Here is a 144,179-nt window from a genome sequence, read left to right on the forward strand (position 1 = left end):
GTGTAACGTCAGAAACGACATTATTTTTGCACCCACCTATTACATATTTAACTAGATAATTAAAATAATAGAATGAGAGAGTAATAATGAAGTGAACGAGAATAATTTTGGATATTATTAAAACAAACTTTCACCTGACATATGAAATAAAAAGAACTAAAAAAGCAAGAAAAACTTTTTTCTTTACTCCCTTAACTTGTTTCTCAGAAAGTCACTTCCCTTTTTCAAAATTTTCTTATTGCATTTTATTTTTGGTCTATTATCAATTCATCAAAAAAAAGTTATTTCTTCTGTATATGTTGTCAAACTTTTATTTCTTTCTTAAAAATTCTCCGCTAAATTTTAGTTTCATTTTATTTTCTAACTCTTCATTTTAAATTTAATCGTTGTTTTAGTCTGGATTTTTCTTATTTTGATACGTGTGTAGGTATTTTAATAAAATATGCTAAATAGAAAAAAGAATATCATTTTAACAGGAAAAATACCGACAAAAAACATATAAAATGACAAATATAAAAAAGGAAGCACGGCACTATTATTTTTACAATCCTTTTCTTTTACTTTTATACATAAGAGACAGTTTCCTGTTACAGGTTGTGTCCTCACTAATCGTATACTTGCTTGTTAAGAGTTTCAAATTTCGCAACGTCTTACACTTTTCGCAGACTTACACAGCTTTATTCGATCGGACATAAGTTAACACCTTCTTAGAAACCCGCTGTGATTCACTCTAGCATTTTTACTTTTTTAATGTTGTCGGTCTTCGTTTTTAACGGTCCAACCGTTACGCAATCAACCAATGAGAAACGGATTCTCAGTCTTCCTCTCTCAATGTCTCTTACACTGTTTCTGTGTCTCCTGCTTTTGTTTCCCCGTTATATATATATATATATATATATATATATATATATATATATATATTAGTGTATTTAGGCAGCATTCCTTCATTCAGGCAAACATTATTAAAAACAACAGAGATACCTTGCTTAATGATTCTTTTTTTCATTTTTTCGATCTTTCGTAAGATTTTTTTAACTTCAAGATGGAAGGTATTTACAAATGTTCCATAGTTCACACGAGCGCTTTCGATTCTTTCTTGAATCATCATCAGGTATAGATAAAATATAAAAAATAGAAGTGAAATATATAGTTACGAATGTTAAAAAGAGTCAATGAAAAGTCGATTAAAATATACATTTACGAGTGATAAAAAACTCGATTAAAAATTAGGATGATAAAAGGCAATGTTAGTAAAACCAGTCGTATACTGGTTATGCTAAACATTTCAGCACATTATTGCTACTTTCAAAATTAATGCTATTTATAGATGGGTGCTGGGTTTTTATATATAGTGCTTCAAGTATTTTTAATTTTTTTACAATTACTTTCTCGTTGCAAAATCCTTGTGTTGTCCACGAGGACCTTTCTAAGATTAGAGGGGGGACAGCTATGTTGATTTGTTTAATGCTGGTATATTGAGCAAGTACTGTTCAAATACATCGTTAATCGACGCGACAATGTTGTTTTTGTATGTCCAATATATGCGTTTTTATTTTCAGAGTTACACTCTCCTAAGGGGCATTGAAATGTGTACACAATATTGTTTTGCTCCAACATTTCTGTCGCCGGCGAGGAGTTATTTTTAACGATGAGGTTCTGGGTTCGATACTTCTTATAGTATATAATAAATCTAATCTTAGAATTGTTCTCTAGAGGTGCTGTATATCTATGTATGATGCTTTTAATTATTTTTTCTTCCACTCTAAAATTTGGTGTCATTTGGTTTTTATAAAATATGTCTATAGTGTTAGTGTTAGAAGATTGACTAGTATTGCTGTTAAGGTTTTTAGGGGACTGTAACAATAGTTTAATTTGTTGATCAACAATATAATTCGGAAAGTAATTATTTATAAGAACCTGTTTGATATTTTTAATTTCTATTAGTAGTACTTTTTTCGTAGAAGAAATCATTTTAGCACGGTTTAAAAGATTTTTGATTATGGCAACTTTATGTATATTTATATGTATATATATATATATATATATATATATATATATATATATATATATATGCATATAAATTCTGTATAACTTCGTTACAGATTTCTAATGTTTTTTAATATGAATACAGTAATAAAGAAATAATGAAATAATGAATATATATATATATATATATATATATATATATATATATATATATAAGGTAAGCTTGAAAAAATAGATTTCCTCTGAAGCATACGGGCTACCTTTCTTGATAAATAAATCTATACCCGATTAAAATTAAAAAGCAATTTATAAGATCGAGAAATAATATTTACAGTTACACTAAAAAAATATTTAATTATCATATTAACAATGATACAGTTGATTTAAGTAAGTAAAAGGGAAATGATAGAAAGCATCTATTTAGGCCATGAAATTTTAAAGCGAAATGCTTCTCATCAAAAAAAGAGAGAAAAGCATTTTCCAATATTAACGTAAAAGGAAACAATACCGATTATATACACATTTTAGGTAGAAAATTGAAAGATTCAGGGAAAGAAGTAATTAAAACGGATTAAAGTGAGATCACTAGAAATAATTTCAAAAGCGAAAGAAAAGAGCATTGAGTAAAACGAGGATTGGTAACAAGAATACTTAATAAAAGGAAAGATGCAGATTATGTTATGTATGTATATGCATAGAAAACCATGATGACACTGGACCATTGTGTTTCGACCACTCAAGTGTGAAGATGGTGCAGAATAAATAAAACCGACATGAATGACCTTTTGACCAAATAAGTTCAGTTTTAAAAATAGATACTGAGTTAAATAAACTAGAGGAAGAAATTGAAAGAACAAAATAGTCTTGAGTAAAATTTATTTTTGGTAACGTATGGTCAGCATACATTAGAATGTTAGAGAGGTGCTGAATTACGTTGGCGGTTATTTATTTCATTTTTTGTTTTTTGAGGAATGATTCGAATTTTATTTTTTTTTATTTATGATTTCTGTTGATCTCGAATAGAACCAATAAAGAGCAAAGTTGCGTGCTTCATGTGTGAAAATCTGGTGTTTTCCGCGAAGCTGTGTGTCTTGAAGGCAGATTGAGGTTACGGACTTTGGAAAAGCAAAGTTTATCCGACATAGCAGAGAACGGAAGATATTCTGTCCGGCGTCTAGTTGTTAATAAAGTTTAGGGGACAACGGCATGCTTCCATAACATGGCGTAAGGGGCAGATAGGTACAATAGCAAATGTTGCCAATATGTTACGAATCACTCCAGAGAAGATGGAAGTGGAGAATGAAATATATATGCCCGAGTACTTTGTAAAAAAGAGTACTGCCACCATAAAGAGTAGAAGAGGTGTTTTTGTGTGTCCCACAAAATATTAGTAATATAATTGTAAGTTAATGATGAAAAAGGGGGTATTGCTTGTGATGTGGAAAGTTCTTTTTTGTTCCAGCTGTGGGAAGAAAAGCTGGTCGGTTAAGCCAGGGACGATGATAGTCCGTGTTCTCGATTTTTGTTGTTCGGTTGATTGTCGAGAATTTATCGACTACGGTTAGTCTCGACCGGGAGTAAAGGATGCTCCTGGAATTTTGATTTGGGTTATTAGGCGGATATGGGGTCATAGGAAATGTGTTGACCTTCTGGGTCACAAGGATTAGCGCCACATGGCATCATTTGTGGTTTATTTTATTTTTAATTATATAATTATTATTTATTGGATTATGGTATGACAGCCTTCTTTGCCAGCTGGGTAAGCACAGGTATTTCCTTAGTTAATGTGAGTAATAGAAAATGTATATCTTCGCCATACATTTCGATAAAAAAGGCGGAAGGGATGTTATGTAGTGGGTCGAACACGAGAAAGTATTTGTCTGTCATTTATCTGTTTGTTAATACATGTATGTTAATTATAAAAGGTAGAATGTGTGTGGGTGAGGACACTTCTCAAAAATATATATACTGAACGTACTTTTTACTACAGACAGCAAATTTGGTTTATAGGATATTCATACATATGGTAAATTTTTAATCAGTTTTCATCCGGAAAACAATACAAAAAATAAAAGAATAAAATATAAAAATCAAAACACCAAAAATAGAAATAAAGAATAAAGAAACAATAAGCAGTAAGATATATAAAAAAAAAACCATGAGATCAGATATGCAAAATAACTTTCTAAAAATGCACATACACTTCTATTACATCAGCTAGACACTAAATCAGAAAAAAGGGAAGAGGAGTACTCTTGCTAGTAAATACTAGTTAATCATTCAAATGAATTAATTAATTAGTAATTGCTTTAGAACGTCTTCTTTTTCTTTAAATACTTATTTTCTGTTTTTTTTTCCCTCCGTAGGTCTGGTAGAGGTTGCAGGTCTAAAATTATTCGGTGGGCTTATTGTAAATCTGTGGCTGGTTTAAAATGTTCCGAGCATAGGATATTGGTGAGAAAGTTCCGGGGAGTAAAACCGTATGTCGCTGTTGTGTTCACTTAAGACAAAACTGGAACATTTCAACAAACTCTTCGGCGTGTAACTATAATCCAAAGAATATCGTTCAAATAAATATTTCGATGAAATAATAGGATGACATATATTTAATAGAGTGGTGAATTCAAGTTCCGAATATAACGTAGTATCCCCTAAATTAGGGAACAGTTAGAATAATAACCACAAAAAACTCAGAATATAAGTTGATAAAGAGATCATCAAAGTAATGCAGAGTGGGTCACAGGAAACATGTTTTTAGAACGCCCTTTATTTTCCTTTAGTAATAAATATGCAGTAGGAAAGTAGTCTAAAACCTGCTTAAGATGTCGTTTAGCTTGATATATGTTTGTCTTTTATCTTAAATTAAGTTTTAGTTATTGATTTTGAATTACTTTTCTTTTCAGTCCATTGTCCTCATGCTACCCTGGTGTGGTGAACACCGTGTGTTTGCTTATGACCCTTACGTGTAAAATGGGAGTCAGTGACAAATACCCAACGTCTCTTCAAGCGAAAATCCAACATCGGTCGTCGCGGTAATGTACCGCAATACCATTTTTGGGTAGATTAGTGCACTAAGAACGACTGGTTCATTCTTGAAAACCAAAGCACTCGGCCCTTCTAGAACCCCCAGAACACCTAAAAATGTGGATCGAGTGAGAAAAGCAATCACCCGAAGTCCCATGCGCTCTGCTAGGCAACTTTGCAGAACTAGGAATAAGTCAGAGCACTGTGCATCGAATCTTACATAAAGACCTAGTCTTTGAACTATACAAAATTATGACTGTCCAAAAATTAAATCCGCGGCATTACCAACATCGTTTGTTTTTTGACAAACAATGCTCGATATGTTTGACGAAAAAGAGAATTTGACCTTAATAATGAGTGAGGAAACCGATATCATCTCATTGGTAGAGTTAATAAGCAAAACCGTCGATACTGGGCTACAGAAAATCCTCGTGAATTACATCAGTGATTACTACACGGCCCAAAAGTGACTGTTTGGTGTGGTTTGGGAAACTGCGGGATTTTTGGTCCATCCTTTTTCGAAAAAGGAGAAGAAGCAGCAATGGTTACTTTAGACCGCTATATTCAAATCTTTAAAAAAGGTTTCCTTCCTGCGCTTTGAAAACGAGGAATCAATAGAGCATTAATGTGGTTTCACAAGATGGGACAACTAAGCTTCTTTCTTAGACCACCTGTGGAACTCGCTTCTGTCTGGCTGATTTTTAGCTGACTACAATATGGCCGTCTTCAAGCCAGACGTAAAAAGTTCTTTATGAACAGTTCCACTCAGGTAATCCAATTTATTAAATTTACACTTCTAACGACTATATGATACAAGGTGACCCATAAAAACGAGCCCTGTGCACACTATATTTGATATCTCCATTATTTATTCACCGATTATCCTTATTTTAAAATGACAAATTCGTTTGATTTTGCGACGGGTCACCTGGATTCTGTAGAGGTATCAGATATTGTGGTATTATTAATTCTATATACCCTCACAAGCATATTTGATACTGCGGATATCGGCCTATATAGAGATAATGGACTAGCTATAATAAAAGACCCCAAAAAAGTCAACGGAGATAACTTTAAGAAAATCATACACAAGGAAATGTAAAAAGAAGGCCTAAAAGTAGACGTATTAGCTAACATAAAAATAACAAGCTTCCTGAGCATCACGTTAAATTTAGATAAAAACACCCATGAACCCTACTTAAAAGATAACGCTAATCCAATATACGTAAACCCTAAATCCAATCACCCACCATCAATTATAAAACAGATTCCTAACTCGATTATAAGTAGACTCAGCAATAACTCAAACGATGGAAATGTATTTAACCGGTCAACCATCTCTATGAAACAGGCCAAAAATAGTGGATACAAAAATATGTATATCAAATCTAAGCAACAAAACACCAATAACTATAATAAAATTAAAAATAGAAGAAAAAAATATAATCTTGAACAGAACTCAATCAATCAAAAGTAAAAAAGAAAACTTAGCAAGAAATTTCTAGGAATTATCGAAAAGTCCTTTCCCGCAACCAATCCATTACACAAAATTTTCAATAAAAAATAACCTAAAGTTATCCTACAGCTGCTTCGAAAATTTTGTGATGATAATTAAAGCATAGAATAACAAAATATTAAATAAAAGCAATGACAACAACAACAACAATATAAACAATAAAAGTGGACACCATGACAAAAATAAAACTAACAAAAAGGACACATAATAAACTAGCAGAAATAACATTAATAATAATAATAATAATAATAATAATAATAATAATAATAATAATAATAATAATAATAATAATAATAATAATAACCCAATTCCGGACAACAAGAACCATACTAGAAATAAAAATAAAAATACTAATAACGAACAAGATAAATGCAACTGTAGATTACCGCCCACTTTGCCCACTTCAAAATAAATGTATAACCAAAAGCATAGTTAACTCTAGAGCTAAAACTGAAGGGTCAGTGCTCAAAACAACGATATATTATGAAAAGGCTGACTGGGAAGCCATCAGGGAAATAATCAGAGATGCCCCATGGAGAAATATTTTTTCTCTCCCTGCTGAACAGTGTGCAAACGAGACCACTGACTGGTTCAAAACTGCAATCGAAGCGCATGTTCCCATGCGGAAATTTTATAGTAAGCCCCACTCTCCCCAATGGTTTACGTCGACTTGCGCAACTGCCATTGCTCAAAAGCAGCATGCATACCGTAGGTTTAACCGACATCAGTCCAGTTAAAACAGACTGAAGTATATAGAAGCTAGAAATAACGTTAAGAAAGAAATAGCGACGGCTAAGAGAGAATTTACGTAAATCACTAAAAAGCGCATCGAAGCACAAAAACTAGGAACTCGAGGTTTCTGGAAAATCTACAACAGTGTAGTAAATGATGGACAATCAACAATTCCCCCACTAACCAACAATCACGAGGTTGTTTGCTCAGCAACCGACAAGACTAACATGCTTGCCAGTCGGTTTTCCTCAAACTCCAAACTGCACACTTCCAATCACCCCCTACGTGACTTTCCTATGCGGACAGACGCCATGCTAGACGATCTGAAAACCACCCCTGCTAAGGTGCATTCTATCATAAAAAACCTTGACATTTCAAAAGCATGTGAACCGAATCTTATCCCAGCTGTGATATTAAAAAAGTGCTCAGCCGAAGTAGCTCTAGTTCTCTCCAAACTCTACAACAAATGCCTTAATGAAGCTTGCTTTCCGGGCTGTTGGAAAACTGCTTCTGTTGTACCAGCATTCAAGAATTCTGGCGAAAGGACTGACCCATCAAATTATCGCCCCATTAACCTCGTGCCACTTTTTGCCAAAATATTTGGGACCTTAATAAACTATGCTCTAGTCCATCACCTTACAGATGCTAAACTTCTGACTGACAAACAATATGGATTTAGACAACCCCGTTCCACAGCAGACATCCTCACTGTGATCTCTGAATGTATATACCATTCACTGGACAAAGCGGGAGAGGGCAGAGCGGTAGCTCTAGATATATCTAAGGCTTTTGACGGGGTATGGCATGAGGGTCTCCTCAGGAAAATTAGATCATACGGTATCACTGGTAGAATACTTAACATAATTAAATCCTTCTTAGATAAAAGAAAAATCCAGGTTGTCCTCGACGGTCGTACATCTAAACAATATGATATAAATGCGGGGGTGCCCCAGGGTTCTATCCTTGGACCTCTATTGTTCCTGATATTCAAAAATGACCTCCCCGACAAAATTGCCTCTGAGATGGGTATATATGCTGCTGACACTACACTCTATGACAGGCACGACAGGAAGACGAATGAATACATTTCTAAAGAAATTGCAGAAACACTAGAGGAAGACCTCAAATCTGGTGGAATGGGGACAAAAGTGGTTGGTCGCGTTAAATTCCGCCAAGACTAAACTAGTTTCATTCAATAATTACAAGAAACCCTCTCTACTACCTATAGCAATGGCCAACAACTCTTTATCTAAGAGTACATCTTTCAAACTCCTTGGCCTAACTTTCACAGGAAGCATGAGTTGGAACAATTACATTGAAGGCATTGCCAGGGCCGCTGCAAGAAAGGTGGGCTCTCTCTACCGTGCTAGAAAACTACTAACACCCGAAAGTATCCTGTACCTCTATAAGGCCACCATTTGCCCATGTATGGAGTATTGATGTCACATCTGGGCTGGTGCATCTGCTACTAGTCTCTCGCTCCTTGACAAGGTTCAAAAGAGAGTCGCAAACCTGATAGGCCCTGAACTGGCGTCTAAGCTTAAGCCCCTGTCCCATCGACGAAATGTTGCATCCCTCTGCCTTTTCTACAAGTATTTTTGTGGTGAATGCTCTGACGAACTGCAATCACTTGTGCCCCCACGACGTGAGCACCCTCGACAAACCCGACAGGCTGCTAAATCCCACCCCCACACTCTAGAGATCCCTAGATGTAAAAGATATTTTTACTCTAATAATTTCTTCCCCAGAACCGCTAGACTCTGCAATTCCATTCCAGGTCCCTGCTTCCCCAACAGTGCAGAAGTTCAAGTGTAACGTGAACCGACATCTTGCTGCCCAAATCCCTACATAGTACCCCAGTAGTTGTTGCCCCTGATAGTAGCCCCCTACCAAAGTGTCAATTTGCCTTGTTTGGGATTAAATATAATTAAAATATATATATATATATATATATAAATATATATATATATATATATATATATATATATATATATATATATAAACTAACATATTAAAAAACAAAAAAACATTTAACCTAGATTTAAAACACGTCAAGACACTAGATATCTATGCTAAATAGCACACAGAAAGGGACGAGTCGACCAGAGGTCAACTGGGCTTTTGTCTTGTAAGTGGCTGCTCATTTGCTGATTAAGAAGGGTGCGCTGAATATTAGAAACCTGATTGGTTAACTAAAAACTCAATAGAAGGTGCGTATATCAAAACGCGAGAAAACCACTAAATTCTCGCATAAGCCTGAAGAATCCTAGATTGGATGAAACGCGGAATATTCTGTGTAGCTTAACCGCCATATATATTTTTATAACTATATATATATACATATATATATATATATATATATATATATATATATATATATATATATATATATATTTGTTCATGCGTGTGTATATAATTATTTCTAGTGTTCACATATATCTTCCTTTGTTTGTCTTCTGGCTCGAAATATTTCAGTTTTTTTTTCATAATACTTCTATTTTTGTCTTAACTTTGTTTCTTTTTTTCCGTCAGTTTTCTCTTTTTTAGAAACTCGTGTTTTCTCCTATCTCCACACAACTCACCATCACTTCACCGATTCTAATTGTGCATGCCAAAGTTTTATAGACTCATTAAACTTTTGATTACCCCACCACGCCCCTTCGCTTCTGTTCCCAGCCATAATACAGACTTCACGAACTATACGTCTTCCTCTGCCGCCCAACTAAAAACGTGAAGAACTCTCAAGATACCAGCCAATTAAAATTGTCTACAACAATTTTCAAAAGACTACTTCAACTCTTTAATTGACTTTTTTTCTCTCTCTTTCCTATATATATATATATATATATATATATATATATATAATGTGTGCGTGTGCGCGCATGCGCGCGCGCGTATGTGTGTGTGTGTGTGTAGTAAGACGATTTAGCGGAATCGGGAATCACAAGAATCGGAACGTTTTGCGATATTGGAATAGTATAAAAATCGGAAAATGTGTGTGCCTGTTTCCGCTTTCAAAAACGATTCTTTTAATTTTCTTTAAAAAAAAAAAAGAAAACACGCGGATATATTTATTTATTAGACGTTGTTAATTTACAAGATAAACATGAGACCACATAAGAACAGGTTATAAGTCTTATTCCTGGATTTATCATTGCCTTTCTCAGTCTAATTTTATATTTGTTATTGGTCAATTATAGTAAACAAAGTAAACATACCAAAGTGCATTTGTTTATTCCTTTAGTCAACTTATTTGCTAAACTTACCTATGCCTATCACGAAAATTCACAGGGAATTATTCCAATATTAAAACTGCTCATGATAAGTTTTGTTTTCAATTTCGCCGGATTGACATTGTGATTGTTTGGCAATGAAACAATTTATGTTTTATTTCAACATTTGTACTGTAGACACAGGTGATAAATATAGATAGAAATCTTTGATAAATTTAGAAAAATATATAAAAGTTTGTTGAATTAAAAAGAAAGTATGTATGTAAATGTACACTCACTTTTTCATACAGAAGAATGTAATTCGGCTATTTAGTACAAGATAGGCTTTTGGATGTGTTTATTGGTGTTGAAATTTATTTTAAAGCGTTTTATTTCAAAATGGGCTTACTTTTCGTTCTGCTAAGTTAAAACAAAATATGGTGGCCAGAAGCCGTGGTCAATGACCGTTGATAACTGTACAAAATCGAAAGCTAAACAAAATGCTGGTAGAAAGATATAAAATAATGTCAACAATCGTACGAATATGTAATATCCTAACGATTTTTTTGATTAAATACGGTTAAGAATAAAAAGTTACTGAATATGCTTAAAAAGTTTAAATAAACTAAAAATGAAAATCATTTTACGTTACATTTATATACGAAACTAATTTCTTACTCCAAATTCTAAAATAATTGTGTTTTTCTTTTGCGACAATAACCTTATGTTGGGGTAATGATTTAACTAAATGTCTTAATCTACAAATTTGTCATTATTATTACTATTACAATAATTATTATGTGTACTTTTTTTAGAGTAAGGCAAATCAATGTAAAACCTACTATATATTTATAATTAGGAGATAACGTCTTTTATACAGGTAAGGCAGATCATACTCTACAAAGCTCTTTTCATCTTTGTTATTTTCTAAATAGCAACATTATTATGTAGAAACTTATTTTTAACATGGGAATGGGATTTTTTAAAAATTAGTTTGTTTTTATATGGTCTTCTTATTTTGCAACTGTTGTATAATGCTTCCCACCAGACTACAACTTAGATGTCTTCAAGTCCAACGTTAACAAATTCCTAATGAACCGCCCCCTTAAGTAAACACTTCATCAAATCTCCACACTAACGTAATGTACTTGCAATAACCCTTATCCCTGAGTGGCTTCCGGGCCTTGATAAGTGGTGATCACTGTGTAAAAAAAATAAAAAAATAAAAAAAATAATAATTGTTAATGAATTTTTACACGGCGAAGGAAAAGTAACTACGTTTGATATTACATTAATTCGAGGAAAATGCGGGAAGCGAAAGATACATAACAGCAAAGGATAATAAACTAATCTCTCATAGAAGAAACGTGTTATGCTTTGTTTTTATAATAAAAATAAATTAAATTTATACTATTCCGTACATTGTTTCAAATATCTATTAGTATGCAACTTTTTTCTTCATGTATATATATTTAATCAATATCTTTAAGACTAAAATGACAATAGTCCTCTTCCTTCTTGATCAGTAAATGAGAAATTCTCTAGACTGACATATTTGTTCATATAATGCCAATCCGAAGAGACATTTATTGGGAGCTGCATTTCCTCATAACCTACATAGTCTTATACTAATCCCGCGTATAAAAACTAGAAAATGTGGTCCAGTGATCCTATTCTCTTGTGTAAGAGCCGTCTAGGATAATAAGGGACACCGATAACGGTGATGTTTTTTTTTCGCCAAAATTATTAGTCCATAATTAATTAAGCTCTAAAATCATTCTCAAATAAGAGAAGAATCCAGGTTGTCCTTGATCGTAATATGTCTCAACAATATTATAGAAATGCGGGTGAATCTAAGGGGTCAATCTTTGGATCCTTATTATTCCTGATATTCATAAATGACCTCCCTGATAACATAGTCTCTGAGATGAATATATTTACTGGCGACAACACGTTCTAAAACAGCAACGAGTGGAAAACGTATGAACACATATCCAAGGCAATGGCGGAAACCCTAGAGGACGATATTCAGTCTGTAGTAGAATGGGGTAAAGAATGGATGGTAACGTTCAATGTTGCCACGACTAAGCTCGTTTCCTTTAATAATTACAAGAAACCCTCTCAACAGATAATAGCTATGACTAAAGATACATTACCTGAAAGTACTACGTTCAAACTCCTCGGCTTAACGTACACAGGAAACATGAGCAGGAACAGATATATCGAAGGCATTGCCGCGGCTGCTGCGAGGAAGGTGAACGCTCTCTATCGTGCGAGAAAATTACTTACGCATGAAAGTATCCTGTACGCCTACAAGGAAACCATTCCCTCATGTTTGCAGTATTGTTATCACATTTGAACTGGTGCATCTTCTACTGGACAGGGTTCAAAAGTCTCGCCTCCTGATAGGTCCTAAACTGTCATCTAAGCTTCGACCTCTGCCCCATCGACGAAATGTTGCATCCCCCTGCCTCTTATAAAAGCATTTTTTATCGTAGTATTTTAATGGTAGAATTATTTTAATGATACAAGCCCTTGTACCCCCTTTACGTATATACCCCCGACAAACCTGACGAGCAGGAACATCCCACTCTTACACAGTAGAGGCTCTTAGATGTTAGAAAACCTTCTACTCTAATAGTTTCTTTCCCAGAACTGCTAGACTTTAGAATTCCCTTCCCAGCTCCTGCTTACCCAACTGTAATGACATGCAGAAGTTCAAGTGTAATGTGAACAGACATCTCGCTGCTCAACCCCTGGAAATATTTTCTCAATCATTAAATCATTTCTCTCCGATAGGCTCATAAGAGTAGTGGTAGATGGACAAAAATCGGAGGCCTGCAATATAAATGCTGGAGTCCCTCAGAGGCCAATCCTGGGCCCAGCTCTCTTCCTGATCTACATCAATTACCTCCCTAAACACATACTTAAATCATTCGTTGACATCTATGCTGATGACACGACCATCTACGGCAACACATCAAAGGCTGTAAATGACAAAGTTCTCTCTGATTCTCTCTCCTCTGATCTCGAGCGCGTGGTTCAGTGGGGGAAAATGTGGTTGGTTACCTTTAATGCATCCAAAACAAAACTCCTATCGTTACATCATCAACGCTCTGATCCCCAGCTGGCATCAATTGTGATGGATGGCTCTCGTCTGGGTAAGGCCCCGTGTTTTGACAAGCTTCTGGGTTTGACCTTTACTCCTGATCTGAAATGGAACACATATATCAAGTCTGTTGCCAAGGTCGCTGGAAAGATGGTGGGATCCTTCTACCGCTCCAGAAGATATCTCACTACTGATGCAATACTCTATCTATATTAAAGCCAAGTACGTCCAAGGATGGAATACTGTTGTCATATCTGGGCAGGAGCTGCTAAAAACAGCCTATCCTGCCTTGACAGAGTACAAAATAGATTTCGTTGCTTAGTGGGGGATGCCCTTTTCTCTTCCCTGCAACCTCTCTCCCACAGAAGAGACGTTGCGAGCCTATCCTTGTTTTATCGTTATTTCAATGGCAGGTGCTTTTCTGAACTCCAATCTCTGGTCCCCCCTCGCCAATCTTTCACGAAAAACACCCGTCTAGCTGAATCCACTGTGAAAAATTTCCCCCACTCTATATCTGTGCCTCAATCAAAACGCGGATTCCATGAACAAACCTTCTTTCTTAGAAGTGCACGCCTGTGGAACTCTGTTCCGTCTGCCTACTTCCCTCCGGACTACAACTTGGATGTCTTCAAGTCCAATGTTAACAAATTCCTAATAAACCGCCTCCTTAATTAAACACTTTATCAGATCTCCACAATAACGTAATGTACTTGCAATAACCCTTATCTCTGAGTGGCTTCCGGGCCTTGATAAGTGGTGATCACTGTGTAAAAAAAAAAATTAGATTTTAGATGGTCCTTAAGCTAGGTACATTGTTTAGGTGTGACAACTCTTCCCTGGATAGTGACTTAGTTGAGATATGGAATACTGTAAGATGTGAAGGGTTTTCAAGCACATTAGAGGGAGCCCGCTTTACTTATTTTAGCGTGACTGTAATTCTATGTATTATGTTGGTCTAGGTTCATTTGTATTGGAATATTAGATCGAGGATCCTGAATGTTAAACTCAGATAAGGTATTATAAGCCATGATAATCAGTGTTTTTTAAATATTTTCTAATTTTTTTTAAACGAAATGCGTTTTGTCTGAGTAGCATAAACTATAACTATCTATTTCCATTTAACTACAAATTGGAAATCATTTTCTAAAGAATATGCAATTAGTATAGATATATGTGTGTTCCTTGGTAGAGTATGTTGTCATCAGCAACTATACTCGTCTTGAACAAGATTTTATCTGGGAAATCGTTTTGTGAAGATCAGGTATAACAACAATATAATTATCTTCGCCTGGGGTAAATACTAATAAATATAATGTCGTCGAGATATACGGCTATTGAGGAGAAACAGAATCTTTTGAATAAAGGGAAGGCTATGAAAGATCTGATTATATATAATTTTGGCGAAGTAATACAAAATCTATTTCTTCCTATGTATGCGAAATCCGTTCAAAAATGACCGCTCGGATGTCTTTAGTAGAACACACTTGCAAGAATCTGAATCGGAAAAGTCTGTCGAGTGGCACGACGATGTTCAGTCTACACAGATTTGAACGCTGCTCGAATGACCCACTGTTCCTAAGTTCCGTCACTATGAAACACTGTTCTGCTGGATTGACCACGGCTGTATCTCCTGTGTACAAAAATAGCAATTTTCACCATGCATTGTATGAGTCGCATACGATTTTATTTAGCGCATTTTCCATTTTTTTCTAACAAGAAAAATTGTTGCAGCATTATATACCATGGATCCTATACTTCAGAACAGAGTAATGTTGAATAGAATCCCCAAAATGATTCGATATTTCAGTTTGAAATAAATTATCATAATATTGTGGTGAAGATTTTGAATATTCATTGAATGTAAGCAAACAATCCAAGTCTTCGAGAGCCAGCCTTCGATATTCAACGCTCCATAAATATATAATGCATTTACAGAATATGCACATCAATGAGATGCTTAGAAAACGTTTATTTTTTTAAAACTAAACGGCTCTTGCAGTTATCCGAAGTGTGGTCGGTTTGGTTACGAATCTGATTGTTGCACTGACGCAGCGGATCGCAGGCTTGGGATTAAAAAATGGGACGAAGATACTGAGAGGCGACGAGTTTCAGAAGCGGGGGTCGAGAATTAGTGAAACAGACAACCAATTTATCGTCGATATTAACTACTAGCACTTAAAGTGAATATTTTTTATTTTGTATTTATGGTCGATAATTGCTAGAAATTATTTAAGATGAGTATTTCTTCTTTTGAAATTGTGTTCGATAATAACTATTAAGCATTTAAACTAGTTATTACTAATTTCGAAATTGTGTTCGATAATAATCTGCAAGATTTAAAATGATTATTTCTGTTTTGTAGACTATGCTTAAGAATAACGAGTAAGCATTTATATAACTGGAAATGTTTTCTCAATTATTCTCTCGGATAGGCTCGTAAGCGTAGTGGTTGATGGGCAGAAATCAGAGGCCCACAGTATTAATGCTGGAGTCCGTCAGTGGTCCATCCTAGGCCAAACTCTCTTCCTGATCTACATCAATGATCTTCCAAAACACATACTAAAATCATTCGTTGACATTTATGCTGAAGACAAAACCATCTATGACAACACATTAAAGGCCCTAAATGACAAAGTTCTCCCTGATTCTCTCTCCTCTGATATTGGGTGCACGGTGCAGTGAGGGAAGAGGTGTCTATTTACTTTTAATGTATCTAAAACCAAGCTCCTATCTTTACATAATCAACGCTCTGATCCCCATCTGGCATCAATTGAAATGGATGGCTCTCGTCTTGGGGATACTCCATGTTTTGACAAGCTTCTGGGATTGAAATTTACTCCTGATCTGAAATGGAATACGTACATCAAGTCTGTTGCCAAGGTAGCTGGAGAAATGGTAGGATCCTTCTACCGCTCCAGAAGATATCTCACTGCTGATGCAATTCTCTATCTATAGAAAAACCAAGTACGTCCAAGGATGGAATACTTCTGCCACATCTGAGCAGGAGTTGCTAAAACTAGGCCATCAGACATAGTACAAAATAGACTTCGTAGCTTAATGGCTGATGCCCTTTTCTCTTCCCTGCAGCCTCCTTCTCAGAGAAGAGACGTTGCGAGCCTGTCTTTAGTTTATCGTTACTTCCATGGCAAGTGCTCATCTGAGCTTCAATCTCTGCCCCCCTTTGCAAATCTTTCACGATAAACACCCGTCTAGCTGTAACCACTGTCAATAATTTTCCCCGCTCTTTATCTGTGCCAAAATCAAAACGTAGGTTTCATGAAAAAAGCTTCTTTCTTAGAAGTGCACACCTGTGGAACTCTCTTGCCTGTTTCCCACCTGACTACAACTTGGATGTCTTCAAGTTCAACATAAACAAATTCCTGATGAACCGCCCCCTTAAGTAAGACACTTTATCAGAGTTCAATTACTAACGATTACTACGATACTATCCCATTGGTCATGTATACGCAATAACCATTATTCCCGAGTGGCTTCCAGGCCTTGATAAGTGGTGACTACCATGTAAAAAAGTGATTATTTTTTATTTTTAAATTGTGTTCGATAATGACTACTACGCATTTAAAAAGATATTTTCCGATTTTAAGATTATGCCTAAAATAGCCAGTACGCACCTAAAATGGTAGTCTCTTATTTGGAAATTGTGTTGATAATAAGTTTTAAGTAGTCAAAATGAATATTTCTGATTGCTTATTTTATTTTAAACGCTCAGCATTAGGTCTGCAATAAATTGTCCATTGCCGGCCCTGTATGGAGACATAATCAGAGAGGAATTATTGTGGAGAAATCCCACATGACGAAATACGAAGCATCTCCTGCAAAATAGAGACGGTAAAATTCAGAAAAGAAGTATCGATGAAGAAATCAAGTATGAAGCAATAAGGACGTCTCATGTGAAGTAGAGAGAGTATCATTGAAGAAATCCTGTATGACGAAATACGAAACGTTTTATGAGAAGGCAATATTCAGAGAAGAAATATCGTTGAAGAAATTCTGTATGACGAAATACGAAGCGTCTCCTGCAAAGTAGAGACGGAGATATTAAGAGAAGAATATCATTGAATAAGTCTAGTGTGAAAAAATATGGCTAGTATTTGTTGGAACATCTCCGGTGCTGTAGAGATGAAAATATCCACAGACAAAATAACTAAACTACAAATAATAGGTTTAGAAAAAGGGGCGGAAAATTTGGTCTAATAAACCAAGAGGGATTCTCGATATGAAATGATTCACACGCAGGGGGTTTGTTGCTGGAAAGTGTGAGGTTTGGGGTTATAAAAGGTTGGGGGAGTGTTAATACTATAATTGGCCCGTTACAAATCCTGATCAAGAAAAATAAAACGTCTCCACTAAGGTGGAAACGGATGCATTCAAAGAAAAATTGTTTCAGAAATACATCCCGTGAGCTATACATGTTGATTCGGCTAACGCCGATTTAGAAGTTCTGAGTTGTGTGGACTAAACATATAAGGGTGTAGTTAACGTCCTGGAGTGTAGATACTTAGATCTCAAGTGTCATAGGACTCATGCAGTTGCGCAAGATGCTAGAAACGATGCGTTCAAGAAACGGTTTAAACTGCCTGTGAGTCCGGATAAAATTCAGAACGTGTACCAATGCCCTCGAAATTTTTTACCCCACTGGACAATATTAAACCACTCATGATTGTGTCCCAACCCCGGTGGACACACCCAGGCGAGGTTGGGCGTAAGTAGAGCGAAAACGTGTAGATCAAAGATTTGAATTGCCAAGAATCTGAGAGGGAAATATTAAATAATGTATCGAGTAAATTCGGGAAAATCGCAGACTAAGTTTGAAAGTTAAGATGTTTGTAGGTCATGAGTCAGCTTTCATAAGGTATTGATGGTGTGAAGTTGGATAAGTGAAATAACAGTTCTGATTGCGATGTTGGTGGCAGTGATGTGTTCTTTGAGAAAGTGAGTGAGAAGGCTTGATAGTAAGAAACACCTCAAGGTTGCCTGCACCAATAGCAAAAGTGACTCTTGTCAAAACTCACCTGACACTCATATGACCCAGCCAGATAAGATGCAGACGGTGATGCCACCCAAATGAAAGAAAACCACCCTAAGTACCAAGGACCCGGAAATGAATTAATAAAGCAAATAAAATTGAATTTGATATTTATTATGATTTTTTTTATAGGAGAATGAATCGAGAGACTTTCCTGTTCGAACTTTTACTCCAGACAAAGACCAAAGAAAATGTTGAGGAAATTACAAAGGAAAAGAGATAAAAAAGAAAGAAAAGGCGAACGGTCGCATCTAGATAGATTAATAGCATGTGTGTTTTTGTGCCGGATAATGAAATGAAAGAACCGCCTTAGAAACAAAAAAAACTGAAGAAAATATGTGTTAATCCCGTAAAAGACCACAATCTAGGCGGAGGTACTTGAAAGGAAAAAAAATATAGATAGTCTGATTGCACGATTTTTTAATTATATTTTCACCCCAAACAAGGCGCATTGCCACTTTGATCTAGGGGGCTACTATCAAGGACATAATCTACAGGTGTAGTATGTGGGGAGTTGGGCAGTAAGATGTCGGTTCACGTTACACTTGAGCTTCTGCATGTCAGTACAGTTGAGGAAGCAGGAACCCGGAAGAGAATTCCAAAGTCTAGAAGTTCTGAGGAAGAAACTACTGGAGTAGAAGGTTCTCTTACATCTAGGGATCTGTGAAGAGGTGGGATTTAGCTGCTTGTCGGGTTTGTCTGGGGTATTTACGTCGAGTGCTTGCAGTTGGTCGGAGCAGTCATCGTTGAAGTACTTGTAGAACAGACAGAGTAATGCTACATTTCGTCGATGAGACAGAGGCTGAAGTTTAGATAATAGTTCAGGACCTATAATGTTTTCGATACTATTTTGGACCTTGTCTAGGAGCGAGAGACTGGTAGCAGATGCACCAGCCCAAATATGACAACAATACTACATGCATGGGCTATTGGTGGCCTTATAGATGTACAGGATACTTTCGGGTGTAGTAGCTTTCTAGTACGGTAGAGAGAACCTACTTCTTCGCAACAGTCTTGGCAATGCGATAAATCTAATTGGTCCAATTCATGTTTTCTCTGAACGTTAGTCCAGGGAGTTTAAAGATGTACTACAGATTGGAGGTCTTCCTCTAGTGTTTCTGCCATTTCTTGAAATGTGTGTTTATGATTTATTTTACAGGGTTCTGAACTGAATATTTACATAAGAAGAACTTTCGAGTAACCATTATTGACTTAAACGTTTAACCCCGGACCAAACTAGACAATGGTTCAAGGGGGATATAATCTTTAAGAAAAAAGAGATAATAAAATAAGAAAAAAAGCGATTGGCCGGCCCTGAATAGATTAATTGTATGTTTTTTTTTTGTTTTTCTGTACTAGATATTTTCTCCGTATTTAAATATGTTCTTCAAAATCGCTTCATAATATATTGACGCCTTATAATATATCAGAGTATTCACAATCATAAACATGTTTTAAACCATACTAAATACATTAATTACTTTTTTCAATTTAATAATTAAAACAAAATCTTTTGGTGTTCAATAATCATTTTGTCCTTCTGATGAGAGGTCTTTTTCAAATCTAAGTTTAAGGGATTTGTCTATATGTTATCATTTTCTTTGATTTAATGCTTAAAATTATGAAACTTCTGAAGTGTGAAATTTAACATTTGTTTATTTTTATTTTTCTCATATTATTATTCCATGTCTCTACATATAATGCTTTAAAGAAACATAATATTTAATTGCCAATACTCAACATTTATTTCAATAGTTCTCAATATCTGAATAGAGCAAAGGATGCGATTACATGATCAATACTGGTGACTATTTAAGGTAACAGAGGACATGTACATATGTATATAGATATTAAAATATTTATGCATTACTATATTATTAAGTGTCTAGTTTTTATTAATTTTAATAGTTTGTTTACTTGCAATTCAGATAATAGTACCCCACACTAGTGAGTGGTCCGATACGCATAAAAAAGCTGTCGAGAGGTTAGCCTCGATACTGTGCGTATTCTCTCCTGGTGGTCCAATATTACCTGGAAACGGTAGTATAGTACTCTTCAATTAAAAATAGACTACAAACTAGCTAATTAATTAATTAATTAATTATAAAAAATAACTTAACGATTCATATTTCGATCTTGATTTCACGATGCTAACTCGTAGCTGAAAAGAAATGCTTCACATTTGAAAACAGCTAATGGATAAACTTATAATCGGAAGCTGTTCTGCTTGAGCTTCTCTGTAGCCCAAACAAAAAACAACACTATAATAATGTATATTCTGAAGCTATATTTGCTGGAGTACTCAGATTCCCATTTTCATGGAGAGTGGTAAACAATATTGTATGGTCTGCTTTTGCATTTTTCATTTATAAAGAGAAAATCTAATGTTTTTGTTTATTATTACCTTGAACATAAATTAAAAAATATATATACAAAGTTTGGGAATGTAAATAAAGTGATTAAGTATCTGGAGGTGTGCACAAGTTTCGTCATTCCATACCAGGAAGTATTGAGGTTCTCTGAAAATTGTTTCCTCTAACACGTTAACAGGAGTTTATAAGCAGATAACAATTTCAAATTTATTATGTAGAATCATAAATATACACATTGTCCTTGTTTACAATTAAATTCATAATTTCTGAAAAGTCACCAATATACATGACCTGGGCAAAAACAAGTATAGAAATGGAGAGGTGGGAAAATATAGAGAGAAGTTAAAAATGAAGAAAGAGGTGACAGGAAGTTAGGAGTACGAGAGATACAGTGCGTATGTCAGAGTGACCATAAAGTGCCGGAAGTTTTGCTGTTTGAACCTCTCTGTGGCCCAACGATTGCGTCGCCATGTGATGTGAACGTTGGAAAAACGTCGGCGTTCCTTTTGCTCTATTTTTTGTTCAAACAGCACCTTTTATCTTCATTTTGCATCGTCTCGAGGCTTTTTTGTCAGCATCAATTTCGAGCAAACAGCAACAGAAAAGTTACCTGCACCATCTTCCCAACCGTCTCCTTGTTTGTATATTTTTTTCATTTAAACTTTTTCTTTCCTATTTTATTTTATATTTTTGGGGGTAGATCTTTGATCCGTTTGTATCAAAGTGTTGTTTTTGTTGCTGTTTTGTTTTATCTGCGCATGCGTACTGCGTGGCCAAGAATTTGTAACCTATTATCTATTTCGGATGGACAATGATGATAAAAGGATAAAGAAAACTGCGAATCCTTTGAATTATCGTTGTGGGCGACAATTGGGGAGATAACCAAAAAGAATTTAAAACAAAATATATTTAAGAAGCAGAGCGTCCAACAGTGTAAAATGCCCGCTCGTAAAATATATCAAACAGATCTATGGATGGGTGTGTTTCTTACTCAGATGCAGCTAAATATGAATATGTATGTGTACATGCATTATTATTATTGTTATTATTATTATTTTTTGTTGCTTTTATTTGTGCATAATAGATATTATTATTATTTTTTTATTATTATCGTTATTGTTGTTATTACTAATTTATTACCCTCTGTTGCCATCTCATTTGCCAAGGGTCTTCACAATTTAATATTTCAAAATTTGAAAAATCATTTACACAATAAATACGATTTGAATAGACGGATCAATTTCTGTGATATCTTTAATCTGCTTGTTTTTTGGAAATCTCTTTTACTATTTCAGATACTTCCAAAGATAAACTATCGTTTTGCCTTGACAGAGTGAAAATAAATTTCACAATCTAGTTGGTGATTAACTATTTTGTTTCTTACCGCCTCTTTTCTCATAAAACAGACGTTTCTATTAGCTGTTTCGTCTATCACTATTATTATTGTAAGTAGCAGACTGGTTTTATATATAAATCACACGTTCCTATTTACCTATGTATTCTTATATCACAACGGAAGTGCTTTAAAATATATTATTTCAAGAATTTTTTATTTGTGGAAAACATTTCCATGGACTAATGTTTCTTCAGACGACAACAAGGTTGATTTCAGTCGCAATGTAAAAAAATACTTGTCGAACCGTCCGCTTAAGTAACCAACCTTTTCTATCTCCTTTCATCGTTTTAAATTCTATCATCGTTATAGATGAACCTTCTAATGCCAATCGAATCTCCCCGTATCCTTTATATACTTATGTCCTTGATACTTTTCAGTATCAGAATCTCTTTAAATGGATATGGTAAATAAAATATGACGTAAAAAAACGAATATATATATGCATAAATGTAAATCCAATGAAACTTCACTGTTTATAAAAAGTGCACGTTGTATAAACAGAATATTAATTAATTATATTAATTTATGCAAATATTATTGGCTATATATATGCATACATGTTTCTGCTGTGACTTATTTTAGAAAACCAGCTTCATCAAGGTTTATCTTCTTAAGACGAAACTCAAACATATTTATTCCTTTTATACGAAGATTTCATCAGATTATAATAAAGAAAAATGGGAGAAAAAGACTGTAAGAAGGAAAGTACAAAGTGGCAGTATATAAGGAATAGAAAGACAGAAGATGGGAATAATGAGCGTATGTGTATATCGGTTGGTCAGTTTGAAATTAAAAATTGGTTTAAAATCTAATACTGTCTTTTTCCATTCCATCACCATTTTCAGTCATGGCATTAGAAATATTCTATATAGGAAGTCCCTAAAGATAGATCCCATGAGCATAATCTTTCAATCAATAATGAAAGTTATAAAAATACATATCACTAACATTGCATCACTAACAATTTATTAGGAAGAATAAAACACCTAAAACTGAATTGAAGACAAATAAAAAAAAACGAAAGTTTATATAGATCGTTAACTTACTTTGTGTTCTGTGTCTGGCGTTAAAACACATTTTTAATTTCAAACTGACACACCTCTGTACAAATTAGCGTCTTTTCCCTCCTCTTCCCCCTCTAATTTTCTTACATGTTGCGTCTTTGTGCCTTTCTCGGCATCTCTATTTTCTTTTTTTCTTTATTATAATTTGTTCTAAAAATCAATATGAAAACAAATGAATGCTTCTATTTTGGCCAGAAAGAAGATAAAGCTTGATGATGATTTTCATCAGAAAAAAGTCATAGCAGAAACATGTAATCACATATGTAGCGAATAATGCACTGTATGTACATATGTACATATATATATATATATATATATATATATATATATATATATATATATATATGGAATAAATATACTGTATCTAAATATATATATATAGTAAGTTATAAATATATATATATATATATATATATATAGCTGTACCTATGTATTAAGCACTGTTGCAGTAAATACTTAAAGTTTACGCCTAAAATAATACTTTCGTATATTCAGTTGTGTGATCAAATGAAGTATATATATATATATATATATATATATATACTTCATTTGATCATATTTATATATATATATATATATATATAATACTTTCGTATATTAAGTTGTGTGATCAAATGAAGTATATATATATATATATATATATATATATATATATACTTCATTTGATCACACAACTGAATATACGAAAGTATTATATATATATATATATATATATATATATATATATATATATATATATAAAATAGAACCCCATGATATGGCATTAAAATAGTAACAAAATACAGTACAGTATATATGTATATAATCATATATATATAATAACATAATAAATAACACCTTAAGGCGGGGCAAATACCGTAATCAGGAGTCGAAAAAAACATCGTATTCCACATTTTAACTTGAAAAAAGCATATCCCAAAGCTAACATATCCTGGGATTCTACTCTCTCTTTGTCTTTATATATATATATATATATATATATATATATATATATATATATGTTTAAGTACTTACCAAAGCTGGTATTCAAATCACTAGTCCATACACAAGATTAAAAAGAGTATATAGCCTAATCGGAATCGCAATGTCTATTATGTTCTAGCTACTTTCTCATTACATGTCCTTTTTTACAAGAACTTCCATTTTATTTGCTTTGATGAACTTACTCCACTTGTGCCCTTACAACGTAAATATTTCTGATTAATCAGCATAGCAGCAAAATTTCACCTTATCACTGCAAAAGTCCGCAAGTGCCGGAAGAAATGTTAAAATGTAGCTTATTTCCCTATACTGCTTGCTATTCTTTGTCTGCTCCATGTTTTTTCTGGCTATTCCAATATGCAGAAATTTAATGCAATGTGATCAAATATCTTGTAAAACACATTTTCACTTAGGATGCCGCTATAAATCTACATACACCCTAACGATTGTAGCCCCTTACGTGGCAGTGTACAAAATGTATATCTGTGCTATACTCCCCTCTGGCCGTCTTTCCTTTCTCTCTTTCTTTTTCACCTACATTCACAAGGCATGTACGAAATAGGAATTTAGGAAAACTCGTCCACGGAAAACTCGTCTTCGGAAAACTCGTCTCCGGAAAACTCGCACCCGGAAAACTTGTCCCCTTTTGCTAGGTAGGAAAACTGGTCCCTTATTGAATAAATATCGATTGAAAACACGTTTTATGACCGTTCTTAAAGAAGATATTGTCTTTAAAAGAGAATATGCATCCCATAATATTTTAAAAAAATATTTTTACTTGTTTACTGTTGTTTTAAAAAAATCAAATTAATTTTTATAAGTTTTCGTTTTCTACCTAGCTTTGAAAGTTTTTGGTCTTTCAACTTATTTTAAAGAGTTTATTTAGTTAAAAAAGTAATGTCGAGTGTTACTGATGAATAAAAAATGTCCGACATAAGAGGATCACGTTTTAGGAGGATAATAGCTCAAAAATAGAAAATTAAAGAAAATATTAAGGTAGATATAGTTTTAAAACGAGCCCCCCTCCAAAAGAAAATAAATTTGTATATTTTTAGGTAATGATGCACATCCCATAATATTTTTAAAAATATTTTTACATGTTTATTGTTTTTAAAAAATTAAATTGATTTCTCTAATTTTTCGTTTTCTACCTAGCTTTGTAAGTTTTTGGCGTTTAAACTGTTGTTAAAGAGTTTATTTAGTTAAAAAGAAATAACATGCCGCACTCGACATTACTTAGTAAATAATTTTTAACAAAAAAATGTCCGAAAATTAAAGAAAATACTGAGGTAGATATACTTTCAAAACGAGCCTCCCCCACCTCCAAAAGAAAATCAATTTGTATATTTTTAAGTACTGCACAAGTGCCCCCGAAATTACTTTTAAAAGATCCCCTCCCCTCCATGCTTTCGAAATAATAACGTTATTATTTCAGTGCGGTACCAAAATTACATAAGACCGTGTTTTTTTTATTGTTTTGTAATAACACAAGAATTATTTAAACTGAATTAATTCTTCTAAATAAAATAATTGCTTTCTTTGATAATACGTGTTTTCTTTCTTTATTTTTGTTTCGTAATAACACAAAAACGTTAAAACTAGAGTATTTTTTAAAATAAATATTTGGTTTCGGTTTTCGTATCTTGACGCCGTGATCAAGTATATTTTTTAAGCAAGAGTTAAAAATAATTTTTAAAAATATTATGGGGATGCATAGTCTCTTAAAAACAATATCTCCTTCAAGAACGGTAATAAAATGTGTTTTCAATCGATATTTATTCATTAAGGGACCAGTTTTCCTACCTAACAAAAAGGGGGGATTTTTCCGGGTACGAGTTTTCCGGGTACGGGTTTTCTGGAGACGAGTTTTCCCTGGACGAGTTTTCCGGGCATAACTAAATAGTAAAAACAATAAGAGCGGCGTGTCCATCAGTAGATAGAGAGATGGAGTTATCACTGATTTATAGATTTATCTGTATATTTTAATGTGCGTGTATATAAATGTATTTCTGTGTATATGTTTGTGTGCTAGTTTGTGTGTGCGTTTGTTCGTCTGCGAAGCGGATACACCAAATACTTGCCAAAATATAATAATAATTGGATTTTTAAACTTTCTATTTACACAAAGTTCAAAGCAGACTGGAGGGTGTTATGGTTAACGAGCTTGTCTACAACGACAACAAATTGGCGAGTTCAGCAATTTGAATCAACAGTAAGTGTTCAACAGAGATTGGATTAATTGGAATCAAGCCAAGATTAACTAATGATCAGAAGACAGTGATATTCATTATAGTTATACGTAAAAACATACGAGCACACACACACACACACACACACACACGCGCAGTCACAAACTAAAACACACACACACACATATATATACATATATATATATATATATATATATATATATATATATATATATATATATATATATATATAAGATACTCTGGATAAACTTAAAATTATGTTATAGTTGTTCATTTGAGCACCAGGAGGAGTATTATAGAGCAGTACCTTGCGACAGATAATTGTTTAGCGTCATTTTAGAGCTAAATAGCATGGCGATCAGAAGGCACGTGAATATTTGAAGGGAGTAGTATGAATCATTATGATTCGCATCGAATGCAAAAAATCATCGTTGAATGTCAGTTCTTTAGTACTCTTAATGAATGACGAATAATATACCTTGCATGAAGGACCGTAGCATGCGTTCAGGTTGTGTCCAAATAATAAAATTCATCATGGCGCTGTAATAGCAGTGCGCCAATATCCCGACAAGTAAATGCCGAAAAAATGGGTATCTGAGTAACCATGAAAATAATCAGTGAACGGATGTATTTTCTATTTGTTTCACAGAGATGGTAAAAACAAACGCTTGTGTAAGCCGAAACTCAACCCTACAATTTCAAATACTCAGTGGAGCTTTGGTTTTTATAATATGAGAACTTCTCCCAAACCCAGCAGTATAACGCACAGACCAACAGGTCGTTCGCTTATAATTCACATAGAGTTCCCCGAATTATGAAAAACAAGTTCACTAAAATAGTGTTAAAGGTGTTTTCTAATAAAAAATAATTTGATGGTTTTCTCGCATGTTTGTAAAGGAACTCGTTTCAAATCGCTATATTAAGTTGTAAGCACAGTTATTAAGTTTCGAGTCGATAAGGTTCCAATGAGGAGGTCATAAATGTTTTGGCAGCACTAATCCCCGTTTCACACCACCTGGAATGTCCGGAATTAACTTCTTAATAATTTCACAACACTAAATTATCTCGTGATCTTTCAGTAGCATATGCGCATCCTAGTAAAAGTGTTTCAAGATCTGGAACAAGATTACCTGTATATCCCATATTTAGAGATACAAGCAACATATATAATAATTGCAGAAATATTTGTTTAACCCAAATAGTTTAAAAGATATAAATAGGTTTCTCACGGCCAATCAGCAAATATGATACACTCCCTACAACAAAAATAGGAACAGTATTCAATTCTCATTAAAAAAAAACTAAGTATACTCAAGTATTAACTCGAGTAGTGACGTGCTGGACATGTTGCGTTCATAATGATATGCACTTTTGTCTGTTATTAAAAGGGGCATTTTTAATGATACACCTAGTCTATGATTTGGATAAAATTAAATTCTATTTTTATTTTTTATAAAATAAAAATGACTAAAATGCTTCCGATAGACAGCGATAATATTTCCATTTACAGTAAACATGTTTTTTAAGTGGGCGTATATAGTGCGAAACTTCTCATCTAACTTGGATTTGCTAAGGCAACCGTAGATGAAAAGAAAAACACTCAAGATTTGTACTATTATTTGTCTACCTGGTTTCAAAGTGTCTTTCACTTAAAAATATGAAAGTATATTAATATTGAAAATACCTTTATACCTTTTAGGTAAAAGCTGTAGAGGGAACGATAAAATGTTCGCCCTAAAAAAAACGAGATCATTCCATTTCTGTTTGGTTAAAACCGGTTTTCTTTTTTCTTGCAGACCGCCTACTAGTTGGCTAGTTGTGTACAAATCTCGAGAGCGATATAAGCCTTCTATCATGTTTGAAAATAGCACAATGTTCAATGAGCGAAGTCGGCGATGCGTCGCTGTACAACTCCTGCTCTCTACCGATCTAATTTATGGCAACAGTGCCATTGTCAGCACCCTCAAAATGCATCAATAGATTGTTGCCGATAACAGGTAGTGCACAGGGTGATGAAAACAAAGTTTCTGGTCACGGTTATGGTCTTTGGTGTAGTTTAAAGTAAGGATGACATCATGCCACCTAACATCTTCGAGGTCAGCTTGAAAGTCAACACCAACACTGCATGTGCGCAAGAGTGATGTGATCCCCCGGTGCAATCAAGTGACCGCGGACTGACCCTTATCGTGGCAGCAGGACTCAGTGTCGGTCCACAAATCCAAAGAAATTCAGGTTTGGCTTCAGAAGAAGTGCTACGACTTTGCATCATCTCACTTGCCCCCACCTCCTCCGATCTGAACTTGCTGGACTACTTCGTTTGGTCATACGTCCAGAACATCACCAACATGACCTCCTACAACACAAAGCCAGCCTGATTGTTGCCATGCGCCGACTATTCGCCGAGTGGCCACTGGCGCTTGTCGAAAAAGCATGCTCCCAGTTCCGGAGCGTATCAAAGTGTTGATTGGGGCTGAAGGCGGTTATATTGAATAGACATCAGCTCTATTAGATAACCAAGTCACCTGAATTGATGTTTTCAATAGAAAATTTAAAATAAATCTTGGAATCGGAATAAATAGCAGAATCGGAAAAATCTGTGCCTAATTTCCAATTCCAAAATCGATTCTTTTAATATTTTTAAACTAAATTTTCCATTGCTTGTATTGATGATAAATCCTTATTGTTTTTAATTGTTAGTAAAATTAAACTCTATTGATCATAATAACATCCAAATAAGATGTAACGTTTTTATTTGTGTAAAAGAAACAAAACAAAACTTGAAACTTTGCGAAAATTCGCTAGGTAACTAACAGAAGATTACAAGCTATTGAAATAATTATTTAAAATTAAAGAAATATTTTTTCAAGAAAGATATCAAGCATTATTGCTAATTAAATAAAAATAGAATATAAAAAGTGTTGTTTCTGATCTTTAATTTATTTATTTTATGGATTTATGCTTTTCTCCAGTTGAGTTTTGCCCGGTCGGTTTTTGTCTGCTCTCTCACTCAGCATTGACAAATATGGCAAGAAATGGGCAAAACATTGAATGAGGTTAGCTTTGAATTGAGTTTGAAATGAATTTGTGAATTTTCATCCTTCCCTGTGAAAAAACTTTTAGCGTCAAATTTTCTTTGATTCTGCCTGTATCATTTACTTATGCTTAGACTTAACGATTCCTACGGCGCCAGATGCCGTCTTGAAGCCCGATCAAATGTTCACGTATTTTCGCATCTACTTGCCAATATGTAGATGACGCTTCTCAGAGTTCACAGTTAAAAAATTTCAAACGAATGGGCAAGTTTTATTTTCTTGGGGCCGTTTGTCTGTTAAAAATGTACATGAATATCTCACAAGAAATTTATCAAGTCTTAGATAAAATGCATAAAGGGAAAACATTTAAAGTTTGTCAAATAATAAAAAAGAAATTATATCTACATTTAAAAATACCCTCCCTACAATGATAATCGTAATAATATTTGGGCGATATTTGGGAACCACACTAAAAACAAAATTATTTAAAAATTAAGGATGGAAGGTTAGTAGGGCATATAAATTTAGGGCAATTAATGAATAAATATCGGTTGAAAATAACTATTTGTTAAGGAGACTTTTTAAAAAGCAGCTACCCCTTCCCCACCAAATTATATTTAAAAAAATATCTTTAAAACCAAATAAAATCGATTTTTATAAGTTATAAACAAATAGGGTTCGTGGTCAAGCGGGTGATGCCCTTTTCTCTTCCCTGCAAAATCTCTCCCACAGGAGAGACGTTGCGAACCTGCCTTTGTTTTATCGTTACTACCAATCTCTGGTCCCCTTTCCAACGAAAAACACCCGTCTAGCTGAAACCACTGTCAAAAAGTTTCCCCACTCCTTATTTGTACCAAAATCAAAACGTAAATTCCATGAACAAAGCTTCTTTTTTAGAAGTGCTCGGCTGTGGAACTCTGTTCCGATTGCCTGTTTCACACCTGACTACAACCTGGATGTCTTCAAGTCCAATGTGAACAAGTTCCTGATGAACCGCCTCCTTAAGTAAGACACTTCATCAGATCTCCAAAACTAACGTACTGTACACACAATAACCTTTATCCCCGAGTGGCTTCCGGACTTTGATAAGTGGTGACTATATTGTAAAAAAAAGAAAGAAAAAAAAGCTTCGTACTACTTGAGTGTTCCTATTTACTTGCTTCCTCTAGAGGGTAAAGTTAAACATAAGGTTGTTTTTTAATGTGGGAAATATCCAACTCAAAAAAGGGGCACTCTCGGTCGGAACAAAAATAAAAAATGCTCCAGTCTACTAGGACTTCTCCTTCATTGAATGGGGAGAGAATAGGTGAAATCTAGCATCAGAACAGATACTACACTTTGTTAACGTTTCTATCGATGTAACCTCCGACCGAAATTTTGTGCAGATTCTCGAGTTCTACAGAAAAATTCCCGAGTTCGAGAACATAAAACAGAACAATTAGTACATTAATATCTTTCTTAATTGGGGTGGGGATAGGAGTTTTATGACCCTTTTCTTAAAACACTATCTCATGCAAGAACTTCTAAAATTTATTTTCAATCGATATTTGTTCAATAATTGCCCTTTTTTCCTAGCTGGCCAAAATGGCCCGTTATCCATTGCTGTTTCTTCCTTTGCCTTTTTTTCGTTGCCCAATTTTCATAAATCCATAAAATGAACGTAAAACGACCACCTGTTTCTAGGTCATTCTAATTAAATGATTTTTTACCACTGATTCCCAAACCCATTCAGCAAAATCATAAAACCACAAGTAATCACTTTATTTTCTGTATTATCACGTTGACTCAGCGTTAGTAGTAGGCAGATGTTGTGTCTTGTATAACTTTTGACAATGAAAAATTTTATACTACATTTTGAGTAGGAACATGAACATGGCCAAAATTAAAAACAAACAAAATCCGTTACATGTTTTTAAAACCTTGTCTGGTTCGAAAGAGGTGATTATTTTACGTTAAAATATATGTGAACTGTAAAAAATGGAAAATCGAATTTTTCGTTTCACAACAAATGTTATAATTGTGATTGGCGAAAAATGAAAACGGACGAAAAAATACCGGTAGTTTCATGAGAATACAGTATTTATACATAACTGTTAAAAATAAATAAAAACATTACTTATAAACACTTATAATGTTAAAAAAATATATAAAACAATTTATATAGGAATTAAAAGTGCCAGATCAGTTTCACACATGAATTAAACGTAAATAAGCGTCCCTTTCCGAAACATTCTCGTGTTTACACACAATAATGTTTCGGAACATTTTGGCAGTTAAAAAAAAAAAACAGAATATTTTTTCTATTAGAGATAAATTATGGGCGTTTATTTGGGTTGAATGTCTACTTTTTTAAGCGACTACGCATGGTTTTCCGACGTTTCCAATCGAACTTAAGTTATTGGGAAACAATTTACAAAAAATCCATAAGGAATTAAAATGGCCCAGAAATGATGAGTATTTTACGGTAAATTTATATTCGAAACTGATCTTCTACTCTAAATACTAAACCGATTGCTGTTCTTTCCGTCAAGTTGTTTAAAGAGTTTCACACGTAATCGCCTATAGAAGTAACATTTCATTTTTGAATGGCGATTTAGCTGAAAGTGTTAATCTTCAAATTTATTCCAAGTGAAATATGGCCGAGTGGTCCTAGACGTGTATCAAAGTTTACAGTTACCCAAAGGTGCTGAGTTCAATCCTGAACGAAGGCAGTGAAAAAGTAACATTCAAAAAAGAGAATCAGCAACTATGTCCCAGAGCCTAGCTGGAGTCCGAACACGGTACCCCCGTAATAATAATAAAGGGTTGGGTTCGAGACTCCTAACAAACGGTTCCCCAGTTCGATACAAAACACCTGATGAAGGCCGGATGGGCAAAACAGCCGAAACGTAGTGACGTTAACAAACAAGATGAGGAAGTCAGTCCGACAATCTCAATCAATTCAAATTTAGTAGTAGTAGTATAATTTTGCATTTCGTTTGTGTGTGTGTTTTTAACAGCAAAGCAAACCAATTTAATAACCCGCTAATTTTTTTATAATTAAACTAAAATTTTCACTGCATTCATAGAGAGAAGTAACTGAATAGTTAACAAAGCCAACACCCTTTCCATGTTAAAATAGTTTTCTAAATAGTAACATTATTATTTAGGGATTCGTTCATAACAATGGGAAAGTACGTTGTTAAATATTTTGTTCTTACATCGTTTTTGCCTTTCAATCGTCGACTCTTTTCAACTGTTTATAAGAACTGTAAAGTATCATATAGCATGTTGTACACTAAGGACGAATCTTAGAACTGCACGCCTGTGGAACTCTGTTCGTCTGCCCGCTTCCCACCGGACTACAACTTGGATGTCTTCAAGTCCAATGTTAACAAATTCCTAATGAACCGCCCCCTTAAGTAAACACTTCATCAAATCTCCACACTAACGTAATGTACTTGCAATAACCCTTATCCCTGAGTGGCTTCCGGGCCTTGATAAGTGGTGATCTCTGTGTAAAAAAAAATACAATCTGGCTTTGTTTTAAAATACAAAATAAATCTTTTGTTGTCTAATAATTTTCAGTCTATTACAAGGAACACATTTGAGTAAAAAAATATACGCGGGAAATAGCGGGGCTTATGTGATAATTTTAAAATTTACAAAAAAAAAGCAAATTCTAATTAAATATTTATAAATTTAAAAAGAATACGAATCGGGAATCGTATCGGAATCTGAAATTTTGCACGGAATCAGGAAAGATTTTGGAATCACCCCATCATTAATATATATATATATATATATATATATATATATATATATATATATATATATACATATATATATATATATATATATATGAATTATATACCTACATTCTGCTGTTTCTTTTTTATTTAATACCCTAATATTGGCTACATTTTTATATTTCCATTCCCCATCCAACGTTCATAAAAATAAAGAGTTTTTCATCGTATTCGGCGATGTTTTTCTCTTGATAATGTATCGGTGGAAAGACATCTTGAGGTTTATTTTAATAGTTTTTTTCTTATTTCCTTTAATCGTTAATTTATTAGTTTATTTCTTAATCGTTTTTATTAAAAGCTTTTTCCCTTCCCCCTCAAACATTTTTGTGATTTAGCCGCCAACCAGAGTGATAACACAGTTCTGGTAGCTCAAGGCAGTACTGCAACTCCTGATGCTCTCAAGCAGCTTTTGCCACCAGGCAGAGTATTAAAAAACACAGATCAATCAAGAGAAATTCTAATGTCTGTGCATACTGAAGTCTTTTTTTCTCTCAACCAAATCTAGTTTGACGCATTTTGAGCTTTGTTCTAAAGACGATCAGGAGAAACTTTCAGATTGCGGCCCATGGTCCCTATTTTTGTAAAAAAGGAAACGACTGAGTGTCCTAGAAATCCACGACAACCAACCTCAATAGGAATCACATGGATTTTCCGACCTTTTTCCACGCAGTCGGCATGCAGTGTCGTATATCGGTTTTTTCTCCATTTGTCTGCCTCCACTGGTTTGCTTTCCAGGGGATTGTCAATTCTATGAGGGAGACAATTTTCTTTAAATCAGACCATGCTACAATTATGTATCCGCTTTTCTGTTTGGATTATTTAGACTGTAAATTATAGAGATGTCTTGAGATCCACAGACAATTTCCAGTAATTAGTTCTACTCAGCAGCTTCACATAAGAAGTTTTCTCCTTCCTCACAGTGCATTCACCCTCTTTGTGAAACTGAATTATGTGAGATAGTATGGTGTCTCCCATTGTGTTTTCAACAATTCCATAATTAGTAATTGCCTGTATTTTTTTCCATAATTCCATAATTATTGCCAGCACCTTGTTATGTCGCCACGCGTGCATCTGAAGTGATTGTGAACATGCAGGTAGTATATGGCGCAAGGTACCCGATCATATTTAAACAAAGAACACAGGTCTGAATCAGTATAACCCCACAATTATTCTATTCTATAAAAAATAAATACTACCAATATAAACTATTTTAAGAATATCATTGAATAGATAGATAGATAGACAGATAGATCGATAATGACTAATTAACTTTTAACAACGTTAATTATTAAACACAATTATCTAATAAGGATGATGCATCAATTAGGAGTGCAGCATGAGTAAAACTCTTTATACGATGATATTTTTAAGCCTTGTTCTTCTTATCAGAAGGAGGCGAGAATATGATGGGTAATATAACAGGGATGCGATGTATAGCGGTAGTTACATTAAGAGGGAAATAATTGTTCAGTGAGAGCAAAAATGACCTGTGATATAGAAGTACAGTTGTTATTATATAATAGATGTAAATGTATTGCATATCTCCGATAATGGATATAATATATGCGTGCAGTATGCGTAACTAAACTCTCAGGAAGAATATAGGGTAAGTGATTGAGAGAGAATGCTTATTTAATCATGTGTATTAGTGCGCTATAGCTATGAAAGGAGTTTTCGTTAAATAGATGATATATGCTAGGTTCGTAAATTTTAGTAGGGAAATATAATATCGTATTTTAATGAAGTGCAAATTATTAAGAATAATTTCTATAATAAAAAATAAAGTTTAGAGGATAAATTATAAATGATATAATATAAAAACAATTTTCAGCGAATAAGATAGAAGATAAACAGATAGTAGAATGAGGAGAAAAAATACAAAGTATTATGAGATAAAAAGTTATAAAAAAAGTATAAAAAATTATAAAATAATAATAAATAATAAATGTATAAGAACTACAAAGTAAATATAAAATAATAAAAAGACGATATAAAAAATATAAACCGTCAAATAAAAAGACGAAATAAAATGAAAATAGACAGTAAGGAATAATTTACAGCAGAGACAGTTCGTAAAAAGCAAGTGAGCATATATGTTATCCAAAGTTTTAGGTCCTTGTTGAGTTCAAAGCAGCGTCAAATATTTTTTAAATTATTAATAAATAAACAGAAGATTCGCTCTGAGAATTAATCTCCATCATGGTGATTCAGTGTAACGTGTTGCGGTTGGTGATGGGAATTTTGAAATCTTTTAGAATATTAAAGTCGGAATGAGAATATTATGAATGGATATTACCTTACTTTTGGGGAGAAAATGGTTTGAATCGGCAATTAAATTCGATATGTAGTTTGTGATTCCAAATTTCTCATGACCGGAGTAAAAATACCTTGGTTCATGGTGGATGATGTAAATATTCCTGAGTTCAAGTTATGTATCAAAAAAAAAAAAATAAGTTGATACCAAAATGTTGGGAATATCTTTGTGGTATAGTTCGAAACTGAAGTAAAAGAGAGTTGGGTAGTTGTAGACCAGTTTTTTAAAAGACACAGGAATATCAGTAGTTAAGTAGAAATGAGGAGCAAAGTTTTGATGGGGGAGTAGGGGGAACTGTATGTGCTAAAAGCCAAAGGTAAGGAAGGGGCGATGAATCTTATAGTATTAGCCGGTTCACTTAGTAGGAGAAAGTTAGTTTTCGAAAGTTTCGTTGTGGTCGCTTATTTCGGGGTTATAAGACTTTAGAAGTAACTGTGAAATTTTCATATGTAATTAAAATATATCAGGTTAGAATGGCCAAATTTATTAAGATTTAATGTTAAATTTGTATAAATAAATGGAAATTATAGGGGTTTCTGTAGAGCAACATAAAAATTTAGAGAGGGAGTACCAATACGGTTTTGTCAGATAACGGAATTCATTGTAGGGGGTTACAGGTAAATTATAATTTACACCATAAAGGGTAGTTGCAAGATAAATGCATAGGTAAATGGAATGGGAGAATGGTATTCAGGAGCGATTTGAGAGTGTTCTTGGTGATATTTCTATTCTGACATTAAAAATACGTGTAGTGATAGAAAGTTCGATGGGAGAAGTTTCCTATAACTGAAATCTAGTGAGATAATAGGTAAAGTAAAGGTTGTATTGATTAGCAGGAGTTCCCTGGTTGAATTCCTGAGAATGAAAGGGGATACTTTGGGCACGTAAGAGAGGTTGGTCGATCGTTTATAGAAATTGAAAGGAATTTTAATGAGGAAGGCAATTAGGGGTTATGTAGGAAAGTAGGTCTCAGGGGCCACAGATATTTATTCTGGATTGGAGGAGGTTTATCGGCAAAGTGTGAATATTATTTCTGATTTAGAGTTCAAACCGTATATATATATATATGTATATATATATATATATATATATATATATATATATATATATATATATACAACCTGTAATAAACAACATTCTCTGCGATAAAACAAAATTTAAACCACTGACAAAAAATCCTACAGAGCAACTAAAATAACAAATGAATCAAATTATAACAGCAAACAACGCCGAAATCGAAACAATAAAATTTAATAAAATAACAGGAGACTATACATCCGGATACATATGCGGGAAAATTAAAACTCACAGAAGAAAATACCTTCTAAGACTCATAATCTCTCAAATCCCATCCCAGTATATACTATCGCTAAAACAATCAATGACATTATCCAACCTTACATGCCTAGTATTACTGCATAAAATCTACCAGTGACTTCATCGACCTTTTAAAATTACACTCCCCCCACAAATGCATAACCGTATCCCTTGACGCCGAAAACCTCTTTACTAACGTCCCTATAAATGACACAACTAAAATAAACATTAATCAAATATACAAGAACAATATAATACCCAATCCAGCTATAAGACCTCAATCCCTTGAAAGGTTACTATTAAAATGTACCACACACCGACCCTAATGAGAAATAGAAATAACATCTAAGTAAATCGCGATATATCAAAACAGTCGTGCGGGATGGACGAGCGGTAAGAGTGTAGGCTCCTTACCGTGAGGTCCCGATTTTGAATCTCGCTATAATGTATATATATATATATATAGATAAGAATGAAAAGAATCGGGCCCCGACCGTCACAAAACCAGGGGCCCGATTCTTTTTCTTTCTTTATTTCAGTATCAAAAATGTAATTGTCTAGTTTAGAAGCTTGAAAATACCATAAGGTTTAAATAAATTATTGCATCGACAATTATGTAATTTCCGTGTTATATTTTTATGTTATTGCTCTGTTTACCACATTGAGCTCTCATACCCGGATTTCCTCCTGGAATTATTCCATTATAACACTATATATATATATATATATATATATATATATATATATATATATATATATATATACGAGCACGTAGACCAGTTGTTGCCGCTGATTGAATGAGGATCGAAGAATCTTTCACTCATACAGGGTGTCCATAAAGTTACTATACAGTCTTACAAGTTACTATACAGACACCCTGTAATATATTAACTAACAAATATAATACAATAAAACAATAAGACTGTATAGTAACTTTACGGACACCCTGTATATAATATGTTTTCTATCGAAAACGATGAAATCGAATATTTTGTAATCAAATCGATAAATTTCCTAGCTAGTGGAAGACCTCCCCACGGTGCACAAGAAGGACGCGTCACATGCCTTCTCGCAGTGACAACCCACAAAACATTGTGTCTACATTGCACTGTAGAGAACATGCTGTTTATTTTATAAAATTATTTTTATATAATTACTTGAATTAACGTTTGGAATGCAAATGTAAACTATCATGCTTATTTTGTGCTCTAAACAGAAACATTCACTTTAAATACGTTTCTGTCATATGAAAAACACCTACTGTTGATTGTATATGCTAGGCCTAACTGGTTATGCTGTCATAATAGCTTGAATTTAAGTTTAAAATTAAATGTGAAGTATCATGATGCAATTGTGCTTAAAGCAGAAACATTCATTTCGAACGTATCCCTGTCACATAAAATGACCTAATAATGGTTTATATACCAGGTCTTCGCTGCTTGTATGGTAATAATTTTTCAACTGCACTTGTGATGTTAGATTGTGTTAACTTTGGTCAAAATCGCTTGTTCTTTTTTCATTGGATTAATTCAATTATCGATTATCGATATTATCGAAGACTTTCTGATACAAAACACATCTAGAAAAACTGTCAGACGCATAAAATACCTTCGTGTGAAATTTCCTAATAAATCGACTAATCCGTTTTCGAGTTCATAGGGAAGGAACTCACACGCAGACATACACACCGATACTTTTTATTTTTACATGATAGTAGAGATATGTGCCTAATATATATATATATATATATATATATATATATATATATATATATGAGTGTGTGTGTGTGTGTGTAGTATATGTATATATGTAGTTGGTCGCAATATTTCGTAGATAATGAGGGTATATATATATATATATATATATATATATATATATATATATATATATATATATATATATATATATAGGCTGCAGTACAAAGAGAGACAAGAAGCACAACATAAGAAAGAATGAAAATCTAAGACAAGGCGAACGTTGACGGATAAAAAGAAAATGGCGCGGGGTTAATATCAAAGGCGTAATGAGACGGGGACTAACCCGAGTCGACCAAATGAAAGATAAAATGGAAGGAGCAAAAGAAAACGTGAGAAAGAATGGGCGAACAACATAACGATCTTAGAGATTGTTCGAATCGTTCAAAGATTGATTCCACGATCGTTTCTTTTTGCCTTTCTTTTTCGCGCCATTTTTTCTATTTTCTTTCTAAATCGTTTGGTCGGACACTCATCCATAAAACTATTCTACACCACACACACACACACACACACACACACACACACACATATATATATATATATATATATATATATATATATATATATATATATGTATATGTTTGTATATTTCTTTCCCAATTGTTTGTTCGGCAACCCATCCATACAACCGTTCGGCATTATATATGTACACACACACACACACACACACACACACACACACACACACACACACACACACACACACACACACACGTGTATATATATATATATATATATATATATATATATATATATATATATATATGACTCGTAAAACGAAGCCTCAAATGCAAAAGGAGTTCACACGAAGCGAAAGTCTTTGAAAAAGGATTTTCAAAGCGAAGAGAAAAGGCGGGAAGCGACAACAGAAAAGGCGGGATAAATCTACACACAAGAACAACGATTGGTTTGAAGACAGCTATGGATGGACGGGGCTGTGTAATTCTTTTTATTATTTTTGGTTGGGGGGAAAGCGTAGATGAAACGCCTTGAACTGAATTATGTTTACAAGATGCCAGGGTACGTGGAACAATTTTGCTTGCTGCTTCTTCACCAGCTAAAGGCGCCAAATTTCTATCGCTTTTTCTCCTTTGATAATATCTTCGAGATGACTTTTGGTTTCCATCTTTCTCTCTCTCCCTCCCTCTCTTTCTTTCTTGTATGTTTTTCAGAAGGACACTGTTTACGCGTTTTGCTAAACTGAAACCACGTATATTGTCTTTATGACATATATATATATATATATATATATATATATATATATATATATATACGTGCTTATATATAGATATATAAAAGATAAGGTTTTACGCGAACATATACACACAAAAAACATGTATATATATATATATATATATATATATATATATATATATATATATATATATATATATATATATTGCGCGCAGAAATCACCTTTTCCATTGCTTCGTAATAGATGCACTGAGAGTAAAGGCGCTTTCAGGACTGCCAGCAACCACTGTAAAAAAGTAATAAAGAGCGCAAGAGAGGTGTATGAGCAGTCTGTTTAGTCGAAAGTAGCTGAGCAGCGGCTTGGTTCCCATCAGTTTTAGCGAATAGCAAACAGAATCCTAAACACAAGCGTGTGCTCTATCCCAACTATCATCAATGGACCTGAGGAAATCTCGTCAGCATCAGACAAAGCAAAACTCTTTGCCAAGAACTTTGCAGCTAACTCTACCCTTTGCGACCAAGGCCGCCAGCCTCAAATATTTCCTCCTGTATCAGAAAACACGGTATGTGATATACAAATATCTGTACGTGATGTTGCCAAGCTAATCAAAATCCTTGATTCCAGTAAAGAAACGGCTCTGACGGTATTCCAATTATAGTACTCAAAAGACTTCAAGCAGAACTAGTGCCTATCCTTACAATGAGTAAGTTGCTGGAATCTGTGTTAAACTGAGAAGTAATCAACCATCTCAGCAAAAATAACTTTCCTAATGACACGCAATATGGTTTCCATTTTGCTAGATCGACAACAGATGTGCTTACAGTTATATCTCAAAGGATTAGCGAATCTCTCGACGGGGCTACCTTTCTAAGACAATTGCTCTTAACATATCAAAGGCCTTTGATAGGGTATGGCATAAATGTTTAATTCACAAAATCTCCAACTACGTTATAGCTGGAAATGTCTTCTCAATTATAAAATCATTTCTCTCTGATAGGTTCATAAGTGTAGTGGTTGATGGGCAGAAATCAGAAGCTCTCAGTATTAATGCTGGAGTCCCTCAGGGGTCCATCCTGGACCCATCTTTCTTCCTTATCTACATTAATGATCTTCCCAATCACATCATTCGTAGACATTTATGCTGATGACACTACTATCTATGGTAGCACATCTAAGACTGTAAACGACCAAGTTCTCTATGATTCTCTCTCCTCTGATACAAGTGGTACAAGTGGTACAATGGGGAAATCTAAAACCAAGCTTTTATCTTTACATCATCAACGCTCTGATCCATGTATGGCATCAATTGAAATGAATGGCTCTCGTCTTGGGGAGGCCTCATGTTTTTACAAGCTTCTGGGCTTGACCTTTACTCCTAATCTTAAATGGAACACTTACATTAAATCCGTTGCTAAGGCCGCTGGAAAAATGGTGGGATCCTTTTATCGATCCAGTAGATATCTCACTGCTGATGCAATTCTCTATCTGTATAAGAGCCAGGTACGCCCAAAGATGGAGTACTCTTGCCACATTTGGGCAGGAGCTGCTAGAAAGGACATTCTGCTTTGATATAGCTCAAAATAGACTCCGTAGCCTCGTAGGTGATGTCCTTTTCTCTTCCCTGCAACCTCTTTCTCACAGAAGAGATGTTGCGAGTTTGTCTCTGCTTTATCGTTATTTCCATGGCAAGTGCTCGGCTTACCTCCAATATATGCCCCCCCCCTCGCCAAAATTTTACAAGAAACACCGGTCTAGCAGAAAACACTACCACTATTTCCCCACTCTTTATCAGTGTCTTTCTTAGAACTGCACGCCTATGGAATTGTCTTCCGTTTCCCTGCTTTCCAGATGATTACAATATGGTTGTCTTCAAGTGTAACTTAAACAAATTTTTGATGAGCTGTTCCATATAAATTAAAATATTTACGGAATGTCTATTACTAACGATTACTCTATTGTCTAATTTCTACTGTACACTCTTTAACTCTTAGCCTCGAGTGGCCTCTTGGTCTTGATAAGTGGTGATGCCTATGTAAAAAAAATGTACCCGTGTGCCCATGTATGCTAATATACTCACAAATAAAATGTACAACATTCCTAATACCTTAGTTATAAGTATCAATCATCGAATTGCAAATATCAATACCTTTATATTTCATAGAGTTGCGATATATATATATATATATATATATATATATATATATATATATATATATACATATATATTATTCAATTTTAACCCCCACTTTGAAGTAGGGTGCTACTATTGGGGACCTTAGTAGCAGGGACATTATGAAGAGGGATGAGCAGCGAGATGTCTGTTCGCATTACACTTAATTTTCTGCATGTGAGTACAGTTGGGAAAGTAGAATCCCGGAAGGGAGTTCCAAAGTATAGCAGTTTTGGGAAGGAAACCGTTGGATTAGAAGGCTTTCTTACACCTAGTGATCTCTTGTGAAGGGGTCGGGTTTTTCGGTAGTATTCGCGTCGAGGGGGTACAAGTGCTTGTATTCGTCAGAGCATCTACTATTGAAGTCCTTGTAGAACAGGCGAAGGGATGCAACATTTCGTCAATGGGACACAGGCTGAAGCCTAGATTAAAGTTCAGAACCTATCAGAGAATGGAGGCGTTATAGAAATGCAGGATACATTCAGCCTTGTATCCATTCCATTTCATGTTTCCTGTAAACGTTAGGCCGAGGATTTTAAAGGAAGCACTTTCGGGTAATGTGTTCTTGGCCATTGCTATTGGTGGTAGAGAAAGTTTCTTGTAATTATTTTAGGAAACAAACTTAGTTTTGACAGCATTGTAGCGATCATCCATTTTTGTCCCCATTCCACTGCAGATTAGAGGTCATCCTCTACTGTTCCATCTATTTTCTTAGATATGTGTTCATTTGTTTTCCCCTCGTGCCTATTATAATGAGTGGTGCCATCTATAAATATACCCATCTCAGAAACAATTTTATAAGGAAGGTTATTTATAAATATCAGGAATAATCAAGGTCCAAGGATAGACCCCTGAGGTACTCCCGCATGTAAATTATATTGTTTAGATTTACGGCCGTCGAGGACAACCTGGATTTTTCTCTTACTTAAGAAGGATTTAATTACATTATGTATTATTCCAGTGATACCATATGATCTAATATTGCTCTACTCTGTCAAAAGACTTAAATATATCGAGGGATACCGCTCTATCCCCCTGTTTTGTCCAGTGAACTGTATATAGGTTCAGAGATTACGGTTAAGATATCTGCTGCGGAACGGGCTTGCCTAAATCCATATTGTTTTTTGGTCAGACATTTAACATATGTAACGTGATGGACTACGGCTTGATTAATTAATGACTCACATATTTTGTTGAAAATCGGGAGAAGTCTTATGGGGCGATACTTTAATGGGACAGTTCTTTCGCCAGAATTCTTGACAACTGGTACTACAGAAGCGGTTTTCCAGCAGTCAGGAAAGCAAGATTCGTTTAGGTATTTGTTGTAATTTTAGAGAGAACCGGAGCAACCTCTGCGGAGCATATTTTTAATAGCACAGCCAGGATGAGATCAGGTTCACATGCTTTTGACGTGTCTAGATTTTTTTACGATACCATGTACCTGTAAAAGGGTGATTTTCCAATCATCTAGTGGGGCGTCTATTCGCAAAGGAAAGTCCGGGAGGGAGTGATGTGCTGGGTCCCATGTGGAATTTGAGGCAAACCGACTGGCAAGCATGTTAGTTTTCTCGGTTTCCGTGCAAACAATCTCATGATTGTTTAGCAGTGGGGGAATCGTTGACTAGCCATTATTTCCTACACTGCTGTAGATTTTCCAAAAATCACGGGATCCTAATTTCTGTGTTTTGATGCGTTTTCTGGTGGTTTCAGTGTATTCTATCTTAGCTGTCGCTATTTCTTTCTTACAATTACTTCTAGTTTCTATATACATCTGTCTGTTTGAACTGGAATTATGTCGGTTGAATCTATGGTACGCCTGCTGCCTTTGAGCAATGGCAGCTTCACAAGTAGAAATAAATCATTGGGGAGAGTGGGGCTTGCTATAGAATTTCCGTGTGGGAACATGTGCTTCAATTGCAGTTTTGAACCATTCAGTGGTCTCATTTGCGCACTGCGGAAGAATAAAGATATTTCCTCATGGGAATTTCTGATGAGATCCCTGATGGCTTCCCAGTCAGTCCTTTTATAATACCTCGTTGTTTGGGCAGTGGGTCTTCGGTTGTGTGGTCATAAATAGATCTAAAAGTTAGGCATTTCATCTGGGAAACGTCTCGGAAATGTAACCGTCTGTGATAGGGAATGCGATATAGAGAAGCTATGTGTTTTGCTACAAGCTACGTCTTTGTAAGTAGAGAATCCAAGCCAGTTACTGTGGTGAACATTGAAGTAACCAAATGCATGTACTTGTGCGCTAGTATCGAGGGAGAGTGCTATATATATGCTATCGTGCGCACACACACAGACACACACAGACAGACATTTATACATATGTGTATGATAATATATATATATGTGTGTGTGTGTGTGTGTAAATATAAGGAGAGAGTGAGACATACGTATATGTTTTTTGACGATTTAAATCATTATTCAAGTATAGTTTTCAATTAACAGCATATACAAAATATTATATCTTTTATAACTGTTTCATTGCAGTGTTTTTTCTGAAGTTCTGTAATGAGCGACAAGGCTTTCAAACAATAAACGGATCTATAACAATGCCCAAAGAGAAACTTCTAATTTAATCAAAAGCAAATACTATATCAAGAAAAGATCTATCGAAAAATATCCCAACAAAAACAATTCACATGATTAATGTCACACTAAAATGCATTTTAACATAAGCCAAATAGGAGATTCTAATTTCGCCAAATTTACTATTCAATTGTCGTACATCGAAATCTGTTTTTTTTTAGATTTTACAATATGCCTTTGCTATGCAATTAATTTTGTTAATAATTATAGTGTATTGGAATGCCAAGGATATATATTATCATTCAAATTGAAGGGAAAGCCAGCAGCTATTTTAGCGAAGAGTCAATAATCAACGGCTGTTGCGAGAATGAAAACGACTTGCAACAGTGAAAACAAGCAGAGCGTAATTGGAATATGTCAAGTCTTTTTGTCACTCTGACTTACAAGAACGCGGTCTTCTTTTTCTACACAACGATCACTTGTCATTAATCATCTAAAAATCTAGTGAGTACATGATAAGCAGATGATGATGATGATGATGATGATGATTGTAGTGATAGTGATAATGATGGCCGTGATGTGGTACTAGTTCTGATGTTTGTGGTTGTGATTATTGTAGCGATGATTTTGATGATGATCGTGGTAATTGTGATGATGATGATGATGATGATGATGATGATGATGATGATGATGATGATGATGATGAACTTCATTAATTACTGGAGCAATTAGAACAACGACGTTTACAACAAATTCTCTCTAATTATATTGTGTTTTGTGAGCAATGACCGAGAAGGAAGTGACAGATACTAAAAAAAACGAAATTTGATAACAAATTGATAAAATAGCGAAGCAGAACATTTGAAAAGCAATGAAGTAAATGAAATTACTCACGTAAAAATTAGCGAGAAAAAGGCGTGTTTTAATATTATTTTCACGCTATTCGTCCCCCAGTTTTTCACCCTTTCTCTTTTCTTTTTTATCTATCCATATTTGTCCTTTTTTATCCTTTTTTTTTCTCTATCCCTATCACTTGCTGAGCCTTTCTATGTCCACAGCTATGGTTCGCCCTCTCCTCTCTAATCGCTGTCAGGGAGTTTGATTCGTACATTTCCCTGCTTCATCCCCAATCCCTTGTATTTCCCTATCCCCATCATCTCTTCTTTTCTCCCCTTCGGTGACATCTCATTAATTTCTATTTCATTTTCATCCAAGCGTTTGAAATATTTGTATTGATTGTTTAAAACGCTTTAATTCCGCTGATTATTTCTGCATTTCGCTGCGTCTATGATTCCCTTTTTTTTAAATACTTTTATTCATTTCTTTGTCATCTTTCTCCCAAGCCACTTAACGATGTTATTTTTCTGTCCAAGAAGCCGATTTATGACATTTTCCAAGACGGGTTTGAAGCACTTGAGCAAAATTGAATTAATAAGACGCCATTTCGATTTGAATTGCGATTTTGACATTTTATTGCAAATCAAAATATTATCGAAAAACGAAACTAATCTTTTAGACGTGATCACTCAGAGAGTGTACAACATCGCCAAGGCACACACAATGCTTTCTGTCGCCACAAGCTTTTGTTTTGGATAGCAAATTGTTGGAAGTGTTTGTTTTCTGCGTCAATCACGTACTTCTGTTTGAAGGTTTGTCGATTAGTATGTTGCACTTTAGTTTGACATTTCATCTTAAACCGCATGAAAGTATTTAATATCGACTTAAACTTGCTAATGTTAATGTTTAAATTGTATTTACGTTGCGAAATTGGCGTATCGGATTTTCGATACGTTTTTGCTCCAGTCTTTCTATCAGCCGATATAACATGCTAAGTATTAAATAGAATATTCGTTGTAACGCCTCTTTTATAGGGGTGTTGGTGCTCGTAGCTCTGATTCAAATTCTATTTTAGTTGCGTCTACGTAAAAGATGAACATTCGTCTTTCATTCTTGAATTTGAAATATCATTTTCATTGCTACGAGTGTGAATTTAGTAGACACCTCTTTGCTTTGTGTTCTTGTCAGATGTATCTGTAACCAAACATGGTATAAAATAAAAATAAGCAATAATAAGCACACAAAAAACTATAAAGAACAATAATTAACCGCGTCAAAACAGCATTTATTGCACAAAGTCAAAATACACATACATAAGTCAGTGGCGTAGCTAGACCTTTTGCCGCCCGGAGCGGTAGTAAAATTTGCCGCCCCCCCCCCGCATTTGGGTACCCGGAAAATTCGTCCGTGGAAAATTCCTCCATTTTTTGCTAGGTAGGAAAACTGGTCCATTATTATTAAGTTAACATTTATTCTGTAGTTGCTTAATTTTCATACCTTGCGAAAAGTAGTTCTACGGTATCTAATTTTCCTAAATTCAATTAAATTAAAATTAAAATATGAAAACTGATTTTTAATATTTTTTATTCATTTGAGATTTTATCTGTTTTCCTTTTGTTTTAAGTAGATGGTGGGGGTTGCCCGGGGTGATTTTGTCCGATCCCCCAGCTAGCAATTGTAAAGTTTACAAGGAGTTATAAAAAGTATGCTACAAAAACAAACGTTTGATACTTTCAAAGTCTTAGCCTCATGAATTGGACAGTGATAAAATTAATGAATTCAAACTTTCGCATCTAATGTTATATCCTTTTTGATGTCGGTTGTATATACACCCAAATATCCAACTTTCTTTTCGCACCTATTCGATAAAAATTTATATGAAAGTTCCCCTTTACGTATGAAATCTTTCTGAGCTCATTTTGTTATTTTGGTGCTTGGCCGAAGCCTGGGCTTGGCCCTATCCTGTTAGGTCAGCCGGTCACTGAGTATATCTCCAGAAATAATTAATGCTTGCATTTTTTAAACTTCGTGATTGAAATGAATTAAAGCAATTTATTCTCAATTAATGGAAATGTATATATACATATATGTATATATATATATATACATATATATGTACGTATATATGCGTATTTATATATGTGTATGTGTGTATATATGTATATATGCACGTATGTATGTATATATGTATATGTATGTATAAATATATGTGTATATGCACATATATAGTTATAAAATAAATACGTATTTATTATAATGCTCCCATAATGTTGAGCATAATGAGAGCCGAAAATGGCAAACGTAAGCGAATATAGCAATGGTCTTGTTTAAAATTAGATCTTGTGTACAATTAAAGCTGAGATCGGTTTCGCAACGACTGCCGATTGTTCCCATTTATTTGCCTCTCCACGAGGGCAGAGTTAGACACAAGGCCGGTTTTTAATGTGGGGAAAATCCAGCTCCACAAAAAGGGGCACTCTGGATAGGAACAAAAATAAAAATCCTCAGTCATGAACGATTTTCCCATACTGACCGACGACAGAAAAAGAGAAGTGTATCATTAGAACAGATACTACACTGTGATATCAGCCCAAATTTCAATTATTATTATAATAATATTTCAATTATTATTATAATAATATTCAATTATTATTGAAAAGAAATTGTTAAATTAACTGGCTACGTATACAATTACGTAGCCAGTTAATTTAATTTAACAATTTCTTTTCAATAATAATAAGTATGTAAACATTAATCTGAAGGGAATTGTGTGAACATTAATCCGAAGAAAATTATATAATTGTTTTGAAAAATCTTTGGTCTTCTTTGACGAGTACTGTAATGCGATGAACATCTAGGACTAATAGCTGCAGTCTAACATTAGTTCAATGAAAATAAATATTTTGAGGGCTTTTGGAATTTTGAAGGTTAACAGATTATCAAATGCGGGGGGGGGGGCAAATCTTACGATCGCCGCGGGCTGCAAAGACTGTTGCTGTTTAATATTTCAACATTTTTCAGAACATGTAAAGCAACTGCTTTCTTTGAAAGGTTACATAGAGAATTTATGCAATTTAAAAAAATTGTTTTACAAATAAAATAAATTTACATCGTATTTTGAGGTTATTCTCATTTTAGTTTTAGTGATAATTTAAAAATAATAAATATTTATAATTAGTACCAATAATGAAAAATTAAATTAAAAATTTAAAAGAATCGGTTTTGGAATCGTAAAATAGGGACACATTTTTCCGATTCCGATACCTCCAATACTTCAGATTTTTACAAACTTTCGGTATAAAATTTCAGATTTTTTGTTAGCTTTTATATATTTTTTCTATTTTCTATTTTTATCCTCTCAAAATGTCGCCCCTGACATGTGCTGCTGGTAAATAAGAGACACATTTTTCTGATTCTGATACCTAAAAAATTTCCGATTTTTTACAACTTTTTCAGCATAAAATGTCAGATTTTTTGTTAGATTTTTTTTATTTTTATTTATATTTTTCTACTTTCTATTTTTACTCTCTCAAAATGCCGCCCCCTGACATATGCCGCTCGCAAAATAGGGACACCTTTTTGCGATTCCAATAACTACAAAAGTTCCCATTTTTTACAACATTTTCGATATAAAATTTCAGATTTTTTGTTAGCATTTTTTTCGATTTTTCCCTTTTACCATCTCAAAATGCCGCCCCCATTCCGCCCCCCCCTGACGCTCAGAAAATAGGGACACATTTTTTCTGATTCCGATACCCCCCAAAATTCCGATTTTTTACAACCTTTTTGGTATAAAATTTCATATTTTTTGTTAACTTTTGTTTATTTTTATTTATTTTTTCTACTTTCTATTTTTACCCTCTCAAGATGCCGCCCCCTCAGGTGTGCCGCCCGGGGCGGCCCGCCCCGCCCCACCCCCTAGCTACGCCAGTGACATAAGTGTTTCGTTGTTATAACAAATATAGCTGTTATACCAACACATGACTCGTAAAAGATAAATAGATATCCTTACAAATCTGAAAACTGCTGGATCCTTCAGCCTTACTTTCTTTCTCACTTTGAGACGGAACTTTCTTTAGGGATGGACTTTCCTCTCCTCTCACCGTTTTCTCTGCTTGAGCAAAAGCACAGTCGCCTATCCGTCCGAGTTCGGTCTTTTATTCCTCTCAAATCTCGGGAATTCTCGCGATTAGTCTCGTCCTCTTTCCCATAAAATCAACCACGCCTACTGCTTCTTCTTCTTCTTCTTCTTCTTCTTCTTCTTCTTCTTCTTCTTCTTCTTCTTCTTCTCATTCCTTTCCGTCATCTTCCAATCGCTGTGTATTGACAACAAACAGAACAGACTTTCCGTCTTTTGGAGGTGAGTGCATTAGAAGAATTACTACTGCAAAATCGTAAAAAGAAGACAATATAAACATAGTGCAAATGTCATTTCAGATGAAGAGGAAAGAAAAAAAAACGGTTTACTATATGTGATATTCAAATATATCCCAAGTAAAAGTAAGAGACTTGGAGTTATTGAATGAGTTGCTCTCTGTGTTTATAAAATTTCATTAAATCAAAATAAACGTAGAAACTGGCAAATAAGAAACAAACAAAATTTTAAAGGAAATAATTATAAAATATACCTATGGAAATATGAAATAATACAGAAAATCTAAGGATAAAATCTAACTACTCTGAGGGAAATTAAACTTGTAATATGAAATAGTAGTAGGGTACCCGACGTTGCCCGGTATTGAACGATGGTGAACCGATTTTTTCCACTCTTATATTCTTTATTATCATCGAAATCGGCGTAATAGCCCGTTTTTAATCAAATCGATTGATTGCCTGCACTAGTCGGGGACCACTCGACGTGAACCGAAAGGAAGATTCTCATATCTCCTCGCAGTGACAGTTCACAATACATTGCAGGCTAAATTGCATTGTGGAGAACCTACTTGTGATTTTATTCAAGTTTTTTTATATAAAATACCTTGAATAAAAGTTTAAAACGAAAAAGTCAAGTATCATGATTCAGTTATCATGCCTCAGTTGTGCTCTAAACAGAAATATCTATTTCGAACGCGCTCCTTTCATATCAAAGAACTTACTGTTTATTTTATGTGTCGGGACGTACTACTTTCGTGGTAGAAATGATTTGAATTTAACTTTAAAATGAAAAGTAAAGTTTTATAGTTCAACTAGACTAGCCGTGACCGTTGGGTCAATATGTTATATTAGCTATGGAATTAATGCATGAGCGTGACACTGTTGACGCGAAGAAAATAGTTTTTTGTGACATGACAGAAACATTTCTATGAAAGTATATTGAAATGAAAAAAGAATATAGATAGATTTCTATGCGTCGTGCTGTTTATTTTTTAAAAGGAAACTTACAGCCATTGAATTATAAGTGGTTTGCCATATTTATAGGTAAATATGCACTGCACAGGTACCATAATACTTAAAGTTAAATTCAAATTTTGATATATCTTTTAAGTTAAACACGACTAAAAAACAATTGGGACGCTGAAACGTACACAGTAAAACAATACGTTTTATTTTCGCGTTGATTATTTATTTGTAACGCAAATTTAAAAAAAAAACATATTTTCAGGGTTATATATTTATGTTGGTAGTATAGAAGAAAATGCATGAATGTTTTTTAAGAAAGGTATATAAAAAAATGGAGAATATTTTTTTTTAAATGAAGGCGGTGGGCAAAATGCTGTTATGGCTGTCTAGGGTAAAAGTAGATTTATTTGTAAGAAAATTGTGTTAAAGTAACTTAAACGTTATACGGAATTGAACGATGTAAAGAAAAATGCAGAAAGTATAAACAATTGTTTATTTGGATAATTTAAACGCGAAAAAAAAAACAATTGGGACGCTGAAAACGTACACAGTAAAAAAAGTTTCATTGTCGCGTTGATTATTTGTTTATGTACGCATGCACAACCGGAAGTTGTAAACCGAATGTTGGGTTACAACACCGGTTACAAGGTCATTTGAGTTTTATAATTAATTGTACTTTAAAACAGAAAAATTAATATCGAAGGAATACCTGTCATATACCCATTGTGGATTTTATATGCCGGGCCTTTCTGCTTGTGTGGTAAGAAAACTTCTCAAATGCACTTCTGATGTTAGGCTGTATAAGATGATAAATTTGGTCAAAGTCGCCCATTTGTTCTTTCTATCGAATTATTTCGATTATCGTTCATCGATACGTATCGAAAACATTCTGATAAAAACCCTATCTTAGATCTCTGCCAGGCATATAAAGTATATTCGTGTGAAAATTCATAAACTAGATCTAGATGTTTTCGAGCTCACACACATAGAAAATGTTCTATTCATATAATAGTAGATAAGTAGCTAGCTAGATAGATAGAGAGGTAGCTTGATAGATAGATAAATAGAGATAATAACAAAAATAGAAACTTCAAAATTCATGCTATTACACGTTATAGTTCTCTTCATTTTTGTACATGCGTTAAATGGCATTTAACTGCACACACACACACACACACACATATATATATATATATATATATATATATGTAAACATGTTTACATGTAATTCAACTACTTGTGATAGTAAAGATATATAAATTACATAAAGTTTTCTTTTAGATAGTTCAATAGTACGACATCTCTTTTAGATAGTTCAATAGTGCGACATCAGAACTATAAATAGCTTTCTTAAAAGTATTATGTTAAATGAATAGATACACATATTTACGCACATTCAAACTCTTGTTCTTTTATTGTTAACACTTCGTATACAATTGTTTCAGTGTATAATCAATAATAATTTTGCACAACTGAGTTTCATCAGTGCGTAGAAAAACGAATTTGACAAAAGTTTCACAGTCTATGAATCAGGACTTTTCTTATATACATTTTCTAAAATTCATCAAAAAAATTATAATGTATCAGGAATGCTTAATCTGCATTTTACTTAAAAACATATCCGTCTTACAATAAACTCTCGGATTCTGTACCAGTATGTAGCCGCCATTTCTTTTTTCCCTTGCACGTGCTTCGGGTTATATATATATATATATATATATATATATATATATATATATATATATATATATGTGTGTGTGTGTGTGTGTGTGTGTGTGTGTGTGTGTGTGTATTTTATTTTTATTACCGTTTTATCTGTTTGGTTACATATGTTTCGGATGTTGGACCATGTTTACGATCCAACAGCCTCGTCAGACCTTACAGAAATTTATATTACAGAATATATATATAAATATATATATATATATGTGTATATATATGTGTGTGTGTTTTATAATATACACTTTTATATATTAATTATATTCTTTACCATTCCTTTCTACAATAACATACAAACATCGTACGCGCATACTAACAGACCTTGACCTCATATATAAAAACCATCAAAAAGTTTGCATATATATATATATATATATATATACATGTATATATATATATATATATATATATATAGAGAGAGAGAGAGAGAGATTGTGTGTGTGTAACTTTGATAACTGAACTTCTATATAATTTATATTATTATTATTATCTCTTGTATATATTACTTGTATACATTTTTTGTTTCTTTCCCTGTTATATAGTTGAGCTCCTTTTTTTGATCCGAATTTTCCAGCAGTAACTCGGCTTATGAAAGTGCTAAGTTTGCCATATGTTCAACTTACTATCATGTGTGTGTAACAGAATAACAGAATAGTTACATTCCAATATCAACATATTAATTTTTAATTCAACACAGACCCTACAGTATGTAAAAATGATGGTATATTTTTATAGATTAGTTTCTGTATGCAGAAACAAGCAGTTATTGTTATGTCAATGTTATCTCTTTTCAGTGCATATACTCTTCAGAAATTATGTGCTTAGATAGAAAGTAATGCATGACAATATAATGTTGCAAGAAGAAAAAGTAAGAAAAAGTTTATACAAGAAAAAGTTTTGAGTTCATTGTGATTTGGCTTTTAAAGGCAGCTAATGCGTATTTCATTTTTACCAATGTAAAATCAACACTTCTATAACGGAACTCACACCCCTGGCGTTAATCTCGCGTAGCGAACGCACCATTCCGGCATTTCAAAATACAACCGCTGAGAGACAACGCGCAGATCTTTACTAACTGACTTTTCTTGCCTCAACATAGAATGAAAAAAGAAGAAAAAAGGAAGAGAAGAAAGATATACAAAACACTGAGGACGGAATTTGACTCTTAAATGTATTTACAATTATAAATTCCGAACATGTAAATTTTTTTTATTTTCGTACTATTGGGTTGTTATTTGGCTTTCAAGCGCACATGATGCGTGCTTTATTTTTTTTTATTCAAATGGAATCAACGCTTCTATAATGGAACTCACACTTCTGACATATATATATATATATATATATATATATATATATATATATATATATATATATTATAGTGGACCATGTGGAAACTGTTTATATATTAAAAAAAAAACTAAATTTTTTGGGGGAGGCGTATTCGGATAGTCGTTTTCGTATTATACTGAAGGCCTGCTTTAAGCACTAACGTAATATTCCGGAAGCATATGTGTAACAATATGGAGACCGTCCCTTTTTTCTTTTTACTCACGTTTACTACTAACAAGGCATATTACCACTTGGGCGTAAAGGGCTACTATTTGGGACCATGCCTAGGAAAGATTAACAAGATACTCGTTGATGTTACATTTAAATTTCTGCATATCAGTACAGGTAGGTAAGCAGGTAGCAGTAAGGGAATTCCAAAGTCTGTTCGGGCGAAGGAACCATTAAAATAGAAAGTTTTCTAGCGTTTAGAAACCTCAACAGTAAAGGAATGAGATTTTGTTTCTAAGCTGTTTGTCGGGATGTACGTCGAAGGCGTACAAGTGGAACGAGTTCATCAGAGAATATTCCATTTTAAATAACGAAAGGAAATATTTTCTTTTACCGGCACTTGAAGCGATTGTATATTAATTTAAAATTGAAGATTAAAAAAATGTTATAAATAGATATGTTAAGAAAATATTTTTTATAAATGCTAAGATAGATAGAAAGTCCAAATCCAGATTTGGACTTTCCATCTATCTTACCTTCTCTCAATAATATTTTGGAATTTTCATGTTAAACGACTGGATTTTAATCTATAATAGAGAACATATTTCAGTGGATACTTTCCTCGCTTATTGTACGACCTAAAAATGGGACCAAAAGAATTTATGATAACCCATTCCTAAGGTAGCATTACTAATTACAAAGGATGCTATTTCGAAAGAAAAAATAATTTACCTTCAACGTGGATTTGTTCAACAAATTGAGAATCTTACAACATCATCCCACTATTCAAGGATACCCAAACTCTTATAACCTTTCTTTGTTTCAACCCTCATTTTCTTTATTTATGTAAGTTAAAAAGCTTACATCTTTAATACATTTTTTATGTATGTGCTGATTACCAAAATTATTTAAAACCAAATTTAATATTTTGCTAATGACTTTTCGTCGGACGAGATGAGCCTGCATCGAAAATCCATGGGTTACGGAAGTTCTTTGCATTATATTCTTCGTTCAAATAATGAATTTTGTTTTGAAGAATTATATTTTTTCTGAATATAAAAATATATATAGTTAGGATATGCTATAATGAGTCAAAAATAGGGGGAAAACTCAAGTCTAGCAACTATTATATATATATATATATATATATATATATATATATATATATATATATTACATTTTCACCCGAAACAAGGCACATTGCCACTTTGATGTAGAGGGCTACTATTAGGGAGACAGGCTACTGGGGTACTAGGTGGGAAGTTTGGCAGCAAGATGTCGGTTCACGTCACACTTGAACTTTTGCATGTCAGTACAGTTAGGGAAGCAGGAACCTGGCAGGGAGTTCTAAAGTCTTGCGGTTCTGGGGAAGAAACTACTTGAGTAGGGATCTCTACTGTGAAGGGGTAGTATTGTACTGCTTGTCGAGTTTGTCGGGGGTATTTACATAGAGGGGGTACAAGGGCTTGCAGCTCGTCGGAAGGTACACCGTTAAAGTACTTGTAGAACAGGCAGAGGGATGCTACATTGCCTCGATGGGACAGAGGCTGAAGCTTGGATGATAGTTCAGGACCTATTAGGTTGGTGACTCTCTTTTGAACCTTGTCTAGGAGTGAGAGACTAGTAGCAGATGCACCGGCCCAAATATGACAACAATAATCCATACATGGGTGAATGGTGGCCTTATAGAGTTATAGGATACTTTCAGGCGTCAGTAGCTTTCTAGCACGGTAGAGAGAACCTACCTTTTTCGTAGCGGTCCTGGCAATGCTCTCAATGTAATTGTTCCAACTCATGTTTCCTGTGAACGTTAGGTCGAGGAGTTTAAATATGTGATTTAAGATAAAAAGTCTTTGGCCATTGCTATTGATGGTAGAGAAGGTTTCTTGTAGTTATTGAAGAAAACAAGTTTAGTCTTGGCAGCATTGAATGTGACCATTCATTTTTGTCCTCATTCCACTACTGATTGGAGGTCATCCTCTAGTGTTTCTGCCATTTCTTTAGATATGTGTTCATTTGTTTTCCTGTCTTGTCTGTTATAGAGCGTGGTGTCATCAGCATATATACCCATCTCACAAACAATTTTGTCAGGGAGGTTATTTATGAATATTAGGAATAATAGAGGTCCAAGGATGAACCCCTGAGGCACTCCCGCATTTATATCATATTGTTTATATGTACGGCCATCAAGAACAACCTGGATTTTTCTCGTATCTAAGAAGGATTTTATTATGTTAAGTATTCTTCCAGTGATGTCTGCTGTGGAACGGGCTTGCCTAAATCCATATTGTTGGTCGGTAAGAAGTTTAGCATCTGTAAGCTGATGGATTAGAGCTTGGTTAATTATGGACTCAAATATTTTAGCAAAAAGTTGGAGGAGGCTAATGGGGCGGTAATTTGCTGGGTCAGTTCTTTCGCCAGAATTCTTGAAAACTAGTACTACAGAAGCAGTTTTCCAGCAGACAGTAAAGCAAGATTTATTAAAGCGTTTGTTGTAAAGTTTGGAGAGAATTGGAGCTACTTCGGCGGAGCACTTTTTTAATAGCACAGCCGGGATGAGATCAGGTCAACATGCTTTTGCAGTGTCAAGATTTTTATAATAACATGCACCTGAGAAGGGGGTATTTTCAGATCATTAAGTGTGGCGTCTGTCCGCAAAGGAAGTCTGGGAGAGGGTGGTTACCAGGGTCTAGTGTGGAGTTGGAAGCAAACCGACTGGGAAGCATGTTAGCCTTCTCGGTTGCTGAGCAAACAACTTCATGATTGTTGGTTAGTGGGGGAATTGTTGATTGCCCATTATTTGCTAAACTGTTGTAGATGTTCCAGAAGTCACGGGTTCCTAATTTCTGAGCTTCGATTCGTTTTTGGGTGGCTTCAGTAAATTCTCTCTTAGCTGTCGCTATTTCTTTCTTACAGTAACTTCTGGCCTCTATATACTTCTGTCTGTTTGAACTGGATTTATGTCGGTTAAATCTATGGTACGCGTGCTGCTTTTGCGCGATGGCAGTTGCACTTGTTGAAGTAAACCATTGGGGAGAGTGGGGCTTACTATAAAATTTCCGCGTAAGGGCATGTGCTTCAATTGTTGCTTTGAACCATTCAGTGGTCTCATTTGCGCAGTGTTCCGCAGGAAGTGAAAAGATATTTCGCAATTGGATGTCCCTAATAAGATCCCTGATGGCTTCCCAGTCGGCCTTTGTATAATATATCATTGTTTTGAGCAATGGCTCTTCCATTTTGTCTCTAGAGTTTAGGGTGATTTTAATTATTATCACTACATGATCAGCATTCCTAAGTGGGCTGTAGGCATTCGTAACACAATCATCAGGGACAGATCTAAAAATGATGCGTGTTGGAAACGTAACCGTCTGTGATAGGGAAGGAGATATAGAGAAGCTATGTGTTGTGGTACTAGCTGCGTCTGTGTAATTAGAGAATCCAAGCCAGTTACTGTGGTGGAGATTGAAGTCATCAAATACATGAACTTGTGCGCTAGTGTCGAGGGAAAGTGCTATATCTATGCTGCCAGAGATTTTATTAGGGTACAGTCCTGGGTCGAGGGAGAGCGGTAGCTAAAATAAAAGTAACTAATATTATGTTGCATGTTAAGTCTAAAGTCTTGATCGGCCGATTCTAGTTTTCTATCTCTGGTCATATATATATATATATATATATATATATATATATATATATATATATATATATACGCTCGTTATACAGTTACGCTATATATATATATATATATATATATATATATATATATATATATATATATATATATATACTTAGTTGAGTAACGCAACTGTTAAATTAATTTAGAAAGTAGATCACGATTTTTCTTTTGGTGGAACGTTTATTTTAGATGTGAAACTTGTATTTCTGGTGACTAAATTAAGACGTTTCATTTATAGACGTATTCTACTTTTTCTGAACACATAGTAACACGCAATTAATAAAGTTAGTCATAAATACCACCGTAGGTTAAGATATACGCATACTGAGTGAATGACCATAAAAATAAACGCAAATATTATAGAACGAATTAATTTTTAAAACTCCATTTTTCACTTCCTCTTATCTCTACAGGTTCAACATTCAGAATGTATCTTCCCCGACCCTGGGATACTCTTCGATTACAACAAGAAAAGGAAAATCACCGAAGTATCAAACGTCGATCCCCATCATGCCAGTTTAACAGTGTCCGGTGGTTTTGGTTTACACGAAGAGGATAACGCAATTACGACAGGAAATTAAATCTGTCTCAACTTCATAAACAAATGACGTCAGATTGTAAAGAAAACAGGGCGTGGCTTCTGCATTTTTGCCACAGAGTAGCTGAGACGGCAATCTTGTGAATCGTCTTATGCAATATCCTCTCCTTGTAGAATGGCTACTAGTTTATTGTCAATTGTTTGATGTGTTCCCACAAGGATTGGTTCATAAGTTGGTACACCCCAAGACCTTTTTCTTTTTTATTGTGCTAATGGGCAGCCAGTTTATATTAGAAATAAGAATTCAGTATATTTATAAAACGCATGTAAGTTAAAATCACATCGACAGACAAAAATAGTAGCTAATTAATATAGATTTTGAAGCTAAATGTCAGTTAAAAATCTTTGAATGACATGTACTAAAATTATATTCATGGATTTAATTTTAACTGATTAAACGTCTTTCAAATAAATACCTTCGATAGAATCTCCTCCAAACAAACTACCTCAAACAAAAGCCCATAACAACGCCATCTCCCTAAAAACGCAATTAAAATAAAGATCGGCACAAAGTCATACATCGTAAATTATTTCTCTTGGAATATTTTTTCTCTTTACACTTTTTTATTTCTTGCTCTAATTCTATCAGTTAATCAAGATCTTAAATGTTCTGAATACGACACAAGACTTCATTCGATTTGGGAGATTTGTCTAGCGTACGTTAGTTTTCATCACTCCCTGGTTCAGTTCTTGTCAGTGTTTTATTGATTATCAAGAAATCTATTAAAGTGAGAATGTGTGTGGGGACACTGCTCAATCTATATACTCAACAATGTTTTCATCTACAAACTTTAAGTCTGGTGTGTAGGTTATTAAGACACGTGGAAAACATTTAATCAGTTTTTATCCGGGAAAAACGACTGCTAAGGGGTCAAAATTGAAAAAATGGTACGGATTTTTATCTCTTGTTAAACTATTTCACGAATGCGCAGTGCATAAATAGTTCACATTATATATAATTGATCTGGCGGAACTAACCTATGTTACTATTTCAATCTCAATAAATACCGGTGGACTAAGCCATAAGTCGATATCCGGGGGATCTACCGATGTGGTTTGTCGGCTACGACGAACAACTCACCTATTGTCTGCTTTGCAATACATGTTGTTACTTAATATTGGCATTCTGTTTTTTCTTTGTAGCCTTTTAATAGATGAATAACACTGGCGACATCGAATCTAGAACTCAATGTGTTCACTTGAATTTAAAATACTCCTAGCATTCAAAAGAACTCACGACGGAAAGCTAAATTAAATCATGCAAGTGTTCTGAAAACAATGAGAAAAGGAGAAATAGAGGAATTCGCGAGAACCAAATAAGTACGTTGACATAAACGTTTGAATTGCAAACTCGTGGAAAGTAAGAATATATTTATATTTTTCTACTTTTAGCTTACACCCGTTAGTGGAAAAGGGGAGAAATAGGAGTTATTCGGTTTTTTCTCACGGATTATTAAATAAGTGTGTCGGCGGGCGTTTTTTTTTTCTTTTACTCACACAGAAATAAGTAAATATAGTTTTCGGCCTTTCTCTGTCATCGGCGACATTTTTTCTGTACTGTGGGAAAACACATTTGATTTGAAACATATTGAATATTTATGTTGATAAATACATTTATTTATAAAATAAATTCTTTTTAAAATAAATATTATTCTAATGAATTTAAAACTGTATGATCAACGTTATTAAAGGAAACGAACCACTGTTTATTTTTGCCTCCAGTTGTTCTAAAAATACTAAAAACTGCTAAATCTGAACACGGTTTTGTTACATTTCTGTAAATCACACCAGAACCACGATGTTACAGCGGGTAAAGTAAAATCACCGAACCGTTCTTGGTTCACCCAAAAAGGGACAAAATACTGATACACTGTGCGGAATTATTAGCTTAGGAAGGGGATATTGTGGCAAAACTAACCTATGTTATCTGCTAATAGACTATTCGAATCTCAATTAATACCGGAGACCTAAGCCGTAAGGTGTCAGTTGATATCGGCTGGACAAACCTACTACGAACAACCCACGTATTCCATGCTTTGCAATACTTGTTGTTACTTGGCGTTCTGTTTTTCTTTGTAACGTTTTTACAAGGTTATAACAATTACTCATGTTAAGAATAAATAGTTTTATCTCAGCTCGAGTTTTTTCTGTTTTTACTTACAAATCGCATGCACATGTCTCAGTTTATGTATTAATTAAAACTAACAAAATCCGTGGAAATTCCACGGTAATTGTATTTTTTTAAACGCATTTAAAATAAAATGAATAAACAATAAAAAAACACAAATAAGGTTGAATTAAAAACAATATTTAGCAAATTATTTTGAATCTTTTGGGGCTAAAAGGAATTGATTAAAAAATTTAGATTTAAATTTTTTCCATGAATATTCAACAAACAGCAAATCGTTTTTTTTTAATATAAATTATAAAGGAACAGATGTTAATTGATTTGAACATTTTTTTTTTCATTTTAAGAAGAAACTATAATAAAAACAAACTTAGTCTGCTCTGACCACGACTTTTAAATTATAATATAAAATATCTAGTAATATATTCACAAAAATGGAACAAATACACACACAAATTTTTTATGAAGCAATTTCACAGGCAAGAATAATTCTCTGAAAAGTAGAATTAACTTCAAAAAGGAATAATTAAACAGACACGCTATATGCTATATTATAACGTGTGTTTAAATGAAAACATGCTGCCTAAATTCACATACTCTCTATATCTATCTATCCCTGTCTCTCTTTTTCTCTGTCTATTTTCAAAAATGTACATTTTGCGGATATTTTCTGATTTGAAACTGTAAACAGACAACCATGTTTTGTTTTGATAATTTTTGGAGAGGAAATTGTTTTAATGATTTTTACTTGATAAACGGCGAATATAATTGAAGGTAATTCGTTTCTCATTAATTAATGTTTGCAATTATGATGTTTTTGTGACACCGGATGTACGGACAAGTAAATTATTATTTAGATATAATATTTATGCGTATTTTACAACCGGGTGACGCCGGACGGCATGCTAGTTCATATGTAAACTAGCGTCTACAAAATATGCATTAATTCACAAGACAATAATAACAAAACAACCTAATATATGGTTTTAGCATGAAATGAACCAATGTTTACATGTCTTAAAGTCAAAGAAAATTAACTTTATGTCCTCTTACTTTGATATTTCCTTTCTTTCTTGCGTTTTCTCTTAACACGATGTCTCTTTCGCTCTTTCTCTTTTTCTTGCCGTTTTCTTTTTAAGTCTGTGTTCCATCTTTCTTTCCTCCCTTTCATACTCTTTTATTCACTCTTGTTCCTTTTTTCTCCCCCCTTAAATGTTTCACTCGCCTACACTCTTGATTGTTTCTCGTTTATACACTTGTTTTGTGTTTGTTTTTTCTCCAAGCCTTCTCCTTTTGTAATGAAGCAGTGCGCTATTATTGTAAGAAAGCGTCGATCATTGAAATCATCATCAGACGTAAGATAGCTGACTAGCGAAAATATTAGCAGCAGCCGTTTTAGCGATATGCAAATTGTACAGTTAAGGGGTAACGGCAATGTTACAATCTCAGGTTTTCTATTAGGCCCATCCATAACTATAAACATGTTCTGCATCAATATAAACGAATGAAAAGATAAAGTAAGTAGCAAGCGATTTGGGACCAGGACGAAATCTGTTGGTATTTTACAAACAGGGATTTCAGAGGGGGAGATTGACAGATACACAATTAGTAATGACATGAGACAGTAACAGCTCTTGCGTAGATTTGAGAGATTTATAAGTGGAAGACCAAATAAAAGGGATTAGGGCTATCAGGATGGATTCTTAATATAGGATAATGTAATGTCAGTTTCATCCTAGAGAACACGAACAGAAAGAGTAGAGAGAGAGAAAAAGAAAAGAATATAAAAAAACGAAAAGGGAAAAAGAAAAAGAAAAGGGGTATTAAGATGAAAGCAGAAGAAAAGGAAAACATGGAATAGTGAGACGAAGAAAATTAAGAAACAAAAAATTACCGAAAGGAAGAAATAGACGAATAAATGGAATATCGGTAGGATAAAGACGAAGACGTTGAGTATGCTATCTAAAAAACACAAACAAGAAAAAAAGGGAACTAAAACTAAAATGGAGAAAAATAGAGGAGAAAAAAAACGATATAAATGTGAAGACAGTGCAAAGAATGAAAAAAATAAAAATACTGGAAGGAAAAAGAATTTCAAAAAGAAAAATGAAGAAAATTAATAAGGAAATAAAATATAGAAACAAAGATTAAGTTGAATTATCATTATCCTCCTCCTCCTCCTCCTCCTCATCATCATCATCATCATCATCATCATCATCATCGCAGCAGCATTACCATCAGTGTTTATAAATGTGTCTCGATTAAAGCCAGGTTGTGTCAAGCAAAAAAAAACAACATTTTTTCAATGGGTGGGTGAAAATGGTGATCGTTGTGATTGAAAAATGTATATTTTTATCGGCTGATTTTAATTCGTTTGTGTTTTCTTTGAGTTGATTTGGTTTCTATCTTGTTTCATGACTTCCCGCCGTTTAGCCTTATATAGTGGGGTGAGGAAATATAGGGAGGAATGAAAGCAGAGGGAGGATTTTATTCGCCAGAGTGTGACGTAGGTGTTGTAGGCGGTGGCGGCCGACTAGAGACGTCCGGCATTAACAGAGGCGAAACCGACTTTTCAAAAACGGAGGAAAACAGACTATTCTTTGATTTTAATTAATTATTGACTTTGAGAAAAAAACAAGAATCCGATCAAAAAGAGATTCGAACTCAAAGAGAATTGCACTGATATGTTGTCCTCTTCAAAATGTTAATTTCCATGTACGTAATTACACCCACACACACACACACACACACACACACAAACACACACACACAAACACACACACACACAAACACACACACACACACATATATATATATATACATATATACATTTATGTGCATGTGCATATACGAGTGTGCATATATATATATATATATATATATATATATATATATGAGCTGTGATATGGCGAAACTGTAATATATATGGGTGACTATAAATGCGCCCTATCTTTTGAGCATATTGTTGAACGAAATAACAAACTGCCGCTAACGATAAAAGCAATGTTCTATGTGTACACAAAAAACTTAGGCGTTTGAACAATGTTTTAACATTGTAATTTCGCATAACCATCTCAGCAGCAGCCAAATAGCGTAACGCTGAGAAACACTGTCGTGTGGGCAATCGAGTTTCAAACCTGGCTTAAGGTAATTGCTGGTCTAGCCACACTGATCAGCTGTGATACAGCGAATCAGTACTATATCTGGATGACTTTAAATACACAGACATGACAGAAAAGAATGGACACCCATAGAAATAGTTAATTTCAATAAACATATAATTGAATAAAACTCTTCAATTATATTTAACACAATATTTCCTAATATATTTCTATATGTAATGAAATCAAAAGAATAATATAGATAATTTCATTATAATGAACGCATTATCAGAAAACAGGTTTGCCCCGTAATTAAATCAACGTGCGATTGGTTTAAAATACGAGATCATCACGTAGATATATTTTTCTATTCTGCAGATTTCAGCATACATACATTTTTTTAACTATATTAATGGCAATTCTATTCATATGGGCTGGAAATGGCTAGGATATATGCATTTATGTGGAGATTATTTTGTTTTTATTAAGAAAATTTTCACGATGTTATTATGTAGAAGTATTCCAAATTTGAAATGAAACAATTCGCATTCAATTGACAATTAATTGTAATTCTTCAATTACCATTATATTTATTATATTAGTCATATTAATAAGAACACAGCTATCATTTCCACCATTTTCACCTTGTATTGTAGTGCTATTACATCCTATGATAAACGCATCTGTATTTTCGGAATTAACAAAAAAGGTTGTTATTAAACAAAGTACACAATTTACTATACACTAGTAAATTTCCTATCAATAATAATATAAAAACTTTGTGAAAAATCTGTGAGAATACGCTTCCTGCATGGCAGTTTAAAACCAAGCATTATGTCTCCTATTTTTCGTTGTTATTATTTGAATTAAGTGGATTAGATCCCGCAGATTAGTTTCAATCATTAGATAATTTGTTTTTATTAATATTAGTTCATTTATTTTTATTTCTAATTTTCCAATTTTCCTGTTTTAAGACACTAAGTAATAATGATTTAAACTAGATGTTCTATGAACCTTACTTGGTTCATAATCTTAATTTTTAACTAGTATTATTTTATATTCTGATCTGGTTAGAAGCTCATTATAGTACAGCACATTTTCATTAAACAGTTTTCCATTCTTTGATAATGTAATGATAGATGAAAATATGAATTTTAAACAAAAGCTAGATAATTAGAATTAGTTTCTATATAAAATAATGTATAGTTCGGTTTATCGTAGGGTTCGTATATAATCGTAACCAAATGTAATATATCAAAATGTTGACTATACTATGATTGTATATATATATATATATATATATATATATATATATATATGTTTTAAGATATATATTCCTTAAGATCTCACACTACTTTTTCTACTCTTCCAAGTTCTTATAATTGTAATAAACAAAAATACGGTATAATCCATATATAACTGCTCAGGATTCAAATCTGGACGGTTCAAGGCTTTAGGACACAGCTCAACGAAGTTTCCGGTCTAGTTTATGGTCTTTGGAATGGTTTCAAGTAGGGTTGGATCAAATACAATTGTATTTGTATTTCAATTGTATTTAAATACAATTTTAATGTAATTGTATTTGTATTTGTATTTTTAGATTTAGGAATAAATGTATTTGTATTTGTATTTGTATTTTTAGACTTAGGAGTAAAAGTATTTGTATTTGTATTTCTGGTAACCTAAACGAAAGTATTTGCATTTCAATTGTTAAAAGTCAGTATTTGATCCAACCCTGTTCACATACATGTTGCGTACGTGTACCAGTCTACCAGCCCTAATATCTTTTCTTGGTGTCACCGTACACTTCATCAACTCATCATGGAAGCTGAAGTCGCGGGTCATTGCTTGTGATAAGTTTGAGGGGCGACACACAGCTGTAAATATTGCTACAGCATATGAGGATGTAGTGACTAAATTTGGAATTCGTGGCAAAGTGAGGAAAGTGGTTGCAGACAATGCTTCGTCTATGGTGAGAGCATTTGATATATGTCTACCAGGATTATATGGAAATGAAGTGAAAAATGGAAGTATCAAGGAAAATGGAGACATAGATAACATTGATATTTTGGAAGAAGAACTTGATATTTTGGAAGAAGAACTTGATCTGAATGAAGTCCTTGCCCTTCTTCCACCGGATCGGTCCAGTTGCTTTGCACACACACAACAAATCTGCATACGAGATGCCTTCAATGATCCCAGTGTCAGATGCAGCGCAATTGCAACTGTGATACACAAGTGATGTAGTATTGTAGCTGCAATACGGCGATCTACTGTCGCAGCACCGTTCTTGGAAAATATTGGGATTTCACTGCAGGCTGCTAATGCTACTAGATGGAACTCTCAACTGACTATGCTTAAGTCAGTTCTCAAAGATGTCAATGGCGTGAACTCAGCTATTTGTCTCCTAGGATCGTGCAAGAACATACGAGAATTGAACGTAGTGGAAATAGCAATGCTAAAAGAAGTGGTGCAAATTTTGGACCCATTCCAAGAGGCAATGTCGCAAGTGGAAGGAGAAAACATGGTGACACTTTCTTGCGTTGCACCAGTTGTATTTGGCCTTGAACACAGCCTCAAACTATTCATGGAAAGTAAACCAACCTACTGCTTAAACTTGGCTAATGCACTACAGTCTTCTATCAAAAAGAGATTGCATCCGTTTCTTGATAGGACTGATGTCATTGCTGCAGCTGTCATGGACCCCAGGTTTAAGCTGTCATGGCTGTCATATGAAAAAATGAAAAATAAAAATATTTCGAAGATTGTGGACCTAATTATTTCGCAGTCAACTCAGTTGTCTTTGAAGAACACAGTTCAAGAGAGGAAGTTTTTCATGACCGTGAACACAAATCAAGACGAGGCTGACATGAATGCAAAACGCCCTCGTCTTTTTGCCTACATGCCACCAGCTGGGAAGCTAAATGTAAGTCCATCAATAAGCGACACTACAGCGGTAAAGGCAGAACTCGATTCCTACTTAAAAGAATGTGTTCTGGCTTTTGGCGTCAACCCACTGAGGTACTGGCGGGAAAACAAGAGCTTCAAGATTTTGAAGCCTTTCGCCAGAAATATTCTAGGATGCTGTGCAACATCGGCACCATCTGAAAGAGTTTTCAGCAAGGCTGGTAATTTTTATACCCCAGAGCGAGCCAAACTTGCCCCGGAAACTTTCAGAGCTGATGATAAAATGCAATGAGGACATGATATAGAGTGTAATGTAGATGTCAAATTTGGAAGGATATATTTCTTCTTTTTTCTTCTTTTCTTCGCATATTTTCAGATTGTTTAAATCAGTTATTGTATTTTTATTTGTATTTTGAGATTGAGGAATAAAAGTATTTGTATTTGTATTTTTAGCGTTAGTATTTGTATTTGTATTTGTATTTTTAGAGTTAGGAATAAAAGTATTTGTATTTGTATTTCTGGTAACCTTAACGAAAGTATTTGTATTTGTATTTCAATTGTTAAAAGTCAGTATTTGATCCAACCCTGGTTTCAAGTGAGAACCACATCATGCCACCTCACATCTTCAAAGTCGGCTTGAAAGTCAAGGTGTACCTGGAGTGTGGTGATCCTCTGGTGCAATCAGGTGGCTGCTGGCAGACCCTGAGTATGGCAGCAGGACTTGGTGTCCGCCCACGTCCAAAGAGATAAAGGCTTGGATACAGAAGGAGTGCTACGACTTTGTACCCTTCCCTCACTGGCTCCCTCCTCCCTTGATCTGAATGCGCTCGAATACTTCGTTTGGTCATATGTTGAGAACATCACCAACATGACTTCCCACAACACCAAAGTCAGCCTGATACTGGTCATCCGCCCAGTATTCATCAAGCTCCCGATACTTGTGAAAAAGGTGTGCTCCCAGTTCCGGACCGAGGCGGTGATCGAGACTGAAGGCACTTTACTAAATAGATGTAAGCTCTACAACATAGTCAAGTTACCCGAATTGACTTTTCAATAAAGAATTTTAAATAAAGATATATCTTGTGTGATTTAGGGTGACAACTTTATCATTCCAGCCTGTATAACGTGAGATTTTGTCCGGTTGACTTTTGCATTATATAATTTTGTCCAGTCACATTAAAAAATCTTATAAGAGTGGACAAAAATGGTTAAAATAACTTTTCACATTTTCAAATGATAGTTATGAGTGGATTTTGGTGTAAATGAATTCCCGAATTAAAAGATTAAAATGAAAGCGTATATCTAAACTATGTTAAAGATTTTTAAAATATGTTTTATCAGAAAATTCATTGTTGTGTTTTTTAATTAATTTTTGTTACGTGTTTAAACTTATATTTTAATGTGTTTTTGTAGAAATTAAATAAAGTACAATTTAAATACAGTACCAGAACGTATAAGTATTACTATTGAAAATAAACACTCTTTATTATATTATAACTCTTCCAAGCAAAAATGAGATTCCACTATTTTAAGCGATCAAAGGAAAGAGAAATACAAAACTACTAAACTATTTACGAATTAAGAGTAGGGATGACTTTGACATGAAAATTTAACATAAAATAAGTTCCCATTTTCGAGACATCCTAGTATTCTATAGCAGTAAACTAAAAATTATTATTAATCTTTATGAGATAAATTATGTGCGCTTAAGTTTATGGGGGGAAAAAGGGTTCACTTTTCAAAGCTAACATTGCCAGTCAGACAAATGATGAGTATTAAAGAAATTTAATGAGCATCCATACAAAGTAAGAATTAATGAATATAGAAATTATTGGATGCTAGTAATTTCAAAGTTAGCTAAATGCCTTTCTATTCGATAGTTTAAATACTTCCAAATGTCTGTCAAATTATGAGCAGTTACGAAATAATTGTTTCTTAGGCTGTTAACAAAATATTAAACTTACTGATTGTTAACAAAATATTACACTTAGTGATTGTTAACAAAATATTAAACTTACTGATTAGTTTTACGAAAGAATCGATATGCATTATAATAGATGTATACAATTGCTGAAGTCCTATTATACCATTTTATTTATTTTCCTAAAATTTAAATCACTTTTTTCATATATGTATTTGCATGTTAATCATTGGCTCTCACTTCGTTTTTATCTTTAAATAGTATATTTAAATAGTACATTTAAATTGTACATTTAAATAGTATATTTAAATAGAACATTTAAATAGTATATTTAAATATTCCATTTAAATAGTACATTTAATTAGTACATTTAAATAGTACATTTAAATAGTACATTTAAATAGTATATTTAAATAGTACATTTAATAGAATATTTAATTGGTACATTTAATTAGTACATTTGAAAACTGTATTTAAATAGTACAATTTAGAAATATATTCTTTTTATAATTAACATAGTAACTTTTTCTGCAATCTTAATTCCGACTCTATATTAATTAAGGATAACTTTCGATTTCTTTTTATTTTTTAAATTTTATTACCTTTATTTTTGTTCACACACACACATACACACACACACATGTATATATATATATATATATATATATATATATATATATATATAATCGAAATATTACACTGATTAGAAATCAGATGACAGACCCTGAGAGATATTACTTAAAATAATACTTTCAAGGCGATCATAGCCAAAATGGAGAATCTCAATTTGTATTTAAATTCTGAAAAAAACAAAATATAGACACATATATTCGAATTAAGGCAATCAACACAACCCCTTCTATATATTCCTTTTGTCAAAAAATAAATCTTAATTCGAATATATGTGTCTATATGTTTTTTTTCAGAATTTGAAATACAGCCATTTAAATTATATGTATATATATATATATATATATATATATATATTAACAGAAAGATACGGTAATAAAAGATAAAACGTATATATATACATATATATATATATATATATATATATATATATATATATATATATATATATATATATATAGTGTATATTTAGGCAGCATTTTCTTATTTAGACAAATATTATTGAATAGCACGGAATTATTCTGTTTTACCATTTTCCTTTTTATCTTCTCCAATCTCCGAATAGTCCTTTTTGTGTTTTTCTCGAAATTGTACATGTTGGATCCAAAATCGCGAACGCTTTCGACAGAAGTACTTCTATCATTCTCAGGCATATTGTAGAAATAAATGTAGGGATTGCTTTTTTTTATTCACTTATATATATATATATATATATATATATATATATATATATATATGTGTGTGTGTGTGTGTGTGTGTGTGTGTGTGTGTGTGTGTGTGTGTGTGTGTGTGTGTGTGTGTGTGTGTGTGTATTTCCTAGTCACGTGGTAATTTGTTACAATCAATTTTGGATGATCCCAGAAATTTTAAGAAAGTCAAAAAAAGCTCTGTTAATAATCTTAAAATTCAAGTTAACAAACGTATCACCGCGAATAATGCTGTAATAGATTATTTAAAACTCCCCCTAATAATTGGAGATTATAAACCTGGATATTTATATGGTAACATAAAAACACATAAAACTAATTTCCCACTTCGTCCCATAATTTCACAGGTGACAACACCAATATATAACTTAACTAAAAAAATCAACGAACTTATCACACCGTATTTACCTTGTAAATACAGTGTAAAATCTACGGAAGAACTAATTCAGATTCTACGAGTAACTAAAATCGATAATAAAATCACCGCCTCTTTAGATGTTGAAAATCTGTTTACAAATATACCAGTGAACGAAACCATTGAAATTATCATAAAGAACATATGCAATAATCCGACCCTTCCTCCACTTAAAATGAGTTCAGTAATCCTAAAAAAAAATATTAGTAATGTGTACAACCAAAGTCCCATTCTTTGATCATCTGGGAAATATATACACACAGGTGGATGGCGTGGCAATAGCTTCCATATTGGGACCAACATTTAGTAATTTTTCTATGGCTGATCTAGAAAACAAGGTATTTAATTTAATAGAGAAACCTTCTATTTACGTTCGATATGTAGGCAATATACTAATTCTTGTCAATAACACAGAGGAAATAGAATATTTAAAGGGTATCTTTTAGAATAATTTAGTTCTTAACCTTACATATGAATTAAGTACTAATCATAAAATTTCGTTTTTAGACGTTCTCATTGATTCTAGTAGCGATGAATTCATCACCTCCGTTTTTAAAAAACCAACATCCATTAATTTCTGTATTTTAAATTTTAAAAGTGAATGTCCATTCCGCTATAAAACGAATATAATAAGGAATATTATACACCGCGCAAAGGTGATTTCCTCTAGCAAAAAATATTCTTTAATAAATTAAAAAATATAAAACAAGTGTTAGTAAATAATCGATTCCTTAACTCTCTTGTAGATAAAGAAATAAAATTAGCCATTAGTAATTTGAATCAGATTAGTAATATTCAAGAACATTATAAACCTGTTAATATATATTACCGTAACCAGTTACACAAAAACTCAAAAATCGATGAGAGTATTCTTAAAAATATAATCCGTAGATATGTGGCTCCCAAAAATAATATAAAAATAAAATTTATTATATATTATAAAAAAATACAGACAGCAAACCTTGTAATGAAAAACAACATTTCGCAAACAAATGACCTATTGGAAAGGACCAATGTAGTTTACAAATTTAGCTGCCCAATACGAGAGTGTATCTCCAATATTAGTAGCTATGTTGGCTCAACAACTAACACATTGTCGCGAAGATTGACTCTCCCCCTCCCCCCTCTCTGACTCTAGCTCCATATCACAACATTTGAAGGGACATGGCTGCCAACATTCGGAATTTAGAAGAATTATGGTAGAAAATACAAGAGTATTGCAGAGTGAGAGAAATGTAAATAGGCTAAGAATACTCGAAGCATTGTACATTAAAACAAAGAAGCCTCAAATAAATAATATTAATTATGAGAGCAGCCGAAACATTTTGAAATGTTTGGGATAAATGTTTAATAATGTATATATGTTTTATATATAAATCGGTTTAATATATGCAAAAAAAAATAATAATTCGACCACTTAACTTGTAACAAATTACCACGTGACTAGGAAAAAAATATATAAGTAAATTAAAAAAACAATTCCTACATTTATTTCTACTATATGCATGAGTATGATAGAAGTACTTCTGTCGAAAACGCTCGCGATTATGGATCCAACATATACAATTTCGAGAAAAACACGAAAAGGACTATTCGGAGATTGGAGAAGATAAAAAGGAAAATTGTAAAACAGAATAATTCCGTGCTATTCAATAATATGTGTCTAATATATATATATATATATATATATATATATATATATATATATATATATATATATATATATATATATACCCTGTGGTAAAACAATAACATGGCTGTTTTTTTCTATGAAGAAACTGTTATGCATTACGATGGATTTAATCTCGAAATTGCATTTTGACTTATTTATTTTTATTTATATAACAATTGCAAAAAGATCATAAAATTACTGTGTTATTAAAATATTGTATGTGCCTTGAAACAATAGTAAATATCTTTAAATATTTTTAAATATTATGGGGCTTATTCTTATATTATTCCCAGTTTAATACTATATCCCTTAAGAACGGGTCTAAAATCTATTTACAATCGATATTGATTTCATAGTTGCCTGATTCTCATACCTTGCTGAAATTTCCTAATTTTCCGGTGTCTAATTTTCTTGGAATTAATTTTCCGTTGACTATCTTTCTTGAATAAATTGATAGCAGCAATAACTGACCAAATCTTTATTATCATTGTACAATCATAAAATTCCTTTGATATACAGAAGCTACAGAATGAAATAGTAAAATATACCCATCGCCCCCCCCCTCATATAAGAGTGGTTTTCTCAATAATTACATTAATGTTCCGAAACACATTTTAAAAATACATTTTAGTCTCAATTGCACTGTAGAGAACCTACTGTTTATTTCATAAATTATTTATCTCTATATAAGTAAAATGAACTCATTTTTACCTTAATAGGATTAAAAGTTGATATATTACATGCAAATCAATTACACACAAGCTGCAGCACAATATCTGAGGTGTGTTACAGGCCTATTAGATTTGCATAACGTCGCTGATCGTAGATTCCTATATTTCATATGGTGAGAGTTCGCTGCAAAAATCGCTTAGGATCAATAGAAGTAGTAAACCCTTCTCTCTCTATTAGATTCCTCCTTCCACCGCCACCCATTTACACTGGACTTGACCGTTCACAGTAGAAATTTACAAGAAAACACCGATTTGCGTTCGTAGTTGCTTATAAATGTGGATTGGCATAGAGCTATTCTAACGGTTACTTATTCTATTTTCTTTTCTTTTTTATATTTTCTTATTTATTTATTGTTCTTTTTCTTTTATTTCCTAATCCAATGGTTACTTACGCCATCTTTCCCTTTTTTGGTTTTCATTTTATTGTTTCTTTTTCTCATTGTCGTTTACAGTTTCCACAGAGAAAATCGCGTTTATTAAAAAAATAAACGAAACGAACTAACCATGGATTCCATGTTTTACAACAAACTCTTACAGTCGACAACTACTACTTGAGTATCCAACTGTATTTATGCAGCGTTCCTTTCTTTTCCACCATGGAGTTTTATTTTCTCTGTGTTTCATGAGATTTTTTTCCTTTACCAACTGCGACTGATTTACGATCAGGCATGGATCGGGCGACATCGGCAATCATCGGTGTCACCATCGACCGTTCTTTATATGTTCATACGATTACTCCACTTTATAGTTTCCTTATTTTATTAATTTTCTTTTTCTCTTCGTTTATGTTTACAGTTATTTTTAAGGAGATACTCGATTTTATATTTTTCTTATTTTATTAATTTTCTTTTTCTCTTCGGTTATGCTTACAGTTATTTTTAAGGAGATACTCGATTTTATATTTTTCTTATTTTATTTATATTTCTTTCCGTCGGCTATGTTCACAGTTACTTTTAAGGTGATACTAAGGTGGAGGGATGAATTCTTATTAGATTAGTTACTTATTCATTATTTATTATCTTAACTGTAAAGCTACTATGACAGCGATAAATACCATCTGTAACCGATATTTATAATCTACGAAACGAAACGAACTGGAAAATAAACACAAGAAATACAAAAAAAAACTATGGGTAAATATTTGGCAAAAAAAAAAAAAAAAAAAAACATCCGAAAAATTACATACTAAAATATGGATCTTACAAGGTAGGTTTCTTCAAGTTTCTTTTTGGATTTTATTTCCATTGGGATTTTTTTTCGGTTTGTTTTGTTTTGTTTTTTACAAGTACTCTGCGTCTGTTACGACGCTGCTCGGCTGACACGCATGTTTGCCGGTCTCGCCCGATCCGTGCTTGACGGGAATTCACTTTCAGTTTTGGTTCACAGTTTTTGCCAGGGGGGGATAAATACAGCTAAGCATCGTTCGCGGCGCGATCACCGCGAACGTCCTATTGGAATATCCCTTTTAAATGGGGAGCTGGTTTCTACCTCCATTATCTTCGGGAAGCCAAAGCTGACCCGCATTGAAACAAAGTAAACTAGCACCAAAAGACTACCCGCAGTAATTACATGCGAGTATTATGCTTTTCTAATCAGTTAACCTTGAAAATAAAAACGAACTAGACCTTAATTCGAAACGAAAACCTAAAGACAGTAAGCAAAGTACGATAACCATTAAGCCAGGTTGACAGTATCTTTAATTTATTTCGAAAACCATCTTATTTTTTACACCATGTGAACGATTAACGCATGGACATTCGTATAACAGTTGACACACATACGACACAGACGAAACACGTGTCACTAGATAATTTTATTTTAAACAATATATATGTCGCTCCCCATTTGATGGAACCAAATTGGTAAAACTGAAAATTATTCCCAACTTGCACATAAGTAAAAATACATATTCATATAACTAATTGAATTTATTCAAAAGTATCGCAAAACAAAGAACAAACAACTAGCATCTACATAAAGCACGATACATCCAGCAGTTGCGTAATTTAGCCCAAGGGTAGACGTCCAGATTTTGAATCTTGCTAGATTCAGCCCCTATCATAACTTTTAGACGGCAAAATATGTAGTGGATAATTATATATATATATATATATATATATATATATATATATATAGTAAAAAATGCAAGAGAGCTATATGCCCAGTCTGTTAAATCCAAAGTAGCTGATCAGCGGCTAGGTTCCCACCAGTTTTGGCAAATAACAAATAGGATCCTGAACAGAAGTGTGCGTTCTATCCCAACCATTATCAATGGACCACAGGTCATCTCGTCAGCATCAGACAAGGCCAAACTATTTGCAAAGAACGTTTCAGCTAATTCTACCCTATGCGACGAAGGTTATCAACTCCCCATATTTCCTCCTATAACACAAAACACGCTAGGTAACATACAAATATCTGTGCATGAGGTCGGCAAGCTAATCAAGAACCTTGATTCCAGTAAAGCAACTGGCCCTGACGCCATCCCAATTATAGTGTTAAAAAACTTCAACCAGAACTTGCTCCCATACTTACGAAACTGTTTAAGCGTTGCATTAAGGAAAAGTGCTTTCCGACTCCCTGGAAAACCTCATCAGTATGCCTTGTATTTAAGAATTCAGGTGATAAGTCATCTCCCTCTCAGTACAGACCAATAAGCCTCCTGTGCGTTATGAGTAAGTTGCTGGAATCCATATTAAATAGAGAAATAGTAACCCACCTCAGCTCCAGACCATGACATTCCCACCACAATGCTTTGCTGTAGGCATGATACACTTATCTTTGTACTCCTCACCTAGTCGCCGCCACACATGCTTCAGGCCATCAGAACCAAATAAATTAAATGTCGTCTCAGTTGACCATGAAGCATGATTCCAGTAATCTATAGGTTTTGTTGACATGTCTTCAGCAAACTGTTTGCGGTCTTTCCTGTATAGGTTCTTTAGAGGAGACTTCGTCCTGGGGTGACATCCATGCACACCAATGTGATGTAGTATGCGGCGTATTGTCTAAACGCTATCAGGTTGAGTCCCAACATCTTTAATATCTATATATATGAAGTTACGAAATAGGTATAACTTAACTCCGCTATTCAGCATGCTATTCCACCGGCTTAAATGAAAAATTCTGTGCAAAATGTCGTGCATATTTTTGAGGTCGATATAAAGATTGCCCAATTTGACAAAAGTCACCTAAAGAAATTTATAGTTTATAACGTCTGAAACGTTGTGAAAAACTCTTAATATAAGAAGAATATTATGAATAATCAAATAATACAAAGTTTATTTACTACCATAAGTACTTGGCCGGGTTTGTCCGTATCTAGTTTATCATTTTTTTATCACCAGAAAATATATTTTCTTTTCAGACTTGTATTCTACATGTTTGGCTACGTTTCCTTATTACATTCTGCATATTATCTATACAACAATAATTAACTTTAATTTTGCATACAAATGTCTTACATGTAAGGTTTATTCTATGTGACAATTCCATAATATATTTCTGGATAATTCCTATTTCAAACAGTGGATGTAACGGATATATTTAAATCATGTTGGATGGAGGAGTGAAAACAAATTAATTAAATGGTTGTATAGTGTACCGCAGCAAATATAAGGAGCGAGGATTATATGTATAGCGTCTTTTGAGTGGTTGACATTATTATTAGTATTATTGTTAGATTTTTTCTATTTCATTTCATTTTTTCTGCTGTTTTATATGCATTTTTTCCTTGCATGTTAGTGAAATGACCTGGGCTATATAGGTCAAGTGAGTCGCTCGCTTGAATAGGTTTTGTATTGTAATATAGGAGGAGGAGAGGGAAGAGGAGAGTGGAGGATGTGGTGCTCTTGGCCAACTGTTGGGGTGTTTAGATCTGGATGTGGTTGGGAGAGGTAGAAAGACATAAAGGGAGAAGATACGGGATTGGCAATCAGGGTTGTAGGTGTTGACATTAATTTATTCTTCGGACACTTGCTATTTTTTAACAACTTTCAGTGATTATATATGGAATATTTTTTCTTCTTTTTCGATTGTCCATATTTACCAGTAAGAATTAACGGCTTAAAGATACGTGTATATATTAACTATTCAATATTTTAAGAGTTATCGTTATTTTATTTGTTTATTTATTTAATCTAAATTAGTTTATTTATCCTTTTGTTACGAGTGGACTATTAATGGTTATATTTATATGGCATCTTGCCATGTTTACTTATTGATCCTAGGTTTGTTGACTTATATATTTTCGTTTTTATATATCTTTTGACGGGTTTACGTAGTTGTTTATGTCGATAGTCGGAGTATTTCTATAATCCGTTTGATGGCGGTTTCCGTTATGATATGTAGTTTTAGCTGTCCACTCCGTCGTTGCCGTATGACTTTGATTTTGTTAATTTATTTAATTTTATTATATATATATATATATATATATATATATATATATGCATACCTATATATACACTCACACACATGCACATATATATATGCATACACGCTAACACAACACATATGCACATACACACATACATACACTCCTACGCACACACAGATATATGCATATACACATAAATGTTAACATACACATATACCCGTACATCCATACACACATATGCATATATATACATATATTTTTATTTATTTTAAACTTATTCAATGATTATATTTATCATTAATCTTATTATTATTATTGTCATTATTGTCATTATTATTATTATTATTATTAATATTATTATTATTATTATTATTTTAATAAATTTTATTGCTATTTATTTTGTTTAAATGTTATTTGGAGGTCTTGTGGGGATTGTATTAAGGCGTATTAAATCGTATTCTGTATCTGTTCTAGTGAGTTAGGGTAGTAGGTTATAATGATAACTCTGAGGTGGAAACTATGTAATGTTATATAATCAATGATGACCCGAGTTCCAGTCTTTTGTTGGGTTCCGGCCGTGGTTTTGATATTAGTCGTGATTCCTTTATGCGAAGATTCTCAATATTGCGTCCTGTGGCTAAAATATCAACTTTAATAAATCTATAGGTGTTTCTGCAGGTGTTGAGGTGTTTGTGGAATGATGATGCGTGTGTCTGTGTGTGTGTTCTTGGATTCTTATTCTTAGGGCCATCACGATGCTGCCGGCGTAGACTTTTTTTGCAGACGGAGCATTCTAGTTTGTAGATTACATGTGTGTGGTCACAAATGGTTGGGGGTACAATGGGAAATTAGCCAGTGTACATGATGGCGGGTCCCTATTGCGCTTGCGTTGGGTAGATGCTGTCTAAGGGATGGGTCTGTTGCATAATGAGGCCCTCTTCAGATAGCCCTGAGGATAGCTTCAAGGTATGAAATATATGAGTACAATCCAAGGTAATTCCTACTATTATTACAATGAATTACATTTACATACCATAAATTACTGTTGTAAAATGGCTCAATTCCACAAAGTTAATATTATTAAATGTGAAAACTGTGAGTTAAAGATGAATGGGTTAGCCAAAATATTAAATTACGGTTAATAATTAGTTTTACACGCACGCACACACAGACATGCACACACTCGTATATATATATATATATATATATATATATATATATATATATATATATATATATATATACGAGTGCGTGCGTGTAAAACTAATTATTAACCGTAGTTTAATATTTTTGGCTAACCTATGCATCTTTAACTCAGAGTTTTCACATTTAATAATATTAACTTTGTGGAATGGAGCCATTTTACAACAGTAATTTACGGTATGTAAATGTAATTCATTGTATATATATATATATATATATATATATATATATATATATATATATATATATATATATATATATGACCTGAGAACTAAAACAACCGTAGCTTATGAAAGAAATACAGGTACGCCGAAAGCTTTCTCTCTCTATCTCTCTCTCTCGCTCTCTCTCTCTTTCTCTCTCTGTAATATATGTGCATATATATACCCTCAAATATAAAAGAAAATCATTTTTCTTTGTACTTTATTTTGTATCGCAGACAATAAGACGCTTTACATACATTCATATCATATATATATATATATATATATATATATATATATAAACATTTATAAAATACGAATTCATAGATTGTATCTTTTGATCTAAACGACAATCCACGATTCATTCCTTTTGCCTCTTCAGACTCCATCCCTAAGACCCCGCGATTTTAACGTCGCCCGGCCGAAGTGCGCGACCCCCGCCACCATCACTCAGAAAACATTTATCAAAGAAGATGCCTCCACTCCTTCAAATTCCACCATCTTCATCAACCACTAACATCCTACCCAGCATTTTTCTTTTGTTTGTTTATTTGTTTGTTTGTTTCCGGCGACCAGCATTAACAAAAGAAAAAAGGTAGAAAAATATAAAAGAAATTTTCCCGCCGATCAAAGTATTCCAAAATGATCGCTAAATCTCAAACCGACCGCCATTTTTGTCTATCTTTCTGAGATTTTCTACCTGACATTCCATCAAACGGATGAAAAGCGATAAGAGAATCTAGATTTTAACAAAGAACTCTCAAACCAAAAATACCAAATGTCGTTCTTTAATTTTCCCTTCGCTATTGCGAAGAGGGCGTGGAGTGATCTAATGTTTATCGATCCGTTTTGCAAAATTGGCAAGCCGAGTTCGAATTCAATAGCATCTAATCTACTCTCTTCGGCCTTATTACAACCAATGTAAATAATAAGATTTTATTTCACAATAAAGGAAACACTTTTGTTGTTTTATTAGATATTGTTTACAGATTTTTTAAAAATCATTCGATGATATAAATTAGTTTTTATTTAAATATTGCTGAATAAAAGTTATTTTTCTGATCTTGATCTGTGACTACTTTTACATTCGGTAGGTTGAGCTAGTTCCATTTGAATTTGACGGTCCTTCTACGCCTGTCCATTGCTGGTTCCTCAGCATACTGTTATTGTTTCATTGTGGAATACCGATTACAAATTGTAAATGAACTTTGATCTTCACGAGCCAAGTCCTAAAATAACCACTATTCCTATTAGTCTAATCTGATGATTGGACCTACTCGATTTCGGGATGTGATTAACATTAACAGAAAAACGTACAGGCATTTACCTTCGCATTTCTCCTCATTTGACTACTTTTCGCTTTGCTCTCCTATAATTCCCTCCTGTTACATCATAGCGAATAGTGAACGCAAACAATGGGGAGATAGAGACACACCAACATGTTTTCTCGTATATTAATTTGCCGTACAATGACTATCGTAAAAACAAAGGCTTATGAAGGGCGTTCCAAATTTATGCCACTTATTTTTATTCCGCCCATATAGATAAGGAATTGTAAAGTGCATGTTATCATGACTGATCTTATGCATCCATAACAATTAAAGTTTCATCTCTCTGCTATATTGATGGTGTGAGATTTAAGATATCGAAATGGGCGTGCGTTAGAAGCAGAAATGCGTCATTGACTTCCTGGAAAAAGTGCATTGTGGTGACTCTACAAAATAAATTCTTGTAAATATGTTCATGAACAAAGATAGCTCCAATATCAATGGGAAAATCTTTTTAAAAAATGCTCTTACGTGCACAACGAATTGTAAAAACAGTGAATTTTGCTGAGCATAAATTGTAAACTTCAGAAACCGACTTAATTAGCGCTTTTATAGGAAAATATATTAATTTCTGAGTAGGTTGCGCATGCGAAATATCTAAAGTAAACCGAGAGTCAGCACTACGTAGTACAACGTAGCGAGAATATATAATTTTTATATCTTAAACCTAACAATTATAGACACAAAATTAAAATAGTACAAAAAATAATTTAAATAAAATTACAGTTTTTTTAAGTACAAAAAACAATTTCAGTAAAACTAAAATTCTTTAACGTCTGGTTATCTCCTGCTTTGCCGTAAGGACAGACAGACACATGCGCGGATGTTGAATCTATATTCGTAACACCCTGCCCATGACTAGAGAATCAAAACTAGAATGAGACAATCAGAACTTGATGCACTTTAACGACCTGCAACATATTATTAGATAGGCCCTCTTGCAGCTTAAGGAAACAAAAATATAAAGAAGAAAATGTGACATAAGTCGTGTTATACCGGTAGGAAGAATGCCACTTGATTGGATAGTGAAATTAGCGTCATTTTATAAATTAAATGAAATATTAAAAATGACAATATCAGAAATCAATATTTGGCGGACGTACTCGTATATCTGGCGAAATACACATCGGTTCCAATGTTGTACGCATCACCGTTGAGGGAGCACTTATTATTTTGCGTGTGTGACTTCGTTTGTTTTTGTTTTTTGAACTTTGCGCTGTTCGGATTATTTTGTTATTAATATTTTTCTTTTGCACTATTGTTGATTATTATTTCGTTTTTTTTTTTGTTTTTTTGCATGGATTCTTTTTCTTTCTTTTTTTTTTTTGGTCGGGTATTATAGTAATAGGTAATTATTAACATAAAAATTGGTGCTAGTCCAGATTAACACTTTCGGTGATAAACAAAAATGTCCTCGATGATTTTCCTCATATCGAAATAAATCACAACATCCTCCCATCTCCATGTTAAGAATAGCTTTATAAATAATAACGCCATTATTTCAGCACAGAAAAATTTCAATTTGGCTTGAACTTTGCGATTTTTTTAGCCGGATTTAACACAGTATTTAATAAAAAAAAAATACCGTGGATCAATAAGGGCAAAAATAAATAAATAAAAAATAAAAAGGTCACACACACACACAAAAAAAATCCTTCACTGTTTTTCGATATGAGAGAGAGAAAAAAAAAACGCCGACATTCCGTGAGAAGTAGGTACAGGATAAAGCTTTTTGTTTATTTTTGTTTATCTGGAATTGCACCAATTTCTCTGTTAATAATTTCCTATTATTATAATTTCCGGCCTAAAATAAAATCCATCCAAAAAAACAACAAAAAACATAACAAAATAATTCGAACAGCGCAAAGTTCAAGCTAAAATAAACAAAAATAAAAAACGAGACTACACATGCAAAATAAGTGCTCCCTCGAACATGATGCCTACAACATCGGAGTCAATGCGTATTTCGCTAGAGGGACCTCACTCCTGTACGTCAGCTCAATATTTTTTTTATTAAATCAGTTTTATTCAATATAGGAATTTAAAAAATATTTTTTGCAGTTTAGATCTTTTTTTATTTAATCACTCTCGCGTAATTTTATAAATAAAATGACAAACAAATAAAGATAATTAGAAATGATAATAATGAAACGGTACTGAAATTGACAATAGTAGAAAATATATTTTTTTACAAACAAATAAGGATAATTACAAATATTAATGAAACGATATTGAAACTGACGATAAAAAAACAGTTTATTTTTGTTTTGACAAACAAATTCCATTTTACGTCATGCATTTCTTGCGGTGTTAATACCTGATCAGCAATTTGTCGTCGACTTCCTAGCATTATCCATTTTTTGGAGATCTATTTAGTTTTTTTAAATATTAAAATAAAGTAAATTGGTTAACTATAAATAGGCAATCGATTTGTGTTTCGTAAATGTCTAACGTTTAAAAATTATTTTTAAATAATTACTTTTATTATTTTTCTATACTATTTCAATTATTAAATGCTTAGTAATTAATTTTTTACAATAATTTCAATTTGAAATTCTATCAATATTTTATAGTAATAACTGGAGATCTAATTAATTTTTTTTTAATTTTAAAATAAACTAAAATTCACTTTAAATAGCCAATCAAATTATATTGCTTAAATATGACTTGGGGAAATATTTTTCTCTTCCAGCAGAACAGTGCGCAAATGAGACTACTGAATGGTTCAAAGCAGCAATTAAAGCACATGTTCCTACACGGAATTTGTATAGTAAACCCCACTTTTTTTTACACGGTGGACACCACTTATCAAGGCCCGGAAGCCACTCAGGGATAAGGATTATTGCAAGTACAGTACGTTAGTGTGGAGATTTGATGAAGTGTTTACTTAAGGGGGCGGTTCATTAAGGTTGAATAATATCGGGTTGTTTGTAGTACTATGGCGCGCATGGAAAGGGACCCTGCACTCATCCCCGGTGGGCTTTCCTGAGGCCACAATCCTAATTGGAGAAAGGTCAGCTGATGGTCTACTTGTGATGCGTGACTGAAGCTCTGCATAACCTCTTGTTTAGCTCCCCCTTACCTATACCGAAACTCTGTAAAAAATATGACGACAGTACAATCTAAAAATAAGCTTAAACCAGGCTTAGGGACAAACAAATTCAACTTGCCTCCTCCCTTGAGGCTCGAAGAATTTTTACTCCAATAGTTTCTTCCCCAGAACCGCTAGAATCTGGAATTCCATTCCAGGTCCCTGCTTCCCAATCAGTACTGACGTGCAGAAGTTCAAGTGTAACGTGAACCGACATCTTGCTGCCCAAATCCCTACATAGTACCCTAGTAGTTGATGCCCCTGATAGTAGCCCCCTACACCAAAGTGGCAATTTGCCTTGTTTGGGGTGAAAATGTAATAAAATAAATTATTTTTAAAAAGTTCTAAGAAAGAAGCTTTGTTCATAGAATCTACGTTTTGATTTAGGCACAGATAAATAATGGGGGAAATTTTTCACAGTGGATTCAGCTAGACGGGTGTTTTTCGTGAAAGATTGGCGAGGGGGGACCAGAGATTGGAGTTCAGACGAGCACATTTCATGGAAATAAGGATAAAACAAGAATAGGCTCGCAACGTCTCTTCTGTGGGAGAGAGGTTGCAGGGTGGAGGAAAGGGCATCCCCCACTAAGCCACGAAGTCTATTTTGTACTCTGTAAAGGCAGGATAGGCTGTTTTTGGCCGCTCCTGCCCAGATATGGCAACAGTATTCCATCCTTGGACGTACTTGGCTTTTATATAGATAGATTATATAGATATTTGCTTTTATATAGATAGAGAATTTCATCAGTAGTGAGATATCTTCTGGAGCGCTAGAAGGATCCCACCATCTTTCCAGCAACCTTGGCCACAGACTTGATGTACGTGTTCCATTTCAGATCAGGAGTAAAAGTCAAGCCCAGAAGCTTGTCAAAATACGGGGCCTCACCCAGACGAGAGCCATCCATCCCAATTGATGCCAGCTGGGGATCAGAGCGTTGATGATGTAAGGATAGGAGTTTGGTTTTAGACGCATTAAAGGTAACCAGCCACCTCTTCCCCCACTGAACCACGCGCTCGAGATCAGAGGAGAGAGAATCAAAGATAACTTTGTCATTTACAGCCTTTGATATGTTGCCGTAGATGGTCGTGTCATCAGCATAGATGTCAACGAATGATTTAAGTATATGTTTAGGGAGGTCATTGATGTAGATCAGGAAGAGAGTTGGGCTCAGGATTGACTCTTGAGGGACTCCAGCATTAATACTGATTTTTGTCCATCGACCACTACTCTTATGAGCCTATCTGAGAGAAATGATTTAATGATTGAGAAAACATTTTCAGTTATACCGTAGCTGGAAATCTTGTGAAGTAGACCCTTATGCCATACCTTGTCGAAGGCCTTTGATATGTCAAGAGCAATTGCCCTAGAAAGGAAGCCTTTGTCAAGAGATTCACTAATCCTGTGAGATATAACCGTTAGCACATCTGCGGTAGATCTTGCAGAACGGAAACCATATTGTGTGTCACTAAGAAGATTGTTTCTGCTGAGGTAGTTGACTATTTTTCTATTTAATATGGATTCCAGCAGGAGGCTTATTGGTCTGTACTGAGATGGATATGACTTATCACCTGAATTCTTAAATACAGGGCAAACTGATGAGGTTTTCCAGGGAGTCGGAAAGCACTTCTTAAGGCAACTCTTAAACAGTTTCGTAAGTATGGGTGCAAGTTCTGGTTAAAACTTTTTAACACTATAATTGGGATGCCGTCAGGGCCAGTTGCTTTACTGTAATCTAGGTTCTTGATTAGCTTGGCGACCTCATGCACAGATATGTGTATGTTACCTAGCGTGTTCTGTGTTATAGGAGGAAATATGGGGTATTCCATGTCGGATAGGGTAGAATTAGCTGCAAAGTTCTTTGCAAATAGCTTGGCCTTGTCGAGATGACCTCTGGTCCATTGATAACACTGGTCAACAAATTTTTATTTTTTTTTCTTTGGCAGACCATCTAGGAGTGTTTTCTGGGGTTTTGAAGGTCGCTGATTACGAATATAACATTGGTTTTGCCAGATTGGCTCTAGTTTAGAAGATACTGATAGTCCCAAATAAGCCTAAACTGCTAAAATTATCCCTGAAATACTTCAATATAGAAGCAGTAAATAATAATTTTCTGATATTATTGAATCATTATAATGATTATGTATATATTGAAGTATTTCAGGGAGAATTTTTATATAATTATTTATATAGGGAGAATTTTTATATAATTATATACTGTAATTACTTAATAACATGTTCCATAAATATAGTTGCAATATAAATAAAACAGTAATTAAGAATTTTCTTTTTAATTCCACAGTTGAAAATGAGTTCCAGAGAGAAAATGAGTTCTTCTAGAACGAAAATCGTATAAACGTCAATTTTAGTTTTGTGAATAAAATATTGTTTTGTGTTTATTGTAACTAAGGATCTAGTGTATAATGCTTTGCATTAATTTATGATATATAACTGATTATGTAAATGTTTTTTTTCACTTGGAGAATTAAAATTCAGCAAATTTTTAGCAAATGTTTTGTATATCCTCGAAATCTATGAAAAGTGTTCAGTTATAGGATAAATGAAATGATGTTATATCCAACTTAACTTGTTAGATTGAGATTTTACACTGTCTTTGTGGTTTAAGATTATCATAAACATCAATATCTGACATTTATGCACTATTTAGCCGTTTTTTGTACGTTTAGCTATGGTCGCGAATGGGTGATTTCAGACAAACGACCCCCCTGTGATATCTCAAAAACTAGAGCCAATTTGAAAAAACTAATGTAAGATTCGGATTCAGCGTCCTTGAAAACCCCAGAAACCAGTATTACTTTGCCTGCCAAAAATATTGTGTTGACCAGTGTAATGGTTGATAGAACGCACACTTCTGTTCAGGATCCTATTTGTATTTGCCAAAACTGGTGGGAACCAAGCCGCTGATCAGCTACTTTGGATTTAACAGACTTGGTATATAGCTCTCTTGCATTTTTTATTACTCTTTTACAGTAGTTGCTGGCAGTCCTGAAAGCAGCTTTAGTCTCAGTGCATCTATTACGTTGGTAGTTATGGAAAAATTGATTTCTGTGCGCGATAGCAGCAGCACATGCTGGGGAGAACAATGGCTAGCTGTTATGTTTTTGGTTTGGATTTTATAGATGGTAATCAATTCGTCTATGCCTAAAGTTTACCATTCGGTCAGGTCTGATACTATAGAGGACACATCCTTTTTAAAGATGGAAGGCAGAGGAAAATCAGATATGAATGTACGGAAGCTGTCCCAGTCAGCCATAGAGTATCGGTATACACTACGGTGGAGGGGTACTCTGGGGACTTTGATTTACTTCTACATGCGCAGCTGCCGTTGCTCAGAGGCAACATGCATACCGTAGATTTATCCGGCATAAGTCCTGTATAAACAGACAAAAGTATATAGAAGTTAGAAATAATTGTAAGAAGAAAGCATCAACAGCTAAGAAAGAATATACTGAGACCACCGGGAAACGCATTGAAACGCAAAAATTAGGAACTCTTGATTTCTGGAAAATCTAAAATAGTGTAGTAAATAATGCAATACACCCACTAACCAACAATCATGAGGTTGTTTGCACGGTAACTGAGACAGCTAACATGCTTGCCTGTAAGTTTTCATCAAACTCTACCTTGGACCCAGCAAGCAATTCACTCCCTGATTTTCCTCTGCGGACACAAAACACGCTAGATGATCTGAAAATCACGTCTTCTCAAATACATTATATTATAAAAACCTAGACACCTCAAAAGCATGTGGATTTGATTTCATCCCGTCTGTGCTATTAAAAAATTGCTCCGCAGAGGTTGCGCCATTTCTCTCTAAACTCTTTAACAAATGCCTTAACGAATCTTGTTTTCCTGCCTGCTTGAAATCTGCTTCTGTGGTACCAGTTTACAAAAACTCTGGCGAAAGAACTGACCCATTAAATTATTGCCCACTTAGCCTCTTCTCCCTCTTTTCGCTAAAATATTTGAGTCCTTAATCAAGCCCGCTCTAGTCCACCACCTTACAGCTGCTAAACTTCTGTCTGACCAACAATATTGATTTAGGCAAGTTCGTTCTACAGCAGATATTCAAAATGTATTCGCTGAACGATAATACCAAACACTTGATAAGGCAGGAAAGGGGAAGGCTGTAGCCCTTTGATATATCTAAGGCTTATGACAGGGTATGGCACAATTCTCATGAAAATAAAATCCTATGGTATTACTGGACGAATGCTTAGCATAATTAGATCCTATTTAAATGAGAGAAGGATCCGGGTTGTCCTCGATGGGCGTACGTCCGAAAAAATTTATATAAATGCAGGTGTACCCCAGGGATCGATCCTTGGACCTTGATTATTCTTGATATTCATAAATGACTTACCTCATAAAATTGTCTCTGAGATGGGTATATTTGCCGACGACACCACGTTCTATAGCAGGCACGTGGGGAAAACTATTGAGCACATATCTAAGGTAATGACTGAAACTCTAGAGGAAGACCTTCAGTCTGTAGTGGGATAGGGTCAAAAATGGATGGTAACGTTCAATGCTCCCAAAACAAAGCTCGTTCGCTTTAATAATTATATGAAACCGTACAAACCACCAATAGCTATAGCTAGAGATACTTTATCTGAAAGCACTTCGTTCAAGCTTCTGAGCTTAACGTTTACATAAAATATGAGTTGGAATAGATAAATTGAGATCATTGCCAAGGTTGCTGTAAAGACGGTGGGCTCTCTATACCGTGCTAGAAAGTTGCTTACGCCTGAAAGTATCCTGTACCTCGACAAAGCCACCATTCGCCCATGTATGGAGTACTGTTGTCACATTTTGGCCGGTACATCTGCTACTACTGTCTTGCTCCTGGACAGGGTCCAAAAGAGAGTCACCAACCTAATAGGTCCCAAACAGTCATCTAAGCTTCAGCCCCTTTTCCATTGACGAAATGTTGCATCCCTCTGCATTTTTACAAGTATTTCAATGGTGGGTGCTTTGACGAACTACAAGTACCCCTTTCACGAAAATACTCAGTGAAGTTCCACCCCTACACAGTTGATATCCCTAGACGTAAGAAAGCCTTCTACTCTAATAGCTTCTTCCCCAGAACTGCAGGACTTTGGAATTCTCTTCCAGTTTCCTGCTTCCCTAACTGTACTTACATGCAGACGTTCAAGTGTAATGTGAACCGTCATCTTGCTGCTAAACTCCCTACATATTACCCCTGCAACTAAGGTCTCTGATAGCAGCCCCCTACATCCAATTGGCAATGTGCCTTGTTTGGGGTGAAAATGTAATTAAACAAAAATAATGACTTAAACTTTAAAAAAATTCTTTTACAATAAATATTTTTTATATATTTCAATATCGTTTCGTTAATATAATTTCTGATTATCTTTATTTGATTTTCATTTTATTTATACAAGTACACTGGAGTGATTCAATAAATAGACCTAAACTGCCAAGCATCAATTTAAAAAAAAATACTTTTTCAATAAAAATTATTTAATAAAAAAATATTGTTTTCTAATTTGTCGATTTCAATATTGCATTTTATTTATAAAATGAAGCCAATTTCGCGATCCAATCAAGCATTCTTCCTTACTCGTGTAACACGACTTATGTCCCATTTTCTTCTTCATATTTTAGTTTCATTTAACTGCACGTGGACCATTAGATATTTATGTCTTCATTACCATTCTTCCTCCTCCCAGGAATGTACCCTAATCAACCCTCTCTGACAGCATAGATGTAGCCTCTCCTTAGATAGGAGCGCCAAAGTACATGCATTTGGTGCCTTTAATGTCAACCACAATAACTGGCTTTGTTTCTCTAGTAATACAGACACAACTGGTTGCACCTCACAAACATTTTCTATATTCTATTTCCTTACGCATACGGTAACGTTCACCGTCCGTCTTACAAATCAAAAAGATTGACAAGCCGCAATTCTTTACTAATTTCTGACAACCCCGAGGATTGTAAAGAAATGGCGATTACTAATTAGGAATGCTGATTATATTGTAATAATAATAAATATTTCACTTAACACTCGAACTTAAGTTTAACATTGTCATAAATAATGTAGTGAACACGTTTTGTTCACTGTCTAACAACATAGGGGTTGTTTGCACGGAAAATGAAAAGACTAATCTGCAAGTCCGACGTTTTGCCTCCACCAATAATTTAAACCAAGCTACCCACTTTTCCAAGATTTTTTTCTTTGCTACAGAAACTACATTCGATGACCTGAAAATCATCCATTCCTAAGTTCGTGATATCATAAAAATGAAAACACCTCGAAAGCCTGTGGGCCTGCTCTCATCCTAGCTTTAAAGCTGTTCTGCTAAGTTTGCGCTTGTTCTCTTACAATTCCTCAAAAAATATCTTACGAAATTTTGTTTGGCTAGGCGCTGCAAAATTACTTCCAGTCGACAAGAATTCTGGCGAAAAACTAACCCATTGAACTATTACGATCATTAGCTTCCCCTATCTCCTTGTCAAAATGTTTTCCAACCAAAATATGGATTTACGTAAGCCTATTCTACTACGGATATCCTAACTGTAATGTCCGAACATATACCTCACGCACTGAAAAAGGCAAGTGAAGTTGGAGCAGTAGCCTAAGATATATCTAAGACCTTTGACAGGGTATAGTACGATGGCCTTATCATAAAAATTAAATCATATGGTATTATTAGATGAATAGTAAACATGATATAATACTTCTAAAATAAGAAAAATCCAGGTTGTTATCGATGCTTGCAAACAAAACAACATGGTATAAATAATAGTGTTCTCTAGGGGTTGATCTTAGACCATTATTATTTTTTGTATGCACAAATTACCATCCTGACAAATTTTCTCGGGATGTATTTGCTGATGACACTACGCTCTATAAGAGACAGGACGTGAAACGGATAAACACATAAGGAAATTACTGAAACCTTAGAGGAAGTCTTCTATGGGAATGGGGTCAAAAATGGATAGTAACATTTAATGCTGCTATAGTTAAACTTAGTTCCTTTAATAATCACAATAACCATTCTCAGCCACTAAAAGACATGACTAATTATATATTAACTGAAAGCTCTTTCTTCAAACTTCTCGGTTTTAACAGCGAACATGAAGTAAAACAAATACGGCGGGGGCATTGCCAAGGCTTCTGCGAAGAAAGTGAGCTCCCCTTTTCAAGCTATAAAGTTACATACGTCTGAAAGTACTATACAGCTTATCAGACCCATTCGACCATGCATAGCATATTGTTGGAAGGCGCATCTGCTACTCGTTTCTCACTCCTAGACAGGATTCACAAAAAAGTCGTCAACAAGTCGTCTTACAAGCATTTACACGAAAAGCACTGCGTCGAACTCCAAACCCTTGTACCCCCTCTCCGTAAATACCCTGACAGCAAATCATACCTCTACATTGTAGATTCATAGATTCCAGAAAGCCTTTCGAACTGTTACACTTTAAAATTCCCTTTTGGGCCTTGTTTCCCTGTCTGTATTGCTAAGCAGATGTTTAATTGCAATGTGAACAGACATCTTCCTGCTCAAATCCCTACATAATATCTCTACAAATGTTGCCCCAAATAGTAGCGCCTTACATTCAAGTGGCGCTGTCTTAGTGAAAAAACAGTACAAAAATTAAAAAGCTCGATGTATCTTTCGGTTGGCATATCTTAAAAAGTGTCCGTACACGTATAACGATTATTGATATCTCTGGGGAATATAATCATTATTAAGTAATGAGACTCAACATACAGTAAGTTATAACAAGTTTATTGTACAATGATGCAATGTAACGATGAGATTTGATAGCTGAGCATATCCTGAATGCCGTAGTATCAGGACTAATTTACACCCCCGGTTACTGATTTCTAACGTCTTCTTTAGACTGGGTAATTAATTCTCAGAGGGTATCAGGATTCTCAAGGATATCACCTTCTCCTAGCTAAATTCTTCACCGACTGTTGCTTTTCAGTATTTATTTGGAATTAAGGGATTTGGAGATTTCTGTCGTTTGGGAATCAGACGTTGGCGTTTAGTTCTGTTCTTATTTCTACTGCTATTTCTTCCCTAATTCAGTGTACTTTCACATTCAGAAGAATCAGTATTTATCCGTGTCGTCTTTCCCTTTATCGGCATCTCAATGTTCGTGGGTGATGTTATCTTTTGTGTATATACAATACCTCTATTAGTATGTCTTCATCATTTCCGGTGGTTTCTATATATCGGGTTCTCAATTGATTTATATGTCTTTTACAGACAAATTTTGCTCCTTGAATTATGTAGATAACACTCCCCATTCTTCCACTTTTAATACCATCTTCCCCTAACCATTTTCCAGCCCGATAGTTCCTAAATAACACTTTATCTCTTTTATACGATTTATAGTTTGTTTTACTTTCATATGATTCTCATTTTTATTTGGCCACAACGTATCGAATATTGAACCTATTTTCCATGATCTCGGCGGGCGATAAATTCCCCTTGATATTCTGCTTTACCGTTATTCCGTAAACCATCAGAAAAATTTGAATATTTTTCTCTTTAGTGTAGATTCCGTTTGCTTTTTAACTGAGCGTTCAAATGTATCGATAAACTTCTCTGCTCGACCGTTATACATCGATGTTTGATGGCTAATGAATCACATTATATTAAAATTCACTTCCAGTATACTTCGTACCATTTTCACTTACTATGGTATTCGGTAATCCCTGTTGACTAAACACTTTGTTTAATGCTCTTCTCATATTTGCAGTTGTTTAGGTGTTTATATTTGAAAACCTCTGCCCATTGAGAGTTGCCTTCTACGATTACTAAATAATGATACTCATTTAACGTCCTGCTTAGTGAATACGAATACATGACCAGGAGATATACGTCTCTGATTTAGACTGAGTTCTTATCGGTTATGATTTGTCTGTTAGTCGGTATACTTGGCAATGTCTCACAAAATCTTTAATAGCCTAGTACATTTTCGGTCAATAGGTAAAACTTCTCATTAGTGGTTTCATTATGGATATACCCGGATGACGCAAATAAAATTCTTGCAAAATGTTATTTCTTAGATCGCGTGGTATTACTACTCTTTACGCATACATTAATGTCTTGTCACAGATTGAAAATAGATTGTTTTTATTCTTATGGTTCCCATTATACTTATTTAATCAAGCTAGTTACGTAAGCGTCCGATTAACTGCTTTCTAAATTTCCTCCAGTGTGACTAGTAATTCGCTAACGGTGTTAATCAATACTTCCGTAGGGTCTTGGTTTTGTTTTAGTGATGCAATTAAGTATTCTTCCAAAAACTGACATGAAAAAATCCAATTGTAATTTGAACAGACATCTCGTTGCCCAATTCCATCACTATTTAGTATCCCTGCAAATCTATATCCAAATAACAGCCCCTCACGAATAAGCGGTACTGTGCCTTGTTTTGGGGTGAGACGTCAATAAAAAAATGTTCAGCGTTTTCAGGGACTAGTATCGAAAGACATTGCGTGCGCGATTCTATTGGATGGCATATATTTTATTTTAGAGTTGCAATTAAATAAACTCACTCTTCATCTTTGTGTAAAGTTATCAGTCCACCGGAAAGCATCGAAAACTGTTAAAATGGTCGATTATTATGATTTCTTTTACAAGGCGATTACCACTTATCAAGGCCCGGAACCCACTCAGGGATGAGGGTTATTGCATGTACAGTACGTTAGTATGGGGATTTAATAAAAACGTCTACTTAAGGGAGGGGGTTGATAAGGAATTTGTTTACGTTGGACATCCAGGTTGCAGTCAGGTGGGAAGCAGGCAGACGGAACAGAGTTCCACAGGCGTGCAGTTCGAAGAAAGAGGCTTTGTTCATGGAATCTACGTTTTGATTTAGGCACAGATAAAGAGTGGGTAAAATTTTGGACAGTGGTTTCGGCTAGACGGGTGTTTTTCGTAAAAGATTTACGAGGGGAGACTAGAGATTGGAGCTCAAACCAGCACTTGCCATGGAAATAACAGTAAAACAAAGATAGCCTCGCAACCTCTCTTCTGTAGGACAGAGTTTGCAGGGAAGAGAAAAGGGCATCTCCCCACTAAGCAACAAAGTACTCTGTCAAGGCAGGATAGGCTGTTTTTAGCAGCTCCTGCCCAGATATGGCAGCAGTATTCCATCCTTGGGCGTACTTGGCCTTTATATAGATAGAGAATTGCATCAGTAGTGAGATATCTTCTGAAGCGGTAGAAGGATCTCACAATCTTTCCAGCGACCTTGGCAACAGACTTGATGTACGTGTTCCATTTCAGATCAGTAGTAAAAGTCAAGCCCAGAAGCTTGTCAAAACACGGGGCTTCTCCTAGACGAGAGCCATCCATTTCAATTGATGCCAGATGGGGATCAAAGCGTTGATGATATAAAGATAGGAGCTTGGTTTAAGATGCATTAAAGGTAACCAGCCACCTCTTCCCTCACTGAACCACTCGCTCGAGATCAGAGGAGAGAGAATCAGAGAGAACTTTGTCATTTACAGCCTTTGATGTGTTGCCATAGATGGTCGTGTCATCAGCATAGATGTCAACGAATGATTTAAGTATGTGCTTTGGAAGATCATTGATGTAGATCAGGAAATGAGTTGGACTCCAGCATTAATACTGCAGCCTTCTGATTTTTGTCCATCGACCACTTCTCTTATGAGCTAATCAGAGAGAAATGATTTAATGATTGAGAAAACATTTCCAGTTATACCGTAGATTGAAATCTTATGAAGTAGGCCTTTATGCCATAACTTGTCGAAGGCCTTTGATATGTCAAGAGCAATTGCCCTAGATAAAAGGCCTTTATCAAGCGATTCAGTAATCCTATATGATATAGGCGTTAGCACATCTGCGGTAGATCTTGCAGAATGGAAACCATATTTTGTGTCACTAAGAAGGTTATTTTTGCTGAGGTGGTTGACTATGTCTCTATTTGATATGGATTCCAGTAACTTACTCATGACACACAGGAGACTTATTGGTCTGTACTGAGAGGGAGATGACTTTTCACCTGAATTCTTAAATACAGGGCATACTGATGAGGTTTTCCAGGGTGTTGGTAAGCACTTCTTAAGGCAACTCTTAAACAGTTTCGTAAGTATGGGAGCAAGTTTAGGTTGAAGCTTTTTAACACTATAATTGGGATGCCGACAGGGCCAGTTGCTTTACTGGGATCAAGGTTCTTGATTAGCTTGGCGACCTCATGCACAGGTATTTGTATGTTACTTAGCGTGTTCTGTGTTATTGGAGGAACTACGGGGAGTTGATGGCCTTCGTCGCATAGGGTAGAATTACCTACAAAGTTCTTTGCAAATAGTTTGGCCTTGTCTGATGCTGACGAGATGACCTCTGGTCCATTGATAATGGTTGGGATAGAATGCACACTTCTGTTCCGGATCGTATGAGTTATTTGCGAAAACTGGTGGGAACCAAGCTGCAGATCAGCTACTTTGGATTTAACAGACTGAGCATATAGCTCTCTTGCATTTTTATTACTCTTTTAGAGTGGTTGCTTGCAGTCCTGAAAGCAGCTTTAGTCTCAGTGCATCTATTACGTTGGTAGCTAGAGAAAAAAGTGATTTCTCTGCACGATTGCAGCAGCACATTCTGGGAAGAACCATGGCTGGCTGTTGGGTTTTTGTGGAATATTTTAGATGGTAGGAATCGGTCTATGCCTACAATTAACCATTCGGTCGGGTCTGATACTATAGAGGACACATCCTTTTTAAAGATGGAATGCAGAGGTAGATCAGATATATAATGTACGGAAGCTATCCCAGTCAGTCATAGAGTATCGGTATACAGTACGGTGGAGGGGTACGTCTGGGGACATATTGCATTTCATTTTTATCTTAAATGATACAATGGAGTTGTCGGAGGATCCTAGAGGAGAAAGAACGGAACATGCACATAGCTCAGGGGAAGTGGAGAGAAAAAGGTCTAGAAGGCTTGTATACTGACCTGTAGTTTCCGTAACACAGGTGGGCTCGCGAACAATTTGAGTGAGGTCATAAGCAATGGCAAAATCATGACAGAACCTCCCCTCATCGTCTGTCTTATTCGAGTGGATCAGCCATTCTATATTATTGACGTTGAAGTCATCACAGATGTAAATGTTAGCCGAGGGATGTGCAGCCAGGATGTGGTCTATTTTCTCAGATATACTCTTAAAGATAGTAAATCCGCTGTTATGTGGCCGATAGAGGGCAAATATAAATACAGTGGTGTAAGCAAGTGCAATCCGGAAGCACATATAGGGTAAATTAGGATCTTCTCTAGAGATATCTCTGCCACATGGGAAGCCATCCTTAATGTAGGCACATATTCCATGCCCATGGCGATCTTGGGGGTCACATTTAGATGTTAAGTTAGAGTGTCCGTTAATCATGAATTCATTTTGGGAAGTGGTCGGTCCTATTCTAGTTTCGCTTAGAAGGAATATGTCTGGTTTCCTCTCCTGTAATTGGGTTTCAACCTCTGGAAGGTTGGAATGTAGACCCCTGATGTTAGAGAAGGAGAGTAGTAGGGGTCTAGGTTGGAAGATGGGGTTTAAGGTTTATTCGATTTTTTTTTCTGGAGATATTTAATTTTGAGGTTTTGGGATTTGTTGAACAGGTAGGCATACTTGGTTAGAGCAGGATAGAGAGGGAAAGTAAGAGAGAAAAGGACAGGACTTTTTTTTATGTAGCACACCAAACGTTTACCTCCAGCACCCTTACTAGTGACATGGCCACAAGGATAGACATAGAGACAGCAATATTTCCGACATCTCAAACTATTGTTCACGAAGTACTACCGACCAGGGAAGCAGCTTTTTCTTCACCCTTTGTCAAAAAAATCATTTATTGTAATGAGGACTGAGAGGCAAAAAAAAGGAGAAGCGAGAGTTACTGGAGCTTTCGATAACACATCCACTGCATTGTCTTCTCTCCATGTAAAAAAATAAAAATAAAAAATTGAAAAATAATGATTATATTAGAATGGTCAAATGTTATGATTGGTAAAAGTATATTATGAGATAATAATATTTTATGGATGTGAGAAAGCTATGTTATTTGAAATATTTAGATTTAATAGTTGTTAGAAGTGTTAAACTGATATTAATTTGACAGATGGAATTTAAGCTAACAATAATGTAAGAAAATATACGTGACAAATTAAGCTAGGAGCTTTAGGCTACGTGTAGTGATGACGTAATAAAAATATAGAATTGGAGTTAAATGGGAGATCAGTGCGATACGTAATGCCTTAGTATACTGATGGGGGTTTTATTACTACACACTCACGGGCGTTAGAAGAGGGCGACTTAAAAAAATGTAATCTTATAAAAGAGTATCAACTCTAAAAAAGAACACAGGAAGGAATAAATAATTTTATAAAAATATAATTTACGCCTGAGAGTTTTTACTTTCGGAGTAAAGCACCTTTAAATTCAGGACACATGGAAGGGACCCATGGAAGGAAGATTTGAGATATGTTTTTGGTGGTGTTCCAATTGACAACGATGCCTATAAACTCTTAATCTAATAATAGAAAATATACTAGACGAATCCAATATCAGAACGTGACATTTATAAGTTAAAAGAGACTTATTATAAAAACACACATCTGTTATATATACACCCGTATATATATATATATATATATATATATATATATATATATATATATAAATTCTTTTAACTTTCTTGAAGTTTTACATTTGGATTTTACCGTCACTGGATTTTTTATCTTCCACCAGACTATCTATTCATGTGTAATCACCTTTTTCTTTACCATATTCCCTCTGCTTAACTTATTTTGTTTTCAAATAAGATCTTTGACTTACTTGTTGTTTCATCAAATACTTCTGCATGCAAAATCCGATCCTGCATTTTGCTAATTCCTACCCTCTGATGAAAAGGAGAGTATTTCTTCGAAACTCCGCGGATTAAGGACTATCTATTTATCTAGTGTTTCCTTTTTAGATTAAATATGTTTTAACTGATTTCAAAGTGTTTTTTAACATATTTTATTAACTGTTTGCTTATATATATATATATATATATATATATATATATATATATATATATATATATATATATATATATATATATACCGTACTTTATGGTAATTGCGCAAAGTCCGGGGTAATTACGTCAACTAGTACTTTAGTTGGCGCGATTACTCCCGGATTTGGCGCAATTACCCCAAAGTACGATATATATATATATATATATATATATATATATATATATATATATATATATAATGAATGAATAATAAACACTTACAAGCCTCCACCCCTTGTAAAAACTTCAAATTAACTACGAAAATTGCCATTTTTACATCTCCAACACATTTGAAAATAATTTCTGACGAGGACGCTTCACAGAACGTTTGAAACGCGCGTAAAAACGATTTCAATGATTTAAAAACATTATTACAATGACCCAAACATAATTCTCAATGAAAAACCAAGACACGGAATAATAAAAGAATGTTAAAAAATACACATTGTTGGTGACTACTCCCTTATTTAAATATATATATATATATATATATATATAGTCATCCACATACAGTACTGTTTCGCTGTTTCACAGCTCATCAGTGCGGCTAGACAGGCAACTACCTCAAGCCAGGATTGAAACCCGACCGTTTATACGGCAGTCAAGGCTTCTAACCATTACGCTATTGGTGTCTGCTTGAACGAGTAGTGAGTTTTAACGATGTTTTGATATCGTCCGAAATACCTCCGCTCGATTTGTTTACACAAAGAGCGTCGCTTATATGCTAATGGTAATTCGTTTTTCACTTCTCAATATGCTCAACTCAAGGTGAGGAGCACTATAGTCATCCACATACAGTACTGTTTCGCTGTTTCACAGCTCATCAGTGCGGCTAGACAGGCAACTACCTCAAGCCAGGATTGAAACCCGACCGTTTATACGGCAGTCAAGGCTTCTAACCATATATATATATACGCTCGTTATACAATTACGCTGTTTATATACTACCCCAGTATACAATATTTGTAACCTATTTGAAGAATGGATAGGAACACCTTATTTCGATGTAAGAATAGACAATAATGGTTTATGATCAGTTTGTAAAATGAATATTCTTCCATGTATTCATCTAAATTTTTCACAGTATACATTATTGCGAAATTTTCCCCCTCAATCTCATTATAGTTTTTTCTCCGTAGATAGTAAAATTTTTGGAGCATGAGCTATAGGTCTTGTTACTCCATCCTTACATTTTTGTAGGATCCCGGTCCGTATGCCATGACCACTTGCTTCGCTACAATTAGTTCATTTGTAGCATCGTTGTGTGATAAACCTAGACCGACTATAAGCATGTTTTTTTATTATATTAAAAACATAATCGCATTTTCCCGTCAAGCACCACTTCTTACTTTTACTAAACAATTAATTCGATGTGACTGGTGTGTTCTCTTCTCTGTTTATTAATATTTCGTCTAAGTATTCGATCGCGTATTCCAGACCAGGGAGCCTCGTTCCATAATTTGTAGGAACAGGCTCGGTGCTAGTTTTAAACCGACAGGGAACAGTTTTAATCTCTATAACCCTCTATGTGTGTTTACGGTTAAATATTTTTTACATTCCTCTTTTACTTTGACTTGTAGATATGCTTCTGACAAATCAATTCTCGAGAACATTTTGCATCTATTCAATTTAGAAAATATCTACTCGAGTATTGGAAATGGATATGTGTTATTCCTTAAACATTTATTCAGACGCTTATCTGATTAAATTTTTATTTATTACGTAAACTGTAGGTGATGCCCATTCAGAGTAGTTTAGTTTATTATTATTTTATTTTCTTCTAATCTTGTTATATAGGGGGGTCTCATTAAAAGAGACTTAGTGAGAGTTTATCTTATTACAGAGAGATGCTTTTTCTTGTGAGAGAGAGAGGCTTAGAAAGAGTCTTATTACAGTGAGGGATGTTGTAAGACTCAGAGAGAGAGAGAGAGAGAGATGTTGTAGACTAGAGAGGGATGTTGTAAAAGACTAGATAGATATTTGTTCATGTTAGGCGAGATTCTTATATATTAAAATGTTCATTCCTTGTTGTGTAGAACGGAAGAAGAAGGAGACGCTCTTAGAGTGAGGGATAGTGTTCAGACAGTTCGGACATTGTGTAGACATGATGATGTTGAGACGTGTATGTAAAGACATATAACACAAATATATAAGACAAATCCACTTTACCTTTCTGTAGGAATCATAAGACACAAGACGAGCTTTACAAAAAACATAATGGTTTATTCTTCACACGGCCGTGTCCCATCACCAAGAATTCAAAGTCTCACATTTTTCTTGAAGTGACGTCTCGCTCCTAGACGTATGACTCCCCTCGAGTTTCTTCACTGACTGTCTAACTCTAACTAAAGTTTTTCTCTATTCCTAGAACTTTCTATTTTCCGTGACGTCATACACATGTTAAAACATGTGCCTTCTTTCACGTGTTTTGGACATACGTGTCCAAAACTTTTCCTATTTCTCAGTAACCTATTTATCCAATATGTTAAAAACATTATCTTATAAGCTGCATTCTTTCAATTTAAAATTTCATAACAAACTTGATAGTTAACATTCTGTCCTTGAAATATTTATCTATATTTTCTAAACAAATTTTGTTTTACATTTTTAAATTCTCACACGTAATCTATTTCTACACCTAGATTACGAGGTTCGAATTCCGCCTATGCTATTTCATTTTCATTTTAAACTAAATTCTCCATTTTTATACTTACATGAAAAGGGGACAGCCCTTATCATGTAACAATCTTAATTATTTGTGTACCGTTTCTAACGATAAAAATAGAACTAGTCTTTTGGATTTAAATACTAGTTTTACATATTTAATATTATATTTAAATACTAGTTTTATGTTGTGCTTAAAATCGAATCTCACTTCAGTCTTCGTGCAACAACCAGGCAAAAACTCTATTATATTCGCTTTTTAAATTCTAAACAAAATTTTCAGTATGTTTTGGCATTCTCATTTTATATCCAGCAAACCGCGTTTATCGGCTTCTCCTATAAATTAAATAAAATTATTAAGCATTCTTGATCTTGAAGACAATTCATGTCTGTTTGAAGAAACCTTCTCTTTGTAAACAAAAGAAATGTCAAATTTCCATTACTAACGATTACTACGATATTTTCCCATCAACTACCGTACACTCAATATCCCTTATCCTCGAGTGGCATCTGGGCCTTGATAAGTGGTGATTTCTATGTACAAAATGTCTCTTAGATTAGAACGTGACTAGCCTCTAGGAGATTCTATCATTGTACATGCATCATACATAGATTTATTTTAGATATATAGCGTTTTCCGTGTTTCTCCCCGTTAGCACACTTTATTTTAAACGTATTATTTCACTCTTAGGCTCATCTAGTTTTTTTTTGTTGTTGTTTTTTTAAATAAATATCTCTATTCAACTCTGGAAAATGTGAGCAAAACCGGTCAGCTGGTCTCTTATTTGTTTTCTTTTAATTATATTTATCAAAACTTCTCTTTTCCTCATAATTGCAATATAAAAATTTTGTACCCCACAAAAAAAAACATGATATATACTAGCGAGCTGCCTGACATCGCCCAAATAATCGTTCATTTTTTACCTACCCCGTACATGACAACATACATAACGCCATCTCTATGACGTTATGTATTATGTCAGCTTATATGACGCATTGTGTGACGTCATAACACATATACATAAACACACAATGATATGATGTTATCTATGACGTCACTGTGAACAAACAAACTCGCACAGGAATATATATACAAGGGCTTTTAAAATACGAGTTCAAATTCGCCGTTTGTAATATATATATATATATATATATATATATATATATATATATATATATATATATATATATATATATATGTGTGTATGTATAAGGAATGAAGAAATATACCAGCGGTGGTTGACGTTATGTTTAAGGAAAAAATAGAAAAAACCGAATGAAAGTATTAAAAAATCAACGTTTCGTCCTTGTTTCAGAGGACATCTTCAGGATAATTGAAATAAAAATGTGATAAAAGAAAAAGTCATAGATCGTGCGAAAAAAGACAGTTTTTTAAAAACCAACCCATGTCGGGAAAGGACGAATATGTGTGCGTATGGGAAGGTTGTTTGATGTCTATATATACACTTTTAAAATGCATTAAAATAAATATGTATATATTTTTTTTTCTTCTGCGAAACTACTCATTTTCCTGAAACATTCAAAGAAAAACGGCTAGCCAGGATCCACCCTGATACCTTGCTCTTTGATTATTATTTTCCCTATGCTAGGGGTTAAATGGTAGAAGCCTTTTCTTTGCGTAATAGTATTAGTATTCAAAATTAGTGCTGATTCTAAAAGTCCTCTTTTAGCTCTATCTATCACGTATTTAATAATTTTCGCTTGATCTAAATTAAATGAGTGATCGTGTTCTGCACAATGGCAAAAGAGTGCATTTAGGGCGTTACCGTTCCTTATATCTCTTCTGTGCTCGTTAAGTCTTAATTTCAATTTTCGTTGTGTTTCACCTATGTACGCTTGTTGACAGTTGTTACATGGGATGGAATATATACCGGCATCGGATGTGAGGGTTTTGGGAGGGTGCTTGGTAGTTTTTAATGTCTGTTTTATGGTTGAGGAAGTTGTTTGTATCAGGTGAAAACCAAGTCTATTAAGAGTGTCGTAGATTTTTGTATTTTTGGTGTGGGTGGGAATGAAAAAGATGTCTGTTTAATAGTGAGGTATCTGTTTTATTTTTCTGTGTGTTTATGTTATAGTGTATTTTCGTAGCTTTTTTCTTTGCGTAAGAAATGAAATAGGATGGATACTGTAGTTTTCTTAAAACATTCGTAATATATTGAAATTCATCATTAAGATATTGGGGACTGCATATTCTAAAGGCACGTAAGAAAAAACCTATAATCATGCCCGTCTTTATTTTATCATTGTGGTGTGAGTAGTAATGAATATAGTCGTTTTTGTGAGTGGTCTTTCTATGTACTTTGAAACTCAGATCGGTTTCTGATCTGATGAGCAATATGTCTAGAAAAGCTAGGGAGTGGTCTTGTTCGGATTCATGTGTAAAATTTATAGATGGTTCCACTGAATTTAATTTATTTCTAATTTGTTCTATTTGTGTGTTTTTAGGGAGAAAAATAAGAATGTCATCTATATATCTAAAATATGTGGAGTTTTTAGGAAGTCTGTGTTTAAAAAAGTTGGTTTCTAAGAATTCTAAGAATAAGCAGGCTAGTACACCACTAAGGGGGTTACCCATAGGGAGTCCAAATTTCTGTCTATAGTAAGAATTATTAAATTGAAAGTAGGTTCTATCAGTGATGAGTTTTATAATTTGTATTAGTGTATCTGAGGAAAAAGGTAGGTCGGCTTTAATTTTGATTAAGTGCTTGTGGAGTAGATTAAGGCATTTTTTGATTGGAATATTGGTGTACAGGGAAATTATGTCTAAACTATGCATGGTTTTATTTTGCATGTCCATATTTTTTATTCTATTTAGGAGGTCACCAGAGTTTTTGATATGTGAAGTGCTGATGGTGCCCATTAGTGGAGTTAAAATTTGGGCAATAGCTCGTGCTAATTTATGGGTGACGCTTCCAATGTTTGATTTTATAGGTCTCATAGGGACGTTCTCTTTATGTATTTTTGGGAGGCCGTATAATATAGGAATAGTGGGGTGGTATTCTATGTTATTTATCCATTTTTCCCGACATGGGTTGGTTTTTAAAAAACTGTCTTTTTTCGCACGATCTATGACTTTTTCTTTTATCACATTTTTATTTCAATTATCCTGAAGATGTCCTCTGAAACAAGGACGAAACGTTGATTTTTTAATAATTTCATTCGGTTTTTTCTATTTTTTTCCTTAAACATATATATATATGTGTGTGTGTGTGTGTGTGTGTGTGTGTGTGTGTGCGTGTCTGGTTATTAAGTCTGTCACTAATTGTATTACAGTAGAACCCCGGGCTACGGTCGCCCTATGATACGATATTTTCAGGTCACGATGTGGAGTACGATGTTTTTCGGCTCCTGGTTACGATATTTGCCCCGATCACGGTGTTATTCATAATTTTATTTTATTATATACATGTGTATTATATACTGAACTGTATTGTGTTACCTATTTTTAATGTCGCATCATGGGTTTATACTGTATTAAGTTTATCACTAGTTTTTTCCTGTCTGTCGTATTACGGTTGATTTGCGATGTATGATCTACATATTTTTTACTTGTGTTCACCCCTTACAAAGCATATCGCCACTTGGACATAAGGGGCTACTACTTAGGGTCATGTCTAGGAAAAATTAACAAGATATTTGTTTATGTTACATTTAAACTTCTGCATATAATTCGACCTTGTTATAAAGGACGGTTTTCTCCACATCACGCAAAGTAATGCTATTTATGAATTTATTTGCCAGTTCGCTGCTGGCTTTGTAGGTCGAACCTCCTTGAACTTGCAGACACGCATCAAACAACATATACCAACGGACATTAGACTAGGCAAGTCACGTCGTTTATGCACTTCTTCTGCTTTGGAATCTGCCATTAACCGGCATTTAATTTAAAATCCAATTTGTGCTAGTGGCTATAAAATGGATTGTTTCAGAGTTTTGCACCAGGCTGACTCTCAAAACCATTATAAGATTTTGGAGTCAGTTTTAATTCTTTTACGTAAGCCGTCGCCTTGCCGACAAAAGGAGTTCGTTTGATCAGCTCGGTGATATGTTTTAATCGTTCTTATATTCTTCTCCATCTTAATTGTACATATATATATATATATTATATTATTGTATATATATTTCATACGAATTCTCGTTTGCCTTTCTTCCATCTTTTCCACTTTTTTACTCGTACACCCCGAAGTATTTACTCTTTATATGTTAATTTGAGTCGTCGTGTGCATCTTTCAAAACAACGATTAACTCCTGATGAGCTTGTTGGGGAGAGGGCGCCCTAGTGTTTGTTTTTATATTATTTTACAAGCGTTATATATATATATATATGTATATATATGTATATATATATATAAGCTTTGAGAATGAGTTTAATAGTCAGAGCAAAAGCAAACACAGAAACAAATATAAATATCACTGTTTCTAAATTGTTGTTTCACCTACAACTAATAACATTTATTACAGATTTTTAACTTTCAAGCCGACTTCGAAGATGTGAGGTGGCATGATGTGACCCTCACATGAAACCACGGCAAAACCATAACTGTGATCGAAAACTTTGTTTTCATAACCCTGGGCACCTTCCAGTTAATCAGTGCAATTCAGCGATGCATTTTAAGGGTGCTGTCAGTATTTCTGTTGTCATAACTTTGATCAGTAGAGAGTATAAGTTGTGCAACGGCGCATTCCAATCTCACTCCTTGAACGTTCTGTCATTTTCATACATGATAGAAAGCCCCTATCGCTCTTGGAATTGTACACGACTGGCCAACTAGTAGATGGTCTGCAACAAAAAAAAAAAAAAGAAAACCAGTTTTTATCAAACAGAAATAAAATCACGTCGTCATTCGTAGAGCGACAATTTTTTGTTGCATCTTGTATATATATATATATATATATATATATATATATGATTGTTGAGCTGGATTAAATCCGACGATATGAAATAAAATGGAGGTGGAAGAACCTGAATACTCAACGTTTCGCCCGATTTATGCGGGCTTCTTCAAGAGGGATGGTCATGACCATCCCTCTTGAAGAAGCCCGCATAAATCGGGCGAAACGTTGAGTATTCAGGTTCTTCCACCTCCATTTTATTTCATATATATATATATATATATATATATATATATATATATATATATATATTCACCCCAAACAATTGACAGTGCCATTTTGAAGTAGGGGACTACTATCGGGGACCTAAGTTGCAGAAATATCTTGAAGGGAGATGAGTAGCAAGATGTCTGTTCATATCATATTTGGATTTCTGCATGTTATTGCAGTTGGAAAAGCAGAATCCCGGAAGGGAGTTCCAAAGTTTATTAGTTCTGGGAAAGAAACTGTTGGAGTAGAAGACTTTTTTACACCTAGGGATCTCTACTGTGAAGGAGTGGGATTTTGATTATTGTCGGGTTTGTCGGGGGTATATACACCGAGAGGGTTACAAGTGCTTGTAGTTCGTCAGGCAATAGGTTTTGTTTTATATCTTGACAACTGCTAATTCTAGAGTTCCTTGGCGACGCGAAGTTGCAAATAGGCAGATTTTAGATCGACTAACGTAGACGCACAGTTCATTTGCCGCCAGTCTCTTATGAGTTCATTTCATACATCTATAGCATCACCCCCCCCCTGTATGGCACGGAACGTGTTGGTTCAACTTCGGAAATCCAGAAGTCGTCTGTTGCAAAACGGCCATCAATGGAAAACTGCTCAATTCGACGTCATTTGTCCACGGCAACAGTATGCCCTCCTCAATCCGTTTGACCTCTTCCTGTTCAAAATCATTTCTTGCTCCTCCTTTGGGAGAATTCTCGTGGCAGGCCATCCTGTTTGTTAGCGCCAGCGTTTATTCTTCAAATCCCATTCACCTATACACTGTTTCCCGTAAAATTTCACTTGAAAATCTGGATCACTGATCGATATCCTTGTCTTTTCTCTGGCCTCATTGCTCCCTTTGATGACCCGCTCTATCACTGCACACTCAACCAGTCCAATCCTCAAGCCATCGCCATTAACCGTGAAACCTCCAAGTCGGCATATTACATCAATTCCGAATATCGCTTCGACGCAATCGCATGGAGCCTCATCCGATGATACTCAATTAAAAACGTAACTGTCCTCCTCCCCTGACATTCTACTCGTGACCCATCAAATGCTTATACTTCGCACTTCCCTTGCCATCCTCCGACGAAGCTCGTGTGCACCATATTGGTGGTACGTCCAGTGTCGATCAAGGCAACGACTTCTCGCTTTTCCACCAAGATCTACCGCTTGGGCATCTTCTGCGAAGCGCCATCATTCCTGAGACCCAGAAAGTCGTTGGTGCTTCGTCCTGGTTAGTTTCTAAGGCTCGTGCAGTTCACTGCTATGGGAACATTCTGGTTACACCTGTAGCACTCTGTCCTTTCCAAGAACTTCTTGCAGTTTCCCCACATTCGAAACATGCAACTCGCGGTCTCGTTCGGCTTCTGCTCACGTCTTGCTGCTGTTTTTACCGACTCAGAGTGGTAGAAGTAGGTTTGTTGGGGATATGTACGTCGAGGAGGTACAAGTGAAACGAGTTCATCAGAACACGTTCCATTAAAATATTTGTTATACAGGAACAATGATGCAACATTACGGCGATGATAACGGGGCTGGAGCTTAGTTGATATAGTGGGAGGGATTTTATCTAAGAGGGAGAGACTAGTGGTAAACGCACCAGTCCAGTGTGGCAACAATGCTCCATGCATGGGCGAATGGTGGCCTTGTAAAGGTACAGGAGACTCTCAGGCGTGAGTAGTCTTCTAGCTCGGTAGAGGGAACCTACCTTCTTTGCAGCAGCCATTACAATGTCTTCTCTGCATTTTTTCCAGTTCATATAGGCAGCAAATGTTAGACCGAGGAGTCTAGAGGTAGAATTCTCAATTAGGGTACTATTTTTCATGGATATAGTGGTTGGAGAGGCATCTTGTAATTCGGCAAGCAACTTAGTTTTACTAGTATTAAATGTTACCAACCATTTGCGGCCCCATTTCACTATAGTCTGGAGGTCACTTTCTAATAATTCTGCCATTGTCTTAGATTTATGTACATCTGTTATTCCCTCATGCATATCATAGAGCGGTGTATCATAAAATATACCCATCTCGGACACAATATTATCAGGGAGATCGTTTATGAATATTAGAGATAATAATGATCCAGGGATCGACCCCTGAGGCACTCCCAAATTGATGTTATGCTACCTGGATGTACGTCCGTCAATGATGTGTGCTTTTATTGTCTAAGAAGGATCTAATTATATTTAGTATACGTCCAATTATACCGTAGGATTTAATTTTCATTAGCAGCCTTTTATGCCAGACTTTTTCAAAGGCCTTGGATATATCAAGGACTACAGCCCTGGCTTCACCCGCCTCTCATCTAGTACATGTTAAACGCGTTCAGAGATTATAGTAAACACAGCCTCTCTCTCTCTCTCTCTCTCTCTCTCTCTCTCTCTATCTATATATATATATATTTATTTATTTATGTATGCGTATATATATATGTATTTGTTTAAAAAATTTTGCCTACCAAACTCCTCTGTCAGTTTTTGGTCTACGGATATGAACGTATTATATAGGATATTCGAACCCATGCGAAACTTTATATTTGGGTTTTAGCCGTGAAAAATCGGTACAAAAGTGTGAAAATTGAATTAATGGAATTTTCCAGGTTAAGTTAGAACAGCAGCATTACGAATATGTATTCGTTACGTAATATCTATTAGTTCAAATTAAAACTTTAAACTTTGCGGCAATTATGTCTTCGTAACCCAGGCAGTAACGCCAAAGGAAAAGTAAATCGTAAGCTAAATGTTTTGGTTTCAATGCTTGGTGGTGGCGCACGAGTCTATTTTTTTTTTCACATTTAAAATCATTACTATATCTTCGGGCTAATATAATATAATGATAAATCCGAAATCTGCATTAATCAAAATATCATATTTAAGCGAATATTATGACTGGCTAGTGCTGGGCGGCATGCCAATATATATATATATATATATATATATATATATATATATATATATATATATATATATATATATATATATATATAGACTATAATGCTCCTCATCTTGAGTTGAGCATATTGCGAAATGACACACGAATTACCATTAGCGCAAAAAGCGATGCTCTTTGTGTAAACAAACCAAGCTTAGGTATTTCGGACGATGTTAAAACCGGGAATTCAGCTGCCGATTAGCGTAATGGTTAGGAGCCTTGATTGTCGTAAAGGCGGTTGGGTTTCAATCATGGGTTGAACTAGTTGCCTCTCTAGCCGCACTGATGAGCTGTGAAACAGCGAAACAGTACTGCATGTGGATGACTATATATATATATATATATATATATATATATATATATATATTCTTTGTATTGGCAGAAGTACAGCCATGCTAACCCACTGGAAATAGGAATGAGAAAAATAACCATAGAGATTACGGAATAATATGATACTGGAATTTTAAAAATCATTTTTCGAATAGCATTTATTTTTTGAACGAAAGTATGACCTTTGGTGTGTGTGAAGAAAGAGCGCACATAGCGAGTCTGTTTTGACATACCGCCAGGAAATCAAAAGATGAAGCGATGGAGAGATGGATACTGTGGTGTGTTACCTGAGAGAATTAAATGCCACGTTAAGGCAAGATGCTGGGTAAAGAATCTCGATTGAGGATATGAAGCGGGCTAGAGTTTGGTTGGCAAAAACTCGCCGCGTTTCTTTGCACTGATCAAAGGAAACATATATATATATATATATATATATATATATATATATATATATATATCAGCATACACACAACCTAAGATCAAACACATTTTTATATATCAACATACATACATTCCCAGATCAAACATTTTATTTCCAGAAAAAAAAACTGTGAGAGGAATCTAATGGTGATATTCATTTTGCATACATTTTTAAATAATATCTCCAAAGCATTTACACTCGACATCTATAAACAGAAAAGACAACAATTTACTTTCTTGTAATTGATAATATCTATAACATTACCCACATTTTGTCTTGTGCCACCCCAAAGTAATGTTGAAAAATGCAATCTATTAAGTCATCAATAAAAGTAGTTATAGTTTTTGCAATCCATCGATATTTTTACAAAAAATAAACTGCTGTCCATGTCTTGCGTACCCATTATATTTTAACTAGCAGGGAGACAGGAAGTTGCCCGAGATTGAATGATGATCAATAAATGTTTCACCCTCCTATATTTTATTGTCCTCGGAATCGGTAAAATCGCCCATTATAAAATCATTCGATTGATTGCCTGCCCTAGTTTGAGACACATCTTGAGGCACCGAGAGGAAGCTTTCGTCTACAATACATTGTAGTATACATTGCACTGTAGAGAACATACTGTTCATTTGATAAAATTAATTCAGATATAATATAGCTTGAATTAAAGTTTAAAAGCAAAAGTCAAGTATCATGCGTCAATTACGCTTTCAACAGAAGCATTAGTTTCCAACGCGCCCTTGTCACACCAAAACATTAATTCTTGATTTTATATGCCTGACTTTACAGATATGCGGTGAGAATGGTTTTAATTAATTCATAATTATAAAGTCAAATATCATGTTTCAGTCGTGCTTTTAACAGAAATATTGATTTCGAACGCGCCATGGCTATATTAAGGAGCTTACTGTTGATTTTATATGTCGGATCTTTCTGCTTGTGTGATAATAAAACTTCTCAAATGCATTTGTGTTGTTAGGATGTATTAGGTGTTAACTGTTTCTTCTTTAATTAAATTTCTTAGATTATCGATAATCGTACTTATCAAAAGACATTCTGATATAAAACCTATCTAAGAACACTGCCAGATACATAAAGTACATTTGTGTGAAAGTTCATTAAAATAGGATCAGCCGTTTTGGAGTTCGTAACACCTACACACAAACTTTCTTTTATATAAGAGTAAATATAATAAATGCTTTGCAAGATACACCTGATGAAGGTCGGAGATTACATCGACCGAAACGTTGTGAAAATCACACTCAATATGAGAACAGTAGTGCGACGAATCCAAATAATACGAATGGATGCTTTGTTTTATAATTTATTAATGATATTGTCCAAATGTTCAACTCAGCGTTGCAAACATATTTGCATACGACGTGCAAAATTTTCAATATCTAGCGTACTCATTTATATGCACTCAAATTGATCACGAATGTCGATTGTAAGAAATGGGCGTGGAAAGCAAGTAACATAGCGAACAAGAAGTGAGGATATATATTGATACATGGAAGAAGAAACAAAACAGGCTCTAGTTCTTAAACAATGTATCGAAAGAGTTTCATCCAGATTATTTACTAGGATGTGTTCTCGCGTATAAGATGAATTGGTCATGTCTTTTGGTATGGATGAATCCACATAAAGCAGACACCGAAGTAGAAGGACAGTATAAAGAAGTATATAGAGGAGATGTGATCGGTATAAGTTTAGATTACCGTGAAACCTCGCGATACGGTGGACCTAAGATACGGTTTCTTATGTTATGTAGCGATTATGTTTGATTTTAGACACATTATACTTTCTGTGTAGTATTTCGTTTACTTCTCTATTCCGGATTCTTTATCGACACTGCGCATACATTACCTTCGTTTATGTGATTTTTTACCTTAACTCCACCTCCACACTTTTGTTCAAAATGTCGACTTTTCTATGGTGTTCCACTATGCTGATTAAGACAATATTTATATTTAGCAGATACAAGTAGTTTTCAAGATATAAAGACCTGTGTTATGCACTTTAAATCAGTAGCTGCTAGATTTGTACGCATGCGCGAAGAAGAAATCTAATTCTATCCGACCGACACTGTCACCCCCCCCCAATTTTTTTGTTAGTTTATAGCATTTGCGAGTGGGTATTCTGACAACGATTATCAAGGTTAAATTTGTGGCAAATATTTTGACATCCCCCCCTTACACCATGATAGCCGTTGTTAACATAAGGAAGTTGCGGTGTCTATTTCAAAAGCCGTTCTTTACATGAGGAGGTTGGAGAAGTCTATTCTGAAAACCGTTCATAGCATGAAGAGGTTGATTGTGTCTATTCCGAAAGCCGTTCTTAACATGAGGAGGTTGGGGTTGGGCAACAACAAACATCATACTTTATTTTTTTTACAGGCGGGAAGGTATGCTTCCACCGGGAAACATGTGTACGTGTCCTGCGAGTATTTAAATAATTTAAGTTAATAATATTGTAAGAAACCTAATTTATCTTCTTTCGGAGAAGAAATTCTGGTTATATACTCTTAAAACGCTGTCCTGTTAGATATGGGTGATCACCGTATGTTAAATTTATATGTGAGACTAATCTCTCACTCTGAATTTTAAATTAATTGTTTTACCTAAGTTTTTCAAGATATTCAAACGTAATCTATCTATATATATAAAAGCGAAAATGTGTGTATGTATGTGTTCGCTTTTTGTGTAGGATTTTTCGGCGGCTTCTCGAGGCCGTCGCTCATTTTTAAAACTTTTTATATCGCATCGAAATCATAATATCTACGAGTTTCGAACTGGTGTCGCGTGTGTATTTAATTTTCCCGAATTTCGAAAGCTAAACATTCAACAGTTTTCGATCGGTGCGTGTAGATTCGCCTTTTTTGTATAATAAAAGTGAAACTAATACGAAGGTTGTTACATCGTTCCCAGCTCGATTCGCCGGGAACGTCCAAAAGCAATCAGTTTTGATCAATGCGTTTTTCCTTATATAAGACAATTGCTATTCAGTTTGGACAATCCCCTTTCAATGGAGAGCTGGTTCCCCCCTCCCATCATCCTGTGGAAGCCCAAACTGTCCCGCAGTAAATGAAAAACGATCCCGCAGTGAAACAAATCAAACAAACGCCAAAAAAAAAACGGCCCCGTCATCGTAACGCTCCCGCGATGACCTCATTAAGCGGCGACGTGTCAATAAAACCTACTTGACTTGACTCACTTTAATCGTTCTTACATTAACATTGTCGCTGTAGGGCAGGTGTTCAGGCTCAGTCTATAGACTTCACGGCTCCGGGTTCGAGCCCACATGTAACCAACCTCCCGTCTTTTTTTTAAATCGCTATCGTTAAGTTTCATTTTGTTCTGATTTACCCCCCCCCCCAAAAAAAACACACACACACACACACTTACATATACCCGGGCAACACCGGGTATCCCCTGCTAGTATATATATAAAAGCGAAAATGTGTGTGTGTGTGTGTGTGTGTGTGTGTGTGTGCACATTTCGTGTATGTCCGCCAAAGACTTTGGGGGTGGGGCGCTCGGTCGGGTCATTCTTTCTTAAACCTTTTTTATATACTGTCTAAATCATAATATCTACGAGTTACGAACAGGAGAAACTCGTCATATCAGAAAATTGCTATTCATTTGGCGGGGGAAACAAACAAATACGCAGAAACTGGCTTGACCTTTTTCTCACAACTTGCCCTGAGTTATGTTCATTTTCCGTTCTGTCTCCACTGGGATCTTCCGCCACCTGGTTGTATCAGTTAAGATAAATATGAAATGTAATAAGTCTTCAGATGTACCTATCCATCGTACGGTATATCGATACATTATAGCTTACTGGGATAGTTTCCATACATTTATATCAGATCTAACTCTGTGTTCCATGTTTAAAAAGGATGTGCACTCTATAGTATCAGACCTGACGGAACAGTTAATTATAAGTATAGACCCTTTCATACCCTTGAAAAAAATCCAGCAAAAACTAACACCAGCAGTGGTTCTCTAGAAGTGTAAGCCATGTTATGTTTCAGAACAGTTTCCGATGGTTCGTTGTTACACACAAAGCCTGAGGGGTGACTGGTTTGCAGTAGACAGTTCCACAGAGCAAAATATTCTTACCGTGTCGAGACGGAAAAAACATACAAGCCTGCTACAGAAAAGGTTTAATATTTATGGAGCAATTCTGGTTTCTGATTGGTTGGTAGCAGAACGTGAATTAATTCGATTCGTCAGTTCCTAGCAGCATCGTTTATAAATAGAATCGCCCGACTGCGTTGGATCATACCCCATTATACGCCAAAAATATTGCAACATCCCCTATTTTTTTTATAATGGGGAAGTCTCTTTTGATCGTTTTGCTCAAAAATAAATATATATTTTTATATTCGGTTATACATAACAAAAATTAGAAATCATTTGGATCTTAGAATTTTAGCATGTAAAAAGACGCCATTTTTAATTGTGTTCAAATGTCAAAACAGATATATGTGTACAGAGAATAAAAATATAAAAAACGGAAGGTATTTTAATCTAAAAAAGGGGTGGGTATGTGAAAAAGAAGCCATTTCTTAAATTTGATTACTCAGTTTTTTAAAAAAAGGAAAAATGCATGCATATAAATAAATATACATAAAATAAACATACATGCTATATGTACTCGTTTAAAGAGTTTTTTGTTTTGTATTTGTTTTGTTAATTAAAACAATGCAAAAAAATAGGACACTTTTGAAAAATAAGAAAGAAAACTAATGTGCACGAAAAATAAATAAAATTTAATTGTAATTTTTGTGCGCCTTAAAATAAGCATGCAAAATGTATTTTGTCGAAAAGGAAAATTACAAAGAGGTTTTTGAAAAAGTGACTTTTTTCCACAAAAAGTATTAGTTACGCATTAGTAGGTTAAAGTGTTAATACAAATAAAATGGATACAGTTTAACGTCTTGTCCAGGACTATTTTATATATATATATATATATATATATATATATATATATATATATATATATATAGAGAGAGAGAGAGAGAGAAATTTATATACATACAGGACCGCGAAAAAAAAAAGAAAAAAATTATTCAGTCGAATCCCCCAACAAGTTTTGAGAAAAAACGTTTTAAATTTATTCTTGTTGCGGGTTTCGTGAATACATCAGCGATATTTTGTTCCGATGATATATTATTCAAAATAATGGATTCCTTTTTCACCTCGATTTTTTATGAAATTGTATTTTATATCTATATGCTTAGATCTTTGGTTGATTATCGTGTTCTGTGCTAAGACTATACTGACTTGATTATCACAATTAATTACTACAGGGCTTTTATTTAATTCTGGCTCTAAAATAGTCTTTAGCGTATTTTAAGGTAGATTGCTTCTTGGGTCGTGTGTGTGATCGCGATAAATTCTGCTTCACACGTAGAGAGAGCTACAATCTGTTGCTTTTTAGATTTCCATGAAATAATGGGCCCATTTTCTGAGAGTCTGAAACAATATCCAGATATACTCTTTCGATCTTCATCGTTTCCCCAATCTTAATCCGAAATCCGTTCTAATTTTAGGGGATTTCTTGATTTTCTAAATACTAACTATGTTCTTAAGGATCTTTTAAATAACGCAGGACTTGTTTAGCTCTGTTTAAATCCTTCATTGTCAGTCGTGATAAATTTTGTGACACTTTTGTTACTGTATAGCATATGTCGGGTCTGGTCGCAGTCATTAAGTATACACACTACCTATAATTTCGTGGTATTGCTTATCATTTATTATTTCATATTCTGTGTGTATATTTTTATTATAATCATTTTCGACCGGTGTAGAGCGTTTCTTGCACTCTCCCATTTCAAATTTTAATAGCATTTTGTCGATGTATCTCGATTGAGTCATCGTAACAAGTCCTTTGCTTTGAGTAAATTCTATCCCCAAAAATCAGGATATTTTGCCAAGATCAGTCATTTTGAATCTTTTACTTAATTTGTTCTTAACATCGGTTAACATTATGTCACAATTTGATGCGATTAAAGTATCGACCCACAAAACCAAAATCAATAGTTTATCTTCTTTGTGTTGGGTACATAAACAGGGGTCTCCAGCGCATTGTCTTAATTGTTGTATAATAATATAATCATGAAATATTGTATTCCAACACTGAACACTCTGCTTTAGATCATACAATGACTTGTTAAGTCGCCACACGCTATTTTTATTTTTTATTATAAATCCCTCTGGAGGGGTAATATGAATTTCGCAGTCTATTGGGGCATTCAAAAAAGCATTTTTTACGTCCATTTGATGGATGTTTAGGTCATATTGCGATGCGATTTGCAGTAAAATTCTGAATGTCGTTAGGTTAGTGGTCCGTGAAAACGTAGAAAAATATTCTCTACGTGAAATCTGAGAGTACCCTTTAGCAACAAATCTAGCTTTGTACTGTTCTACGCCTGATGCTGTAGTCTTTTTTGTAAAGACCCATCTTGTAGAAATAACATGTTTATCTTTTGGGAGAGGCACTACCGTATAGGTATCATTTTCGGTTAAGGCGTCTTTTTCTTTTTTCATGACAATTTTCCATTCATCACAATGTTCTGAATTAATTGCTTCGTTAAAGCTTTTTGCCGCATTTTCCATTGAATAGCAATAGTCGATTTGATAATCTTTTATATTGTCGACCACAAAAAAATCGGATCGCCTTCTATTTCTTTTTTTGGATATCTCTCTTTCATCATCATCATCATCATCATCATCATCATCATTGAGACTCTTGTCTACGTCATTTTTATTGTCTTCGTTTGTTTTAATTATTTGAAGAAATATAATTTCATCTTCTCCATATGACGGGGTTTCGTCTGTAAAATTAAACGTGTCTGTGAATTTTACACATCGGATTCTTTTTATTTTATTTTTCTATGGAAAAAATACTAACTTGGCTGGAATGTTTTATCGTATTCAAGAAATATACCTCTGTCGGGTTTAATATTCAATTTACTCTTTTTATCTATATATGCGAAGCAAGTTGAACCAAATATATGCATTCTGCTTAAATTTGTTTTTTTTTTTACCACAGAAAGATTCATATGGAGTTTTAGATAGTGTTTTGTTAAAACACCTGTTTCGTTTATAGGCTGCCGCCATAAGTGCGTACGTCCAGAGGTTTTGGGGAGTTTTGATTCAATGAGTAGGCATCTTACCATTTCAAAAAGTGTCCGCCACGCTCTTTCAGCATTCCTGTTTTGGTGTAGCGATCTAGGAGCTGATTTTTCATGCCTGATATGATGGTTAATTAGTAAAAGTTCAAAGTCTTTATTGGCGAATTCCGTACCATTGTCAGAGCGAATACATTTGACTTCACCGTAGGGAGCCATGTCGGCTAGATATTTTTTAGTTGCTAGCAGGGTATCAGATTTGTTCTTTAAAAAGTAAACCATTATTAAACCTGAATGGTCATCTACGAAATTCAACACATATCTATGTTCTCTGGCCATCGGTTCCACGGGACCATTCAAGTCACAATGAACCATTGATAGGATTTTTCTGGCTTTCTTGTCTGGTATCTTGCTTTGATAGTTTTCATTTTCTCTTGCGTACAGAGGTCGCAGTTGAAGTTTTTTGATGTTTGTATTTTCATTCTATCAACTACAGTCGGAAACTTTTTGATATGAGGAATATTGCAATGTCCAAGAATTTTATGCCATGTCTGTAGATCATGGAATGTGGTTTTCGATGGGACTACGCTATTTAAATAATATAGTCTTCTATTTTCTTATATGTCGAATACAGTTCCATTCGGGTACACCAGTTTTGATTTATTGGGGCTAAAGTTCATATTTGCACCTTGTTTTGTGGCAGCTTGTACAGAAAATATATTTTGTTTAAATTTTGGGATTAGAAGAGCGTTTTCTAGAATACAGAAACATAGTTAACCTTTATTGTTCTTTAGCGAGATTTTAGCATCGCCTCTTTTCAAAACGATATCATTTACACGACTCCCGTCAGCTAGTCCTACAAAATGATTTTGACGCTTAAAGTTGGGATCAAAATTGATAAAATCAGATTCCTTTGTAATCACATGTGCCGTGGCCCCACAATTGACAAGAAAATTATTATTGTTTGTTAAAGCAATAAACGTAAACGAAAATAAAAAATGTATGTTCGCTAACAGAGCTCTCTACATTTTTAATGGAGTCGCCATTTTGAGTCCTGTATCTACATTGGAAACTCTTGTGATTAGGTTGTCCATTATAGCAAATAATTTTTGTACTTTTCTTCAGAGAAAAATTGTTTTTTTCCCTTAAGGACCATGGAAATTACCAGACTGTCACTTCTAACTTCACCAGACATTTTTAAAGAATTTGCAGTCGTTTCGGCTCGTATAATATAATCAGTAATAGTTTCAGCTTCCATTCGTTTTCGAGAGGTCAGTTCAGTATATACAGAAATAATTTTCCTTTCGATAAATAATGATCTGCAGTCATCGTCCAGGGCTTCTCTCATTACCAGTGATAGACTTCAGTCATCTAAACACTGTATTAATTCCGCAAAGACAGTTGCGTTCTTTTCAATGAAGTCGGGGTCGTTTCTGTTTTCAGGTTGTGTTTGAAGTACTTTGTGTAGCTTTGGATTCGTAGATATCGTAGAAATTTAACTTGCCACAATTCGAATTTTGATTCGGATCCATCGAAATAAAGATGACGCTGGGCCCATAACCTCTAGAAGTGTAAGCCAGGTTTAGTTTCAGAACAGTTTCAGATGGTTCGTTGTTCTAAACAAGTCTTGAGAGGTGACTGGTTTGCAGTAGACAGAACAGTTTCCGATAGTTCGTTGTTCTAAACAAGTCTTGAGAGGTGACTGGTTTACAGTAGACAGAACAGTTTCCGATGGTTCGTTGTTACACACGTATTGAGAAGTGACTGGTTTGCAGTAGACATATCTCACAGAGCAAAATATTCTTACCGTGTCGAGACGGAAAAAACATGCGAGACTGCTACAGAAAAGGTTTAATATTTATGGAGCAATTCTGGTTTCTGATTTGTTGGTAGCAGAACGTGAATTAATTCGATTCGTTAATTCCTAGCAGCATCGTTTATAAATATAATCGCCCGACTGTGTGGGATCATACCCCATTACACGTCCAAAATATTGCCACAGGTTATCTCCAGAAAGTTCTGCTGCCATTGTGCACAGAAATCAGCTTTTCCATTGCTTCCAACCTAATAGATGTGCCAAGACTAAAGCCGCTTTCAGGACTGCCAGCAACCACTGTAAAAGAGTAATAAAGGGCGCAAGAGAGTTGTATGCTCAGTTCGTGAAGTCTAAAGTAGCTGAGCAACGGCTTGGTTCCCATCAGTTTTGGCAAATAGCGAACAGTATTCTGAACAGAAGCGTGTGCTCTATCCCAACAATCATCAATGGACCTGACGTAATATCGTCAGCATCATATGAAGTAAAACACTTTGAAAAAAACTTTGCAGCTAATTTTACACTATGCGATCAAGGCCGTCAACTGCCAGTATTTCATCCTGTATCAGAAAACACTCTATGTGATATACAAATATTAGTGCCTGACGTTGCCAAGCTAATCAAAAACCTTGATTCCAGCAACTGGCCCTGACGGTATTCCTATTAGAGTGCTAAAAAAGTTTTAACCAGAACTATCTCCCATACTTACAAAACTGTTTAAGCGTTGTTTTAATGAGAATTGTTTCTCAAACCGTGGAAACCCTCGTCATTATGCCCAATTTTTAAGAATTCATGTGGTCAGTCATCTCCCTCTCAGTATAGACCTATAAGTCTCCTGTACATCATAACTTGCTGGAATCTGTGTTAAATAGAGAAGTAGTCAACCATCTCAGCAAGCAATAAACTTCTTAGTGGACAACAATATAGTTTCCGTTCTGTTAGATCTATATCAGATGTGCTTACGGCTATATCTCATAGAATTAGCGAATCTCTTGACAGAAACTTTCTTTCTAGGGCAGTTTCTCTTGACATATCAAGGCCTTTAATAGAGTACGGCATAAAAGTTCAACTTCACAAGATCTTCAGTTACGGTATAACTGGAAATGTCTTCTTAATCATAAAATCACTTCTCTCTGATAGGTTCATAAGAGTAGTGGTTGATGGACAGAAATCAGAAGCTAACAGTATAAATGCTGGAATCCCTCAGGGATCCACTCTAAGCCCAACACTCTTCCTAATCTAGAGTGAGTGGAAAACCTTCCAACGCGATGGTGGTGTCTGTTGGCAAAGTATAAATACGTTTAATGAGTATCTGAACACGTTGAAACTCCCGACCGGTATTTTAAAAAATATTTCAGCGCTAAATTGTCCTTATTATAATTCTTTTGAAGTGTCTCTTAGGAAGAAGAAAAGTTTAACACCTTAAACGGAAATTACAGTAATCTATTCCATTTTCATTTCATTCGTAATTATGGGAGGGGAATTTATCTTCAAATATCTTAAATTTCGAATTAGAGCGACGGACTTATACTAAGTAAATATTAATGTCCGTTCACCCCCTCTTTTTTTAATGGAGAGTAGACAACGCATTGTGGATGTGTTATCGGCAGCTTTCGTTACTCTCGCTTCTCCTCATTTGTCCCTCAGTCCTCATTTTCAATGAGTGATATTTCTGACAAAGGGTGATGAAAAAGCTGCTCTCCAGTACGGCAATATTCGTGAACAGTAGCCTGAGATGTCGGAAATTTATTGTTCCTATGTCTATCTTAGTGTCCACATCACTAGTAAGGGTGCTGGAGGTAAACTTTTCATCTTGGTTGACGTTATCCGCCTGATAATCAGTGACCCGGACCTTGGATAAACCACTAAGGAGGCAATCCTATCAGCAGGTGCAAAATACTGGGGCTGCTGTATTGCCATCTGGTGAATGGACTCTGGATCATGCAGTAGTTTCTACTATGGCCTCTCGATGCCATACTAGTGGGTAATTTTTATGGCTTTACCTTATCATGGCTACAAAAGAAAATTCCTCTCTGTTTCTCTCTTACTTTGCTTCTCTGTCCTGCTCTAACTAAGTCTGTCTACCTTTTCCACAAATCCCAATCTTCAACACGAAATATCTCCAGAAAAATAACACGTGTAAACCTAGAACTCCATCCTCCAACGTAGACCCCTACTAACATGTCTCCTTCTCCAACATCAGGGATCTACGTTCCAACCTTCCAGAGGTTGAAACCCAATTAAAGGAGACGAAACCAGACATATTCTTCCTAAACGAAATTGGCATCAGGCCGACAACTTTCCTTGACGAATTTATAATTAAAGGATACTTTAACTTAGCATATAAATCTGACCCTCAAGATCGCAATGGACATGGAATATGTGTCTACATTAAAGATGGTTTTCCGTATGGTAGGGATATCTCCATAGAAGACCCTAATTTACTTTATATCTGCTTCCGGATTGCACCTGCGTACACCACTGCATTTATCTTTGGTCTATATCCCCCACAACAGCAGAGTTACTATCTTTAAGATAATATCTGAAAAAAAAAATGACCACATCCTGTTTGCTCATCCTTCGGCTAACATTCACATTTGCGGTGACTTCAATGTCCACAATGTGAAATAGCAGACCCACTCAAACAAGACAGATGATGAGGGGAGGTTCTGTTATAATTTTGCCATTGCTTATTACCTCAACCAGATTGTTAACAAACCCATCCGAGTGCCCGATACTACCGGTCAGTCTAGACCTTTTTCTCACTTCCCCTGAGCTATGATCAAATTCCGTTCTGTCTCCTATAAGATTTTCCGACCAGTCGGTTGTATCATTAAAATAAAAACAGAATGCAATAAGTCTTCAAATGTACCTCTCCACAGTACTGTATATCGATACTCTACGGCTGACTGGGATAGCTTCCGTACACTTATATCTGATCTACCTCTGCATTCCATGTTTAAAAAGGATATGTTCTCCATAGTATCGGACGTGACCGAATGGCTAATTGTAGGCATAGACCAATTCATACCATCTAAAAAATTCCAACAAAAACCTAACAGCCAGTCTTGGTTCTCCCCAGAATGTGCTGCTGCCATCGCGCACAGAAATCACTTCTTCCATAGCTATCAACGTAATAGATGCACTGAAAGTAAAGCTGCCTTCAGGACTGTCAGCAACCACTGCAAAAGATTAATAAAAAAAATGCAAGAGAGCTATATGCCCAGTCTGTTAAATCCAAAGTAGCTGAACTCCACCAGTTTAGGCAAATAGCAAACAGGACCCTGAACAGAAGCGTGCGTTCTATATCAACCATCATCAATGGACCTGAGGTCATCTCGTCAGCATCAGATAGGGCCAAACTATTTGCCAAGAACTTTGCAGCTAATTCTATCCCATGCGACGAAGGCCATCAACTCCCCGTATTTCCTCCTATAACGGACAATACACTCTGCAACATACAAATATCTGTGCGTGAGGTCGCCAAGCTAATCAAGAACCTTGATTCCAGTAAAGCAACTGACCCTGACGGCATTCCAATCATTGCGCTGTAAAATTCTCAACTAGAACTTGCCCCCATATTACAAAACTCTTTATGCCTTGCCTTAAAGGATAGTGCTTCCTAGCACACTGGAAAATCTCATTAGTATGCCCTGTATTTAAGATTTCAGGTGATAAATCCTCTTCCTCTCAGTACAGACTAATAAGTATCCTTTGTGTCATGAGTAAGCTGCTGGAATCCATATTAAATAGAGTAGTAGTCAACCTCCATCATCAGAACTAACCTTCTTAGTGACATGCAATATGGTTCCGTTCTGTCAGATCTACAGCAGCTGTGAGTACTTATATCTCATAGGATTAACGAATCTCTTGACAAAGGCTTCCTCTCTAGGGCAATTGCTCTTCGAAATGGTATGGCATAAGGGCCTACTTCACAAGCTACGGTATAACTGGAAATGTTTTCTCCATCATTAAATCATTTCTCTCCGATAGGCTCATAAGAGTAGTGGTTGATAGGCAGCTATCAGAGGGTCACAGTATTAATGCTGGAGTCCCGTCCTGATATGATCTCCCAAAACACATAATTAAATCATTCGTTAACATCTATGCTGATGAAAAGACCATCTATGGCAACACATCAAAGGCCGTAAATGACAAAATTCTCTCTGATTCTCTCTCCTCTGATCTTGAGCGCATGGTACAGTGTGGGAGGAGGTGGCTGGTTACTTTTAATGCATCTAAAACCATGCTTCTATTTTTACATCATCAACGCTCTGATCCCCATCTGGCATCAATTGAAATGGATGGCTCTCGTCTAAGGGAAGCTCCATGTTTTGATAAGCTTCTGTGCTTGACCTTTACTCCTGACCTGAAATGGAACACGTACATCAAGTCAGTTGCGAAGGCCGCTGGAAAAATGGTAGCATCCTTCCACTGCTAAAGAAGATATCTCACTAATGATGCAATGTCCTATCTGTATAAAAGCCAAGTAAGTCCAAGGATGGAGTACTTCTGCCACATTTGGGCAGGAGCTGCTAAAAACAGCCTATCCTGCCTTGACAGAGTACAAAATAGGCTTGGTGGCCTACTGGGCGATGCCCTTTTCTTTTCCCTGCACAGGAGAGACGTTGCGAGCCTGTCTTTGTTTTATCGTTACTACCATGGCAGGTGCTCGTCTGAGCTCCAATCTCTCGTTCCTCTTCGCCAATCTTTCACAATAAACACCCGTCTAGCTGGAATCACTGTCAAATATTTTCCCCACTCCTTATCTGTGCCAAAATCAAAACGTAGATTCCATGAACAAAACTTCTTTCTCAGAAGTGCACGCCTGTCGAACTCTGTTCCGGTTGCCTGTTTTCCACCTGACTACAATCTGGATGGGGTCAAGTCCAATGTAAACAAATTCCTGATGAACCGCCCCTTAAGTAAGACACTTTATCAAATCTCCAATACTAACGTACTGTACACACAATAACTATTATCACCGAAATGCTTCCGGGCCTTGATAAGCGGTGACTACCTTGCAAAAAAATAATAATCTTCCAAATGATACCTTAGATCATTTGTACATATTTATTCTGACAACACTACCATCTATGGCAGTACATCAATGATCGTAAACCAGCAAGTTTTTTTCTGATCTTGAACATGTGGTATAATAGGGAAAGATGTGGCTGGTTACTTTTAATACATCTAAAACCAAGCTTCTATATTTGCATCATCAACGTTCTGATTCCCATCTGGCATCAATTGAAATGTATGACTCTCGTCTTGGGAAGGCTCCATGTTTTGACAAGTTCCTGGGTTTTCCCATTACTTCTGATATGAAATGGAGCACGTACATCAAATCTGTTGCCAAATGTCACTGGGAAAATTGTGTGATTCTTCTATCGTTCCAGTAGATATCTCACTGCTGATGTAATACTGTACTGTTGATACATCTGGGTACGAGCTGCTAAAAATTTCTTATCCTGCCTTGACAGAGTTCAAAATAGCCTTCCTTATCTAGTGGGGGATGACCTTTTCTCTTCTCTCCAACCTCTTTCTAACAGAAAAGACGTTGCGAGCCTGTCTCTGCTTTATCGTTATTTTCATGGCAAGTCATCGTCTGAGCTCCAGTGTATGTTCCTCCTCGCCAAACTTTCACGAGAAACACTCGTCTAGCTGAAAACCCTATCAATAATCTCCCTTACTATTTATCCGTGCCTTAACATAAACGTAGATTCCATAAACTAAGCTTTTTTCTTAGAACTACACACCTGTGTAACTGTCTTCCTTTTGCCTGCTTTCCAGCTGATTACAATATGGTCGTCTTCAAGTCCAAAGTAAACAAGTTCTTGATGAACCGTTTCCTTAAGTAATCCAATTAATCAAATTTACACTATTAACGATTCTTAGGATATTGCCCCATTGACTACTTTATACTCTTTAACCTTTATTCTCGAGTGACCTCTGGGTCTTGATAAATGGTGATCTCTATGTAAAAAACAACATTTTAAGGGCCAGTTGGCTGATTTTCGGCTGACTATAATATTGTCGTCTTCAAGTCCAACGTAAACAAGTTATTTATCAGCCGTTCCCCTTAAGTAATCCAATTTACCTTATTTCCACTACTAACAATTACTACGTCACTGTCCCATTGACCACTGTACACTTATTAACCATTATCCCGAGTGGCCTCTGGGCCTTGATAAGTGATGACTCCTTTGTAAAAAAAAAAAAACACAGATGCTGTGCGTATGAAATCTTTTCCAGAACAAATTTGATTTCACCATATTTTTCTTTGAGGGTCGTTGAATGGCCTAGATTTCTCACACGCACGCCATACTCGTTACGTTATATATGCCATTATATAGCATAGGGGCATTGTAATGAGTTTTTTTTTTTATTAATTTGGATTAAAAGAAATGATTTGAATAATAGTAAAAATATTAGTATTAATATATATTAAGATACAAAAAGGGACTTAGAATAAGACTGGGAGCGTATAAGTATTGAAAATGTTAATTATAAGTCAATGGAGAAGGAATAATTAACATATTTTGCATATTTTAAGCACATCTCATTTGTTTAAAATATAAAAAATGATTATATCGAGTGTTCCAATCTTTTTAGTTTATGTAAATAATACATGGGTACTCTGATAGTTTCCAGGTTAGTAGATTACAAGAAAGGAAATAAAACAAAGGCTATAAAAAATATTGGGCAGTTTTTTGTTTAAAAAAATAATTCCATCGAATATAAAATAAATCAGGTGAAAAATTGATTTCATTAACATCTGAATTTAACATTTTAGTTTTCATGCAAAAACAGAACACACCACTCTTAGTTAGTAAGAGCAGCAACTATAATGACAACAGTGTAGTATCTGTTCTGATGCTACACTTCACTTTTTCTATCCTTGGTCAATAATAGAGAAATCCTTCATGACTGGGGCAATTTTAATTTTTTCTTTTTGTTCCTAGTTAGAGTGACCCATTTTTGGGAGCTGGATGTTCTCTACATTAAAAACCGACCTTGTGTCTAAATCTGTCATCGTGGGGAGGCAAGTAAATAATAATAATAATAATAATTATTATTATTATTATTATTATTATTATTATTATTATTATTATTAATATTATAACCACAGATAGACGGCTGAATAATAAAAGGTCATCTATTTCGAATGGAGCAATGTTGAAAGAGAATGTCATACCCTCACTAATTTCTCACCGCTGAACTCGTATTATGTAGCTAATTTTGAAGTAGGTCTGAGAGCCATCCGAATCAACGAATCATAAAAAGATAAGACATTTTGCAAAAAGGCCTTGAATAATAGTTTGAAATGAGTATGGTATCCTAATCAGTCTATTTGTTTCGAAAATCGCTGGCCATAAATATGGAGGGGGAAGGACAATCTGAGGATTATGTCGTGGGTTGTGGGTCGATTATTCTATGAATAAAAAGCGTACGGCGATTTCCTTTCGTTTTCCTTTGATGTTGTTTTTCTTCTGACCGGAGTTCGAGGGATAGGGTGGGGTTGTTGGATCGGGATGGTAAACGCGGGACATTGCATGCTGGGATTATTGTCCACTTCCGGTCAGTTGAACGGTTGGATGTAAAGTGGTTTGAATGTCTCTCTCATGTATAGACAATAGGATTGCGGGAATGGAGATCTTGTGGAGGAAATATGGGGAAAAAGAAAATCCGATTAGAAAAATACAAAAGAGGAAAGAAAGAGAATGATAAACGCGACGAAGAATAAAAAGAAGAAAACAATCAAAGTTGAATAAAATATAAAAAGGCAAAAGGTAAAATTAAAAAAAAATAGAAAATGGTGAGATAGCAAAATTTAGCTTAATGCAAAGCGAAAAATGTAATACTAGAAAGCCTAAATAGTGGAAGCGTCAGAGAGGTGATTACGTAAGGAAAAAGAGGACAGAATAAAGAACAATTTAAAAATACGGTGAAAGAGAAAAATAATGTGTAATTGAATGAAGAGAAGAAAGAAATACTACGTGAAACACACGAAGACAGGAAAAGAAAACTCCAAGGAAGGACGTGGTCGCTAATCACGGAACTAAATGAGAGAAACAAATACGAGAAAAAGTGGACGAAAAAGTCTAAAGAATAAAAAGCTGAAAAGAAATGTAGGAAACAATAACAAAGGAAATAAAATATAAAGAGTATTAAATGAACGCAAAGAAAAATAAAGACACTATCAGGAAAGAAATGACAACTTGAAAAAAGAAAACGAAACAAATATAATGAAAAACTGAAAGTAATGGATATATATTACAGGGCGACTTACGGCTCGCCAAAAGTAAGTCACTATCTATAATATATATAAACACTACCAAGAATTTTTTTTATTATATATAAATATGAATACATATATATAGGTGGGGCCTCTCGATGCCATACTAGTGGTAATTGTTACGGCTTTACCTTTTCGTGTGCTACAAAAAAAAAATTCCGGTCTTTTTCTCTCTTACTTTACCTCTCTGTACTGCTCTAACCATGTATGCTGACCTACTCCACAAATCCCAAAACCTCAACATGAAATATCTCCAGAATAAAAACTCGATTAAACCTAGAACCCCATCTTCCAACGTAGACCCCTACTACCAGGTCTCCTTCTCCAACATCAGGGGTCTACGTTCCAACCTTCCAGAGGTTTAAACCCAATTACAGGAGACGAAACCGGACATATTATTTCTAAGTGAAACTGGAATAGGGCCGACCACTTCCCTAGATGAGTTCATAATTAACGGATACTCTAAACCTGACCCCCAAGATCGCCATGGGCATGGAATATGTGCCTACATTAAGGATGGCTTCCCGTGTGGCAGAGATATCTCTAGAGAAGATCCTAATTTACCCTATATGTGCTTCAGGGTTGCACTTGCTAACACCACTGCATTTATATTTGCCCTCTATAGGCCCCACAACAGCGGAGTTACTATCTTTAAGAGCATATCTGAGAAAATAGACCACATACTGTCTTCACATCCCTCGGCTAACATCCACATATGTGGTGATTTCAACGTCCATAACGTGGAATGGCTGACCCATTCAAATAAGACAGATGATGAGGGGATGTTTTGTCATGATTTTGCCATTTCTTATGACCTCACTACGATTGTTCGTGAACCCACCCGTGTGCCCGATACACCCGGTCAATATGCAAGCCTCCAAGACCTTTTTCTCTCAACTTCCCCTGAGCTATGTTCATGTTCTGTTCATTCTCCTCTAGGATCCTCCGACCACTCCGTCGTATCAGTTAAGATAAAAACGAAATGTAAGAAGCCCCCAGACGTACCAGCGTACTGTATACCGATACTCTATGGCTGACTGGGATAGCTTTCGTACATTCATATCTGATTTACCTCTGCACTCCATGTTTAAAAAGGAAGTGTCCTCTATAGTATCAGATCCGACCGAATGGTTAATTGTAGGCATAGACCAATTCATACCATCTAAAAAATTCCAACGAAAACCTAACAGCCAGCCATGGTTCTCCCCAGAATGTGCTGCTGCTATCGCGCACAGAAATCACTTTTTCCATAGCTACCAACGTAATAGATGCACTGAGACTAAAGCTGCTTCAGGAACGCCAGCAACCACTGTAAAAGAGTAATAAAAAATGCAAGAGAGCTATATGCCCAGTCTGTTAAATCCAAGGTAGCTGAGCAGCGGCTTGGTTTCCACCAGTTAACAAATAGGATCCTGAACAGAAGTGTGCGTCTGTCCCTACCATTATCATTGGACCACAGGTCATCTCGCCAGCGTCAGACAAGGCCAAACTATTTGCAAAGAACTTTGCAGCTAATTCTACCCTATGCGACGAAGGCCATCAACTCCCCATATTTCCTCCTATAACACAGAACAAGCTAGGTAACATACAAATATCCGTGCATGAGGTCGCCAAGCTAATCAAGAACCTTGATTCCAGTAAAGCAACTGGCTCTGATGGCATCCCAATTATAGTGTTCAAAAAGCTTCAACCAGAACTTGCTCCCATACTTACGAAACTGTTTAAGCGCTGCCTTAAGGAGAAGTGCTTTCCGACTCCCTGGAAGACCTCATCAGTTTGCCCTGTATTTAAAAATTCAGGTGATAAGTTATCTCCCTCTCAGTACATACCAATAAGTCTCCTGTGTTATGAGTAAGTTGCTGGAATCCATATTAAATAGAGAAATAGTCAACCACCTCAGCTGGAATAACCTTCTTAGTGACACACAATAAATATTAAAATATTAAAATATATGTAGAATAGGTAGAGGGATGCAACATTTCATTGCTAGGGCAGGGTTTGAAGCTTTGATGACAGTTTAGAACCTACCAGGTTGGCAACACTCTTTTGAATCCTTTCCAGGAGCGAAAAACTAGTAACAGATTCACCAGCCCAAATGTGACAACAGTATTCCATCAATGTGCGAATGGTGGCTTTGTACAGACACAGGGTGAATTCAGCCGTAAGTAACTTTCTAGCACGGTAGAGAGAGCCCACCTTCTTCGCATCGGCCTTGGCAATGCTCTCAATGTATCTGTTCCAGCTAATATTATCTCTGTGACCGTTAAGCCGAGGAGTTTAGAAGAAGTACTTTCAGGTAATGTATCTTTATCCATAGCTATTGGTGTTAGAGAAGGTTCCTTGTAATTACTGAAGGAAACAAGCATTGAATACGACCATCCATTTTAATCCCCATTCCACTACAGATTGGAGGTCATTCTCTCATGTCTTTGCCATTTCCTTAGCTATGTGTTCATTTGTTTTCTCCTTGTGCCTGTTATAGAGCGTTTTGACATATCTCAGAGACAATTCTATCAGCGAGGTCATTTATTAATATTAGGAATATTAAAGGTCCAAGGATAGACCCCGGAGGTACACCCGTATTTAAATAATTGTGTTTAGATGCACGACCATAGAGGACAACCTGTATTCTTCTCTTATTTAAGAATGATTAAATTATGTTAATATTTGTCCACTAATACCATAAGATCAAATTTTTCGGAGAAGACCATTGTGCCATACCCTGTCAAAAGCTTTAGATTCATCTAGGAATATCGCGCTACCCTCCCCTGCATTGTCCAGTGTATTGTATATACGTTCAGAGATTACAGTAAGGATATCTGCTGTAGAATTGGATTGTCTAAATCCATATTCTTTGTCAGACGGAAGTTAAGCAGCTGTAAGGTGATGGACTAGAGCATGATTAATTATGGACTCAAATATTTTGGCGAAAAGCGGGAGGCTGCTAAGAGGGCGATACTTTAATGGGGCAACTCTTTCGCCAGAATTCTCGTAAACACAGAAAAAGTTTTCCAGCAGTCAGGAAAACAAGATTCGTTAAGGCATTTGTTGTATAGTTTGGAAACTACTGGAACAACCTAAGCAGGGCATTTTTTTATTAACACAGTCGGAATGAGATCGAGTCCATAAGCTTTTGACGTGTCTAGGTTTTTATATAATGCACCTGAGAAGGGATGATTTTCATATCATCTAGGGTAGCGTCTGTTCGCAAGGGAAATCCATATAGGGAGTGCTTTGCTGGGTCCAATGTGGAGTTTGTATGCAAACCGACTGGCAAGTATGTCCGTCTTCTCAGTTGCCGTGCAAACAACCTCATGATTATTGGATAGTGGGGGGAATTGTTGATTGCCCATTATTTAATGCACTGTTGTAGATATTCAAGAATTCACGGGTTCCTAATTTGTGTGCTTCGATGCGTTTACTGGATGTTTTAGTATATTTCGCTTAGCTGTAGTTATTTCTTTCTTTCAATTATTTCTACCTTCTATAAACTTCTGTCTGTTTGTACTGGGCTTATGTAGATTAAATCTGCGGTATGCATACTGCCTTTGAGCAATGGAAGATGTACGAATAAAAGTAAGCCATCAGGGTGAGTCGGGCTTGCTATAGAATTTCCGCGTGGAAACATGTGCTTCAATTGCCGTTTTGAAACATTCAGCATCTCTCCCCTATGGGGCATCTCTGATGAGATCCCTGATGGCTTACCAGTCAGCCTTCTTATAATACGTTGTTGTGTTGAGCAATGGCTCTTCAGTTTTCGGTCTAAAATTTATGGCGATTTCTACCATTATTTCAGTGTGATTAGCATTCCCGAGCTGGCTGTAAGCATTCGTTACACAATCATCGGGAACTGTAGTCAGAAATAGATCTAGAAGCGAGGCATGTTGATCTTGCTGATCAGGGAAACATGTCGGAAACGTAACCGTCTGTGATAGGGAATGAGATATAGAGAAGCTATCCATTATGTTACCCGCCGTGTCTGTGTAAGTAGAGAATCCAAGCCAATTACTGTAGTGGACATTGAAGTCACCAAATACATGTACTCGTGCACTAGTATCGAGGGAGAGTGCTGTATATATGCTATCAGAGACTTGGTTGATTAGGGTACAGACCTGGGTCGAGGGAGAGCGGTAGAGACAATATAAGTACCTAATTTTATTTTGCATGTTAAATCTAAAGCACATAAAGGCTTGGTCCTGTGATTCTAGTTTTGTTTCTCTAGTCAAGAGGAGGTTGTTTAGAATAAAACTCCAAGTATTCCAGTAATTAATAAAATATAATAAATGATAAATACTCGAAAGAATTTCGTTTCATTTCCTTAAAATAGGAGTCCATGTTTTCGTTCTTAAATAAATTTCTGATTCTTATTCTATGATCCATATCTGTTTAAATGTTTTAGACCACTTAAAATCTTTAAAAAGACATCGGTTTTCAAGGATAGATTTTAAACTCCTCCCACTTATGGGTTATAATACTGCAACCTTAAAGACTATTGGGAAAAAACTACATTCCAAACATGTAAATCAGAAATTTACACATATATCCCTTCAGATAGTTGTATTCTTTTTTAATTTTCTGCTGCAATTTCTTTCTATGTAGTTAGTGTTTATAGTTTATATGGGTTGGTTTGTGTAATCGAGGATTTTCCTTATAGTTCCAGATGTTTTCAGCATTTCCAACCATAGAATGGCCTTTTCCCCTTTCCTTTCCAATCGTTTCTTTATAGTTTCCAGTTTTTTTTTTTGGGGGGGGCGTGCTCGTATGATTGTTAGTATTTATGACGTTATTAATTTTCTATATTCGTTTCAGTTCTAAAGCAAGTTCTATGGATGTGTTTCATTATTTTTATTATTACTCTGCGACTGCTAAGAGGGCAAACCACACACTTTGGCAGTTATTTTCCTTCTTGTGAACATGCGTGCATGAGTGATTTTATCCGTGCGTACCGCCATGCCTAAGAGGATTATGTGATTTTCATTTTCCAGTACTGATTATGTTTTAACAATCTAGTTGCGTGTTGGAAAATGGATTCGATTGCAAAGTACTTAGCGTAGTTATTTTCTTACGAAATCGTGTCTGTCCCTGTATTCTCTTGTGGTCAGTTTGTTGTTTTAACTTATGTGAGTTACAGTTTGTCAACAGATTCTACTTTTCTGTTTTATTATTATTATTATTATTATTATTATTATTATTATTATTATTATTATTACAGTATAACCCCGGGATACGGCATTAAAAATTAGTAAAAAAACACACTACAGTATATTATACACATGTATGTAAACAAATACCATTATGAACAACATCGTAAGGTAGGGAAAATAACGTAACCAGGGGTCAGGAAAACATCATATTCCACATCGTAACCTGAAAAAAACGTATCATAGGGCCACTGTATCCAAAGGTTCTACTTCTTATTATTAATCGATAATGTCCTGAAAATAACAATAAAAAGGTGAACGTGATGAACATCTCTCATTTAGACTACAGCGAACACCACTGATTATTGACTTGATAATTACTAATACGGAAACTTCTAGTGGTACAACTACTACCACTACCACTACTATTACTACTATTTATAATAATAAAAAATAATATAAAATAAAAATAATAATAATAGTAATTCTAGAAGTGTAAGCCATTTTGAGTTTCAGAACAGTTTCAGATGGTTCGCTGTTACACACAAGTCCTGGGAGGTGACTTGTTTGTAGTAGACAGTTCCACAGAACAAAATATTCTTACCGTGTCAAAACCCGGGAAAAGAACATGTGAAATTGCTCCAGAAAAGGTTTAATATTTATGAAGCAATTCTGGTTTCTGATTGGTTGGTAGCAGAACGTGAATTAATTTGATTCGTCAGTTCTTAGCAGCATCGTTTATAAATAGAATCGTCCGACTGCGTTGGATCATACCCCATTAGAATCCAAAATATTGCAACAGTAATAATAATAGTAATAATAATAGTAATAATAATAATAATAATAATAATAAGAAGAAGAAGAAGACGGGGACGCGTGAAAGAAAGTCAATAGAATAGATAATCGAGAGCTATGTATGAGAGGGGGTAATACAGAAAGATTTAGCGAGGATATGATACTGTTCAAGCAATTGTTGGAGAATAATACAGGAGAGTCAGGAGTTCCAAGGCTGAAAGGAATCCATTAAGCTGAGTTATTAATAACAGATGACTCAACCATAAGCCACCATAGTTTATTGTGGCTTTGTTAGCGTTTGGATTGGTGTTCGCTAGCCATTCTAACCACCGAGATCGTCGAAGAATTATCTGAAAAACTCCTTGGAAGGTCGTCTTAAGTTATAAAGACGTATAAAACAGTGTTTAATTCCAGATTATTGCTATCTAGTGAACATGAAGGCTGCAGTAGATGATAATAAATTACAAATTAGTTACAAATTATCTGTAGGGAAAATGGACAATTTGAGATAAGTTGTTGAGACGCAGCGAAAATATAGGGTCGACCACATATTGAATTTCTTCATGACTTACTTGGATACGTATATTACTCTCAATATATATCTGTGTTGGGTAGAACACGAGAGATAGTGCATGCTCTGATAAGTTTAACAAGATTACGCGAATCAGAAAGAAGTCAATTTTAAAATAAATAATCATTGTTGGCGAGCGACACAGTGTAAACAGATGTCTGTGAGGAAACGTACCTCTTGTATACACGGGAAAGGAGAATGTAACACATGTACAGCTTGTCGCAATTAAAACGGTCGAGGAAATTGCAAGATTATAAAAATTATATTATAAAACACTAGATGGCATAGTTGATAGCCTCGTTTTCCTAGATGACCATTCTATAAGGTTGTCAAACGTTACAATTCATCTTTTAATTAATTAATTTTAATGTAATATACATTATATAGAATAAATCTTGTTTGATAGAGAGTAAACAGAAATTTATTGAGCCTGCTTCTTGCATACAAAGCTAACGAGGTGTCCAATAAAACTTGCTAGTATTGGGTTAATTTTTTCTTGTTGAAGAAATATGAATATCTTGCTTGTAATAATTTTGTTTGATTGTGCATATATATATAGAGAGAGAGAGAGAGAAAGGGAGAGAGAGAGAGCGGAAGAAAGAGAGCGAAAGAAAGAGAGCGAAAGAGAGAGACACACACACAGGCACAGACTGAAATGAATGTCTAATAGAAACCACCTTCAGGTATCTTTGGTGTAACTGTATAGGCGTGTCAGAAATCCTGGTATGAGGATACATCTCATTAGAAGTAAAGCCCAACCAAATTAAAAAAAAATGTGTGCCGTTTGCTCAAGCTATCCATCACGTCCCCAGGCTGTGGACAAGAGCAACTTTTGAATAAAAATAAAGTCATTTACAATGAGAAATCATATATATATATATATATATATATATATATATATATATATATATATATATATATATATATATATATATATATATATAGAGAGAGAGAGAGAGAGAGAGAGAGAGAGAGAGAGATAGATAGATAGATAGATAGATAGATAGATAGATAGATAGATAGATATAGATATATATATATATAAACTGGCATGCCGGCGCCCTGGATTATAAGGGTCCCTCAACCCGTTTATAGTCTAGGTGAGAAAGGCAAAACATGGTATAAACTTTCTAATTTCTGGAAATGGCATCCCGGACAATTCTAACTTAGGGTCAACCATTACTCTTTTACACCAGAGGTCCTGGTTTCTTATCTTCATCGAGTTTAGTAGCAAAAAAACAAAATTAAATAATAAGAGACTTAAAAGTAAGTCCCAGGACTTTTGCTCTAAACACAGTCCTAAAGGACTTCCGTTCTGTCAACGCAGAAGTAAGCGTACGAATCTGCGGCTATCGTTCCAGTCGAATTTATTGTTCTTTTTAATGCTATGTTGTAAATAGGCTTTTATTAAAAGTTCGAAATTCCCTGAATACGATACCAATACATACAATAGATGTATGCTATTATCCAAACTATTTGATCGAAACATAATCATGCTTATAAAAGAAAGGTGTTCATAGTTACATAGGGTACTTGGGCGAAGAGACATTAAATGTACCGATTAAGGAATTAAATGCGTACTGTGCAGTGGAAAAACCTGTAGCACATTTACAAATCTTTCGGGTTCTGTCAAGTGAGAAGAGGAAAATAACGAGGAGGTATCCTACAAGCATCTGCAAATATGACTTGCTTGGTAAACTGAAAATATTATAGGAATTTAAAATATAAATAAAATCAATTGATAATATCCGGAAAACATGAAAATTATATTGGCAGTTGTGTGACTATATTGTATGTATTTTATTTTTTTTTACATGGGGGTCACCACTTATCAAGGCCCGGATGCCACTTAGGGCTAAGGGTTATTGCGTGTACAGTAATCAATGAAATAGTATTATAGTAATTATTAGTATTGGAAATTTGATAGAGTGTCTTACTTAAGAAGGCGGTTTGTCAGGAATTTGTTTATGTTGGACTTGAAGAAATCCAAGTTGTAGTCAGGTGGGAAACAGGCAAACTGAAGAGAGTTCCATAGTCGTGAACTTCTGAGAAAGAAGCTCTGCTCATGGTATCTACGTTTTTATTTAGGCACAGATAAAGAGTGGAGAAAAATTTTACAGTAGTGTCAGCCAGACGGGTGGTTCTCGTGAAAGATTGGCGCGCGGTAACGAGAGATTGGAGCTCAGACGAGCACTTGCCATGGACATACCGATAAAACTAAGACAGGCTCGCAACGTCTCTTCTGTGGGAAAAAGGCTGCAGGGAAGAGAAAAGGGCACCCCCCACTAAGCTACGAAGTCTATTTTGTACTCTCTCAAGGCAGGATAGGCTGTTTTTAACAGCTCCTGTCCAGATGTGGCAGCAGTACTCCATCCTTGGACTTACTTGACTTTTAGATATATAGGACATTGCATCAGTAGTGAGATATCTTCTGGAGCGGTAGAAGGATCCTACCATTTTCCCAGAATCCTTGACAACAGACTTGATGTACGTGTTCCATTTCAGATTAGGAGTAAAGGTCAGACCCAGAAGCTCGTCAAAACATTGAGCCTCCCTAAGACGGGAGCCATTCATTTCAATTGATGCCATATGGGGATCAGAGCGTTGATGATGTAAATATAAAAGCTTGGTTTTGGATGCATTAAAGGAAACCAGCCACATCTCCCCCCCATTGTACCACGTGCTCAAGATCAGAGGAGAGAGAATTAGACAGAACTTTGTCATTTACGGCCTTTGATGTGTTGCCATAGATGGTCTTTTCATCAGCATAGATGTCAGCGAATGATTTAAGTATGTGTTTAGGGAGATCATTAATGTAGATCAGGAAGAGTTGGGCCCAGTATGGACCCCCTAGGGACTCCAGCATTAATACTGTGAGCCTCTGATTTCTACCCATCAACCACTACTCTTATGAACCTATCAGAGAGAAATGATTTTCTGATTGAAAAAACATTTCCAGTGATACCGTAGTTGGAAATCTTGTGAAGTAGGCCCTTATGCCATACATTATCGAAGGCCTTCGATATGTCAAGAGGAAGCCTTTGTCAAGAGATTCACTAATCCTATGAGATATAACCCTTAGCACATCTGCTGTAGATCTTGCAGAGCGGAAACCATATTGCATGTCACTAAAAAGGTTTCTGATGAGATGGTTGACTACTTCTCTATTTATATGGATTACAACAACTTACTCATGACACACAGGAGACTTATTGGTCTCTACTGAGAGGGAGATGGCCTATCACCTGAATTCTTAAATACAGAGCATACTGATGAGGTTTTCCAGGGTGTTGGAAAGGACTTTTCCTTAAGACAACACTTAAACAGTTTCGTAAGTATGGGTGCAATTCTGGTTGTAGATTTTCAGCACTATAACTGGAATGCCGCCAGGGCCAGTTGCTTTACTGTAATCAAGGTTCTTGATTAGTTTGGCGACCTCACGTACAGATATTTGTATGTTGCATAGCGTGCTGTCTGTTATAGGAGGAAATACAGGGAGTTGATGGCCTTCGTCGCATAGGGAAGAATTAGCTGCAAAGTTCTTGGCAAATAGTTTGGCCTTGTCTGACGCTGATGAGATGACCTCAGGTCCATTTATGATGGTTGGTATAGAACGCACGCTTCTGTTCAGGATCCTGTTTGCTATTTGCCAAAGCTGGTGGGAACCAAGCCGCTGCTCAACTACTTTGGATTTAATGGACTAAGCATATAGCTCTCTTGCATTTTTTATTACTCTTTTACAGTGGTTGCTGACAGTCCTGAAAGCAGCTTTAGTCTCAGTGCCTCTATTACGTTGGTAGCTATGGAAAAAGTGATTTCTGTGCGCGATGGCAACAGCACATTCTGGGGAAAACCATGGCTGGCTTTTAGGTTTTTGTTGGAATGTTTTGGATGGTATGAATCGGTTTATGCCTATAATTAACCATTCGGTCAGGTATGATACTATAGAAGACACTTCCTTTTTAAACATGGAATGCAGATGTAGATCAGATATGAATGTACGGAAGCTATCCCAGTCAGCCATAGAGTATCGATATACGGTACGGTGGAGAGGTACGTCTGAAGACTTATTACATTTCATTTTTATCTTAAATGCTACAACGGAGTGGTCGGAGGATATAGAATGGAACATGAACATAGCTCAGGGGAAGTGAGGAAAAGGTCTAGAAGGCTTGCATACTGGCCGGTAGTATCGGGTACACGGGTGGGTTCGTGAACAATCTGAGTGAGGTCATAGGCAGTGGCAATATCATGACAGAACCTCCCCTCGTCATCGGTCTTTTTTGAGTGGGTCAGCTATTCCACATCATGGACATTGAAGTCACCGCAAATGTGAATGTTAGCCGAAGGATGAGCAAACAGGATGTGGTCAATTTTCTCAGATATGCTCTTAAAGATAGTAACCCCACTGTTGTAGGGGCGGTAGAGGGCAAATATAAATGCAGTAGTGTAAGCTAGTGAAACCCGGAAGCACATATAAGGTAAATTAGGGCGTTCTCTGGAGATATCCCTACCACATAGAAAGCCATCTTTAATGGAGGCACATATTCTATGCGCATGGCGATCTTGGGGGTCAGATTTAGATGTTACGTTAGAGAATCCTTTAATTATGGATTCGTCTAGGAAGTGGTTGGCCCTATTCCAGTTTCACTTAGAAATAATATGTCCGGTTTCGTCTCCTGTAATTGTGTTTCAACCTCTGGAAGGTTGGAACGTAGACCCCTGATGTTAGAAAAGGACACCTGGTAGTAGGGGTCTACGTTGGAGGATAGGGTTCTAGGTATATGTGGCGGCTGTGTTAGTATTGTTATAAGAACATTTACATGGGGGGGGGGGAATTCGTCTCCCTTAATCTCTCTCTTCCTATATATATATATATATATATATATATATATATATATTAAGTAATGTGATTGATAATTTAAAATTTAAATATCAAATTATAATTAAATTAAAAATCCGTTTCATAAGAAGGAACAATAACAAAATCAATTATCTGTACGATCGTTTCGGAAAACAATGCTTTTTATTGTGGTATACATCAAGTTATGTACAATAATTACATATAGTTTTTTAATAAGCAAGGCCTCCTCGTCAGCAAATTTTGAAGGGTTTTTATTGAATTTAAAAGACACCATAAATAAACCTAGCATTAAAAGTAAGGCAGATGAATCTAAAAAAAATTGAAATAAAAGGTCTGGATTTAGAATTTATAAGAAAATTAACATGGGTTAGAGATAGAAATAAGTAGAGAAAAATATAGATATGAATTTACATAATAAATTTGCTTTAAAAATATATAGAGATATTTACCTTTTAATTTTTCGCTTTTTGAATTCAGGAACTATGGTTCAAATATTCATTTAGATGTTTGCTATAGCTTTTTATCTTATTATTATTATTATTATTAAATCATTAAAAATTACTTATTAGTAAAAATAGATTACAATTATTTTTTTTTAATAAATTAAGTTAGACTAATTATCTCCCTTACACCCTTCAAATAAATTAAGTAAAGAAAATATGACAATTATCTCCCCTTAATTGTAATTGCACAAGCAACATTCTCTATATATAAACCGTAGCGTCATTAAATCAAAAATACGCTAACGGAAATAATTTACTGCACGAGCGTCCCCCCCTTTTTTAAAATTCATCATTCAATAAGATTTATTTATGGTGTCTTTTAAATTCAATAAAAACCCTTCAAAATTTGCTGACGAGGAGACCTTGCTTATTAAAAAACTATATGTAATTATTGTACATAACTTGATGTATACCACAATAAAAAGCATTGTTTTCCGAAACGATCGTACAGATAATTGATTTTGTTATTGTCCCTTCTTATGAAACGGATTTTTAATTTAATTATAATTTGATATTTAAATTTTAAATTATCAATCACATTACTTAATATTGAATTAGCTCTAGGACATTTAACTATCGAGCTTATTATATATCTAAATTACAACGAGCACTTTCTATTTCCTGTATTTTAAACTAGTAATTTCACTGTTACATTAAAATACACTCAGCTCTTTAGACTATTGTTCTAATCTCCTTTAAATTATATATATATATATATATATATATATATATATATATATATATATATATTACAAGAAAAGAGCCCTTTTCTTGTAAGCAAGAAAAACATTAGATAAGTAAAAATGAGATTAGATAGACCGAGATTCGAACTTTTTAAGCAAAATTTCAGAAATAGATCCAGAAATAGAATTTAGCCTTGTTCAGTACACATGAAATAGGTTAGATATATTGTAGCAAAGTGAATTTTGATTGTTCAAATCTTTTTATGAAAACTGAATTAAAATAAGGTAATCTAGACAAAAAAACGGACAACAGCAAATAAAACCATATTGAAAAATAAGTTGATCAAAAATAGATTAGTAAGAATTCTTTGTCTACATAAATGGTTTGGGAACACGTGCGAACCACGCATGTTCAAGCCACGTTGGTCGGTCACATTTTGGACACACGTATGACGTCATGGCAGACATGAATTCTCAATATAGGAGCGAAAGTCAAAGATGAGTTAGACAGAGAGAGACGGAGTCCACAGTCGAGTCCAGAGCGAATCAGAGGAGGGCCCCCCTTTAGAAGCGAAGTGGAAAGTTTTAAACATCTAGAAACAACTTTGAATTCCTGGATGTGATCATCATTTTGACCGGTCAAATGGAATAAAAGAACATCTCATATTTTTGTAACTGCCGTCTCCGTTTAGTCTTTCCACCAAATTGAAGGTAATGTGAAATCATTTATATGAGCATTGTTCCGACTCATCTTTATAATGAACTTTTGTATAACTCATCTAAGTAATGTGTCCCCATCTCCATCTAAGAAATGTGTCCCCCCTTTCTATCTAAGTAATGAATGTCCCCTCTGATGTTAAAGAACTGATCAATCTCTATCCACTCTAATATATGTTAAGATAAGGAACATCCACAGAACTGTAAAAGGTATAAATGTCTTCTCTCTTCTAGCCCCCTCTGTAATATCTGTATAAATGTATCTTCCCCTCATCAATATGAATGTCAGCATCCGTCTCTCTCTCTCTCTAATATGGTTTCCTATGCAGCATACATGTAAATCTGGTTACCGTGACCACTTTTATTCGAACTTCGCGTTACCACGTAACACACGTAAGGTTCCAATGAAAAAAATCAAGATGAGGTATACCCTACACCCAAACAATAAATGCCAGGAAGATCAGGGCGATTCTGATCTAAAGAAAAATAAAATTATGAAGTCAGTTGGAAAGGGCTAACTAAAAGAGATTTTTTTTTGGCGGGGGGTCTGATCTTTCTTAGCCAAGTGGGTGTATAGATATAGAGAAAATGTACTAGTATTTAAAAATGCGTACATTTTTTGAAAATAGGAAGGAGTGGAATGTGAACAAGAAAAAAGCCCTTTTCGTGTTAGTAAGAAAACATTAGATAAGTAAAAATGAGATTAGGATAGACCGAGATTCGAACCTTGTAAGCAAGCTTCGAAAATAGATTCAGAAATGGAATTTAGCATTGTTCAGTTCACATAAAATAGTTAAGATATGTTGTAGTAAAAGGAATTTTGATTGTTCAATTCTTTTTATGAAAACTAAATTAAAATAATTTCTAACTGCCGGTCTTGGCTCTTCACCTAATTATAAGGCAGCAGGTGTGCCAGAGATGTAACAGACATAAGTCCAGTTCAAACAGACAGAACTATATAGAAGCCAGAAGTAACTGTAAGAAAGAAATAGCGACAGTGAAGAGAGAATTTACTGAAACCACCCCAAAACGCATCGAAGCTCAGAAATTAGGAACCGGTGACTTCTGGAACATCTACAACAGTGTAGTAAATAATGGGTAATCAACAATTCCCCCACTATCCAACAATCATGAAGTTGTTTGCCCAGCAACCGACAAGGCTAATATGCTTGCCAGTCGGTTTGCCTCCAACTCCAAACTAGACCCTGCTAACCACCCTCTCCCAGACTTTTCTTTGCGGACAGACGCTACACTTGACAATCTGAAAATCACCCCTTCTCAGGTGCATGTCATTATAAAAAATCTTGATACTGCAAAAGCATGTGGACCTGATCTCATCCCGGCTGTTCTATTAAAAACGTGCTCCGCTGAAGTAGCTCCAATCCTCTCCAAACTTTACAACAAATGCCTTAATGAATCTTGCTTTCCTGCCTGCTGGGAAACTGCTTCTGTTGTACCAGTTTTCAAGAATTCTGGCGAAAGAACTGACTCAGCATATTACCGCCCCATTAGGCTCCTCTCACTGTTTGCCAAAATATTTGAGTTCATAATTAACAAAGCTCTAGTCCATCACCTTACAGATGCTAAACTTCTGACCGACCAACAATATGGATTTAGGTAAGTCCGTTCAACAGCAGACATTCTAACTGTAATCTCTGAGCGTATATATCATTCACATTACAAAGCAGGGGAGGGAAGAGCGGTAGCTCAAGATATATCTAAAGCTTTTGTCAGGGTATGGCATGAGGGTCTTCTCAGGAAAATCAGATCATACGGTATCACTGGAAGAATAACATAATAAAATCCTTCTTAGATAAGAGAAAAATCTAGGTTTTCCTCGATGGCCGTACATTTTTTTTTACACAGTGATCACCACTTATCAAGGCCCGGAAGCCACTCGGGGATAAGGGTTATTGCAAGGACATTACGGTAGTGTGGAGATTTCATAATGTGTTTACTTAAGGGGCGGTTCTTTAGGAATTTATTAACGTTGGACTTGAACACATCCAAGTTGTAGTCCGGTGAGAAGCAGGCAGACGGAACAGAGTTCCACAGGCGTGCAGTTCTAAGAAAGAAGCTTTGTTCATGGAATCCACGTTTTGATTTAGGCAAAGATATAGAGTGGGGGAAATTTTTCACAGTGGATTCAGCTAGACGGGTGTTTTTCGTGAAAGATTGGTGAGGGGGGACCAAAGATTGGAGTTCAGACGAGCACCTGCCATGGAAATAACGATAAAACAAAGATAGGCTCGCAACGTCTCTTCTGTGGGAGAGAGGTTCCAGGGTAGAGAAAAGGGCATTCCCTATTAAGCCACGAAGTCTATTTTGTATTCTGTCAAGGCAGGATAGGCTGTTTTTAGCAGCTCCTGCCCAGATATGGCAGCAGTATTCCATCCTTGGGCGTACTTGGCTTTTATATAGATAGAGAATTGCATCAGTAGTGAGATATCTTCTGGGGCAGTAGAAAGAACCCACCATCTTTCCAGCGACCTTGGCAACAGACTTGATGTACGTGTTCCATTTCAGATCAGGAGTAAAGATCAAGCCCAGAAGCTTGTCGAAACACGGGGCCTCACCCAGACGAGAGCCATCCATCACAATTGATGCCAGATGGGGATCAGAGCGTTGATGATGTAAGGATAGGAGTTTGGTTTTGGATGCATTAAAGGTAACCAGCCACGTCTTCCCCCACTGAACCACGCGCTCGAGATCAGAGGAGAGAGAATCAGAGAGAACTTTGTCATTTACAGCCTTTGATGTGTTGCCGTAGATGGTCGTGTCATCAGCATAGATGTCAACGAATGATTTAAGTATGTGTTTAGGGAGATCATTGATGTAGATCAGGAAGAGAGTTGGACCCAGGATTGACCCCTGAGGGACTCCGTACATCTAAACAATATGATATAAATGCGGGAGTGCCTCAGGGATCTATCCTTGGACCTCTATTATTTCTAATATTCATAAATGACCTCCCTGACAAAATTGCAATAACCCTTATCCCTGAGTGGCTTCCAGGCCTTGATAAGTGGTGATCATTGTGTAAAAAAAAAAGAGATGGGTATATATGCTGATGATATCACGCTCTATAACAGACACGACAGGAAAACAAATGAACACATATCTAAAGAAATGGCAGAAACACTCGGGGATGGCCTCCAATCTGTAGTGGAATGAGGACAAAAATGAATGGTCACATTCAAATCTGCCACGACTAAACTTGTTTCCTTCAATAACTACAATCAACCTTCTCTACCACGAATAGCTTTGGCCAAAGACTCTTTATCTAAAAGCACATCTTTGAAACTCCTTGGCCTAACGTTCACACGAAAACATCAGTTGGAGCAATTACATTGAGAGCATTACCAGGACCGCTGCGAAAAAGGTAGGTTCTCTCTCCCGTGATAGAAAACTACTGACGCCTGAAAGTATCCTGTACCTCTATAAGGCCACCATTCGCCCATGTATGGAATATTGTTGTCATTTGGGCTGGTGCATCTACTACTAGTCTCTCACTCCCAGACAAGGTTCAAAAGAGAGTCGCCAACCTAATAGGTCCTGAATATCATCTAAGCTTCAGCCTCTGTCCCATCGACGCAATGTAGCATCCCTCTACCTGTTCTACAAGTACTTTAACGGTGTATCTTCCGACGAGCTGCAAGCACTTGTACCCCCTCTAGGTAAATACCCCCGTCAAACCCGACAAGCAGTACGATCCCACCCCTTCACAATAGAGATCCCTAGATGTAGACTTTTGAACTCCCTGCCAGGTTCCTGTTTCTCCAACTGTACTGACATGCAGAATTTCAAGTTTAACGTGAACCGACATCTTACTGCCAAACTCCCCACCTAGTACCCCTGTAGAATGTCTCCCTAATAGTAGCTCCTACATCAAAGTGGCAATGTTCCTTGTTTGGGGTGAAAATGTAATTTTAAAAAAATAAAAAAGTAATGGTCGGGGCGGGGTAAAGTTGGGTTGCCCCTCCAACCAATCAACCACGACCGTGTCAACTTCCGCCATGTTTCGATTGGTCTCTTTGGAATTCTTACATTTATTATTTTTAAATGAGTGATTTTTCTGACAAAGGGAGAAGAAAAAGCTGTTTTCTAGGTTGGCAGTATTTTTGCGCGAACAGTTGGCAGAGTTGGTGGAAATTTTCTGTTTCTATGTCTATCCTTGTAGCCATGTCACTAGTAAGGGTGCTGGAGGTAAATGTTTTGTCTGGGCTGACGTTATCCGCCTGATAGTCAGGGACCCGAACCTTGGATTAACCACTAAGGAGGCTGTCCTATCAGCAGGTGCAAAGTACTGGGGCTGCTGTATTGCCATTTGGTGAATGGAATCTGGACCATGCAGTAGCTTCTGGTGGGGCCTCTCGATGCCATACTAGTGGGTAATTGTTACGGCTTTACCTTATCATGTGGTACAAAAAAAAAAAAAAATTCTTCGTTTCTTTTTCTCTCTTAGTTTCCCCTCTCTGTCCTGCTCTAAGTAAATCTGTCGACCTAGTCCACAAATTCCAAAGTTTCATCATGACAAGTTTCAAGAAAAAATACACGATTAAACCCGGTTCTCCAACTTCCAACGTAGACCCCTACTACCATGTCTCCTTCTCCAACATCAGGGGTCTACGTTCTAACCTTCCAGAGGTTGAAACCCAATTACAGGAGACTAAACCAGACCTTTTATTTTTAAGTGAAACTGGCATTGGACAGGCTATTTCCCTAGATGAGTTTGCAATTACAGGATACTCTAACTTAACTTCTAAATCTGACCCCCAAGATCGCCATGGGCATGGAATATGTGCCTATATTAAAGATAGCTTTCCATGTGGGAGGGACATCTCCAGGGAAGATCCTAACTTACCCTATATGTGCTTCCGGGTTGCTTTAGCTCACACTACTGCATTTATATTTACTCTCTATCGCCCCCACAACAGCGGAGTTACTATCTTTCAAAGCATATCTGAGAAAATTGACCAAGTCCTTTCTACTTATCCTTCAGCTAACATTCACGTATGTGGAGACTTCAATGTTCACAACGTCGAATGGTTGACCCACTCAAACAAGACCGATGATGAGGGGAGGTTCTGTCATGATTTCTCCATTGCCTATGACCTCACTCAGATTGTTCAGGAACCTACCCGTGTGCCCGATAATGACGGCCAGTATGCGAGCCTACTAGACCTTTTTCTCACAACTTGCCCTGAACTATGTTCAGTTTCTGTTCTGTCGCCTCTTGGATCTTCCGACCACTCTGTTGTATCAATTAAGATAAAAA

This window comes from Euprymna scolopes, chromosome 2 (assembly GCF_053919585.1).
Source record: "Euprymna scolopes isolate OS-2025 chromosome 2, ASM5391958v1, whole genome shotgun sequence".
NCBI classification, from domain to species: domain Eukaryota; kingdom Metazoa; phylum Mollusca; class Cephalopoda; order Sepiida; family Sepiolidae; genus Euprymna; species Euprymna scolopes.